At 41.4% G+C, this 144179-nt stretch overlaps 2 pseudogenes; both read left to right on the top strand.

The window, feature by feature from the left end:
• The window catches only part of LOC129644199 (antigen WC1.1-like), a 51780-nt pseudogene extending 2006 nt beyond the window's left edge, over positions 1-49774 (top strand).
• A 13239-nt stretch (positions 49775-63013) lies between these two features.
• LOC129644153 (antigen WC1.1-like) lies at positions 63014-133538 on the top strand (annotated as a pseudogene).
• Positions 133539-144179: the final 10641 nt, after the last annotated feature.

Here is a 144179-nt window from a genome sequence, read left to right as displayed (position 1 = left end):
CAGGGAGGCCTGGCGTGCTGTGATTCATGGGGTTGCAATGAGTCAGACATGACTGAGTGAACTGAACGGATTAGCTTCTTGAACTTAGGTGTCCAGATCTTTCCCCAGGTTTGGAAATTCGCAGCCTGTCTTTCTTTCTTTTTTATAATTATTTATTTTTGGCTGTGCTAGGTCTCCCTGTTGCATGCGGGCTTTCTCTAGCTGTGGGAAGCAGGGGCTACTCTTTGCTGCAGTGCACAGGCTTCTCACTGCAGTGGCTTCTCTTGCTGGAGACCACAGGCTCTAGGTGCACACGTTTCAGCAGCTGTGGCACACTGGCTTAGTTGCTCTGCGGCATGTGGAATCTTCCTGGACCAGGGATTGAACCCATGTCCCCTACTTTGGCAGGTGGATTCTTAACCACTACACCAACAGGGAAGTCCTCAGCCCTTAATTCTTTTCTCCTTCACTTCTTCTGATATGACTCCAGTCCATACATTGCTTCTCTTTATAGAGTCCACTGGCTTTCTATATTCCTTTCATTCTCTTTTGGCTCCTCTATTGGGATGCTTTCAACTAATCTTTCTTCTAACACATTGATTCTTTCTTCTTTTTCTTTCCCTTGGTCAAGTCTGTTGTTGAACCTCTGTGTTGAATTCTTCAGTTTACTCATTGTATTGTGCCTGTTAAGTCGCCTTAGTCATGTCTGACTCTTTGTGACCCTATGGACTGTAGCCCACCAGGCTCCTCTGTCCATAGGATTCTCCAGGCAAGAATACTGAAGTGGGTTGCCATGCACTCCCCCAGGGGATCTTCCAGACCCAGGGATCAAACCCGAGTCTCTTACATTTCCTGCACTTGCAGACAGGTTCTTTACCACTAGTGCCGCCTGGGAAGCCCATTCACTTATTATTCAGCTTCAAAATGTCTGGTTGAAGAAGTGAAGAAGTGAAAGTCACTCAGTCATGTTTGACTCTTTGTACACAGTCCATGGAATTCTCCAGGCCTTACTGGAGTAGGTAGTTTCCCTTCTCCAGGGGGTGTTCCCAACCCAAGGATCAAACCCAGGTCTCCAGCATTGCAGACTGATTCTTTACCAGCTGAGCCACAAGAGAAGACCAAGAGAAGACTGGAGTGTGTAGCATATTCCTTCTCCAGCAGATATTCCTGACCCAGGATTTGAACCAGGGTCTCCTGCATTGCAGGTGGATTCTTTACCAACTGAGCTATCAGAGAATTGCAAAATATCTGGTTAGTTCTTTTTTTTTTAAATAGAGTCTTCTGATGCTGGGAAAGATTGAAGGTGGGAGGAGAAGGGGATGACAGAGGATGAGATGCTTGCATGGCATCACTGACTGAATGGATATGAGTCTGAGTAAACTCTGTGAGTTGGTGATGGACAGGGAGGCCTGGCGTACTGTAGTCCACGGGATCTCAAAGAATCAGACATGACTGAGCGATTGAACTGAACTGAACACTGGTAATGTCTCCATCTATGATGTTCCTACTAATGAACTCCTTTTTATATGCAGAAACCAGAGTCATCTTATGACTTAATCACTAAAGTGACATCTAATCACTTTCATCAAATTCCATTTGTTAGATGCGTGTTACTAGGTACATTGGAGTGTGGAATTACACAAAGACATGAACACCAGATGGCAGGAATAACCAGGACATTTTAGAGCCTGTTTCCCCAGCCCTCTGTTCCTGAGCTGGATGAGATGCTTCCTATGGACAGGGAAGGAGAGGGAGGATTCCTCCCTGGATCCTGGGCCATGAGCAACTGAGATGGAGAAGCTGGGCCCTAGTAGCCTTGGGCACATCTACAGGGAGGGCAGCATCCAGAGTCTCTGAAGGCCTGTCCTCGGTGGTGTCCCTGGAGCTGGTTCTACAGGCTCCTGAGAAATACTTGGTACCTCCCTTCCTGCTCTGTGTTCAGTGATGGCACATTGGGGGTTTAGAGTTGGCCACGCTGGGAACGTTGATACCACAGAGGTCAGGAAATACTATATCCCATATTTTGTTCCTCAGAGAGCTAATGTTTTAAATATTATACCACTCTAGAATCTTTCCTGCCATGTGTCTCTTTTGCAGTACTGGAGCTGAGGCTGAAGGATGGAGCCCACCGCTGTGAGGGGAGAGTGGAAGTGAAGCACCAAGGAGAATGGGGCACAGTGGATGATATGGAATGCAGCTTGAAGGATGCATCTGTAGTGTGCAGACAGCTGGCGTGTGGAACTGCCATTGGTTTTCCTGGAGGGGCTTATTTTGGGCCAGGGCTTGGCCCCATTTGGCTTTCATATACTTCATGTGAAGGGGTAGAATCAACTGTCAGTGACTGTAGGCATTGTAATATTAAAGACTATCGTAATCATAGCTATTCCCATGACTGGGATGCTGGAGTAGTCTGCTCAGGTAAGTCCTGTCTGCTTTGTGTGGGGATCTCTAGCAGGAAAAGCCTCTGTCTTATTACCAGAATGACTCGAGATTACGGATACAGCCTTTAGAACATACTTGGGTGAAGGGTCTTTGTGATGTGTCACAGGAGGCAGAGGTGAGGCCAAAAATTTCATACAGATTAGCTTCTGGATTCGACCTCTGTGACACAGTCTCAGCATGGTAATTGTTCTGTATTCTTTGACATAATGGTCAGTAGGGTGTGGCTACATTGATGGGGGTGGGGTGTCATAGGAGAGTTGTAGGCAACAAGGTTCATTATCCTCATTGGTCCTAAAAGTCAGAGTCACCACACTCCATCAGGTTGGTATGTGGGTGATGTGCCAATAGAACAGGCTCAACCAAGCAATGGTGACCCCACAAGGGCATGTGAAGACCCATGGGCAAGTGACCATACCCGAAGTCATGGTGCAGTTACTCAAGGAAAAGGTGTGAGAGAAATTCAGTGGTGCATTTAAATATCCCTAGGTCACAGTCAGAGGAGGCCCAAAGTGGGACGTGTGGCAAGGAAAATGTCATCACACTGGTGTACCTGATGAATCGAGTGGGGACCAAACACTAATTTGCAAGGATGTTGAGGGAGCAGGAAAATGAAGTCTTGAAGTTTACAACACAGCAGCTGAAGTGCATCACGTATAAGAAGCAGTGAAGCTAAGAGTTCATGGGGTTCTCAAGGCAAGAATACTGAAGTGGTTTGCCTTTCCTTTTCCAGTGGACCATGTCTTGTCAGAACTCTCCACTAAGACCCGTCTGTCTTGGGTGGCCCTACATGGCATGGCTCATCGTTTCATTGAGTTAGACAAGGCTGTGGTCCATGAACTGTGAACTTCCAGATGTTCAAGCTGGATTTAGAAAAAACAGAGGAACCAGAGGTCAAACTGCCAACATCCGTTCCAACACTGAAAATGCAAGAGAGTTCCAGAAAAACATCTACTTTATTGACTATGCCATAGCCTTTAACTGTGTATATCACAACAAACTGGAAAATTCTTCAAGACATGGGAATACCAGACCATCTGATCTGCATCCTTAGAAATCTGTATGTAGGTCAAGAAGCAACAGTTAGAACTGGACATGAACAAAAGACTGGTTCCAAATTGGGGAAGGAGTACGTCAAGGCTGTATATTGTCACCCTGCTTATTTAACTTATATGCAGAGTACATCATGGGAAATGTTGGACTGGACGAAGCACAAGTTGGAATCAAGATTGTTGGGAGAAATATCAATAACCTTAGATGCAGGTTACATCACACTTATGGCCGAAAGTAAAGAACTAAAGAGCCTCTTGATGATAGTGAAAGAGGAGAGTGAAAAAGTTGGCTTAAAACTCAACATTCAGAAACTAAGATCATAGCATCTGGTCCCATCACTTCCTGGCAAATAGATGGGGAAATAGTGACATGCTTTTTTTTTTTTTTTGGCTCCAAAATCACTGCAGATGGTGACTGCAGCCATGAAATTAAAAGACACTTGCTCCTTGGAAGAAAAGCTATGACCAACCTAGACAGCATATTAAAAAGCAGAGACATTTCTTTGCCAGCAAAGACCGATCTAGTCAAAGCTATGGTTTTTCCAGTAGTCCTGTATGATTGTGAGTGTTGGACTATAAAGAAAGCTGAGGGCCAAAGAATTGATGCTTTTGAACTATGGTGTTGGAGAAGACTGTTGAGAGTCCCTTGGACTGCAAGGAGATCTAACCAGTCCCTCCTAAAGGAAATCAGTCCTGGGTGTTCATTGGAAGGATTGATGCTGAAGCTGAAACTCCAGTATTTCGGCCACCTCATGTGAAGAACCGATTCATTGGAAAAGACCCTGATGCTGGGAAAGATTGAAGGTGGGAGGAGAAAGGGTTTACAGAGGATGAGGTGGTTGGATGGCATCACTGACTGAATGGACATGAGTTAGAGTAAACCCCGGGAGTTGGTGATGGACAGGGAGGCCTGGCATGCTGCAGTCCATGGTGTTGCAAAGAGTCAGACATGACTGAGGAACTGAACTGAACTGAATTGAAGCTAAGAGGACCTGATGTGACTCCTAAGAAGTACTCAGTGCTACCTAAGTGTGTTTGACCTATGCCAAGGTGGATACAGGAAAGACAGCAGTGAAACCAGGGTGTGAATGGGTGCTCACAGTATTTGGCAGAGATGCTTCTAGTTGTTATCACAATTGCAGATTGGATGTCCAGGTTATTAATCACATCAGAACAACTGGACTGGAGGAAGATATTGTCAGCTATCACAGTGAATTCCCTAAGGTAGAAGGCTGGTCTTAGGATATACCACCCCATCAAATGGGATGGTGGGACAGGGGAGCCATGAAGACATCTGCAGTAGGTCCTTAACAGCCACAGCCAGTCAGCTCTTGGGTGTTTATATTGAGGAAGATCATTGGAAAAGTGATCTTTTCTAATCTCACCTTCAGCAGATCTTTGATGATTCTAGCTGATGCCCTTAAGGAAACAATTCTTTTCCTTTTTAAAAAGTACTTTATTGAGGTATGCCTGACATACAAAACTGCTTGAAAAGTATGCATTTGTGAAACCACTACAGCACTTATGTCATAAATCTATTCATCTCTTCAAAAAGTTTTCTTCCATTCTCTTTATCATTCTTATTAAAAATAATTATTTTCAAGGTGAATTTGAATTTTAGTTGGAAACTTTTGTTTTAAACAAACCTGTTTTCTGGCATCTCAAGTAACCTTCCTCATTGTCACAATGTCATAATCATGGTTCCAACTGAAGATAAATTTGTGGAAATACTACAGGTGTCTCAACCATATTTTGATAAATCAGCATCTGAATGAAAATGGAGTGTGTGATGTTGAAACTTTATGTGAAATTAGAACTCCCAATGTTATCCTAAGAATACTGATGTCTTGTTATTAATTCCAGTTAAGATATACTTAGAAGTAAAGAATTGGAAGTGCTCTGATATTCAACAAAGGTCTGTCTAGTCAAGGCTATGGTTTTCCAGTGGTCATGTATGGACGTGAGAGTTGGACTGTGAAGAAAGCAGAGCGCCGAAGAATTGATGCTTTTGAACTGTGGTGTTGGAGAAGATTCTTGAGAGTCCCTTGGACTGCAAAGAGATCCAACCAGTCCATTCTAAAGGAGATCAGTCTTGGGTGTTCATTGGAAGGACTGATTCTAAAGCTGAAATTCCAATACTTTGGCCACCTCATGCGAAGAGTTGACTCATTGGAAAAGACTCTGATGCTGGGAGGGACTGGGGGCAGGAGGAGAAGGGGACGACAGAGGATGAGATGGCTGGATGGCATCACTGACTCGATGGATATGAGTTTGAGCGAACTCCGGGAGTTGGTGATGGACAGGGAGGCCTGGCGTGCTGCGATTCATGGGGTCGCAAAGGGTCGGACACGACTGAGCGACTGAACTGAATTGATCTGAACTAATATTTAAACCCTGATTGTGGTTTGTACACCCTGACTACCATTGCTCTAACTTAGACTCTCACATTTTTATGAACGGTTCCAGGTTCCTTCTATTTCTCTTTTTGTCACTAGTTTTCTCCTCCTGGTCTGTTTTTTTTTGTTTTCCTTTCTGTATTTTCAGACATATTTTAATGATGTGAAGATAAGTCAAAGTGGTGGTGATGTAGCAGAAATTAGATTAGAATAGCATGCATTTTCATTATTTTAATCAAAACTCTTGGAGTTTCTTCTGCTCAACCTTAGGAGTCAGGTATGGAAGAGAAATTTCAGCCTCAGTAGTGGATTGCTGGAAGTGAAGTACCGTGTTTAGGAGAAATCTAGAGTGGAAACAAAGACCAGAGGAGAATGTAGAGAAGCTTATTTGAAATAACGAGGAGATTTCATGGAGTTTAAGTGGAAGATCTGGGAGGGAACACATAAATTGTGAAGGACTGTGGTGCAAGAGTTCCAAGTTCCTTAAGTCCTGTCCTACTCTTTGTGACCCCATGGACCATAGGATTCTCCAAGCACAAATACTGGAGTGGGTTGCCATTTCTTTTTCTAGGGGATCTTCCTCACCCAGGGATCAAACCTGGGTCTCCCGCATTGCAGGCAGAGTCTTGATTATCTTCTGAGCCACCAGGGACTACAGTACTGAAGTACAAAATGGTGAGGGGATGAAGGTGCAAGGATTGCAGGAGGGGAGGGTTGGAAAGATGCAGGTCAATTCATACATTCACCACAGCCTCTGTGTTAACACTTCCTTCCTGCCCCCATTCCTTCCCTCCCTCTCTTCCTTTATCCTGTTGTGGGAGTCATTTCTCAGCTCTGTGGAAGTGCTAGCATTTGTAGCTGGCAGTTTTCTTAGAGGAAAGTTTTTATAATATGGATTCTGTTTATTTAACAAATACAAGTTTACTCATATTTTTCTCTTTTTTCTGTATCAGATTTTGGTGAATTGTGTTTCACAAGTAATGTGTTTTTAAGGACTTGGCCCATTTTACAAAAAATTTTCAAATTAGTAACACCGGTTCATATCTCATATCTTTATATGTTGGGAAGATCTACAATGATATTCCTCCTTTTGTTACTGGTGCTCTTAATGTGTTCCCTCTTTTTTCTTAATTGGTTTGCTTGAAGATTATCAATGTTAATGTTCCTTTTAAAAGAATCATTAATGGACTGTATTGATTTTCTTGATCCTGTATTTGCTTTCTTCTTAATTGATTTCTATACTCAGTTTTCATTCCTCCTTTTCCGTCATGATTGTGGTTGCTTTTGTAGATTCTTGAGGTGGAGTCTTGGGTCATTTCCTTCTGTTTCTATTTTTATTCTAATGTAATCATCAAGGAAGCATCAAGGTTCTAAATTTTCTTCTAAGCATCACTTTATTTTTAACCCACCAGTTTCAATACTATATAATTTCTTTTGTATTTTATTATCATAAAATGTTTCTTTTTCTCTGAATGAATTCTTTGTCTTATAGTCTGACTTTGTATGATATTAATTTAGATATTATATAGAGTTTTCTCTGATTTGTGTTTGCATGGTATGTAATTTTAACCTCTTTAATATGTTTCTGTGTTTATTTTTAAACACATATAAGTTTGTAGACAGTATTTTGTTTTGTCTTGTTTTATCTGGTCTGATTATCTTGTTTTTTATTTGGAATACTTAAATTATTTACAGTTAATGTTATTATTGATATAACTGGGTTTAAGTGTACTTGCCTGCTATTTGTCCGAGAAGGCAATGGCACCCCACTCCAGTACTCTTGCCTGGAAAGTCCCATGGACGGAGGAGCCTGGTAGGCTGCAGTCCATGGGGTCCCTAAGAGTCGGACACGACTGAGCAAATTCACTTTCACTTTTCACTTTTATACATTGGAGAAGGAAATGGTAACCCACTCCAGTGTTCTTGCCTTGAGAATTCCAGGGACGGGGGAGCCTGGTGGGCTGCCATCTATGGAGTCGCACAGAGTCGGACACAACTGAAGTGACTTAGCGGCAGTAGAAGCAGTAGCTGCTATATGTTATATCTTTGTTCTTATTTTAATCTTCGAGTATATTTTATCATTTTAATTTAAATACTGTATTGGTTTATTAATTGTATCAGATTTTTAGGTGATTATAATGTTTAATTTTTAAAGTAATTTTTATTTGTTGCTGGCTGGGTCTTCATTGCTGCATGGGCTTTCTCTAGTTGTGGAGATCAGAGGCTACTCTCTAGCTGCAGGCATGAGTTTCTCATTGCGGTGGCCTCTCTTGCTGTAGTGCACAGGCTCTATGGTGCACAAGCTTCAGTAGTCGTGGCCCCTGGGCTCTAGAGTGTAGGCTCACTAGTTGTGGTGCACAGGCTTAGTGGCTCTGTGGTATGTGGGATTTTCCTAGACCACGGATTGAACCCACGTCTCCTGCATTGTCAGGTGGAGTCTTCAGCACTGAACCACCAGGAAAGCCCAATGTTGAATTATTAATCCTCAATTACATTTTACCTTGAAATGATATAATGTCACAACACGCAATGTCAGTCACTATACTTTTCTTCCACTTTCCTGTCCCTGTCATTGGTGCTATCATTGTCATATATTCTATTTATAAATTTATTATGAATCTTATAGTTTGTTGCTAATATTTTTGCCTTAAGTCTTCTAAGAGAGGATCAACATTTAGCACAGTCTCTATAGCTTTGAGAAGATCCATGTTTTCATCTGCTGTCATCTCCCTTTAGCTTGAAGAACTTTCTGAGGTGGTTTTGTGTAGTGTGTGTCTGGTGGACTCCAATTCTAGCATCTCTCATTTACCTGAAATCATTTTAATTTTCATTCAGTTTTGAAAAGTATTTTCATAGCTGATTCAATTTTAGGGTAACAAATGCCCAATCCCAATACTTTAAATATGCTCTTACATTGTCATCTGACTTTCATTGCCTCCAAAAAAAAGTCAGTAAATAATACGTATCCTTTTGTTCCCTGTATATAATGTGTCAAACTTCCCTGGCTGCTCTTAACATATTTTTGTTCGTTTGTTTACCAATGAATTTCAGTAATTACATTGTCAAGTTTTCTGAGAATGGTTTCATTATCTTGTTTGGGGTTTGTTTAGCTTTTTGGATTAGTGGGTTTACAGTTTTCAATAACTTTGGGAAAATGTCATTAATCTTTTCTTAATATTTTTCTGCACATCCCTTATTCTGAATCCCCAAATACACATATTTTATATATTTTTATATTATCCCACATGCCATTGAGTTTCCATTCATATTTTCTGCCTTTTTACTCTCTTTGGTTCAGTTTAGATGGTCTCTACTGCTGTGTTTTACTTCCCAATTCCTTTATTCTGCAATGTCTAGTCTCGTGTAATTAATCCAAATGTTCATTCCAATACTATATTTTTCAGTTTCAGAAGTCTCATTTGTTTATTTTTCCTAGTTTTCTCCCTGCTTATTTTAATGCTTCATTAAGCATATTGATATTAGGGGTTTAAGGAGGTCTTCAGTCAATTCAATCATTTCTGTAACTTCTGAAGCTGCTTTAAATGATTGTTTTAAAAAAATGTGTTATGGGTTACATTTCTCTCTTTTGGAAATTCTAATAATTTTTTGGTTGGATGTTGGGCATCACTAAGCAGTCCATTATGAGGAAGAACTTCAGAAGTAAAGAATCAGAACACACCCAGAAATCAGGGAATTGTACTCGATGAATTACATAAAGTTTTTTCATTGGGTTATCTTCATTCACTTCAAAATGTGTTCCTTTGATGACCAAATGATGAACTTTTATTTTGGGTTTCCTCCTTTAGTTTCAGAACTTCCTCGATAACACCTTGCATGCGATATACCCCACCTACATCCTACTTCTTCAGCAGTAGCTACCCTTTCTGATTTTCTTTTCCATCCATCTGTGTCTTTTAAAATGGTGTTTGCTTGTCTGAAGTGGGAGAAATGAGAAAGGATAACAGTTTAGGTGGTAGCTGGGAGGAGCAGAGGGTGATGTAGTATGCTAACAACCTATTCAACAAGTGTTTGCCACAAATATTTGCATATTTATCCATACTGAGGCTTTTTCAACTTGGAACTCTCCAAATTATGCCTTGTTTGCTCATTTCCTCCTCCTGCTCCTTGTTCTTCCTCCTTCTTTTTGGCAACATGTCATCTTCTTTTAGAATTGTAAAACATTCATGAAAGAAATTAAAGACAATATGATCAATGGAAAGTCATTCTGTGTTTCTGGCCTGAAAGAATTAGTGTTGTTAAAATGCCTGGGCTTCTCAAAGTGATCTATAGATTTAATGCAATTCCTATCTAAATAGCATTCTTTATAGAAAGAGGAAAACAATGTTAAAATATGAGTGTGTGGTTTAATTTTTATAGATTCATGAATTCCTGTTTTCTGATCATTATTGAATTTTAGTTCCATTCCATTATGGTCATGTAAGATACTTGGAATTATTTTAATATTTTTGAATGTGTTAAGGCTTATTTGTAACCTAGCCTGGAGACTATTCCATGTGTGCTTGAGAAGAATGCATATTTTTCTGTAGTTAGAGTTAGTACAATGATAGTATTAAAATCAGTTATTATCAGCCCTTAGCATTTTCTATGAGTCCTGTTTGAGAAGAAAAACCTTTAATAGGAGACGATGTGGAAACAGCTATCTGGTAAACTCCCACTGAGAGCACACTCTCCCCCAGATTCTTTGACAAACCCTAGGATTTCAAGAGAGATGGCTGGGACTCTCTCTCTATGACTCTCTGAGTTTTCTTAACTCATTTTCCTTCCCACTGAGGTCACGAAGGAATTCATGGAATTTTTTGGCATCAAAAAGTATCAGAAAGACAAGATGTGATGCCATAAATGTGAATTAGTGATAGTGTCCATATTTCTTCTCTGGAGCCGTCACCCATCTACAGGTTGGCATGCCCTCATCGATCCAGCCTCAGGACCTTCCTTAACCTAAGTCACTTGAGGACTAGCTTCTGGGAGAGAAAACTGGTCAGAATATTAGCCCCACAAGTCCCATGAAAGCTTCTAAGCTTATCTAGATGCTAGGTCTCTAATCTCATAGCCCATGTCCCTCTGGGTGGCTTCTGGTCTGCATATCTCTATGTTCAAGTTAAAGTGTCTGAATATTATACAGTGTCCTTGGATCTGTATGTAGGTCCTAGGCTGCTAAATGAGAAATTCACTTCTCCAACCAATGCTAAAAGATGTGTTTCCAGTGTTCAGCCATTCCAATGATCTGAATTGGGCTCTGTAGTTTCCAGGCTCCTAGACCAAGGAATTCACATTTCTAACCAGTCTCAAAATGTATGTTCTTGGGAGTCAACCATTCCAAACTGACCTTGTCATCCTCCTGGATTTCTCTTTAGAAACCTGCTCATGAAAATTCAATTATGACACTAACTGTAAAAGACTCTCTACATGCTCCACTCCTAAAACGAAAACTTTCACTCCACTGCCTGTGATGTGCAGTTTCCAGTTGCCAAGTCAGTACCATGAACACTCTATGGTTTTGTTGTTGTTTCCTCTTAGGATTTGTGCATCTGGCTGGAGGGGATGAACCCTGCTCAGGGCGAGTAGAAGTGTATTCTGGAGAAGCCTGGATCCCAGTGTCTGATGGAAACTTCACACTCCCCAATGCCCAGGTCATCTGTGCAGAGCTGGGTTGTGGCAAGGCTGTGTCTGTCCTGGGACATGAGCTCTTCAGAGAGTCCAGTGCCCGGGTCTGGGCTGAAGAGTTCAGGTGTGAGGGGGAGGAGCCTGAGCTCTCGGTCTGCCCCAAAGTGCCCTGTCCAGTGGGCACTTGTCACCACAGTGGAGCTGCTCAGGTTGTCTGTTCAGGTGAGATGCAGGTCAGGCCTTTCACCTCTGTGAACACCCTGCTCAGGTGAGAAAGTCATGTGATTTTGCTGAAACTCTGTCTTCTACCAGTATACTCAGAAGTCCGGCTCATGACAAATGGCTCCTCTCAGTGTGAGGGGCAGGTGGAGATGAACATTTCTGGACGATGGAGAGTGCTCTGTGCCTCCCACTGGAGTCTGGCCGATGCCAATGTTGCCTGTCGTCAGCTTGGCTGTGGAGTTGCCATCTCCACCCCCTGAGGACCACACTTGGTGGAAGGAGGTGATCAGATCCTAACAGCCCGATTTCACTGCTCTGGGGCAGAGTCTTTCCTGTGGAGTTGTCCTGTGACTGCTCTGGGTGGTCCTGACTGTTCCCATGGCAACACAGCCTCTGTGATCTGCTCAGGTAAGAGAGAGGGAAGGGTTACTGGTACTCAGGATGCTCGTGGAGTTAAATGTCTCCAAGAGCAGAGAGTGAGGTTAAACGGGCTTCAAAGTCAGAGATTTTGTGGTGAAATATGGATCTTCTCATTGTTCATTCATTTTTCAGGTCAGGGCAAGAAGTGTGAAGGGGAATAATATATTTTTAAGCAACATTGTTGCTTACATAAAATCATAGAAAACAATGTAGGAGCAGTAAGTATAGGCCTCAGTATGAACCCCAACCCAGAGCAACACAGAGAATGTCCCAGCCCCACAGTCACTGCCGTCCCCTCTCGACGGGGAAAAGCGCTTCCCCAACTTCTACTAACATAGGGAGTTTTATCAGTGTTTGAACTTTATGTAAAATGATGCCATATGTTTCATCTTTTGTATCTAATTTCATAGACTCAAAATTATGTTTGGGATTCACACATGATGTTGTATATTGTAGCACTTTTTTTTTTATTACTGTAGAGTATGCTTTGAATGATCACATGGCCATGTACTGACCCATTCTACTGACAGTATAAATCTGAATTATTTCCAGTTCTTGACTATTTAAAATATGATATTATAACTTGCCATGACAATGTCTTTGGATGCAAATATGTGTTACTTATTTTCCATGTTTAACCTTGGTCTTTTATTTTTATTTTCTTAATCAAATTGTGTCCTTTGATAAGCTCATTTCTTAATCTTATGTAAATATAACTTACCAACATTTTTCTGTACATTTAATGCTTCTTATATCCTTTAAACATTTTTTTGCCTACTCGAAGATCTTAAAAACATTCTCTAAGAGTATCTTATGGAAATTTTACTGTATTCCTCTTGCATATTATTGTGCATTCCTAGGATGGTATCTGTGTAAGATAAGGGTCAGGTTCCGTATGGACATCCAGTTGACTCAGAATCTTTTTCTGGAAAGACTCTTCCCCACTGCAGTGCTGCCTTTGTCATAAGCAGAAGGGCAATCATGTCTGTCTTATTTGAGACTCTCTATTCTGTTCCATGTTATCATTTGTCTATCCTTGCACCAATACTGCATTTTCTTAATTATCATAACTTTGTAGTTGTTGTCGTTCAATCGCTAAGTCATGTCTGACTCTTTGTGACCCCGTGGACTACAGCACACCAGGCTTCCCTGTCCTTCACTATCCCCTTGAATTTCAAACTTTGTAGTTAGTCTGAATAATTTTAATTTACAAGAGTTACTTTATATTAACTCCTCTAATATCGTTGCTTTTCTTACCAACTGTGCTGTTCATTCTTGGTTGCTTGTATTTTGTATGAATTTAGAAATCAGCTTGTCATTTAAACCAAAAGAAAAGCTTAAGGGTATCATTGAGATTAGATTTAAAAATTTGAGAGTAGACATAGAAATCTGAGGATGATTGACATTGGCAATGTTGAGTTTTCCAAATCATTGACATAACACATCCCTCCATTTGGTTAGATCCTGAATTTCAGAGGTTTTGCCCATCTTCTACTAGGATTTCTCCTAGGTATTTTATTTTTGATGTTATGAGTATTTTTGTGAAAGTGTCCTGGCAATGAATTCTCTTTGGCTTGTTTTCATCTTTTAATTCTTTCAAGTTTGATGTATGTTGAGACATAAAAATGTTGGGAAAACAATATAAAAATTCCTTTATGAACTTTATGTGGGTTTCTAAATGTTAATATCAATATTTTGCTTTAATCTGTGTGTGTCCTTCCTTCTCTGTTCCCCTTCTGCCCCATTTCTTCCTGAATATGTAAATTCTTTCTGAATTCAGTTGAAGACATGATGTTCCTTTATCCTTAGAACAGTTCTGGGAATTCCCTTACGGAACCAGAGTTCAGGCAAGTCTTTAAATGACTTCAGCTCCAGGTGACATCTAATTGCAGCACTGAAAGACCCCACTGAAAGACTGCCAAACTGAGTTTTTTCTGATTAATGACCCAAAGTCATAAGCAAAATTAAGTACATATTTTTTTCTTCAGCTACTAAGTTTTACCTTTTCATATTGATGAAATTGCCAACATCCGTTGGATCACAGAAAAAGCAAAAGAGTTCCAGAAAAACCTCTACTTCTGCTTTATTGACTATGACAAAGCCTTTGACTTTGTGGACCACAACAATGTGTAGAAAATTCTTAAAGAAATGAAAATACTAGACCACCTATCTGCCCCGATACATCTGTGTGCAGGTCAAGAAGCAACAGTTAGAATTGGACATGGAACAACAGACTGTTTCCAAATTGGGAAAGGAGTACGTCAAGACTGTATATAGTCACCCTGCTTATTGAACTTGTACTCAGAGTACATCAAGTGAAATGCTGGACTGAATGAAACACAAGCTGAAATCAAGATTGTCAGGAGAAATATCAATAATCTCAGATATGCTTATGACACCACCTTTATGGCAGAAAGCGAACAGGAACTGAAGAGCCTCTTGATGAAAGTGAAAGAGGAGAGTGAAAACGCTGGCTTAAAACTCAACATTCAAAAAACAAAGATCATGATATCTGGTCCTATCATTTCATGGCAAATAGATGGGGAAACAATGGAAACAGTGACAGACTATTTTCTTGGGCTCCAAAATCACTGCAGATGGTGACTGCAGCCATGAAATTAAGTGATGCTTGCTCCTTGGAAGAAAAGCTATGATCAACCTAGACAACATATTAAAAAGCAAAGACATTACTTTGCTGACAAAGGTCCATCTAGTCAAATCTGAGATTTTTGCAGTAGTTATGTATGGATGTGAGAGTTGGACCATAAAGAAAGTTGAGCACTGAAGAATTGATGCTTTTGAACTGTGGTGTTGGAGAAGACTCTTGAGAGTCCCCTGGACTGCAAGGAGATCAAACCAGTGGATCCTAATGGAAATTAGTCCTGAATATTCATTGGAAGGACTGATATTGAAGCTGAATCTTCAATACTTTGGCCACCTGATGAGAAGAGCTGACTCATTGGAAAATACCCTGATGCTGGGAAAGATTGAGGGCAGGAGGAAAAGGGGATGACAGAGGATGAGATGGTTGGATGGCATCACCGACTTGATGGACATGAGTTTGAGCAAGCTCCAGAAGTTGGTGATGAACAGGGAAGCCTGGCAAGCTGCAGTTAATTGGGTCACAAAGAGTTGAACATGACTGAGGGACTGAACTGAAGTGAACCAAGTTTTTTGGAAAAACTGCCATACAACAATATGACCAGAACTCTTGCTATGTGACCTGAATTAATTGAAGAATATCCTCTGATTTTGCATTTTGATGTTTCTAGTTTATGTTGAGCTAATGTGTGGCTACACTTATTCTTTAGTTCTTAATTGCAACTAACAAGTTTTTCAGCTCTAGAAGTATTTGGTTTTTGTTATCATTTCTCTGCAAAGATACACATTTTGTCAATTAATTCCATAAGCACTTTAACCGTGGCTATATATATTTTCACCAGGTAACTCTAGCAGCTGAAAACCCTGGGAAATTCTTTCTAATGTCTCCTTTTCCCTTTCCATTTCTCATGAGATCCATTTTATATAAGTGTTTGTTTTAAAGATACACATTAAAGAACTTGTAGAAATCCTTCAGAAAGAATTTTGTTTTGCTTTTACTTAAGGATAGATTTCGGAGAAGGCAATGGCACCCCACTCCAGTACTCTTGCCTAGAAAATCCCATGGACGGAGGAACCTGGTAGGCTGCAGTCCATGGGGTCGCTAGAGTCGGACACGACTGAGCAACTTCACTTTCACTTTTCACTTTCATACATTGGAGAAGGAAATGGCAACCCACTCCAGTGTTCTTGCCTGGAGAATCCCAGGGATGGCAGAGCCTGGTGGGCTGCCATCTATGGGGTCGCACAGAGTCAGATACAACTGAAGCGACTTAGCAGCAGCAGCAGGGATAGATTTGGGCTTCCCTGGTGGCTCAGATGGTAAAAAATCCGCCTGCAGTGCGGGAGACCTGGGTTTGATCCCTGGGTTGGGAAGATCCCTTGGAGGAGGGCTTGACAACTCACTCCAATATTCTTGCCTGAAAAATCTGGTGGGCTACAGTCCAAGGGGTTACAAAGAGTCGGACATGACTGAGCAACTAAGCCCAGCACAGGGATAAATTTAGGGACACAATTTACTTAACTAATTCTTACAGCAACACTTGGGTAAAACAGAGATTGTGGTACTGTCAGAAGCAGAACTCTCCGGGGAGAAGGTGAACACTAAGAGTATGATAATTTACTGCTGGGTCACAGCCTTCATCTTAGGCTCCATCAGTAGGTCATTATTTTCCTTAATTCAGTTTCCTGTTCTTCACCCTTCCAGACTTCTGATCATTGTTGTTTCTTCAGGAAACCAGACCCAGGTGCTGCCCCAGTGCAGCAACTCTATGGCAGAACCAGCAGGCTCTGCAGCCTCAGTGGAGAGCGCCCCCTACTGCTCAGGTAAGGGTCCCACAGGACAGAAGACCCTTCTCAACCCTTGGGGTCACCGCCCCATTGTTCCATTTCTCTCTCCTCAGAGAGCAGACAGCTCCGCGTGGTGGGTGGAGCCAGTCCCTGCGCCGGGAGAGTGGAGATCCTTGACCAGGGCTCCTGGGGCACCATCTGTGATGACAACTGGGACCTGGACGATGCCCACGTGGTGTGCAGGCAGCTGGGCTGTGGAGAAGCCCTCAATGCCATGGGGTCTGCTCACTTCGGGGCAGGATCAGGGCCCATCTGGCTGGACGACCTAAACTGCACAGGAAAGGAGTCCCACGTGTGGAGGTGCCCTTCCCGGGGCTGGGGGCGGCACGACTGCAGACACAAGGAGGACGCGGGGGTCATCTGCTCAGGTCTGTGCTGCACACTCTCCACAGGCTGGGAGAGGGGTTGGGCCCTGGAGGACGGGGGTCTGAGCGCTGAGGGAGGGTGCTGAAAGGACCAGAGAAGGAGGCTTCCTCCCATGAAACCTGTCTTTGCAGCAGACGTGAAGACGAGGTGCTTTCACTTCCTTCTGCAGCAGCTGAGGTTCTGGTCCTTTCTTCTCAGCAGTGTTTCCTGGCAGAGCCGTTTCTTACAGTTTTTCTTGAAAGCAGGGCTCTCTGTCCAGTTACATACAAAAAAAATTAAACCCATGGTACTAGTTTCTGTTTGCTTCCCTAACAATTTACCAATTAGTGGTGTAAAACAGCATATATTTATTTCCTTACTCTTCTCTAGCTTAGATGTCCAGCAGGGATCTCACTGGGCTGGGATCAAGGCTTCAGCAGGGCCCCATCACTTTTGTGGCTCTAGGGGAGAATCTGTTTCTTGCCTTTTCAAACTTCTTGAAACCACCTACATTCCTTCCTTCACAGCACCCTTCATTCATTATCAGACCAGCAATGCTGCAGGCCTTCAACCATTATCCAGAATCACATATCTCTTTCTAGCTGGAGCTAAGAAAAGTATTCCACATTTAAGGATAGTGGGTCTAAGGATGTGATTAGACTGGGCTCATATTGTTAATACATCATCTCACCATCCCAAGGTCCTTACCTTAATCACATCTGTAAATCCCTCTTGTCAGGTATGGGAACATAGTCACAGGTTGCAAAGATTGGGATGTGGACATTTACATTTTTGGGTTAATTATTATCCCTATCTCCCTAATATCCATATCACATCCCTTTGACATATTCTTTAAAGATTTCCTCAGGAAGCAGGATTCAGCTGCCCCTCTCTGACTAGCATCCATGAAGTTTGGTCTTCCTCTCAATTCAAATCCACTACATCATTGTGGTAGAAATAGAAAGACAGACGTAAATGGAAAAAGTCAGTTAAAAGGGAGGCGATGTCAGTCTTGTCATCTAGTGGGTATCTCTTGAACAAGGTCAAAGATGAATGTTCACCATTTCTAGAAGAAAGGAAAACCTAGAACATCCAGCAAAATTTTCATTGTGTCCTGTCTCCTCCCCTTTCAACCTTAGAGTTCCTAGCCCTCAGGATGGTGAGTGAGGACCAGCAGTGTGCTGGGTGGCTGGAAGTTTTCTACAACGGGACCTGGGGTAGTGTCTGCCGCAGCCCCATGGAAGACATCACTGTGTCCGTGATCTGCAGACAGCTTGGCTGTGGAGACAGTGGAACCCTCAACTCTTCTGTTGGCCTCAGGGAAGGTTCTAGACCCCAGTGGGTGGATGGAATCCAGTGTCAGAAAACTTACACCTCTCTCTGGCAGTGTCCTTCTGACCCTTGGAAATACAGTTCCTGCTCTCCAAAGGAGGAAGCCTATATCTCGTGTGCAGGTGACTTACTATTTCTGTGTGTCTTTCCCAACCCTGTAGGAAGTGTGAGATTTGACATTTTAAAATCTAAGTGATGAGTTTAATTTGGGTCCACAAAATGATATAAAGTGAAAATGGTAGTTGCTCAGTTGTGCTCTTCGCAACCACGTGGACTGTAGCCCGCCAGGCTCCTCTGTCCACGGGAATCTCCAGGCAAGAATGCTGGAATGGGTTACCATTCCCTTCTTCAGGGGATCATCCTGACCCAGGTATGAAAATCGGGTCTCCTACACTGCAGTCAGATTCTTTACTGTCTGAGCCACCAGAGAAGCTGAAATGAGGAAAGAATGAAACTAATTTAATCCACATATTCCAACCTTGTTTGTTAAAATTTTTAATTGAGATGTAATTCTCATAACATTATATTAGTTCTAAGTGTAAAACATAGTGTTTATGTATTTGTACATATTGGTAAATCACCACACATACAGTAATATCCATCACCACATGCAGTTACAATTTTTTTCTCATATGATCCCACAAGTAAGAATTTGCATGCTGCAACTAAGACCCAGCACAACCTAATAAATACTTAATTTTAAAAGAGAGTATTGTTTTCTTCATAGCATCATGGTTTTTTATCCACATAAGGGCTTCCCTGGTACGTCAACTGGTAAAGAATCTGCCTGCTATGCAGGAGACCCTGGTTTGATTCCTGAGTCTGGAAAGTCTGCTGGAGAAGGATAGGCTACTCACTACAGTATTCTTGGGCTTCCCTTGTGACTCAGCTGGTAAAGAATCTGCCTGCAATGTGGGAGACCTGGGTTTGATCCCTGGGTTGGGAAGACCCCCTGGAGAAGGGAATGGCTACCCACTCCAGTATTCTCGCCTAGAGAATTCCATGGACTGTATACTTCATGAGGTCTCAAAGAGTTGGACATGACTAAGTGACTTTCACGAACACTATATACAAAAATATTTTCTTCTTTCCTATATTACTGTCTTAAGATATCTTTCATGACAATATTTTTTCTCTAGAATGTTTTAAATTTTCTTATTTATTCATAGGAACTCTTTATAAACAAACATCACTTACTGTTTCTCTTAAATATTTTTGTAAGATTTTCCTCATATTTTACATATATTTTTAAGATTGTATATGTGTATGGGTGGGTTATGTGATCAAATCTGTAATGGTTTACTTTTTTGACTTCTGCCTTTAGTGCAGTGTTTCAAATGCCATTCTTCATCTCAAAATAACATTGAATCAAGTTTTATTTTCTGCAAACAATTTAATAGTTCCACTATTAAAAACCTAATTTAAAATTTATGTATTTATCTGAATTTATTTTACTATGTGTGATGGTGAAACATCATCACCAGATAGAAATTACATTTTAGATATGTGATATCTTAGCTCCATCACAAAATAAAAGCACATGTCTCATGAGTTCATGGAAAGGACATCAAAAGTACAGGCAACAAAGCAAAAATAGACAAGTGAGGATATAGCGAACTAAAAAGCTTCTGCAAACCAAATGAAAGATCAACAGAGTGAAAAAGCAAGCTAGAGCAAATTATATAAGGTATTAATTTCCAAAAATAATAAGGAACTCCTATAACTTAAGAGAAAAAAAACCCAACAAACTTAAAACCTAATAACTCAATTAAAAAATTGGACAAGGGCTTGAATAGACATTCCTCTAAAGAAGACATATGAATAGCAATAGGTATATAAAAAAATGCTTGACATTGTCAATCATCAGGGAAATGTAAATTAAAACCACAAAGAGATATCATCTCACACATGTCAGAATGACTGTTTTTTTTTTTTTTTTAAAGACACTTAGTGTTGGCAAGGCTGTGGAGAATTTGACACTTTATGTGTACTTATCCACATTAAATGTATAAATTGTACTAATAAAGCTATGTAATCCAGGGGTTAAATCTCTGGGCTTTCACTGTCATGGGTCCAAGTTCAATCCCTAACCTGGAAACTATGATCCCATGAGCAACAGCACAGCCAAAACACAAACAAACACCAGCACAAAAACTATGACCAAAATATCTGTATGATTTATACTGATGTCCCTTTTCATTCTTGGTATTGTCAACTTCATTTTATCTCTGCTCTGCATTGGTATTGCGCAGTGTTCATCAGTTTTCAATGAGCCACCTTTAAAGGGTTTTCTTCTATATTTTCTACTTTATGCTTACCTTCTTTTCCATTAATTTTTGGTCCTTTTTAAATTAACCCCAACATTCTACATTGTTGACTTTCTCATCTAGTTTCTTAATTGGAAGCTTACTTTTTTTCACTTTCAGTCTTTCCTCTTCTCTAAATCTAGGGTATAAATTTCCCTTAGGCACTACTTGAGTTTCATTAGAAGAATTTATCATACCATTATTTTGTGTTTATTATCATTACTTCACAATATTTTGTAAGTTTTAAATTCATTCCCAGACTCATGTGGCTTTTGGAAGGTTCTTGCTGAATTTCCCCAAATAAAAACATATAAATATTTTCTTATTAGTTCTTAATTTTATTCCACTGTGTCCAGAGTAAATATTCTGTATGAATTCAAAGAGTGAAAGATTTTGTCCTATTATATGGTCATTTTGATAAAAGTTCCTAGTGCATTTACAGTAATGTGAACTCTTGCATTGTTGGGTGCATTGCTCTCTGTGTTACTTAGTTAAATGTGCTGATCTTTTTTCACTTTGGTCATTCGTCATGTTATCCTAGCTTGTCAAATGTCATGTCATTTTTTATTGAGTGCTATAAATTATATATGAAAAAGTAAGATACTCCTGATACATTTTCTAACACCTGAAAGGATTTACCCTTTGTTTTCCTAGGCAGGTAGGGGGAGGGGGTGTGTCTCACTCAAACATCTAAATATAACCTAAAACTGAGCTGTAACAGTATGGGTTGCAGTTTTGGTAGCACTCAGTCCACCTCTGATTTCTCTGTCCCTATGACATAGGCCTTCAGAGATTTCAGTTCAGAGCCTATATTCTTTGGTAGCTAAGTACCCAAAATAATGAAAAAGACTCTGCTTTCCAAGTCTTTTTATAAAGTTCTCTAGCTTCCTGCCCTTCACAGCTTATATACTGGGCAAATATTGGAGGGGAAAAGCTGCTGTGTGAGAGAGGCTCTCAAGACTCGAGTTTTGTCTCCAGCACCAGGTAGCCCCCAGATTATGCTGCTTCCTGTCACAACAGTAGTCCTCTGCTTGTCCGAGCCCAGATTCTGAATCATTAAATTATGCAATGAATTGGCAAATTCCCACAGAGAAAAAGAAGCTATAGATCCAGGACTAACATTGAAATAATCTCCACTCTTTAGAATTTTAGCATATTTAGTCCATGTTGTGTTAACAAATGTCGAATACATTTACTGTTTCTTAAAAAATAGTTTCCAGCTTTTAAAGTTGTATCCAGAAAGACCCAGCAAGACACATTGGCCTGCTGTGAACTCCATTCTCCCTGGAAGTGGAAAATTTTAGGTTTAATTCTCTACTTCATTATTTACTTAAAGTGCAGCACTGATAGACATTATTTAACCTTTCTTTACCTACTTTATTTTTTTAACCTTTCCTCCTACTTTTCAATCTTATTAATTCTCTTGCCACTGCTATAAGAAACCAGACCCAGCTGCTGCCCCAGTGCAATGCTGCTGTTGCTGCTGCTAAGTCGCTTCAGTCGTATCCGACTCTTAGTGACCCCATGGACTGCAGCCTACCAGGCTCCTCTGTCCATGGGATTGTCCAGGCAAGAGTACTGGAGTGGGTTGCCATTGCCTTCTGCACGAGTGCAAAGACTCTATATCAGAACCAGCAGGATCTGCAGCCTCAGAGGAGAGCGCCTCCTACTGCTCAGGTGAGGGTCCCACAGGACAGAAGACCCTTCTCGTTCTCCAGGTCAACGCCCCATGTCCTATTTCTCTCTCCTCAGACAGCAGACAGCTCCACCTGGTGGACGGGGGCGGTCACTGCGCCGGGAGAGTGGAGATCCTTAACCAGGGCTCCTGGGGCACCATCTGTGATTTCAGCTGGGACCTGGACGATGCCCGTGTGGTGTGCAGACAGCTGGGCTGTGGAAAAGCCCTCGATGCCACTGTCTCTTCTTCGTTTGGGGCGGGATCAGGGCCCATTTGGCTGGACAACGTGAGGTGCACAGGAAAGGAGTCCCACGTGTGGAGGTGCCCTTCCCGGGGCTGGGGGAAGCACCACTGCGATCATAGCCGGGATGCAGGAGTCATCTGCTCAGGTATGGTCAGTTCATTGCCCACAAGCTGAGAGAATGGAAAGTTCCAAGAAAGCTGGTGTCTGATCAGAGGGACAATAGGGGATGGGTGGGCTAGAGAGGGCTGAGACAACTACCCTTCCTCCGTGAGTGCCCTGTAGCTGTGAGCAATGAGCTTCATATACTTTCCTCTTACAAGTCTCTGCTATTCTTTTCTTCTCCAGTGGTCTTACCTGACACTAAAATAGCTTTATTTATTCTCCCAGTTAAAATAAATCCTCATAATTTTTTCATAATTCACTTTTTGTAAAAGTGAAACATTTGCTAACAGCCACATACACACTCCCTTTGCACAGGAAGGCTATGAGAGGGAGGGACAAACAATGAGGATGTACTTTCCTGGGTGGAGTTGTTTCTATACAAACAGTGTGAGACATTATTTTGCACTAGGTTAGTATGAGTCGAGGCTACTCCTACTACAGGAGGATATTATTTACATGTATAGAGGGTATCCCTACAAGGATCATCATTTAACAGATCAGAGATTCTTATGGATTTGTGCCAGATTTCAAGTTTCCTTTGCAAATTTAGACATAAATGTTTATAGTTCTTTGATGGTAGAGAATTATTGATGAAATGCTCTGAGTCATATATTCTTCCATTGTTACTAGAAAAGTCTCTCTCTCCAATTTTTCCTGTACAACATCTGTGTAAATGCAAACTTTGGAGGAACACTTAGCCATGCACTGACAAGTCAAAGGTGGAGGTAATAAAACTTGAATTTCTGTGTTTTATGTTAAGAGATTATAAAGTTCATATCTGATGGCCTCAATAATATAAGAGAATTGCATTTGGGGGCTTATTTGGGGTAAGTGGACAAACATAATTTTTGAAGAAGGTGGAAAAGGTTTTATAGTAGCTGGGAGGAAGGCGAATGGCAATGGGAGCTGATGAAGGTAACCGTGAGGTTCTCTGAGCAGCACTGAGGGGCCAGGTGTGGTGTGAAGGATGCTACGTGTGTCTAAGGACACAGGATGTGTACACAGCAAGAGGCCAGACAAGGATATGTCTTTACTATATTTAATATCTTTACTCACTTTGGCCTTCTATTTAATAATTTTCTTGGAATTATCACACACTTATTCTTCCATGTAAATTTTAAAATCAAGTAGAAAATGAAAAGGATATACTATATCTCAGAAGTCTCTATCCTGATATGTATAAGACTTTATTGAGTATTCAGCATATATTTGAATATTTCACATGTATCAGGGTATATAAAACAGAATACAAGAAATACTTTTTTCTTGTTCTTTCTAAATTTTTAATCCCATAGAATTAATATAACAATATCAATAACCTCATATATGCAGATGACGCCACCCTAATACCAGAAAGTAAAGAGGAATAGAGGAGAGCCTCTTGATGAAAGTGGAAGAGAAGAGTGAAAAAGCTGGCTTGAAACTCTGCATTCAAAAAACGAATATCATGGCATCCAGTCCCAGCACTTAATGGCTAGGAGATGAGGAAAAAATGGAAACAGCAACAGACTTATTTTCTTGGGCTCCAAAATCACTACAGACTGTGACTGCAGCCATGAAATTAAAAGATGCTTGCTCCTTGGAAGAAAAGCTATGACAAACCTGGACAGCAGATTAAAAAGCAGAGACATTACTTTGTGACAAATGTCCATATAGTCAAAGCTATGTTTTTTGTTTTTTTTTTTTTTCCGGTAGTTATGTATGGTAGTTTTGTATGGATCATAAAGAAGGCTGAGTGCTGAAGAATTGATGCTTTTGAACTGTGGTGCTGGAGAAGACTCTGGAGAGTCCCTTGGACAGCAAGGAGATCAAATCAGTCCATCCTAAAGGAAATCAACCCTGAATAACTCATTGGAAGGATGTATGCTGAAGCTGAAGCTCCAATACTTTGGCCACATGATAAGAAGAAATGACTCATTGGAAAAGACCCTGAGGCTGGGAAAGATTGAAGACCAGAGAAGAAGGGGATGACAGAGGATGAGATGATTGGATGGCATCACTGACTCAATGGACATGAGTTTGAGTAAACTCAGGGAGATAGTGAAGACAGGGAAGCCTGGAGTGCTGCAGTCCATGGGGTCACCAAGAGTCGGACAGGACTGAGTGACTAAGCAACAAAACAACCAGTTAAATAAAAATGTTTTAATTAGAATGTGTAGCCTGTGACCCAAACTCCCAGCCAGAGGAGGCTAGGGGTCCTAACCTGGGCCTCTCTGGGGGGATGGAAGTGGATAAATAATAAAAGGCAAGCAGATCATCCTCTCCCTCATCATTCATTCTTATATCAGTGGTCAAGCTAATCCTTCAATTCTTTAATTTCTGTGGTGTCTTTTTTGTCCTCTCCTGCTCTCTATAGTAGATTTTTATTCTGTTACATCATTCTTTTTGAGACTTCAAAGTTCACATACTTATGCAATCAGAGTCCTTTACCAGGACAAATTCCACCATTACATACATAACCATGAGCACACTCAGAAACCAGGCAAATTATTTTAAAAATTGTTCTTTATGATTTGCAGGGTTTTTTTCCCCATTGGATTACCTTTTCTCTGTCCAAATATGGTCCCTGAAGCACGAAATCATGATCATGAATCTTTTCTTTGGTCTCTCTCTCATACTCCATCCACTCCCCATTTAACCTACCACTCACCCCACCTCACTCCCTACAGAAGTTCTTCCCTTTTGGAGTATCCTTTCCATCTATTTGTAGCTCTTAAGATCATTTCTTCTTTTCTGCATTGGGGGAATTTGGAAAGGGTAGTAGTGTTAGGTGGCAAATGGGAACAGCCCAGGGGATAAAAGGTGTTAAAATCTTGTTGAACAAATATTTGGTTTCCAAATCTATGTTTCATCATTATTGAGGCTTTTGCAATTTAGAAATCTCTAAAATATATATGGCTTGCTTGCTCTCTGCTATCTTCCTCTCACTCTCCTTTTTCGTAGCTTGCTGGCTTCTTATCTCAGAAATCCAATGGAGTATTATTCAGCCATTAAAAAGAATACATTTGAAGCAGTTCTAATGAGGTGGATGAAACTGGAGCCTATTATACAGAGTGAAGTAAGCCAGAAAGAAAAACACCAATACAGTATACTAACGCATATATATGGAATTTAGAAAGATGGTAACAATAACCCTGTGTATGAGACAGCAAAAGAGACACTGATGTATAGAACAGTCTTTTGGACTCTGTGGGAGAGGGAGAGGGTAGGAAGATTTGGGAGAATGGCATTGAAACATGTGAAATATCATGTATGAAACGAGTTGCCAGTCCAGGTTCGATGCACGATACTGGATGCTTGGGGCTGGTGCACTGGGACGACCCAGAGGGATGGAATGGGGAGGGAGGAGGGAGGAGGGTTCAGGATGGGGAACACATGTAAACCTGTGGCGGATTCATTTTGATATTTGGCAAATCTAATACAGTTATGTAAAGTTTAAAAATAAAATTAAAAAAAAAAAAATAAATAAAAAAAAAAAAAAAAAAAAGAAATCCAAATAGGAAAGGAATATGCAGTAGGCATATAGATAGGGTTAGAATACATTAAATTCTCATCACTCCTTCACATTTGCTAAGAATCTCATGTCTAGGATGAAGTAATCAACTAACTCAGTTGTCTTGCATAATCCCACTGAGACTTTACTTTCTCTCAGGTGTGTTCATACATCCTAGGTTTTTAAGAAAGATGGCTAGCATCATTCCCTTCCTCTCCTATGACTCTCTGAGCTTTCATCACTTCCAAACTTATCTGTGAACAACTTCTTTCACAATTAGGTTACCTAATTGTGACCTAATGCCTGCACTCAGATCCAGCCCGCATGCTGTTCCCATCCCCAGTGACTTGAATATGGGCTCAGAGAAACGTGCCCAAAATTCTAGCTCCAGAAATTTCAGGATGACCTTCTAAACTTCTCTGACTCTTAGGCCTCTAACCTCTCGAATCCCATGATCTTTTTTCACTCTCATTTAGTTCGGCTGTGCACTCAAGTTTGAATGTCTACCACTGTGCAGTTTCTTTGGGCCTCTGTAGTTTCTGGGCCCCCAGATAAGAATTAACATTCCTAACCAATATATATTCTCAGGATTCAGCCATTCCAAACTGACCCTGCAATCCTTCTGGATATCTCTTCAGAAACTTGCTCATGAAAATGCAATTTGACAATGACAGTCAAATTCTCTCTTCTTATCCCCTCTTATTCCACTGCTGGAAAAAGCTTTCCCACCATTGCCTGTGAGGTGTTGTTTCCAATTGTCAAGCCAGTTTCATGAACAGTCACTGGCTTTGTTCTTTGTTTCTCTTAGGATTTGTGCATCTGGCCGGAGGGGATGGACCCTGCTCAGGGCGAGTAGAAGTGCATTCTGGAGAAGCCTGGACCCCAGTGTCTGATGGAAACTTCACACTCCGCACTGCCCAGGTCATCTGTGCAGAGCTGGGGTGTGGCAAGGCTGTGTCTATCCTGGGACATGTGCCCTTCAGAGAGTCCAATGCCCGGGTCTGGGCTGAAGAGTTCAGGTGTGAGGGGGAGGAGCCTGAGCTCCAGTTCTGTCCCAGAGTGCCCTGTCCAGGGGGCATTTGCCACCACAGTGGAGCTGTTCAGGTTGTCTGTTCAGGTGAGATGCACGTCAGGATTTAGCCTCTGTGTACACTTACTTCAAGCTAAAAAAGAAATATGATTTTGCTGAAATCCTGTCTGTTTCTATCAGTGTACACAGATGTCCGGCTCGTGACAAACGGCTCCTCTCAGTGTGAGGGGCAGGTGGAGATGAACATTTCTGGACGATGGAGAGCGCTCTGTGCCTCCCCCTGGAGTCTGGCCAATGCCAATGTTGTCTGTCGTCAGCTCGGCTGTGGAGTCGCCATCTCCACCCTGAACAGAGCAGAAGGAAGTGATCAACTCTGGAAAGCCCGATTTCACTGCTCAGGGACTGAGTCCTTCCTGTGGAAATGCCCTGTGACTGCCCTGGGTGTTCCTGACTGTTCCCATGGCAACATGGCCTCTGTGATCTGCTCAGGTAAGACAGGGAAGGGCTACTATACTTAGGATGCTCCTGGAGTGAAATTTCCCCAGAGCAGAGAGTAAGGGAAAACAGGCTTAAAAAGAAAGATATTCTGTAGTGAAATGTTTAATCTTGTTACTGAACTCGAGTTTCAGCTGCTCATTACTCAAGAATCCAACACAGAGACAAGTGTGGGGTAAAATTAAAGACAGCTTTATTGAGGATACCAGCCATTCTGGGGAGACAGAGGACTAATGTACCAAAGAACCAGCTCCTCCTTGCTAATCAGGAGTGCATAGGTGGAAGTAGGGGACAGTTTACCTGCAGAGTAGCACAGCTAGCTCTGACAATCATCTTGAAATAGGTCTGGTCAGTGTCACCTTTATTGTTTGAATTACAGTTAATCATCAGTTCTAGTGTTGGTTTGTTCCCATTTCCTTGAGGCAGATCTTGGAATTGTGTAAGATGAAGATTATGAACTTCCTTGTTGGCTCAGATGATAAAGAACCTGCCTGCAATGCAAGAGTCTTCGGTTTGATCCCTGGGTTGGGAAAATCCCCTGGAGAAGGAGCTGGCTCCCCACTAGTCTGGTCATCATGTAATTTATTGCTACCACCTGTTTGGGATTTAAGTATCTGCAAAATAGCTCAAAAGATATGGCTCAGGATGTTATCTATAGCCCATAAGAAGGAACTAAAGGTCCTTGACTTTGTTTAGGGCTAAACTATTATTATTTTGTACCATTTGACTGTTTTCCTTTTTATTTTCTAATTTTTTTTCATTTCTGTGATCAAATTTATTCTTTTTTTTTAATTTATTTATTTATTTTTTTTTAATTTTATTTTATTTCTGTGATCAAATTTATTCTTTAGCTAGGTTTTTCTACAAACAGAGGCAGGTGGAGGACATGAGGGTGGTCTGTCCTGAGAAGGCTCTGTAAGGTCCTGCTCCATAGCATTCTCATTGTTCACTCATTTTTTTTCAGGGGAAAGAAGTGCTAAGAAATGCTAAGAAGTGCTATGTCAGGGAAAGAAACGCCTAGATGAATATTTTTTATGAAACATTATTATTTAAGGATAATAATAGAGAACAAAGTACAAACAATAAGTGTATACCTAGGTCATGTTCTCCAACCCAGATCTACAAAGAGAACATGCACAGCACCACAGAATCACTATCGCCTCCCAATAGCTGTGTCCTCCTCCTCTCCAGGGAAGACTGCTTACCTAAGACTTGTACTGCTGTAGAATATTTTCTCAGTTTTTGAACTTTATGTAAATTCATACACTATGTTTTCTTTTGTGTCTAATTTCTTTGACTCCAAACTGTGTTTGAGATTCACTCATGATGTTGTTTATGGCAACATTTCATTCATTTTTATTATTATAGAGTATTCCTTTGAAAGATCACATGACCATGCATTGAACCATTCATCTAATGGCAGAGATTTGAGTTTATTTCCAGTTCTTGACTATTACAAATACAATGGTGCAAATTACCATGATGATGACTTTTGGCAAAAGTATTTATTATGATTTTTGTGTGTTTAATTCTTGGTCTTATATTTTTATTTTCTTAACGGTGTGCTGTACTTCAATGAACCAAGTTACTCATCTTAGGTTTGACTAATCAACTTTTTTTCTGTACAAGTAGTGCTCTTTCAGTCAGTCAGTTCAGTTCAATTGTGCAGTCATGTCTGACTCTTTGCAACCCCATGGACTGCAGCATGCCAAGCTTTCCTGTCCTTCACCATCTCCTGGAGCTTGCTCAAGCTCATATCCATTGAGTCGGTGAAACCATCCAGTAATCTGATTCTCTGTCGTCCCCTTCTCCTCCTGCCTTCAATCTTTCTCAGCTTCAGGGTCTTTTCCAATGAGTCATTTCTTCCCTTCATGTGGCCAAAGCATTGGAGCTTCAGCTTCAGCATCAGTTTTTCCAATGAATATTCAGGACTGATTTCCTTTTAGGATTGACTGATTGGACCTCCTTGCCATGCAAGGGACTGTCAAGAGTCTTCTCCAGCACCACAGTTCAAAAGCATCAATTATTCAGCATTCAGCTTTCTTTATGGTCCAACTCTCACAGCCATACATGATTACTGGAAAAATCATAGCTTTGACTAGATGGGCCTTTGTCAGTAATGGTCTGCTTTTCAATATGTTGACTAGGTTGGTCATAGCTTTTCTTCCAAGCAGCAAGCATCTTTTAATTTCATGGCTGTAGACATAATCTGCAGTGATTTTGGAGCCCAAGAAAAGAAAGCCTCTCCCTGTTTCCCCATCTTTTTGCCATAAAATGATGGGACCAGATGCCATGATATTAGTTTTTTGAATGTTGAGTTTTAAACCAACATTTTCACTCTCCTCTTTCAGTTTCATGATGTATGGCAAAACCAATACAATATTGTAAAGTAAAAAAAAATAATAAAAAAATTAAAAAATAAATTGAAAAAAGAGGCTCTTTAATTTCTCCTCAGTTTCTGCCATAAAGGTGGTGTCATCTGCATATCTGAGGTTATTGATATTTCTCCCAGAAATCTTGACTCCAGTTTGTGCTTCATCCACCCCAGCATTTTGCATGATGTACTCTGCATATAAATTAAACAAGCAGAGTGACAATATACAGCCTTGACGTACTTCTGTCTCAGTTTTGAGCTAGTCCATTGATCCAGTCCCTAGAACTCCTTATATTCTTCTTAAATGAACTTTGTCTACTCCAAAATTACAAAAATGTTCTCTGAGAGTATCTCACAGAAGCGTAATTACTTTTTTTATTTTTTTTTTTTTTTGCATTTAATTGTACATTGCTTCTAGGATTGACATCTGTGTAGGATAAGGGTCAAGTGTCCTCTTTTCATATGGGTATCCAGTTGACTCAAAATCTTTTTCTGAAAAGACTATTCCCCACTGCAGTGCCACCTTTGTGGTAAGTGAAAGGGCACATATGTCTGAATACATTTTTTATACTCTCTATTCTGTTCCACTGTATCCTTTGTCTCTCCTTGCACCTGTACCACATTTTCTTAATTATTGTAATTTTATAGTAAGTCTTGAACCTTCCCTGGTGTCTCAGAGAGTAAAGAATCTGCCTGCAAGGCAGGAGACCTGAGTTTGATCCCTGGGTTGGGAAGATCCCCTGGAGAAGGGCATGACAACCCACTCCAGTATTCTTGCCTGGAGAATCCCTGTGGACAGAGGAGCCTGGTGGGCTATAGTCTATTGGGTTACAAAGAGCTGGACATGACTGATTGACTAAGCACACGTAGTAAGTCTGGGTAACTTAAATTTAAAGAAGTTATGTTGTTGCTTTTCTTGCCAACTGCTTTGGTCAGTCTTGGTTTTTGTATTTTGTATACATTTTTGAGCTGAAGCTCCAATACTTTGGCCACCTGATGCGAAGAGCTGACTCACTAGAAAAGACCCTGATGCTAGGAAAGACTGAAGGCAGGAGGAGAAGGGGATGACAGAGGATGAAATGGTGGGATGGCATCACTGACTCAGAGGACATGAGTTTGAGCAAGCTCCAGGAGTTGGTGATGGACAGGGAAGCCTGGTGTGCTGAAGTCCTTGGGGTCACAAAGAGTCAGACACGACTAAGTGACTGAACAACAGCAACATACATTTTGAATCAGCTTGTCATGTTTCAGACATAAAAAAGCACAAGGGAATTTGATTGAGGTTAGATTTAATCTGTATATAAATTTGAGAATGACTGACTTTAACAACAATGAGTTTCCCGATTCACTGACAAAATATATCCTTTCATTCAGTTAGGTCTTGAATTTCTCTCCGATGTTTTGCACATCTTTAACTAGATTTTCTCCTAGGCATTTTATGGGTTTGATGTTATTAGTATTTCTTTTAGTGAAGGTTTTCTAGGAATGAATTCTCTCTGAACTTTACCTGGATTCCCCAAATGTTAGATTAGTATTTTGCTTTAATCCTTCTTTCTTTCTTTTCTCTCTCTCTCTCGCTCTAGCTTTCCCCTCCTCTCCTTATTTGTTCCCCTCCTGCCCTGTTTTTCCCTGAGTATGTAAAATCTTTCTGGATTAGGTTGCAGACTTGATGCTCCTTTATCCCTCCCTCCTAACAACAAAAAAATACTTCTGGGAATTTCCTTACATAACTACAGTTCAGTCAGACCTTTAGAGATGTCAGTCCCAGATGACATCTAAATGCAACCACATGAGAAACCCCCAAGATGGAACTGCCAAGTTGAGTCTTTCCCAAATTACTGACCCGGGAAATCATGAGCAAAATTAAAAAAACAAATTCCTTCAACTACTAAGTTTGGGGGGAAATTTTGTTATATAGCATTATTAACCAGGCAATTACCATAGGACCAGCATTTCTGAATAGAGGAATATTTATCCTCTGATTTTCCATTTTACTATTTCTACTTTATGTTGATCTAATGTGCTGATACACTCATTCTCTAGTTCTTAATTTCAGCTGTTAACTTTTTCAGCTATAGAATTTTCATTTGTTTTTGTTATCATTTCTCTGCCAAGATACATATTGTGTTAATTAATTCTTTGTGCCCTTTAATCATGGCTATTTAAATTCTCTGTCAGACTATAAAACTCTTAGAGGAAAACATAGGCAGAACATTCTTTGACATAAGTTGCAACAAGATCTTTTTTGATCAACCTTCTAAAGAAAATAAAAACAAAAATAAAAAAAAATAGGACCTAAGTAAACTTAAAAGCTTTTACATATCAAAGGAAACCATAAACAGAACAAAAAGACAACTCTCAGAATGGGAGAAAATATTTGCAAATGAAGTAATTAACAAGGGATTAATCTTCAAAATACATAAACAACTCAATATCAACAAACCAAACAATCCAATGAAAAGATAGGAAAAAGGCCTAAATAGACATTTTTTCCAGACATACAGATGGCTAAAAATACAACATCACTAACTATTAGAGCTATGCAAGTCAAAACTACAGACAGGTAATACTTCACTCCAGTTAGAATGTCTATCATTAAAAAAATCCACAAATAAATGCTGGAGAGGATGTGCAGAAAAGGGAATCCTCCTACATATGCGTATGTAAATTGGTACAACTACTGTGGGTTGCCATGCCCTCCTGCAGGGGACATTCCAACCCAAGGATCAAAGCCAGTTCTCCCACATTGCAGGCGGATTCTTTACTGTCTGAGCCACCAGACTCAGAAGCCCTACACTATTGATACTAAGTACAAAATAGATATTGCTTGGAGAATCCCATAGACATGGAGTCTGATGGGCTACAATCCAGAGTCAGACACTACTGAAGTGTCTTAGCATGCATGCACACATAAATAGATATATAATAACTTTTTTATAGCACAGGGAACTCTACTCAGTGTTCTGTGGTGACCTAAATAGGAAGTAAATCCAAGAAAGAGGGGATATGTGTGTATATATATATATATACACACACACATACAAATAGATAGATAGATAGATATAAATAGATAGATAGATAGATAGAGTTGTTGTTGTTTAGTCACTGAGTTGTGTCTGACTCTTTTGTGACCTCATGGACTGCCATGCTCCTTTGTCCATAGGATTTCTCAGGCAAGAATACTGGAGTGGATTGCCATTTTTTTCTCCAAAGGCTCTTCCCAACCCAGGGATGGAACCCCAGTCTCCTGTTCGGCAGGCAGATTCTTTACCACTGAGTCACCTGGGAGGCCCACATGTATATGTATAACTTACTAAATTTGCTGTACAGCAGAAGCTACCACAACATTGTAAAGCAATTATACTCAAAAATTAATAAATTAAATAAAATAAATTCTTTGTCAGGTAACTTTAAGAGCCAAATACCCTGGGAAATTTTTAAATGTTTCTTTTTGCTCTGGTTTTCCATGAGATCTCTTTTATATAAGTATTATTAAAATCACAAACATTGTAGATAAATAATTGTACAACTCCTTCAGAAAGGTTTTTGTTTTGCTTCTTCTATTTAGGGGTAGATTAAGCTCAACATTCAGAAAACTAATATCATGGCCTCTGGTCCCATCACTTCATGGGAAATAGATGTGGAAACAGTGGAAACAGTGTCAGACTTTATTTTTGGGGGCTTCAAATCATGGCAGATGGTGATTGCAGCCATGAAATTAAAAGACGCTTACTCCTTGGAAAGAGGGTTATGACCAACCTAGATAGCATATTCAAAAGCAGAGACATTACTTTGCCAACAAAGGTTCATCTAGTCAAGGCTATGGTTTTTCCAGTAGTCATGTATGGGTGTGAGAGTTGGACTGTGAAGAAAGCTGAGGGCTAAAGAATTGATGCTTTTGAACTGTGGTGTTGGAGAAGACTCTTGAGAGTCCCTTAGACTGCAAGGAGATCCAACAAATCCATTCTAAAGGAGATCAGTCCTGGGTGTTCTTTGGAAGGAATGATGCTAAAGCTGAAACTCCAGTACTTTGGCCACCTCTTGCGAAGAGTTGACTCATTGGAGAAGACTCTGATGCTGGGAGGGGTTGGGGGCAAGAGGAGAAGGGGACGACAGAAGATGAGATGGCTGGATGGCATCACAGACTCGATGGACGTGAGTTTGAGTGAACTCCGGGAGTTGGTAGTGGACAGGGAGGCCTGGCGTGCTGCAATTCATGGGGTCGCAAAGAGTCGGACACGACTGAGCGACTGAACTGAACTGAATTGAAGAATAGAACAACTTTTTTAACTCATTCTTAGGGCAAAGCTTGGCTTAAAACCGGAATCGTGCCATTGTCAGGACCAGGGCTCTTCATGGAGAAAGGGAACATGAAGATTATGGTAACTTTACCAGTATGTTCCAGCTTTCATCTCAGCTCCATCCCTAGGTCATTATTTATTTTTTTCTTTTGAACGTTTTACTTTGTCTTGGGGTATAGCCGATTAACAACGTTGTTATGGTTTCAGGTGAACAGCCAGGGACTCGGCCATACACATATATGCATCCATTTTCCCCCAAACTTCCCTCCCCTCCTAAAAATTATTTAGTTTAACTGACTTTCCTGTTCTTTAACCCTCCCAACCCTCTAATCATCACTGTTTCTTCAGGAAACCAGACCCAGGTGCTGCCACAGTGCGACCACTTTGTGTCTGAACCAGCAGGATCTGCGGCCTTAGAGGAGAGGGCCCCCTACTGCTCAGGTGAGGGTCTCACAGGACAGAAGACCCTTCTCATTCCCTAGGTCAACGCCCCATTGTCCCATTTCTCTCTCCTCAGACAGAAGGCCGCTCCGCCTGGTGGACGGGGGCGGTCCCTGCGCCGGGAGAGTGGAGATCCTTGACCAGGGCTCCTGGGGTACCATCAGTGATGATGGCTGGGACCTGGACGATGCCCGCGTGGTGTGCAGGCAGCTGGGCTGTGGAGAAGCCCTCAATGCCACAGGGTCTGCTCACTTTGGGGCAGGATCAGGGCCCATCTGGCTGGACGACCTGAACTGTGCTGGAAATGAGTCCCAGGTGTGGACGTGCCCTTCCCGGGGCTGGGGGCGGCATGACTGCAGACACAAGGAGGACGCCGGGGTCATCTGCTCAGGTCTGTGCTGCACACTGTCCACAGTTTGGGGGAGGGGCGGGGCCCAGGAGGACCGGGGTCTGAGCCCTGAGGGAGAGATGCTGAAAGGACCAGAGAAGGCTTCCTTCTATGAAGCCTGTCCAACAGAGGTAAAGACGAGGTGCTTTCACTGCTTCCTGCAGCAGCTGAGATTCTGGTCCTTTCTTCTCAGTAGTGTTTCCTGGCAGAGTCTTTTGTCACAGTTTTTCTTGAAATCAGGGCTCACCCTTCTGGTACGTATAGTAGAGACATCTTAAAGCCACTGTGCTAGTTTTTGCTTGTTCTATAACAAATTGCTACATTGTTAATGGTTTAAAACAACGTATTTATTTCCTTACACTTCTGTAGCCTAGATGTCCAGCAGGGATCTCACTGGATTGTGATAAAAGTTTCAGGAGGGCCACATCACTTCTGAGCCTCTGGGAAAGAATCTGTTTCCTGTCTTTTCAAGCTTCTAGAAACCACCTGCCTTCCTTCACTCATAATCCCATTCTGTTCATCATCAGACCAGCAATGCTCCACTTCTCTAACCATTATCCATATTCACATCTCCCTCTAACCAGAACGAGGAAAAGGATTCCACTTTAAAGGATAGTGAGTCTAAGAATGTGATTCGACCGTGCTCAGGTGGTTAATCTGCCATATTTCAGGTTATTCTTAGCATCCCAAGCACCATACCGTAATCACATATGTAAAGTCCCCTTTGCCAGATAAGGAAATATAGACACGGGTTCCATGTAGACATCTGCGGGTCCATTATTCCATCTGCCTCCACACTGTCCACATCACATCGCTTTCATACACTCTTTTAGATGTTTTGTCAGGAAGCAGGAGTCAGCTCCCTCTCCCTGCAGGTGTCCAGGTTGGTCTTCCTCTCAGTTCATATCCACTACATCATGGTGGTAGAAATATTTAGAAAGACAGACACAAATGGACAAAGTCAGGTGAAAAGGAGACAAGTTTCACTCTGGTCTTATAATGTATTTGCTTCCTCAGCTGGGTCACAGATGAATGTTCACAATTTTGGGGAGAGAGGAAAACCCAGAGCACTGAATGGAGTGCTCACTGTGTCCTGTCTCCTCTCTTTCAATCTTAGAGTTCCTGGCCCTCAGGATGGTCAGCGAGGACCAGCAGTGTGCTGGGTGGCTGGAAGTTTTCTACAACAGGACCTGGGGCAGTGTCTGCCGCAGCCCCATGGATGATGTCACCGTGTCCACCATCTGCAGACAGCTTGGCTGTGGGGACAGTGGAAGTCTCAACACCTCTGTTGGTCTCAGGGAAGGTTCTAGACCCCGGTGGGTAGATTTAATTCAGTGTCGGAAAACTGATACCTCTCTCTGGCAGTGTCCTTCTGGCCCATGGAAATACAGTTCATGCTCTCCAAAGGAGGAAGCCTACATCTCGTGTGAAGGTGACTTATGTCTGTTTCTGTGTCTTTCCCAACCCTGTAGGATGTTGTTAGTGAGATTTGATATATTAAAATCTAAGTGATGGGTTTAAATTGAGTTTATAAAATGAAGTTTGGATGGAGCTAATTTAATCTACATGTTCCAAACTTGCTTTATGAAAATTTTTAATTGATATAATTGATACAACATTATATTTTTTGCTGTGTACAACATAATGCTTATATATTTGTGTGTATTGATAAATGATCACTACAGTAAGTCTAGTTATATCTCTATATATGGATCCATATATGTAGATCCATATATATAGTTAAAAATTTTTCTTACATGATGAGAATGTTTAAGATGTATTTTCTTGCCCTCCTTCAAATAGACAATACAGTATTCACCGTGCTGTATGTTATATCTCTTCACCCATTAATTTTATAATTCAAATTTATACCTTTTGATTACCTTTGCCCACACCAAATCCCCCACCTCTGGCAGCCACCAACTACTCAGCATCTCTGAACTTGATTTTTGTTTTAATATGACACATATAAATGAGATTATATGGTATTTTTCTTTCTCTGTCTGATTTGTTTCACTTAGCATAATGCCCTCGAGGTCCATCCATGTTGTTGAAACTGGCAAGATTTTCTTCTTTTTTATGGGTGGATATAAGTCTATATTACATTTTCTTTATCCATTCATCAGTGAAGACTTACATTGTTTGACTCACATATATTGCTATAAAATACTAAAAGGTAATACTGTTAAAGTGCTGCAGTCAATACGTCAGCAAATTTGGAAGATTCATCAGTGGCCACAGGACTGGAGAAGGTCAGTTTCCATTTCAATCTCAAAGAAGGACAATGCCAATGAATGGTCAACTACCTCACAATTGTGCTCATTTCACATGCTAGCAAGGTTATACTCAAAGTCTTTCAAGCTAGGCTTCAGCAGTAAGTGAACTGAGAACTTCCGAGATGTACAAACTGGCTTTAGAAAAGGCAGAGAAACCAGAGATCAAATTGCCAACATTTGTTGGATCATGGAGTAAGCCAGAGAATTCCAGAAAAACATCTGCTTCATTGACTACATAAAGCCTTTGACCATGTGGATCACAATGAACTGTGGAAAATTCTTAAAGAGATGAGAATACCAGAGCACCTTACCTGCCTCCTGAGAAACCTGTATGCAGATCAAAAAGCAGCAGTTGGAACTGGACATGAAACAACCGACTGGTTCCAAATTAGGAAAAGAGTTCATCAAGGCTGTATATTGTCACCCTGTTTATTTAACTTATATGCAGAGAACATCATAGGAAATGCCAGGCTGGATGAATCACAAGCCGGAATCGAGATTGCTGTGAGAAATATCAACAACCTCAGATATGCAGATGATACCACTCTAATGGCAGAAAGCAAAGAGGAACTAAAGAGCCTCTCATTGAGAGTGAAAGAGGAGAGTGAAAAAGCTGGTTTACAGCTCAACATTCTAAAACCTAAGATCGTCAGCACTTCATGGCAAATAAAAGGGGAAAAAGTGTAAACAGTGACAGATTTTCTTTTCTTGGACTCCCAAATCACTGCTGATGGTGACTGCAGCCATGAGATTAAAAGAGGCTTGCTCCTCTGTGACAAACCTAGACAGAGTATTAAAAAGCAGAGACATCGCTCTGCTGACAAAGGTCCATATTGTCAAAGCTATATTTTTTTCCAGTAGTCAAGTCTGGACATGAGAGCCGGGCTATAGAAGAAGCTAAAAAGTGTTGATTCTTTTGAATTGTGGTACTTGGATGCTGCAATTGAATTGAGAGTCCTTTGGGCAGCAAGGAGATAAAACCAATCAATCCTAAAGGAAATCAACCCTGAATAGTCATTGGAAGGACTGATGCTGAAGCTGAAGCTCCAATACTTTGGCCACGTGATGAGAAGAGCTGACTCATTGGAAAAGACCCTGATGCTGGGAAAGACTGAAGGCAAAAGAAGAAGGGGGCCACAGAGGATGAGGTAGTTAGATAGCATCACCAGTTCAGTGGACATGAATTTAAGCAAACTTTGGGAGTTAGTGAAGGACAGAGGAGCCTGGCATGCTGCAGTCCATGGGGTTGCAAAGAGTCAGACACAACCTAGCAACTGAACATATGTTGCTGCAGTGAACATTGGGTTTTCAAGTTAGTGTTTTTGTTTTCCTCAGATAAATACCTCAAAGTGAAATTGCTAAATCATATGGCAGTTCTATTTTTAATTTTTGATGCACCTCAATACTGTTTCCATAGGGGCTGCATCAACTTACATTCCCTCTAACTGTGCAAAAGCTTTCCTGTCTCTTCACATTCTCCTCAACTCCTGTTATTTCTTCTTCTTGATAAAAGCCTTTCTAGAGGATATGAGGTCTTCTCATTGTGGTTTTGATTTGTATTTTCTGATGATTAATAGTGTTGAGCATGTTTTCATGTACCTATTGGCAAGTTGTATGTATTCTTTAAAAAAATGTCTATTCAGGTTCTCTGCCCATTTAAAAAAAATCAGACTGTTTGTTTTTTGCTACTGAGTTGTATGAGTTCCTTGTGTATTTTGGATAATAATCCTTACCAGAGATATAATATGCAAATATTTTCTCCAATTCCATAGGTTGCTTTTTCACTTTATTGATGGTTTCCTTAATTGGGCAGAAGATTTTTAGCCTTATGTCATCACAACTGCTTGTTTTTACTCTTGTTCCCTTTGCTTTTCGTGTCAGATCCAAAAAATCATCACAAAGACTGGCGTTAAGGATTTTATTTTCTGTTTTTTTTCCTGTAGAAATTTTATGGCGTCAGGACTTGTGATCAAGTCTTTAATCTATTTTGAGTTAATTTTTGTGAATGGTGTAAGATAGTGGTCCAGTTTCATTTTTTGCATGTGGCTGTCCAGGTTTCCCAATGCCATTTACTGAAAAAACTCTCCTTTTCCCACAGTATATTCTTGGCTTCTTTGTCAAAAATTAATTGACCATAGAAATGCGGGTTTATTTATGGACTCTCTATTTTGTTCCATTGATCTCTGTGTTCATTTTTATACCAACAACATACTGTTTTTATTAATATAGCTTTGTAATATAGTTTGAAATCAAGAAGCACGACACCTCTAGCTTTGTTATTCTTTGTCAAGATTGCTTTGGTATTGAGCGTCTTTTGTGGTTCCATGCAAATTTTAGGATTGTTTCTTCTGTATCTGTGAAAATTTCCATTGGAATTTTGATAAGGATTGCAGTGAATCTGTAGATGCTTTGGGCAGTATGGCCATATTAATAATATTAGATCTTCCAATCCATGAGCACAGAATATCTTTCCCTTTATTTGTGTCATCTGCAGTATCTTTCATCAATGTGTTTATTTTTCAGTGTGCAGGTCTTTCACCTCCTTGGTTAAATTTATTCCTAGACATTTTATTCATTTTCATGCAAATGTAAGTAGAATTGTTTTCTCAGTTTCTTTTATAGCAGTTTGTTGTTAGTATAAAGAAATGCATATGATTCATTTTGATATATGGCAAAACCAATACAGTATTGTAAAGTTAAATAAAATAAAATTTAAAAAAAGAAAAATGGAAAAAAAAAAGAAATGCATATGATTTTTGTATACAGATTTTTCTTCTACAACTTTACTGAGTGTATTAGTTCTCATATTTTTGGTGAAGTCTTTAGTGTTTTCTACATATAATATCATGTAAGGGGGTTTCTTTCCTCATGACTCTGATGGTAAAGAATCTGTCTGCAATGCAAGAGACCTGGGTTCAGTCCCTGGCTCAGGAAGATCCCCTGGAGGAGGGAATGGCAACCCACTCCAGGATTCTTGCCTGGAGAATCCCAGTGGACAGAGGAGCCTGGCAGGCTGCAGTCCTTGGGGTTGTGAAGAGTCAGACACGACTGAGTGACTAACACTTTCACTTTTCAATGTGCAAATAGTGTCAGTTTTGTCTCCTCCTTTCAGATTTGGATATCTTGATTTTCTTTTTATTGCCTGATGGATCTGGATAGGACTACCAAAACTAAGCTGAATAAAAATGGTGAGAGTAGACATTTTTGTCTTGTGTCTAATTTCAGAGGAAAAGCTTTTAGTTTTTTACAGTCAAGTATGTTAGCTGTGTACTTTTCATATGGCCTTAATTATGTTGAGATGCAATCCTTCTATACCTACTTTGTAAAAGAGTTTTTACTGTAAGTGGATGTTGAATTTGTCAAACACTTTTTCTGCATCCTTTAGGGTATGATTTTTTTTGTTTGTTTTTTTCTTTTTTTAATTTTATTTTATTTTTAAACTTTACAAAATTGTATTAGTTTTGCCAAATATCAAAATGAATCTGCCACAGGTATACATGTGTTCCCCATCCTGAACCCTCCTCCCTCCTCCCTCCGCATACCATCCCTCTGGGTCATCCCAGTGCACTAGCCCCAAGCATCCAGTATCTTGCATCGAACCTGGACTGGCAACTCGTTTCATACATGGTATTTTACATGTTTCAATGCCATTCTCCCAAATCTTCCCACCCTCTCCCTCTCCCGCAGAGTCCATAAGACTGTTCTATACATCAGTGTCTCTTTTGCTGTCTCGTACACAGGGTTATTGTTACCATCTTTCTAAATTCCATATATATGCGTTAGTATACTGTATTGGTGTTTTTCTTTCTGGCTTACTTCACTCTGTATAATAGGCTCCAGTTTCATCCACCTCATTAGAACTGATTCAAATGTATTCTTTTTAATGGCTGAGTAATACTCCATTGTGTATATGTACCACTGCTTTCTTATCCATTCATCTGCTGATGGACATCTAGGTTGCTTCCATGTCCTGGCTATTATAAAGAGTGCTGCGATGAACATTGGGGTACAGGTGTCTCTTTCCCTTCTTTTTATCTTCATTTTGTTTATTTGGTGTATCACATTGATTAATTTGTGAATGTTGAACTATCCTTGTATCCTTGGAACAAATATCACTTGATCATGGTGTATGATTCTTTTAGTGTATCGTCAAATTCAGTTTTGTAATATTTTGTTGATGATTTTTGCACCTGTACTTATCAGAGTATTAGCCCATAATTTTCTTTTCTCATGGTGTCCTTATCTGGCTTTGGTATCAGACTGATGTTGGCTTCATAAAATGAATTTGGAAGTGATCTTTTCTTCTGTTTTTGGAAGAGTTCGAGAAGGCTCCACCACTAAATACTGTTACATTGGGAATTGAGATTTCAGCAATAAATTTTGAATGAAATAAATATATGTTGGGGAGGGCGACAAATAGTCAAACCATAGCACCTTATTCCTTCAACATTTCTCTCTCTGTTTCTCTTTCTCCTTCCCTCCCCCTCCACATACACAAACACACACACCCCCTTCAGGTACACCTTGAATGGTATGCTGGATGTTGCCTGAAATCCATAGCTAAGAGAATGTGGGATCACATACTTCAAAAGCAGAAGCTCACTCCCTTCCTTGCCTCTCTTTGCTCATCTCTTTGTCTTTTTCATTTGAAGGCCAAAGAGGCATTAAACTGTGAGACCTTTTATTGATGATATTTTTCCTACAATTATACCCTGTGAATTGAGAGGTGGTAAAATCTTTGACCATGAAAATGAGCAACCCACTCACAGAGGTCCTGCCATTGTTTTCTCAGAGATTCTCTGCATAGAATGGGTAGGAGTTTTGATAGGATGATCTGGAAAGAATATATAAATATTGATACTTTATGACAGGTACTATTTACCCTTCTGTTTTTTTGAATTTATATTTCTCTCAGCTTCAATTCTTTTATATGTATTTTCAGTCTTTTGTTTATTATTTCTGCATCTTCTCAATACAAATTGTTCTCAGTAGGCTTTTTTTAACCATTGCAAAAATTTCTGGCTTACTCAGTGTGTACATATATGTGTCCATATATCTTCTCAGAATTCTACTAAGTCTTTCCTGTATACTTCCTTTTAAGAGATTCCTAACCAACACTATGGGCTTTTCTGGTGGCTCAGACAACAAAGAAACTGCCTGCAGTGTGGGAGACCTGGGTTTGATCCCTGGGTAGGGAGGATCCAGTGGAGAAGTGAATAGCAATCCACTCCACCATGTTTGTTTGGAAAATCCTATGGACAGAGGAGCCTGGTGGGCTGCAGTCCATAGGTCACAAAGAGTTGGACAAGACTGAGCGACTAACACACACACACACATAACCAACACTACATTGTGGAGCAATTTCTTCCAATTAAAAATAAATTTAGAAGAGAGAGTTTCCTTTTACAACAGTAGTCTTCACTTGCCTAATTGTCACACTGAATAATAGGTAAGAGTAGTTTATAATTTATCTAGTAATTTTCCATTAAAATTGTGTACATGAGATTTTGAATATAAATTGACTCTGTGCTTCTGGACTGATTATTTTTAATATGAACTATTATCATAGACTGTTACCATTCATTTATATTTGGTTTACTATTTCACTGATTAGTATGAATTTATAAAAAGAAATTTTATTTCACTGAATTGTATTTGTCTATTCATTCATTTAATAAATATTTATCAAGCCCCTATCTAGGTATTTCGAAATGGTTTTCCATAGATATTTGTTGAATGAGTGCATACAATGTGCAGGCACTGTCCTAATAGCAGAAACATGGCACATATAAGATACACAAGGTCCTTCTTCTAATGGAACTTTCATTCAGAGGGGTGTGTGTACATTCGTAGATGTCTGTGTTTATATTTGCTGTGGGGTGTGAAGACTGATAAACAAGTAAATATTTAAAGTAATTTCAGCTGGTGATCAGATGCAGTGAATGTTTCAGCCCAGGAGATAATGAGCCTGTGTTTTCACATGTCATTTGCACTGAGCCATGGATCTTAGATAATCTTATGTGGGGACAGGAACACCCCCAGCTGTCCCTGACCCACTGTTTCCCCATTGTGTGCAGGAAGAAGACCCAAGAGCTGTCCAACTGCTGCCCTCTGCACAGGTACGTCAGCCTGCTCCCTCCCCTGTGGCTCCCAGGGGCTCCTTCCTCCCACCAGGGCAGTCACAGGAAGGGCTGCTGCCTTTTCAGACAGAGAGAAGCTCCGGCTCAGGGGAGGAGACAGCAAGTGCTCAGGGTGGGTGGAGGTCTGGCACAGCGGAACCTGGGGCACCGTGTGCGATGACTCCTGGAGCCTGGCAGAGGCCGAGGTGGTGTGTCAGCAGCTGGGCTGTGGCCAGGCCCTGGAAGCCGTGCGGTCTGCAGCATTTGGCCCTGGAAATGGGAGCATCTGGCTGGACGAGGTGCGGTGTGGGGGCCGGGAGTCTTCCCTGTGGGACTGTGCTGCAGAGCCCTGGGGGCAGAGCGACTGCAAGCATGAGGAAGATGCTGGTGTGAGGTGCTCTGGTGAGTGAGGGGCTTGGGGTCCACCCTGGGTGAGCTGGGGCAGTGCAGAGGCACTGGGGTGGTCTGGGCATGGTGGGGAGTGTGTGTTCAGACATCCCAGGTGCTGGGGCTCTGATCTAGGATGAGGGAGCTGGGAGGACTGGACACTGATGTTGTGCAGACTGAGGGGTGATTTCAGGCTCAGAAAAGAAAAGGTTTGCCCTGTGTTCTGGCCATTCTTCTTCCCCACACTACTGTTTTTCTCTTTAGGTGTAAGGACAACAGTGCCCACGACTACAGCAGGTACTGTGATCCATCCACAGGCAGGAGAGAATACTCAAATACTGGGGACCTATTCTGTGGGCTCTCTGACAACTCAGAAGAGGAAAGAGTCTGAGGAGCCGTTGCTGTTGGGGAGGAGCCAGGGCATTATACGGGGGAAATCCCCTGCCTTGATGTCCAGGGTCAAATAATCTCATGCCTGGGGTCCAAGGAAGTCTGGTTTCCATGTTGTAGAATCTAAGGATCTCCCACCTGCCCTTGAGTGTTGCTCCTCATCAGAGAGGTGCAGGTCCCTGGACTGTTTGATGCTCTGTCTCCTGAAGCCCAAGGAGAGGGGATGAGCTGCATCTTCAGAGGCTGTCTCGGCAAGGCAGCTCCCTGACAATCCCCATCTCTGCCTCGGGGCCACACTGGCCAGGGTGGAGTTGACTTCTCTCAGGACGAGACCCAAGGGAACTCTGACACTGTCTGAGGCTGAGACACCATTGTCCGGAGCTCCTGAACATGCTGACACAGATATTTCTCTGTGCCCAAGACTGTCTCCAGCCCTTTTTCCTGTTCTCCTTAGGGACCAGAACAACCTCAAATTTTCCCCCTGGTGTCTTCTCCCTGCCTGGGATCCTCTGTCTTATCCTGGGGGCCCTACTGTTCCTGGTCCTCATCATCCTGATGACTCAACTGCTCAGATGGAGAGCAGAGCACAAAGGTGAACTGCAGGGGGAACTGGGGACCAGGGAGAGTGTGTGGAGGCAGGAGATGGGGCAGGTATGAAGACGGGAACCTGGGCCAGGTACTGTTCTGAGTTGCAGACTCCATGTACTCCTTGCTGAGCTGTAAGGGCTGAGTAGACAGAGGTTCTTAGGACTGGGGTGTGAACTCTCATAAGTCATGGCCTCTCCTGTGAGACCAGACAGAGTTGGCGCTGAGCTGTAATCAGGGTCAGACGAGGGGAGAAGGTGCTGACATGGTGCATGGGGTAGGAGACGATGCTGAGGTCCTGACAGCCCCCATGTGAGCACCAGGGAGATGAAGGTGGGCTGGCTGGATCGGGGTATCTGGGGAAGCTTCTCTGACCTGATGGAGGATCTCTCAGCCTTATCCAGCTATGAAGATGCTCTTGCTGAAGCTGTGTATGAGGAGCTCGATTACCTTCTGACCCAGAAGGAAGGTCTGGGCCGCCCAGCTGAGTGTCTCTGTCTGCCCTCCTGGGATCTCTGGTTGTCACCACCCACTGGCTATGCACATCTTCTCAGCATCTGCAGACCCCATGTGTGCCCCAGGCTCACAGAGACGGCTCCTCCAAAGAGGCAGAATGGCCTCTCAGAGCCCCGTGACCTCCCAGCCTCTGTCTACACTGCAGAAGCCAGGCCTGTCCCTTCTCAGCCTTAACTCAGGTCCCGTGGGTGTGGGGAGGAAAAATTCTGTGTGTTCTGTGATGTTTGTCTCCACATGAGGCTTCCCGTCAGATTTCTCACTGACTAAACTGCCGTATTACACCAGGGATGGTGAGGACAACAGTGACTACAGATCCGCTCCAGGAAATAGAGGTGGACCTGCCTCGGCTGGGCTCTGGGGAGGAGAGTTTCCCTCATAGAGAGGAGATTTAAGGGGAATGGTTTTCCTTTGACGGACCAGAGGCATCCCTTGTGTCCAGATAGGGTTCGTCCTTCTCCTTCTCTGGCTGTTCTGTGATGTCTCATGTCAGGGCTGGTCTCTCTGTGTCCAGAATCACCACAGGCATGCAACGTTTTAAAAAAAATAACATCTGTAAAGCACAATTTTTCAAAGTACTTTAGCAATGCTCAGTGTTGGAAGAGTTGCTTTGAGATATGTAGTTTCCACCAGAAAATATTGAGATATGTAAAATCATGTTTTGGCTTATGGACACATCAAAATGAAACATGGTCTTAGAGAAAAAAGTCTTTTGAAACAAGGAGTGACTGGTGCCTCTATTCAGAAACTCGGAAACTCTGGGTCAGAAGGTATCTTAGGTATTCCCCAGACCAACCCACTTACTGTGGTTTCATCCACTCCCTTGTCTGCTCTTGGAACCCCCAGATCAGAGGACTGATGTCCCTGATGAAAATTACGATGATGCTGAAGAAGTACCAGTGCCTGGAACTCCTCCTGCCTCTCAGGGGAATGAGGAGGAAGTGTCCCCAGAGAAGGAGAATGGGGTGAGGTCCTCTCAGACAGGTGAGTGGGGTCAGTTGATCTCCTGCAATCTTTCTATCTGAAAAGAGTGAATTTGTGCTCCTCAATGCCCAGCCTCCCTAGAGATCCAAAATATAGGTAATCTCATATATTTGGTAGCATCATCTTGACCATATGCCATATTTAATGCTGTCAGACTCCTTGCAAGGAGTGAGGAGTCACTCTGCTTTTGGCATTTATGTCTCCATAATGTGACATAAACTTATCACTTTGTGATATACTTGCATGAAGATTTATAGATTACAGAATTTCCTGGTGGTCCAGAGGTTCGGATTCTGCACTTTTACTGCTAGGGGCTAGGTTCAACCATGGTCAAGGAACTAAGATCCCACAAGCATTGTGTCATGGCTGAAAGAGAAACTTATCGATTAATTGAGCATACCCCACTCCAGTACTCTTGCCTGGAAAATCCCATGGATGGAGGAGACTGGTAGGCTGCAGTCCATGGGGTCGCTAAGAGTCAGACCAGACTTAGCGATTTTACTTTCACTTTTCACTTTGATGCATTGGAGAAGGAAATGGCAACCCACTCCAGTGTTTTTGCCTGGAGAATCCCAGGGACTGGGGAGCCTGGTGGTCTGCCGTCTATGGGGTCACACAGAGTCGGACATGACTGAAGTGACTTAGCAGTAGCAGCAGTAAAAGAAAGCTAAGTGCTGAAGAATTTATGCTTTTGAACTGTAGTGTTGGAGAAGACTCTTCAGAGACCCTTGGATGGCAAGGAGATCAACCCAGACAATTTAAAGGAATTCAATCTTGAATATTCATTGGTAGGACTGAGCCGAAGTAGAAGCTCCAATAACTTGGCCACCTGATGCGAAGAACTGACTCTTTAGAAAAGACCCTGATGCTGGGAAAGATTGAAGGCAGGAGGAGAAGGAGATGACAGAGGATGAAATGGTTGGATGGCATCACCGACTCGATGGATATGAGTTTGAGCAAGCTCTGGGTGTTGGTGATAGACAGGGAAGCCTGGTGTGCTGCAGTCCATGGGGTCACAGAGAGTCAGGCATGATGACTGACTGAACTGAACTAAACCAAATTCAAAGATGGAACAAGTATTTTAATAATATCTTTTCACTGTCACATACATGAAGGCAAAACATTCAATATCACAGTAATCCAGGTCTATGCCGAATCAGTAATGCTGAAGAAGCTGAAGTTGCCATTCTATGAAGACCTACATGACCTTTTAGAACTATCACCTAAAAAAGATGTCCTTTTGATTATAAGGGACTAGAATGCAAAAGTAGGAAGTCAAGAGATACCTGGAGTAACAGCCAAATTTGGCCTTGGAGTACAAAATGAGGCAAGGCAAAGGCTAATAGAGTTTTGCCAAGAGAATGCACCAGTCATAACAAACACCCTCTTCCAACAACACAAGAGAGGACTCTACACATGGACATCATCAGATGGTCAGTACCGCAATCAGATTAATTATATTCTTTGCAGCCAAAGATGGAGATGCTCTGTACTGTCAGCAAAAACAAGACCGGGAGCTGACTGTGGCTCAGATCATGAACTCCTTATTGCCAAATTCAGACTTAAATTGAAGAAAGTAGAGAAACCCACTAGACCATTCAGGTATGACCTAAATCAAATTCCTTATGATTATACAGTAGAAGTGACAAATAGATTCAGGGGATTATGTCTGATAGGCAGAGTGCCTGATGAATTGTGGATGGAGGTTTGTGACATTGTACAGCAGGCAGGGATCAAGACCATCCAAAGAAAAAGAAATGCAGAAAGACAAAATGGTTGTCTGAGGAGGCCTTACAAATAGCTGAGAAAAGACGACAAGTGAAACCAAAGGAGAAAAGGAAAGATATATCCATTTGATTCCAAAGAATAGCAAGGAGAGATAAGAAAGCCTTCCTCACTGATCAATGCAAAGAAACAGAAGAAAACAATGGAATGGGAAAGACTAGAGATCTGGTCAAGACAATTACAGATACAAAGGGAATATTTCATGCAAGGATGGGTACAATAAAGGACAGAAATATTATGGACCTAACAGTAGCAGAGATATTAAGAAGAGGTGGCAAGACCACACAGAAGAACTATACAAAAAAATCTTCATGACCCAGATAATCACGATGGTGTGTCACTCACCTAGAGCCAAATATCCTGGAATGTGAAGTCAAATGGGCCTTAGGAAGCATCACTATGAACAAAGCTAGTGAGGTGATGGAATACCAGTTGAGTTCTTTCAAATCCTAAAAGATGATGCTGTGAGAGTGCTGCACTCAATATGAAAGCAAATTTGGAAAACTTAGCAGTGGCCACAGGACTGGAAAATGTCGGTTTTTCATTCCAATCCCAAAGAAAGGCAATGCCAAAGAGTGTTCAAACTACCACACAATTGCACTCATCTCACATGCTAGGAAAGTAATGCTCAAAATTCTCCAAGCCAGGCTTCAACAGGACGTGAACTGTGAAATTATAGATGTTCAAATTGGACTTAGAAAAGGCAGAGGAACCAGAGATCAAATTGCCAAAATTCGCTGGATCATCAAAAAAGCAAGAGAGTTCCAGAGAAACATCTATTTCTGCTTTATTAACTATGCCAAAGCCTTTGACTGTGTATCACAATAAACTGATATTTCAGTAGCTGCGAGAAGACAGCTACTGTCTAGATTCTCTAGAAAAGAGTATTTCTCCATCTGAGGGCCTGTGTGGTTTCTGGGGAGGAGATATCTGTGGGTGCACCTGTGATACTATTTGTGGACATTTGGGGACAGGAGTGAAGTCAACTAAGAGCAGACTTGGGTTGTGAGTGAGGAATTCTGATTTTTCCTGTTTCCAGTCTCCCTCTTATTGTGAATGTGCATCTATCACCTGTGAAAGGAGAACATTTAAATTCCTTTTTATGATTCTTACCATTGCTGGGCATCTCCTTGGTATTGTGTTGCCTGGAAGCAGTTCTCCCAGAGCTCCTGAGCACAGGTCTCCTGTGATGTAGGATTTCCCCAACACTGAGGCCCAGGAGACCACATGAACTGGATCTGAGAGGACAGCTGGGATCCATCCTCACTGGAACTCATGTGAAATAGCCTGAGCCTCCCTCCCCACACCTGGGTCCCAGGGATGCCTTGTCATAAGCACTTGCTTGACTCCCTTCCACCGCAGGGTTCTGTCCCATCCTCGTGTCTCAGTTCTAATCAAACTTCTCTTTTCTACTTCAGGCTCTTATCTGAACTTCTCCAGAGAGGCAGCTGATCCTGGGCAAGGAGAAGAGAGCCTCTGGCTGTTCCAGGGGAAGAAAGAGGATGCTGGGTACGATGATGTTGAACTCAGTGCCCTGGGAACATCCCCAGTGACTTTCTCGTGATGCTGTATTAAATATGAGATGAATCCTCAGATATTCTAATTGCCTGTATTTCAACAGAGTAGTGGTGACCTGTAATTGTGCCATATGAAAATTGCTCAAAACGAAATATTCTGAATAAATTAACTTTTTGCTGTGCTGTTAACTTAGCAAGCTCCATGTCAAACGCTTTTAGAGGATTGGTCCTCAAATGCCATCTTTCTCAAAGGAAATGCAAGTCAGTGAGCTGACCTGCTTTCTCACCTGTCTTAGAGGCTAAAGACAGCATGCTCACAAGTGCTCCAGGTCACTCTTATTTAGAAAAGGATGCAAACTTGGTCTACATTCTCACACTCCTTCCTAACAAGATGAACTCATAGGGAAAAACAAAACAAAACAAAACAGTTCTAAACACCTCTGAGATGTCACATCACCAGTTTGTAACTTGTTCTTGGACACCAGATTGGGTGTGAGTTTCAAAGTGGAAGGTTGGCTGGTGGAAGAGAATGGACACAGCTTTCCTTATCCTGCCTCAATATTCACAGGCCAATTGAAAATCTAACTGAACATAACTACCTCTTCCTTTTTCATCTCTCATTTATTCCTTTAGTGGATACAGACACCTCTTTGCTCATATCCCATGTCTGTTTGATTATCCAATCCTTATAAATCCATTCTTTCTTCTCCATATCTTCATACTATTTGTTTAGGATGCTGCTATTTCTTCTCTCTTCAAGGATCTCTCCTTCTAAGTGAATTATATCAATTCATATATGTCTTCAGGTTGATGGAAGGCAAATTGGTGCTAACCCACACCCTGTATTCAGATGGGACAAGAGGGCAAAAAAGTGGAGACTTAGGCTGAGGGGATCCAGAAGAATGGATGTATATAGAAAGATCAGGAACATTTGGCTATTTATATTTCAGAGATATGGATGGAGGCATGTGACATGACTGATCTCTTAGAGGAAGAATTTCAGACAAAGGGGATTCTTTGAAAACATCTGTTTTTCAGATGTTTCAAGATTGCCTAAACAGTGTCAGACTTTATTTTTTTTTTTTTTGGCTCCAAAATCACTGCAGATGGTGATTGCAGCCATGAAATTAAAAGATGCTTACTCCTTGGAAGGAAGGTTATGACCAACCTAGATAGCATATTCAAAAGCAGAGATATTACTTTGCCAAAAAGGTCCGTCTATTCAAGGCTATGGTTTTTCCAATGGTCACGTATGGATGTGAGAGTTGGACTGTGAAGAAAGCTGAGTGCTGAAGAATTGATGCTTTTGAAGTGTGGTGTTGGAGAAGACTCTTGAGAGTCCCTTGGACTGCAAGGAGATTCAACTAGTCCATCCTAAAAGAGATCAGTCCTGGGTGTTCATTGGAAGGACTGATGCTGAAGCTGAAACTCCAATATTTTGGCCACTTCATGTGAAGAGTTGACTCATTGGAAAAGTCCCTGATGCTGGGAATGATTGGGGGCAGGAGGAGAAGGGGACAAGAGAGGATGAGATGGCTTGATGACATCACCGACTGCATGGACATGAGTTTGGGTGAACTCCGGGAGTTGATGATGGACAGGGAGGCCTGGCGTGCTGTGATTCATGGGGTCACAAAGAGTGGGACACGAGTGAGTGACTGAACTGAACTGAACTGAAAATATAATTGTGATCCTGCCGTTACTCCTCAGTATAGAGAGAGCTGGCATGAAGAAGTGACAAAGTAAAGATTATGTTTACACAGCACTACTCCCGCAACACCCCCTCTCTCCACCCACACCCCCAGCCAATTCCATTGTGGACATGTGGAGAAGCTGCTGAACTAATATAAAACCTGAGAGTGCTGGCCTGGTTGTGAGCTGGACCCACCCAGTTACTTGGTTGATGACTCTGGATGGTTTCTAGGGCTCCAACCTACACTCACGCTTGCGGTCTTCATAGTTCTAGGCTATGCTTGGGGATGGGAAGAAGCCCAGGGCTTCTTCCAGGGCAGCTCACATGGCTATTCACTTGGGAAGTGATGAAATAGATGACATATGATGAAATAAGGCACACACACGAAGAAGCTCAGTGAACTCCAAGAAAACACAGATAAACAATGAAATTCTGGAAGACTATATATGAAGAAAATAAGATTAAAAAAAAAATTCTCATCATCATTATTATTGTTTTCAATTTTTGGTTGCATGAGTCTTTGTTGCTGCACATGGGCTTTCTCCAAATGCAGCAAGCAGGCACTACTCTTCTTTGTGGGCAGCAGGTTTCTCTATGCACGGGCTTCTCTTATTGTGAACAGGTTCTAGGCACCCAGGCTTCAGGGGTTTCAGCATCGCCTCCTTTTGTGATTTGCGGGTCCTAGAGCTCAGGCTCAGTAATTATTGAGCTAGGGCTCAGTAATTGTTGAGCTAGGGTGTTACTTCACAGAATAAATTCAGAGTTTTTAACAGAGATAGAAATCATAAAAAGGGAAGTAAACAGGGAGTTTGCTGATGGTTTAGTGGTTAGGATTCAATGCATTTGCTGCTGTTTTTGTATTCAGTCCCAGTAGGGGAACTGAGATCCCTCAAACTTTGAGTGAGGCAAAGAGAATAACAGAAGAAACAAAACAGAAAAATGAACCAAACAGAGATTCAGCTGCTTAAGATTCAGTTCAGTTCAGTGGTTCAGTCGTGTCTGACTCTTTATGACCCCATGGACCGCAGCACACCAGGCTTCCCTGTCCATCACCAACTCCTAGAGCTTGCCCAAACTCATGTCCATTGAGTCTGTGATGCCATCATCCAACTGTTTCATCCCCTGTCGTTCCCTTCTCCTCCTGCCCTCAATCTTTCCCAGCATTATGGTCTTCCCTAATGAGTCAGTTCTTCACATCAGGTTGTCAAAATATTGGCGTTTCAGCTTCAGCATCAGTCCTTCCAATGAATATTCAGGACTGATTTCCTTTAGGATGGACTGGTTGGATCAGTTGCTTAAGACTACAATGAATGGAATGCAACAAAATGAAAAATGCTACCTAGAGCATCAACAATAGCAGAAGACTCTGTAACTTAGAAGGCAGGACCATTGAGATTACCCGGCCAGGGAACAAAGGAAAAGAGGAATGAAAAAGTGTGAAAGAACCTGTGTGAACTCTAGGGTAACATTCACAGAAACAACCTGCACATTATTAGAGTCCCAGAAGGAGAAGAGAGGGAGAGAGGGACACAGATTGTACTTAAAGAAATAATACCAGATAAGTCACAAATCTGATGAGGTTTAGACATCCAAGTTCATGTAGCTAATAGGTTACTCCTCAGAGTTCATTCAAAATGATCATCCCCAAGACACATTGCTTGTAATCAAGAAAAAGAGAGAATTTTATAAGCAGCAAGAGAAAAGTAAATGCTCACAAAAAAGAAATTCCCTTAAAAATGTCAGTGGACTTTTTAGTAGAATCCTGACTGTCCAGGAGAGAGAAGATAATATATTCAAACTTATGGAAAAAAAAAAAGCCTACCACCCAAGAATACTTTTCTCAGGAAGGTTGTTTTTCATAAATGAAGACAATATAAAGACTTTCCCAAATGAACAACAGTTGAGGGGATCACCAACATTAGGCTTGTCTTACAAGATTGCTGAGGGGAGTTCCTCAAACTAAATGAAGGATGCTAATTTTTATATGAAAGAAGTGAAAATATGCAACAGACTTGTAAATGTAAATACTGAATCCAATTCATCATCCTCTGACACTGTAATATGGTAGTGTGCTAATCAGTTAGCTTTAGTCTAAAGAAAGTATTAAAATAGCTATAGAGAAAAATATTTTGTTAGTGGATATACAATATACGGAGAGGTAAATTGTGACATCTAAAACAAAATTCGTAGAAGGGGATAAAAAGGTAGAGATTTTGCATGTCATTGGAATTAATTTGTTATCAGTATAGTATTTACTGTTGTCCCTCTAAGATGTTTTATGTGAGCCATGTGGCAACAAAAATGTAAAAACCTACAGTAGATTCACAAAAAGTAACAAGAAGGGACTCAAAGAGCAACATTCTCCAAAATTATCAGTTCACAGTTCTAACTGTTGTGCAGAACAGTTGAGTTGTCCTGATCTCCACATCATCTTTCAAGATCAGCCGAAGAGGACTCTCCTTCGAAAAGTGAAACACTAAATAAGCTGTCTGTTATTGTAAGCCAAAGAAATCTTTGGGCACCTCATCTCCTTCCTTATGTCATATCGATGGTGCAGCTGTACTTTTTTAATCGCAAATTTTCTTCCTGTGATATTCCTGTGTGGTTTTAATGAAATTACTGCCAATGATAAATCATATGAATATCCTGTCTCCTCAGTTGTGTTTGATTAAGACTTATTAAGAAGCCACATGTAGGTACTTTGCGGTTTGTCTTGTGTATCCTTAGAGATAGAGATTTGCAGTGTTCGTTGTGACATATTTGTTGGTGATAGCTGCTTGTTTTTGAAAATGAAAATTTGCCTTGATAATTGTCAGAAACATTTGCCTTTAAAACAAAAATATTAGCTAAATGATGTTCTCAGAAAGATTTCTTTATATTTAAGACAATTTATCTTCAATATTTAGTACAGTGCCATTCAGCCATTCAATAAATATTAGCTGAGCATCTGTGAAGATACAGAGAGGGGAAATATAGAGCTTATAAACAGGCACAGGCCTCACTCCAATCCTGGGCCCTGGCAAGGCCTCAGACAATGCCTGCAGACTGCAGGCACCTTGGTTAGCATGCCCAGATTGGGAAGCATTCGATGACAAGGAAAAGAGGTCTGTTCACAGAGTTTTTGATGTTAAAGGAGGAACACATTGCTGTATTTTCCAGTGTTCTGAGGCTGGTCTGCAGGCAGGACTCAGCTGCACCAAAGCTCCATGTGCAATAGAACCTCAGTTCATAGACTTTGAATCTGAGCAAGCACTCAGGCTTTGAACTCTGAGTGCCGCCCCAGAGGCACTAACCTTAGGTTGCCGTGGTTTAAGAATCACCACCCACAAGAACTCAATAGCTCTGCAGTTGGTAATTACATCAGCTCTGAGCAGAGGTGGGTTAATCATGAAGTTAATGAAGCGTGTTCTTCAGAGCCTCTCCTTGCACCAGCCCCTTCCAAGTCCGAGGGGGCCCTAGGGCTGTGGTTGAAGCAGAGAAGCCTCTATGATCCTTGCCCCCCTCACCGTGTCTTCTGCCTGCCTTTTGCCCGTGGAAAACTTTAGTCAAAGAATACGTTTAATTGGAGAAGCGAGAAACTTGGAAACAAAGGAAAACAGTCAGAGGAGACTAAATAATAATAAAGTAGTCATTAGGCACAGTCAAGGATGTTTAGTTCTTTCTCAAGGGTTATAGATGATATTCTGAGCCGTGTCCTGTGAGCTGTCTTATAGACACAAAACACCAGGCGGAGCAGTGAACTACATGATGACCACACTGTATCCAGGACTTGAGTGTCCACAATTCTGAGAACTGACCACAAAGACATGGGAACAAGTACACCTGGGCACTAAAGATCAACTGTACCTAAAACAACAAATGGATGTTTTGGATGGCATCGCTGACTCAATGGACATGAGTTTGAGCAAGTTCCAGGAGTTGGTGATGGACAGGGAAGCCTGGTGTGCTGTAGTCCACTGGGTAGCAAAGAGTTGGACACGACTGAGCGACTGAAATGAATTGAAAGTAACCAAGATGACACTAGTCAGACCACTCATGACCAATTTGAAGATGACTGTACTATTTCTGCATGTAATCCCCCTCCCACTTTGTCTATAAAACTCACCACCTGCTTGTCATGGGGGTGAACGTTGGCCTTTGAACAGATGGCTGCCGCTGCTCCTGCCAGTTGCTGGCATATGAAATAAAGCAAACTTTCTTTTCCACCAACCTGCCCTGTATACTGGCTTTTAAGCAGTGAGCAGCCAGACCCCACACACATACCTTTCAGTAACATGGTCACAAGGAGATAGGCTTTGAATGTGCCATTTTCTTCAGTTGAGGGGGAAAAAATTCAGCAAAATTATTTCTTACCCAAAGGTGAAGAAATTAATTAACTACATAGAGCACTCCATCCAGGAATCAGATTTGTTCAGGAAATCAAGAAGAAACTAAAGAGGTTTAGAAAGTACATGCTGCCTTTTCATTAGTACAGGATTGGTGGAAAGTAAAAATATGATGAACTGACTAACTCAGAGCAGAGGAGAGCTGTTTAAGGATGAAGGTCGAGATGCTAAGAGACAAATTTGGGAAACTGAGCCTGACTGTCAGCACAGAGTGATGTAAAGGGAACAGGAGATGCACCAGGGGTGGGTGCTCTTAAACAGGACTTAGATCTAGTTGTTGGTCAATCAGAAATGGTGACTAAGAACCAACCAGGCCCAACAGAGGATGCAAGCTGACCACCGGAGGGAGTAGCTTGGGATGAAGACCCAGAAGGAAGAGGAGATCCAGGTAAGTACCTGATTCATGTGACAGATTCTTTTTTTCAAGTCTTCCTTCCCCTTTGGATCTGTCAGAATAGACTCTGTTCTGCTACTGGAACAACTGACCCCCAGATCTCAGAGGCACCACATACATGCATACACACATTCATTACCAGCCTACACATGTACCGTGGTCAGTGAAGCACAATCAGCTCGCATGTGCACCATTTGGAGCACACAACTTCTGGGGCAGAAAAGAGAGAGACTAGAGAGTCACATGGGGTTTTCATGTCTCCACTTGGAAGAGACACATGTGACACCACCCACGCTTCATTGGCCAGAATGAGTCACTGGGAGCTAGAAAAACAGCTATTTGATGAGTATTATTGTCGATGCCACATCCTTGATAGCAATGCTGTCAGTTTTTTTCTTCCCTTGGTAAGGTTTCTGAGCTACAGCTTTGTGCAGAAATTAAATGTGATTGGACCCTCCCCAGAGTGAGATTTGAAGAAGGCATTTTCTATCTAGTTCCTTTGTCTGGTGTGTCTCTGACTCCTTACTCCACTTCAGTCTGTGCCGAGTGGGATTAGTCAGATTTGTGTCTCCCCTGTCCCTTTCCTGCTCAGTATCATTAACTCTGGGTGATTTTCAGCATTTGTTCATGCATTCATTTCTTTATTTATCCACTATTTGTTAAGCTTTTTCTATGTGTCTTTACTTGACTTTAAAGAGATATTGAAGAATAAGACACAATACTTGCTCTCAAGAAGCCCCCACTTTAAAGACACTGGGCAAGATTTTATAGATTAAATAGACACAGTAGTAATTTTGAGCTGGAGAAATTAAAAAGAGTTCACAGAGGCGACAACTCTGTGCATTTAAAAACGAGAAGATTTATGAGTTTTCTTTCTGTAGTGGGCTTAAAAATGTGTCCTCTAGAATTCAAATATACATAAATGTAATATACTCTATTTTTATCACTGATTTCATCTTGTGCACTAGCAAGGGATGTTTGTGTGGATTGAAAATTCCATAACATTAACACAGACTCTCCTATTTAAAATTTGTCTCTCAACTTAGCTCGGGTTCATTGTATAATTGTTTTGTCATTTCTAGTTCAAGCTCCCTGCTCAGACTGATTTTTCTATATTTAAGGAGGCACCTTCTTGTCTCTCCTCCCACAGATGGTGTCTGGGGTGGGAGGGCTTCTTTGTTTCCAACAGCAGTAGGGAAGGACCCTTTGTGTGCATGCTCTCCACTTAGAATCTGCTTGTTTTTGATTTCTTAGCTTTGATCTGCTCTTGTCTCTGGGTATCTGATGTTGCACTATGGAGGAATGAATGAAGCCAGTTCAGTGCCACGCTCTTTGTTTGATGGGTACAGACTGTAAAGGGCTGAACAGAGGTGATGGGCTGGACATCACCAGCTCATAACCTCGCTTTTCTTCATGCCCTGGTGATGAAGTGGTCTTTGGTAAATGAGTCTTTATGAACCTTAGTCCCATCCATGCAAAGAACACAGATGGTGAGGCAGGTCTCCAATGCTTTGGTATAACAACTCAGTTAATAATATTCCCTTAGGGTTGTATGCCTCTTTATATTTTGTATTTTAGTCACTCTGATTGGTCCTGAGGAAATTTTCCTCAAGATAGAATGTTTAATTATTAACTTTCCTAGCAAAGAGATCATTGAACCTCTGAAACCACCGTATTCTCATGGTGATTTGGGAATAATAATGCTACACATTGTATTTCTTTACAATCCATAAGGACAAATAGTTAGCCTAAGTAAAAGAACAAGATTTTTTCTGCTCTTTGCTTCTGCACTTCTAATTCAACAAGGAAGCTGTTCACATTTTTTATAACAAAATTGCTTCCTGTTACAGTTGTGTGTGGTTTGAATTGAAAAAGTGCCAAATGATAAATACGTAAACATCCTGACCACTTGGCCATATCTGATTTAGACCAGAACAGGAGGCTTCATGGTCTTCACCTGTCAGTGCACCGTGGTTTGTCTTCTTTAATCTTCAGATATTCAAAGAAATTTGCAGCATTTACACATGTTTAGAACTGGCTGTCTCAGCACTGCTCTTGTACTGGAGCTAGGTTGTTTCTGCTGCTGCTGCTGCTAAGTCGCTTCAGTCGTATCCGACTCTGTGCGACCCCATAGATGGAAGCCCACCAGATTCCCCCGTCCCTGGGATTCTCCAGGCAAGAACAGTGGAGTGGGTTGCCATTTCCTTCTACAATGCATGAAAGTGAAAAGGACGACCCACAGGCATGGTATGGGAAGGGAGGAGGGAGGAGTGTTCAGGATAGGGAACACATGTATACCTGTGGCAGATTCATTTTGCTATATGGCAAAACCAATACAATATTGTAAAGTTAAAAAAAAAAACAGATACAGACTCACAGACATAGAAAACACTCTTATGGTTACCAATGGGGGAAAGAGGAGCAGGGAGGGATAAATTAGGAGTTGGGAATTAGCAGATACACACTAACATCTATACAACAAAGTCCTACTGTACAACACAGGGAACTATATTCAATATCTTATAGTAAATCATAATGAAAAAGAATATTAAAAAGGATATATGTATATATATATATATGTATAACTGAATCACTTTGCTCGGTACTAGAAGCTAACACATTGTAAATCAACTATACTTCAATTAAAAAGCAATATCAGTTCAGTCAAAAAAAAAAAAAGTGAAAGGGAAGTCGCTCAGTCGTGTCCGACTCTTTGCGCCCCCATGGACTGCAGCTTACCAGACTCCTCCGTCCATGGAATTTTCCAGGCAAGAGTACTGGAGTGGGGTGCCATTGCCTTCTCCAAGGTTGTTTCTAGTTATTGTAATTTACTGCATTCATTGCAGAAATGTGTTGAAGTGAACCATATATAGCTCATACCATTTAACAGTATTGAAATGTCATTAAAACAAATGATGCAGCTTGCATTGTGCTGGTACATCCTCACAAGTTAAATTATTTCTCAAAAGATTTCTTTTTGATTGAAATGATTTGTGTAAAATATCAGGCTGACATTAATTCATTCAGGTACACAAAAGACATCATTTAGGATTTTTAATTAGCCAGGCATTGGGGATATGAAGGGGAATTAGATGCAAAATGTTTTGCCAAGTACATTCGAGTTTATAAAGTAAAATGATTAAGTAAACGACTTAATTCACAAAAGCTCTCCAATGGTAAGTTTGAGGTTCTTGACCATTTGCATGGGACAAAGAGAGAAGGGGTGATGTGTAGAAGACTCACAACTCTGATTGTCACCAATCACAATCACAGCCTATAGCTCCTGAGAGAATTCCAAGAGCCACAGCCAAGGCTCCAGGTAACAGAATTGAATTCCTGTTCTAGAGTCCTGGGATTCCTGCGATGAGATGGTGGGAGATGCCCTAACTCTGCTTCTTTACTACTACTGTGTGTGTGTGTGTGTGTTAGTCACTCAGTAATGACTAACTCTTTGCGACTCCATGGACGGTAGCCCTTCCAGGCTCCTCTGCCCATGGGATTTCTCAGGCAAGAATATTGAAGTGGGTTCCCATTTCCTTCTCCAGAGCATCTTCCTGACCCAGGGATCGAACTAAGATCTGCATTGCAGGCAGATTGTTTACCATCTGAGTCATCAGGAAGGCAAGATAACAGTAGTACACAATACTGCTACTATGTACTACTGTTATTGTCTGGAAAATTCCATGGACAGGGGAAGCTGGTGGGCTACAGTCCATGGGGTGGCAGAGTCGGCCATGACTGAGCACATCAGCGTCAGCGCATGTACTGCTGTGAACTAGTGTTGTAATATCACGTGCTCATGCCAACTCACTTAATCCTCAGCAAAACTCAGTAATCTAGGCATGATCACAACCCTCCTTTTACTAATCAGAGAGTGTAAAAACCCTGTTCAAGGTGCACACATGGCATGCAGCTAAACTGTGAGTCAAGACCAGGCAGTCTGGCTCCCGAGTCCGTTCTCCTGACCCCTGCCTTCCACTCTCTCAAGTTCACTGTGGACACAGCTGGGTTAGTGTCCTCTCTAAAACTTTCCTTCTCAAATCTTGAATGAGATTGGACACTGAGATTTTCTTATGTGTCAGAGAAGAAGTAACTTCTTCCAAGGGTGAGTTGGTCCATGTTGACCCTGCACCCCCAGCTCTGGGGTAGAGGGTGCTGCCTGGGGACAGCCTGCCAGCCCTGAGTTAGCCCCTCCTTTCCAGCCCCTCCTTCCCTACAACAGAGTCTGGGACCCTCAACAGTGTCTTACCTGTGAGATCTCAATCCCAAGATGAGTGAGACAGTGTGTACCTTTTTCACTAAATGCATCTGTGTGTCATCCCGTGGGAGGGATACTGGACCCCAGAAAGCACGTCCTGTGTTCTAGGTGTCTGTCTGGTGGCTTCTGGTGATGGTGTGGAGTCTATAACTGGGTAAGGAATGATGATTTGGGCCCAGAGGGAGCAGAGCATCAATTCTAAGTAACTGAGCAGATCTTGGTCCTTCTCCAGCCCCTGACTTTAAATTTTGGTTTTGATATTTATAATCAGTTTTTATCATTAATGTGTTAAAGGTCCAGATATAGGAGATGGGGCTCAGGTACAGTCACTGGGCTTGAGAGTGAGAGGACCAGATGACAAGGAAGTGAATCTTGTATAAATAATGGGTAAATATTAACATACTTGGAGGGAGGAAAGCTTGTGTTTAATTATCTTTTCTCCTGAGTCTCAAGAAGAAAGGATGGGTATTACAGGACAGAGAAGCTGTGTCTGTGGACCAGGATGAGGGTCCTTCTGGTGTGGGATGTGGCAGGGCTGTTAAATGGCCAGCAGCTACCCTGGGTGTTGGCCAGGCTGAGACATTAAGGTGGGCATGTGTGTGTGGCTCATGAAGCTGTCTCTGAGCTCTGGTGGGGACCCTGGGGCCTGTGTGTCACAGATGCTTCCTTCCACGTCTGTGCTGAAAAGAAAGAGTCAGGATGAGGGGGCCTCAGTCTGGGGTTGTTTGGACCGCAGGGCTGCATCATGGGAATCTTGAGCCTGAGGAGGCATGAGGAAAGAGGGCAGCACATTAGTGACCTTGAATTTTGATGGAGGAGCTCTCTCTTGCATCTCTTATGGTCCTTCTCTGTTCTATACTCATCCCAGGATTACTTTCTGGGAAGCATCTGAGAGCTTCTCTGATCGGTGGAAACAAAACAAGGCATCAGTGGCTATACTGGACATCAGTCCCTTCTGCTTGTATCTGTCCCATCAACCCACCTGGGATTCCATTCTTGCCGCCACCTTTCTTCTTAAATGCAAAACTGAGAAGGTGGGGTCAACTGATGGTTCCAGGAAGCATGAACCCCTTCTATTCTCTGCTTCACTCACCCCTTCTTTCCCCATCACATGCAGCTATCATGTAGAAGAAGAATTTCTATTTCCCCTTCTGTCTGGAGCTGTGGCCTTAAATTACATTTTGCATCATCTTTAGTTATGGTTTATAATACAAATGTATTCTGAATCTTATCAAACCATACTCTCAGCTTATGAGGGGGATAAATGTGAAGTTTAGAAAACTTTAGTCTTTCTAAACTATAATTTTCTTGTTGTTGTTTAGTTCCTTAGTTGTGTCTGACTCTCTTCAATTCGATGGACTGCATTGGACATGAAAGGACCATCAGTCCCTTCTGTCCACAGAATTCTCCAGGCAAGAACACTGGAGTGGGTTGCTATTTCCTTATCCAGGGGATCTTCCTGAGCCAGGGATCAAACCCACATCTCCTGCTTTGCGCGCAGATTCTTTACTGCTGAGCCATCAGGGAAGCTCCGTGCTTTCTTCTAGAGATCCCTGCTACAATTTTGGAAGACTAGAGTTCAATGATGATTCCTCCTCTCTTTGTTTCCTTTAATAGCAATCTCTTTCTCTCCATAAACATTTTTTGGTGAATAGCTGAAAGAGATACTTCACATAAAGTGAAATGCAATAAAGGGACAGGGATTTAACATGTCTGAGCGTCCCTATAGGGAACCTGCCTGCCAATGCAGGAGACACAGGTGACATGGTTTTGATCCTTGAGTCAGAAAGATCCCTTTAGAAGGAAATAGCCACCGACTCCAGTACTCTTGCCTGGGAAATCTGTTGGACAGAGGGGGTTGGCAAGCTACAGTGCAGGGGTTGCAAAGAGTCAGACACGACTGAGCACGCAGGCACGTGCTCCAGGACCCAATCTCCAGATCATTCTGAGAAGGGGGAAAAGACCTGCAATCTCATCCCCCCAACTTGATGGGTCTCACTTCATGCCTCCACAGTCACCTGTGAATTCATGTACTCCTGGCCCTCATTTTCTGCTGACCTGATAAATATTATTGTATTTCAAGACTTCTTGTAGGTCTCTGCTTCCACCCTGAGCTCAGTGCTGGGGAAAATCATTACTTGATTGTACAAAAGATATTCTCCGCAGGTCAACAGATCCCACACCCAGGCCCTGTGAGATCTCACAGTCTGCAGACGTCGACCAGGGTGATTAGGAGAGAGAAAGACACTCATGGTTTTTGATGCACCTTTTCTATCCCAGTCCCGGTCATGGGACCCCGCTCTCAGGACCATGGAAGCAGGAGGTCAAAGGACCATGCTGCTCATTTAAGGAGATGTGGAAGATTCAAAAGCTCACTGGTGTTCAGAAAGGGGCAGATGCAGCCTCCGATAGTGGCTGAAATGGTGAAAGGTGTTTCTATTGGCTCTCAGGAGGGAGGGTGTAAGGGGTGGTCTATATAGACCCAGTCAGCACCCTGATGCTCCTCACAGGCTGATCCTGAAGCTGGGACTGTGATCTTGAGGACGTGGGGTCAGGATGGCTCTGGGCACACACCTCTCCCTGCGGGGACTCTGTGTCCTCCTCCTCGGTACCATGGTGGGTGGTCAAGGTAAGGGCTGCCCCTCTGTCCTGGGTCCACAGCAGGGAGTGGACATTGTGGTGAAAGGAAAGGTGTCTGGATCTGTGGAGCCATGGTCTCAGTAATTTTGACCAAAAAGGAGCCACGCTGACTGTGAACACTGGTCTGTCTCCTGTGGGGGGTCCACTGGTCATAGAGGCAGATTTTACAGAGCAGTGAGGTTTGGTCTGGACCTAGATGGGTCAGCCTGAGTCCCTCCACTCTCTCCCTTGTTCTCAGGGAGCTTCTAGAAGTCCCAGTGGCTCCCAGTGTGTGGAAGGTCCAGCGACTGACCTCAGCTGGGACTCTGGGCTGTTCCCACACACTCCATGTGCCTGGTGTTTGACCACTCCCGCTGGGTCCCCATGTTTCCTGTGTCTGTGCTCCTGTAGGCTCTGTATGTGTGTGTGTGTGAAGGTAAGGAGTATGTGAGGGTGTGTGTTTGTAAGGGTATGAGGAGTATGTCTGTGAGTATGTGAGGAATGTGTGAGGGTGTGTGTATGTGAAGCTGTGAGTGTGTGTGAATAGAATGTGTGAGTGAGGGGGTGAAGAATGTGTGTGTTTATGGAGTGTGTGAGGAGTGTGTGAGGGTGTGTGGTGTGTGTGTGTGTGTGTGTGTGTGTGCATGTGTGTGTAAGGGGTGGTATAGCCTGTCTGTGTGACAGGAACGGGGCTACTGAGCAGGGACTGAGTCCGTTGGTCTGTGAAGCACACAGGAAGTCCACAGGGCTGGGTGTCATGCCGCTGCATGTGACCAGATCAGAGATAATGGCGCACCTGCCTGCCTCTCTCTGGCTCCTCTCCCCCATCCCCTGGGCTCTCCTCTGCTTGTTGCCCTGTCTGCCCAGCACTGGGCTCTGTGAGACGCTCTGCTTGCTGGCCTCACCAGTTCCCACCAGGTGTTCATTGTGGAGCAGAGGAGCCTGCAGCCAGGAGAGGGGACCTTTTGTCTGTAGAGATCAGTTGAAGCACAGCCTCAGGTGTATAAGTTCCCAAGTCCCTGCCCCAGTCCCTGTGATGTTTCCTGATGTGCTGGGGGCCTGGGATGGTCCCTTCCCCTCCCAGGATCTGCTGTGACTCTGTAGGGAGCACTTTCTCTCGTGCCCTCTCCTGTCCCTCCCTGGAGCTGCTTTCCACTGAGTGAGGGTGGAGTGTATTAATCTTTCTTCATGGTCTGCAGGGTTTCCTTGGACAAATCCGCTGATCTCCTTATGGGAGTCCTCTTGGGTCACAGAATTTTTTCTTCTCTTTAGACCTTTAGAATTCTTTGTCTTTGCATTTGGACAGTTAACTCTGTGAGTCTTAGAAAAGGTTGCTTTGGATTGAAATTTTGGGGTGACTTATTAGCTTCTTGAACTTAGATGTCCAGGTCTTTCCCTAGGTTTGGGAAATTCTCAGCCTGTGTTTTCTCTTTTCTGTTTTAATTATTTATTTTGGCTGTGCTAGGTCTCCTTCCTTGCATACAGGATTTCTCTAGTTGTGGTAAGCAGGGGCTACTCCTCGCTGCAGCACACAGACTTCTCACTGCAGTGGCTTCTCTTGCTGGAGACCACAGGCTCTAGGTGCACAGGTTTCAGTAGCTGTGGCACACTGGCTTAGTTGCCCTGCGGCATGTGGGATTTTCCTGGACCAGGGATTGAACTGATGTCCCCTGCACTGGCAGGTGGACTCTTATCCACTGCACCACCAGGGAAGTCCTCAGCCCTTAATTCTTTTCTCCCTCACTTCTCCTGCCCTGACTCCATTGCATACATTTTTCCTCTTTATGGTGTCCATAGTTCCCACTGGCTTTCTATATTCCTTTCATTCTCTTTTTGCTTCTTTATGTGGATACTTTCAACTGATCTTTCTTCTAACTCATTGATTCTTTTTTCTTTTTCTTTCCTTTGGTCATCTGTTGTTAAATCTCTGTATTGAACTTTTCGGATTACTCATTATGTGTGGATGCTAAGTCGCCTCAGTCATGTCTGACTCTTTGTGACCCTATGAACTGTAGACTCTTCTGTCCATGGGATTCTTCAGGCAAGAACACTGGAGTGGGTTGCCATGCCCTCCTCCAGGGGATCTTCTGGACCCAGGGATTGAACCCGAGTCTCTTACATCTCTTGCATATGCAGGTGGCTTCTTTACCACTAGTGCCAACTGGGAAGCCCATTCATTTATTATTCAGTTTCAAAATATCTGGTTAGTTCTTTTAAAAAATACTGGAGCCTATTATACAGTGTGAAGTAAGCCAGAAAGAAAAACACCAATACAGTATACTAACACATATATATATGGAATTTAGAAAGATGGTAACAATAACCCTGTGTACGAGACAGCAAAAGAGACACTGATGTATAGAACAGTCTTATGGACTCTGTGAGAGAGGGAGAGGGTGGGAAGATTTGGGAAAATGACATTGAAACATGTAAAATATCATGTATGAAATGAGTTGACAGCCTAGGTTTGATGCACGATACTGGATGCTTGGGGCTGGTGCACTGGGACGACCCAGAGGGATGGAATGGGGAGGGAGGAGGGAGGAGGGTTCAGGATGGGGAACACATGTATACCTGTGGTGGATTCATTTTGATATTTGGCAAAACTAATACAATTATGTAAAGTTTAAAAATAAAATAAAATTTAAAAAAATAAAAAAATATTTTATATATCTTTATTGTTCTTATTATATTTGCATTGTTTTATTGGTATCATTAAATATTTGAGTTATCTTGTAACACTCTGATCATCTTTTGAAGTATTATTTTGAATTCTTCATCAGGCAATTCCTGGATCTCCATAACTTTGAGCTGGTTACAGGAGGGTTTTTTTTTTTTTTTAATAGTTCTGTTATTTTTTTTTTTCTTTTCTTTTCTTTTTTAACTTTACAATATTGTATTGGTTTTGCCATATATCAACATGAATCCACCAAAGGTATACACGTGTTCCCCATCCTGAACCCTCCTCCCTCCTCCCTCCCTGTACCATCCCTCTGAGTCGTCCCAGGGCACCAGACTCAAGCATCCAGTATCGTTCATTGAACCTGGACTGGCAACTCGTTTCATATATGATATTACTCATGTTTCAATGCCATTCTCCCAAATCATCCCACCCTTTCCCTCTCCCACAGAGTCCACAATACTGTTCTATACTTCAGTGTCTCTTTTGCTGTCTTGTATACAAGGTTATTGTTACCATCTTTCTAAATTCCACATATATGTATTAGTATACTGTATTGGTGTTTTTCTTTCTGGCTTACTTCACTCTGTATAATAGGCTCCAGTTTCACCCACCTCATTAGAACTGATTTAAATGTATTCTTTTTAATGGCTGAGTAATACTCCATTGTGTATATGTACCACTGCTTTCTTATCCATTCATCTGCTGATGGACATCTAGGTTGCTTCCATGTTCTGGCTATTATAAACAGTGCTGTGATGAACATTGGGGTACACGTGTCTCTTTCAATTCTGGTTTCCTCAGTGTGTATGCCCAACAGTGGGGTTGCTGGATCATAAGGCAGTTCTCTTTCCAGTTTTTTAAGGAATCTCCACATTGTTCTCCTCTTCACTATCTGCCATAAGGGTGCTTTCATCTGCATATCTGAGGTGATTGATATTTCTCCTGGAAATCTTGATTCCAGCTTGTGTTTCTTCCAGTCCAGCATTTCTCATGATGTACTCTGCATATAAGTTAAATAAACAGAGTGACAATATACAGCCTTGACAAACTCCTTTTCCTATTTGGAACCAGTCTGTTGTTCCATGTGCAGTTCTAACTGTTGCTTCCTCACCTGCATACAAATTTCTCAAGAGGCAGGTCAGGTGGTCTGGTATTCCCATCTCTTGAAGAATTTTCCGCAATTGATTGTGATCCACACAGTCAAAGGCTTTGGTATAGTCAATAAAGCAGAAATAGATGTTTTTCTGGAACTCTCTTGCTTTTTCTATGATCCAGATTCTATGATCTGATCTGACACTGTTATCCATAGTGGCTGTGCTAGTTTGCATTCCGACCAACAGTGTAAGAGGGTTCCCTTTTCTCCACACCCTCTCCAGCATTTATTGCTTGTAGTCTTTTGGATCACAGCCATTCTGACTGGTGTGAAATGGTACCTCATAGTGATTTTGATTTGCATTTCACTGATAATGAGTGATGTTGAGCATCTTTTCATGTGTTTGTTAGCCATCTGAATGTCTTCTTTGGAGAAATGTCTATTTAGTTCTTTGGCCCATTTTTTGATTAGGTCATTTATTTTTCTGAAATTGAGCTGTAGGAGTTGCTTGTATATTCTCGAGATTAGTTGTTTGTCAGTTGCTTCATTTGCTATTATCTTCTCCCATTCTGAAGGCTGTCTTTTCACCTTGCTAATAGTTTCCTTTGTTGTGCAGAAGATTTTAACTTTAATTAGGTCCCATTTGTTTATTTTTGCTTTTATTTCCAATATTCTGGGAGGTGGGTCATAGAGAATCCTGCTGTGATGTATGTCAGAGAGTGTTTTGCCTATGTTCTCCTCTAGGAGTTTTATAGTTTCTGGTCTTACATTGAGATCTTTAATCCATTTTGAGTTTATTTTTGTGTATGGTGTTAGAAAGTGTTCTAGTTTCATTCTTTTACAAGTGGTTGACCAGTTTTCCCAGCACCACTTGTTAAAGAGATTGTCTTTAATCCATTGTATATTCTTGCCTCCTTTGTCAAAGATAAGGTGTCCATAGGTGCGTGGATTTATCTCTGGGTTTTCTATTTTGTTTCATTGATCTATATTTCTGTCTTTGTGCCAGTACCATACTGTCTTGATGACTGTGGCTTTGTAGTAGAGCCTGAAGTCAGGCAGGTCGATTCCTCCAGTTCCATTCTTCTTTCTCAAGATTGCTTTGGCTATTTGAGGTTTTTTGTATTTCCATGCAAATTGTGAAATTATTTGTTCTAATTCTGTGAAGAATTCCATTGGTAACTTGATAGGGATTGCATTGAATCTATAGATTGCTTTGGGTAGTATACTCATTTTCACTATATTGAATCTTCCAACCCATGAACATGGTATATTTCTCCATCTGTTAGTGTCCTCTTTGATTTCTTTCACCAGTGTTTTATAGTTTTCTATATATAGGTCTTTAGTTTCTTTAGGTAGATATATTCCTAAGTATTTTATTCTTTTCATTGCAATGGTGAATGGAATTGTTTCCTTAATTTCTCTTTCTATTTTGTCATTATTAGTGTATAGGAATGTAAGGGATTTCTGTGTGTTGATTTTATATCCTGCAACTTTACTATATCCATTGATTAGTTCCAGTAATTTTCTGGTGGAGTCTTTAGGATTTTCTATGTAAAGGATCATGTCATCTGCAGACAGTGAGCGTTTTACTTCTTCTTTTCCAATTTGGATTCCTTTTATTTCTTTTTCTGCTCTGATTGCTGTGGCCAAAACTTCCAAAACTATGTTAAATAGTAGTGGTGAGAGTGGGCACCCTTGTCTTGTTCCTGACTTTAGGGGAAATGCTTTCAATTTTTCACCATTGAGGATAATGTTTGCTGTGGGTTTGTCATACATAGCTTTTATTATGTTGAGGTATGTTCCTTCTATTTCTGCTTTCTGGAGAGTTTTTATCATAAATGGATGTTGAATTTTGTCAAAGGCTTTCTCTGCATCTATTGAGATAATCATATGGTTTTTATTTTTCAGTTTGTTACTGTGGTGTATTACATTGATTGATTTGCGGATATTGAAGAATCCTTACATCCCTGGGATAAAGCCCACTTGGTCATAGTGTATGATCTTTTTAATGTGTTGTTGGATTCTGATTGCTAGAATTTTGTTAAGGATTTTTGCATCTATGTTCATCAGTGATATTGGCCTGTAGTTTTCTTTTTTTGTGGCATCTTTGTCAGGTTTTGGGATCAGGGTGATGGTGGCCTCATAGAATGAGTCTGGAAGTTTACCTTCCTCTGCAATTTTCTGGAAGAGTTTGAGTAGGATAGGTGTTAGCTCTTCTCTAAATTTTTGGTAGACTCCAGCTGTGAAGCCGTCTGGACCTGGGCTTTTATTTGCTGGAAGATTTCTGATCACAGTTTCAATTTCTGTGCTTGTGATGGGTCTGTTAAGATTTTCTATTTCTTCCTGGTCCAGTTTTGGAAAGTTGTACTTTTCTAAGAATTTGTCCATTTCTTCCACATTGTCCATTTTATTGGCATATAATTGCTGATAGTAGTCTCTTATGATCCTTTGTATTTCTGTGTTGTCTGTTGTGATCTCTCTATTTTCATTTCTAATTTTATTGATTTGATTTTTCTCCCTTTGTTTCTTATGAGTCTGGCTAATGGTTTGTCAATTTTATTTATCCTTTCAAAGAACCAGCTTTTGGCTTTGTTGATTTTTGCTATGGTCTCTTTTGTTTCTTTTGCATTTATTTCTGCCCTAATTTTTAAGATTTCTTTCCTTCTACTAACCCTGGGGTTCTTCATTTCTTCCTTTTCTAGTTGCTTTAGGTGTAGAGTTAGGTTATTTATTTGAGTGTTTTCTTGTTTCTTGAGGTATGCCTGTATTGCTATGAACTTTCCCCTTAGGATTGCTTTTACAGTGTCCCACAGGTTTTGTGTTGTTGTGTTTTCATTTTCATTCATTGCTATGCAAATTTTGATTTCTTTTTTGATTTCTTCTGCGATTTGTTGGTTATTCAGTAGTGTGTTGTTCAGCCTCCGTATGTTGGAATTTTTAATAGTTTTTCTCCTGTAATTGACATCTAATCTTACTGCATTGTGGTCAGAAAAGATGCTTCGAATGCTTTCAGTTTTTTTTGAATTTACCAAGGCTACATTTATGGCCCAGGATGTGATCTATCCTGGAGAAGGTTCCATGTGCGCTTGAGAAAAAAATGAAACTCATTGTTTTGGGGTGAAATGTCCTATAGATATCAATTAGGTCTAACTGGTCTATTGTATCATTTAAAGTTTGTGTTTCCTTGTTAATTTTCTGTTTAGTTGATCTATCCATAGGTGTGAGTGGGGTATTAAAGTCTCCCACTATTATTGTGTTATTGTTAATTTCCCCTTTCATACTTGTTAGTATTTGTCTTAAATATTGCGGTGCTCCTATGTTGGGTGCATATATATTTATAATTGTTATATCTTCTTCTTGGATTGATCCTTTGATCATTATGTAGTGACCTTCTTTGTCTCTTTTCACAGCCTTTGTTTTAAAGTCTATTTTATCTGATATGAGTATTGCTACTCCTGCTTTCTTTTGGTCCCTATTTGCATGGAAAATCTTTTTCCAGCCCTTCACTTTCAATCTGTATGTGTCCCCTGTTTTGAGGTGGGTCTCTTGTAGACAACATATGTAGGGGTCTTGTTTTTGTATCTATTCAACCAGTCTTTGTCTTTTGTTTGGGGCATTCAACCCATTTACATTTAAGGTAATTATTGATAAGTATGATCCCATTGCCATTTACTTTATTGTTTTGGGTTCGAATTTATACACCCTTTTTGTGTTTCCTGTTTAGAGAATATCCTTTAGTATTTGTTGGAGAGCTGGTTGGTGGTGCTGAATTCTCTCAGCTTTTGCTGATCTGTAAAGCTTTTGATTTCTCCTTCATATTTGAATGAGATCCTTGCTGGGTACAGTAATCTGGGCTGTAGGTTATCTTCTTTCATCATTTTAAGTATGTCTTGCCATTCCCTCCTGGCTTGAAGAGTTTCTGTTGAAAGATCAGCTGTTATCCTTATGGGAATTCCCTTGTGTGTTATTTGTTGTTTTTCCCTTGCTGCTTTTAATATTTGTTCTTTGTGTTTGATCTTTGTTAACTTGATTAATATGTGTCTTGGGGTGTTTAGCCTTGGGTTTATCCTGTTTGGGACTCTCTGGGTTTCTTGGATTTGGGTGATAATTTCCTTCCCCATTTTAGGGAAGTTTTCAACTATTATCTCCTCAAGTATTTTCTCATGGTCTTTCTTTTTGTCTTCTTCTTCTGGGACCCATATGATTCGAATGTTGTAGCATTTAATATTGTCCTGGAGGTCTCTGAGATTGTCCTCATTTCTTTTAATTCATTTTTCTTTTTTCCTCTCTGATTCATTTATTTCTACCATTCTATCTTCTAATTCACTAATTCTATCTTCTGTCTCTGTTATTCTACTATTTGTTGCCTCCTGAGTGTTTTTGATCTCATTTATTGCATTATTCATAATATATTGACTCTTTTTTATTTCTTCTAGGTCCTTATTAAACCTTTCTAGCATCTTCTCAATCCTTGTCTCCAGGCTATTTATCTGTGATTCCATTTTGCTTTCGAGATTTTGGATCATTTTCACTATCATTATTCAGAATTCTTTATCAGGTAGATTCCCTATCTCTTCCTCTTTTGTTTGGTTTGGTGGGCATTTATCCTGTTCCTTTATCTGCTGGGTATTCCTCTGTCTCTTCATCTTGTTTAAATTGCTGAGTTTGGGGTGTCCTTTCTGTATTCGGTCAGTTTGTGGAGTTCTCTTTATTGTGGAGTTTCCTCACTGTGTGTGGGTTTGTACAGGTGGCTTGTTAAGGTTTCTTGGTTAGGGAGGCTTATGTCGGTGTTCTGGTGGATGGAGCTGTATTTCTTCTCTCTGGAGTGCAATGAAGTGTCCAGTAATGAGTTATGAGATGTCTACGGTTTTGTAGCAACTTTGGGCAGCCTGTATATTAGAGCTCAGGGCTGTGTTTTTGTGTTGCTGGAGAATTTGTGTGGTATGTCTTGCTCTGGAGCTTGTTGGCCCTTGTGTGGTGCTTGGTTTCAGTGTAGGTATGGAGGCATTTGATGAGCTCCCGTCAATTAATGTTCCCTGGAGTCAGGAGTTCCCTGGAGTCAGGATTTGGACTTAAGCCTCCTGCTTCTGGTTTTCAGTCTTTTTTCTAGTAGTCTCAAAACTTCTCCTTCTATACAACACCATTGATAAAACATCTAGGTTAAAGATGAAAAGTTTCTCCACATTGAGGGACACCCAGAGAGTTACGTGGAGAAGAGAAGAGGGAGGAGGGAGTTAGAGGTGACCCAAATGAGATGAGGTGGAATCAATAGAGGAGATAGCAGGCTAGCCAGTAATCACTTCCTTATGTGCACTCCACAACTGGACCACTCAGAGATGTTCACGGAGTTATACAGAGAAGAGAAGAGGGAGGAAGGAGATAGAGGTGTCCAGGAGGATAAAAGGGGGGAATGAAAAGGAGAGAGACAGATCCAGCCAGTAATCAGCTCCCTAAGTGTTCTCCACCTTCTGGAACACACAGAAATTCACAAAGTTGGGTACAGCAGAGAGGGGTTAAGGAAGAGACACAGGCGACCTGGTGGAGAAAAAGGAGAGTCCAAAGGGAGAGAGCAGTCAAGCCAGTAATCTTGCTCCCAAGTAAAAATGGGTACTGAAGATTGGGTTATTAAAAGTACAAAATTGATAAAAAATAATAAAAAGCAAAATTTAAAAATTTAGAGTAGAGTTTTGAATTTCAAAAATACAATGTTAAAGAAAAGAAGAAGAAAAAGGAAGAGGAAAAAAAAAACAAAGTCACAAAAATAATTTAAAAAAAATAGGTACAAAATTGATAAAAGCCCAGAGATAAATCCACGCACATATGGACACCTTACCTTTGACAAAGGAGGCAAGAATATACAATGGATTAAAGACAATCTCTTTAACAAGTGGTGCTGGGAAATCTGGTCAACCACTTGTAAAAGAATGAAACTAGAACACTTTCTAACACCATACACAAAAATAAACTCAAAATGGATTAAAGATCTCAACGTAAGACCAGAAACTATAAAACTCCTAGAGGAGAACATAGGCAAAACACTCTCTGACATACATCACAGCAGGATCCTCTATGACCCACCTCCCAGAATATTGGAAATAAAAGCAAAAATAAACAAATCGGACCTCATTAACCTTAAAAAGCTTCTGCACATCAAAGGAAACTATTAGCAAGGTGAAAAGACAGCCTTCAGAATGGGAGAAGATAATAGCAAATGAAGCAACTGACAAACAACTAATCTCGAGAATATACAAGCAACTCCTACAGCTCAACTCCAGAAAAATAAATGACCTAATCAAAAAATGGGCCAAAGAACTAAATAGACATTTCTCCAAAGAAGACATACAGATGGCTAACAAACACATGAAAAGATGCTCAACATCACTCATTATCAGAGAAATGCAAATCAAAACCACTATGAGGTACCATTTCACACCAGTCAGAATGGCTGCGATCCAAAAGTCTACAAGTAGTAAACGCTGGAGAGGGTGTGGAGAAAAGGGAACCCTCTTACACTGTTGGTGGGAATGCAAACTAGTACAGCCACTATGGAGAACAGTGTGGAGATTCTTTAAAAAACTGGAAATAGAACTGCCTTATGATCCAGCAATCCCACTGCTGGCCATACACACTGAGGAAACCAGAGGGGAAAGAAACACGTGTACCCCAATGTTCATCGCAGCACTGTTTATAATAGCCAGGACATGGAAGCAACTTAGATGTCCATCAGCAGATGAATGGATAAGAAAGCAGTGGTACATATACACAATGGAGTATTACTCAGCCATTAAAAAGAATACATTTGAATCAGTTCTAATGAGGTGGATGAAACTGGAGCCTATTATATAGAGTGAAGTAAGCCAGAAAGAAAAACACCAATACAGTCTACTAACGCGTATATATGGAATTTAGAAAGATGGTAACAATAACCCTGTGTACGAGACAGCAAAAGAGACACTGATGTATAGAACAGTCTTATGGACTCTGTGGGAGAGGTAGAGGGTGGGAAGATTTGGGAGATTGGCATTGAAACATGTAAAATATCATGTATGAAACGAGTTGCCAGTCCGGGTTTAATGCACGATACTGGATTCTTGGGGCTAGTGCACTGGGACGACCCAGAGGGATGGTATGGGGAGGGAGGAGAGAGGAGGGTTCAGGATGGGGAACACATGTATACCTGTGGCGGATTCATTTTGATATTTGGCAAAACTAATACAATTTTGTAAAGTTTAAAAATAAAATAGAATTAAAAAAAATAAAATAAAACAATAAAATTGTCACTTCTGAGGAAAAAAAAAAATTGATAACAAATACCAAAAAGCAAAAATTCAAAATCTCCTTTCGAAGACCATGGGCTGCTTTTCTGGATGCCTGATGTCCCCTGCCAGCATTCAGAAGTTGTTTTGTGTAATTTACTCGGTGTTTAAATGTTCTTTTGATGAATTTGTGGTGGAGAAAGTGGTCTCCCTGTCCTATTCCTCCACCATCCCAGAACAAGTTTCCCAGGAGGCTTACTGTATTCCTTTGGTGGGATTTTGCTTCTCTGATTCTTTTTGATGTCTTATTCTCTTGTAGATGTCTGCACATTTAAAAAAGCAGTCATCTGTACCAGAATCTATATTATGATTTCAGTAAGGAAAGCCTTTCACCTCTGGGTAGGGGAACACTGGAATGTTCAGCAGGGTGCCAAAAGCAGAGGCATAAGTTGGCACTGGGTCTGGGAGGACATGAGATCCGTTTGGCTCAGGCTGCTAATGTCCATAGCATTGACAAATGTGTGGTGTCTTGCAAGTGTTGCAGGGGGCTTGCTGTCACTGGAATGGTTGTTGGTATCCTCAACAGTGCCTCTGGCTCCAAAGCCTAGAAATCAAGACCAGCAGTGGTGGTGGCCAGAGGCAATGGGGTGCACACATTAGGCTTTAGGGGCCTGTTGCAGGTGCCTCTGTGGGGGGAGATGATGGTTGCAGGTGCTCAGGTTGTGGGAAGGCCTAGGAAGGCAGCAAAGACTGAGACCAACAATGGTTCATTGCCCAAACTCATGTCCATTGAGTTTGTGGTTCTATATGACCATCTGATCCTGTGCTGCTCTCTCCTTGTCCTTCAGTCTTCCCCAGCATCAGGGTCTTTTCCAACGAGTCAGCTCTTTGCACCAGGTGGCCAAAGTATTGGACCTTCAGCCTCAGCATCCATCATTTCAATCAAAATTCAGGATTTATTCCCTTTAGGATTGAGTGGTTTGATATCCTTGCTGTCCAAAGACCTCTCAAGAGTCTTCTCTAGCACCACAGTTTGAAAGCATCCATTCTTCAGCACTCAGCCTTATTTATGGTCCAACTCTCACATCCATACATGACTGACTACTGGAAACCATCATCTGTGCTGTTATTTATTCTTTCAGGGGTAAAATCTGCTGCATCTGTCTGCAGAGAAGGTCACTGTGAACTGTGATTTATCCTGTCATGTGGTTGCTATTGGTCCTTTGCTCTTCTTTCTTATGTCTAGCCATCTCTATAAGACTGGCTCAGCTTTTCAGGTCTGCGTGAAGCGAACCTGAAGCAGGACTTTCATATGGTGCCCCCAAAGGCTAGGGACACTGGTTACTCAGCCTGCTCTTACTCTCCTGGTGAGAGAAATTCTGAGTGATGCTGGCTTGAAGGATGGAATGATGCCACCAAAATGAGAGTGTCTTGGCATAGTCAAGCTTCTTAGAGTACTCCAGATCTTTCTGGAGCTGTTTTTATTGCTGATCACTGTCTACCTTTCGGTCTTTTTTTTTAAGAGGATGGAGGCTGCTGTCTCCTACATCAGCATTTTGTTAATGGCACGTTTGAGGTCTTTATTCCTTGAGAGACTGGTTTTGAGTGTAGAATTTTAGGTTGGCAATTTTTTTTTCCTTTCGATAAATTAAAAGTTTCAATCTACTCTACCCTGGCATCTCTTTTTGTTCTTGGGGATTTAGATGTTAGTATAGGTGTTTCTCAATTTTGTATACCTAATCTTTATCTCAGTGTTTTTCTTTTTGTCAATGTTCTGCTGTTATTGCCCATTTTAGTAAAAGTAAGTTAGGTTCAGGTCAGTTCAGTTCAGTCGCTCAGTTGTGTCCAACTCTTTGTGACCCCATGAATCGCAGTATGCCAGGCCTCCCTGTCCATCACCAACTCCCAGAGTTCACTCAAACTCACGTCCATCGAGTGGGTGATGCCATCAGCCATCTCATCCTCTGTCCTCCCCTTTTCTTCCTGCCCCCAATCCTTCCCAGGATCAGAGTCTTTTCCAATGAGTCAACTCTTCACATGAGGTGGCCAAAGTACTGGAGTTTCAGCTTTAGCATCATTTCTTCCAAAGAAATCCCAGGGCTGATCTCCTTCAGAATGGACTGGTTGGATCTCCTTGCAGTCCAAGGGACTCTCAAGAGTCTTCTCCAACACCACACTTCAAAAGCATCAATTTTTCGGCACTGAGCTTTCTTCATGGTCCAACTCTCCCATCCATACATGACCACTGGAAAAACCATAGCCTTGACTAGACAGACCTTTGTTGGCAAAGTAATGTCTCTGCTTTTCAATATGCTTTCTAGGTTGGTCATAACTTTCCTTCCAAGGAGTAAGCGTCTTTTAATTTCATGGCTGCAATCACCATCTGCAGTGATTTTGGAGCCCCCCAAATTAAAGTCTGGCACTGTTCCACTGTTTCCCCATCTATTTCCCATGAAGTGATGGGACCAGATGCCATGATCTTAGTTTCTGAATGTTGATCTTTATGCCAACTTTTTCACTCTCCTCTTTCACTTTCATCAAGAGGCTTTTTAGTTCCTCTTCACTTTCTGCCATAAGGGTGGTGTCATCTGCATATCTGAAGTGATTGGTATTTCTCCTCGCAATCTTGATTCCAGCTTGTGCGTTTTCCAGCCCAGCGTTTCTCATGATGTACTCTGCATATAAGTTAAGCTAGGTATGTTGTAGTAAAAAATAAAAAAAACCCAAATTTATCCTTGTATGACAAGTTCTGTTCACTTTGGCAGGACTTCTGCTATCATAATTCTTCAAGCACTCAGGCTGTTGAATGCTCCACAATTTCATTATGCTACCACTGTAACACAAGGTTTCAGTATTTGCTGTGGTAGAAAAATATACTGGCTGTTTCTGTGTGGAACTGACATCATTTGTTCTTGACTTCATTGAATGATCCAGATCACAGGGTTATGCTTAACTTCAAACAGTGGAAGGAAGTATTACTATTTCCACATGTTCATAAAGTGTTGCTGAACACTAGTAATGTCTCCATCTATGATGTTCTTACAAATGAACTCCTTTTTATATGCAGAAACCAGAGTTGTCTAACTTAATTGCTAAAGTGACATCTGATCACTTTTGTCAAATTCCATTTGTTAGATGCATGTTACTAGGTACATTTGAGTGTGGATTACACAAGGACATGAACACCAGATGTCAGGAATAGCCAGGACATTTTAGAGCCTGTTTCCACAGCCCTCTGTTTCTAAGCTGGATGAGATGCTCCCTATGGACAGGGAAGTAGAGGGAGGATTCCTCCCTGGATCCCAGGCCATGAGCTGTAACTGAGTCAAAGAAGCTGGGCCCTAGTAGACTTGGGCACATCTACAGGGAGGGCAGCATCCAGAGTTTCTGAAGGCCTGTCCTTGGTGGTGTCCCTGGAGCTGCTTCTACAGGCTCATGAGAAACACCTGGTGCCTCCCTTCCTGCTCCAGGTTCAGTGATGGCACAGTGGGAGCCTAGAGTTGGCCACAGTGGGAATATTTATACCACCGAAGTCAACAAATACTATATACCATGCACTTTTTTGCTCCTCAGAGAACTAATATTTTAAATACTTATATCACTGCAAATCTCCTAAAATCTTTCCTGTGTCCTGTGTCTGTGTCTCTTTTGCAGCTCTGGAGCTGAGGTTGAAGGATGGAGCCCACCGCTGTGAGGGGAGAGTGGAAGTGAAGCACCAAGGAGAATGGGGCACAGTGAATGATCACAACTGGAGCTTGAAGGATGCATCTGTAGTGTGCAGACTGCTGAGGTGTGGAGCTGCCATTGGTTTTCCTGGAAGGGCTTATTTTGGACCAGGACTTGGCCCCATTTGGCTTTTGTATACTTCGTGTGAAGGGGTGGAGTCAACTGTCAGTGACTGTAAGCATTCTAATATTAAAGACCGTCGTAATGATAGCTATACCTATGATTGGGATGCTGGAGTAGTCTGCTCAGGTAAGTCCTGTCTGGTCTGTGTGGGGATCTCTAGCAGGAAAAGCCTCTGTCTTATTACCAGAATGACTAGAGATTATGGATACAGCCTTTAGAGCATACTTGGGTGAAGGATCATTGTGATGTGTCACAAGAGGCAGAAAGCTGAGGTCAAAAGTTTCATACACATACAGCTTCTAGGTTCGACTTCTGTGATGTAGTCTCATCATGGTAATTGTTCCGTTTTCTTTGATGTAATGATCACTAGGGTGTGGCTACATGGTGGGGGGAGGGGTCATAGAAGAGTTGTGGGCAACAAGGTTTATCATACTCACAGGGTCTAAATGTCAGAGTCACACACTCCATCAGGTTGGTATGTGGAGGATGTGACAATAGAATAGGCTCAACCAAGCAATGGTGACCCTAAATGGCATGTGAAGACTCGTGGACAAATGACCATACTGGGGGTCAAGATGCAGTTACACAAGGAAAAGGTGTGAAGGGATTTCACTGGCGCATTTAAATGTCCCTAGGTCACAGTCAGAGGAAGCCAGAAGTGGGAATCATGGCAGGGAACAGTCTCATCACACTGGTGCGCCTGATCAAGAGAGTGGGGAGCTCACATCACATTTGTAGGGATATTGAGGGAGTAGGAAAATGAAGTCTTGAAGTTTACAACACAATACCTGAAGCACATCACATATATGAGTTAGTGAAACTAAGAGGACCTGAAGTGACTCCTAAGAAGTGTTCAGTGCTGTCTAAATGTGTCAGGTATGACCTAAATAAATCAAATCCCTTATGATTATACAGTGGAAGTGAGAAATAGATTTAAAGGACTAGATCTGATAGATAGAGTGCCTGATGAACTATGGACGGAGGTTTGTGACATTGTACAGGAGACAGGGATCAAGACCATCCTCATGGAAAAGAAATGCAAAAAAAAAAAAAAAAATCAAAATGGCTGTCTTGTGAGGCCTTACAAATAGCTGTGAAAAGAAGAGAACTGAAAAGCAAAGGAGAAAAGGAGAGATATAAGCATCTGAATGTAGAGTTCCAAAGAATAGCAAGAAGAGATAAGAAAGCCTTCCTCAGAGGTCAATGCAAAGAAATAGAGGAAAACAACAGAATGGGAAAGACTAGAGATCTCTTCAAGAAAATTAGAGATACCAAGGGAACATTTCATGCAAAGATGGGCTCGATAAAGGACAGAAATGGTATGGACCTAACAGAAGCAGAAGATATTAAGAAAGGGTGGCAAGAATACAGAGAAGAACTCTACAAAAAAGATCTTCATGACCCAGATAATCACGATGGTGTGATCACTCACCTAGAGCCAGACATCCTGGAATGTGAAGTCAAGTGGGCCTTAGAAAGCATCACTATGAACAAAGCTAGTGGAAGTGATGGAATTCCAGTTGAGCTATTTCAAATCCTGAAAGATGATGCTGTGAAAGTGCTGCACTCAATATGCCAGAAAATTTGGAAAACTCAGCAGTGGCCACAGGACTGGAAAAGGTCAGTTTTCTTTCCAATCCCAAAGAAAGGCAACACCAGAGAATGCTCAAACTACAACACAATTGCACTCATCTCACACGTTGGTAAAGTAATGCTCAAAATTCTCCAAGCCAGGCTTCAGCAGTATGTGAACCATGAAATTCCAGATTTTCAAGCTGGTTTTAGAAAAAGGCAGAGGAACCAGAGATCAAATTGCCAACATCCGCTGGATCATTGAAAAAGCAAGAGAGTTCCAGAATAACATCTATTTCCGCTTTATTGACTGTGCCAAAGCCTTTGACTGTGTGGATCACAATAAACTGTGGAAAATTCTGAAAGAGGTGGAAATACCAGACCACCTGACCTGCCTCTTGAGAAACCTATATGCAGGTCAGAAAGCAACAGTTAAAACTGGACATGAAACAACATACTGGTTCCAAATAGGGAAAGGAGTATGTCAAGGCTGTATATTGTCATCCTGCTTATGTAACTTCTATGCAGAGTACATCATGAGAAACACTGGGCTGGAAGAAGCACATGCTAGAATCAAGATTGCTGGGAGAAATATCAATAGTCTCAGATATGCGGATGACACCACCCTTATGGCAGAAAGTGAAGAGAAACTAAAAAGCCTCTTGATGAAAGTGAAAGAGGAGAGTGAAAAAGTTGGCTTAAAGCTCAACATTCAGAAAACGAAGATCATGGCATCTGGTCCCATCACTTCATGGGAAATAGATGGGGAAACATTGGAAACAGTGTCAGACTTTATTTTTGGGGGCTCCAAAATCACTGCAGATGGTGATTGCAGCCATGAAATTAAAAGACGCTTACTCCTTGGAAGGAAAGTCATGACCAACCTAGAAAGCATATTGAAAAGCAGAGACATTACTTTGCCAACAAAGGTTCGTCTAGTCAAGGCTATGGTTTTTCCAGTGGTCATGTATGGATGTGAGAAAAGGACTATGAAGAAAGCTGAGTGCCGAAGAATTGATACTTTTGAAGTGTGGTGTTGGAGAAGACTCTTGAGAGTCCCTTGGACTGCAAGGAGATCCAACCAGTCCATTCTGAAGGAGATCAGCCCTGGGATTTCTTTGGAAGGAATGATGCTAAAGCTGAAACTCCAGTACTTTGGCCACCTCATGTGAAGAGTTGACTCTTTGGAAAAGACTCTGATCCTGGGAAGGATTGGGGGCAGGAGGAAAAGGGGACGACAGGGGATGATAAGGCTGAATGGCATCACCCACTCGATGGATGTGAGTTTGAGTGAACTCTGGGAGATGGTGATGGACAGGGAGGCCTGGCGTGCTGCAATTCATGGTGTCAAAAGTGTCAGACACGACTGAACGACTGAACTGAACTGAAGTGTGTTTGACATGTGCAAAGTTGGATACAGTAAAGACAGCAGTGAAACTATGGTGTGAGTGGGTAATCACAGTATTTGTCAGGGGCTTCTAGTTGTTATCACAATTGCAGATTGGATGTCCAGGATATTAATCCCATCAGAGCAGCAGGGCTGGAGGAAGATATTGTCAGTTATCACAGTGAATTCCCTAAGGTAAGAGGCTGGGCTTAGGGGAGTATCATCCCATCTGATGAGACAGGGCAGCCCTGAGGTCATCTGCAGTAGGCCCTTAACACCACAGCCAGTCAGCTATTGGGTGTTATGTCTAGGAAGATCTTTGGAAAAGTGATCTTTCTAATCTCACCTTCAGCATATTTGATGATTCTAGTTGAGGCCCTTAAGGAAACAATTCTTTTCCTTTTTAAAAAGTACTTTATTGTTGCAGGATATAAAATCAACACACAGAAATCCCTTGCATTCCTATACACTAATAATGAGAAAACAGAAAGAGAAATTAAGGAAACAATTCCTTTCACCATTGCAATGGAAAGAATAAAATACTTAGGAATATATCTACCTAAAGAAACTAAAGACCTATATATAGAAAACTACAAAACACTGGTGAAAGAAATCAAAGAGGACACTAACAGATGGAGAAATATACCATGTTCATGGGTTGGAAGAATCAATATAGTGAAAATGAGTATACTACCCAAAGCAATTTATAGATTCAACGCAATCCCTATCAAGCTACCATCAGTATTCTTCACAGAGCTAGAACAAATAATTTCACAATTTGTATGGAAATACAAAAAACCTCGAATAGCCAAAGCAATCTTGAGAAAGAAGAATGGAACTGGAGGAATCAACCTTCCTGACTTCAGGCTCTACTACAAAGCCACAGTTATCAAAACAGTATGGTACTGGCACAAAGACAGAAATATAGATCAATGGAACAAAATAGAAAGCCCAGAGATAAAGCCATGCACATATGGACACCTTATCTTTGACAAAGGAGGCAAGAATATACAATGGATTAAAGACAATCTCTTTAACAAGTGGTGCTGGGAAATCTGGTCAACCACTTGTAAAAGAATGAAACTAGAACACTTTCTAACACCATACACAAAAATAAACTCAAAATGGATTAAAGATCTCAATGTAAGACCAGAAACTATAAAACTCCTAGAGGAGAACATAGGCAAAACACTCTCTGACATACATCACAGCAGGATCCTCTATGACCCACCTCCCAGAATATTGGAAATAAAAGCAAAAATAAACAAATCGGACCTAATTAACCTTAAAAAGCTTCTGCACATCAAAGGAAACTATTAGCAAGGTGAAAAGACAGCCTTCAAAATGGGAGAAGATAATAGCAAATGAAGCAACTGACAAACAACTAATCTCGAGAATATACAAGCAACTTCTACAGCTCAACTCCAGAAAAATAAATGACCCAATCAAAAAATGGGCCAAAGAACTAAATAGACATTTCTCCAAAGAAGACATACAGATGGCTAACAAACACATGAAAAGATGCTCAACATCACTCATTATCAGAGAAATGCAAATCAAAACCACTATGAGGTACCATTTCACACCAGTCAGAATGGCTGCGATCCAAAAGTCTACAAGTAATAAATGCTGGAGAGGGTGTGGAGAAAAGGGAACCCTCTTACACTGTTGGTGGGAATGCAAACTAGTACAGCCACTATGGAGAACAGTGTGGAGATTCCTTAAAAAACTGGAAATAGACCTGCCTTATGATCCAGCAATCCCACTGCTGGGCATACACACTGAGGAAACCAGAATTGAAAGAGACACGTGTACCCCAATGTTCATCGCAGCACTGTTTATAATAGCCAGGACATGGAAGCAACCTAGATGTCCATCAGCAGATGAATGGATAAGAAAGCTGTGGTACATATACACAATGGAGTATTACTCAGCCATTAAAAAGAATACATTTGAATCAGTTCTAATGAGGTGGATGAAACTGGAGCCTATTATACAGAGTGAAGTAAGCCAGAAAGAAAAACACCAATACAGTCTACTAATGCATATATATGGAATTTAAAAAGATGGCAACAATAACCCTGTGTACGAGACAGCAAAAGAGACACTGATGTATAGAACAGTCTTATGGACGCTGTGGGAGAGGGAGAGGGTGGGAAGATTTGGGAGAATGGCATTGAAACATGTAAAATATCATGTATGAAATGAGTTGCCAGTCCAGGTTCTATGCACGATACTGGATGCTTGGGGCTGGTGCACTGGGATGACCCAGAGGGATGGTATGGGGAGGGAGGAGAGAGGAGGGTTCAGGATGGGGAACACATGTATACCTGTGGCAGATTCATTTTGATATTTGGCAAAACTAATACAGTTATGTAAAGTTTAAAAATAAAATAAAATTAAAAAAATAAACAGAGGCATGAATAAACAATACTAGGAATAAAAAAAAAAAACAAAAAGTACTTTATTGAGGTATGACTGACATACAAGACTGCTTGATAAGTATACATACATTTGTGAAACTGTTACAACACTTATGTCATAAATCTATTCATCTCTTCAAAACATTTCCTTCCATTCTCTTTTTCATTCTTATTAAAAATAATTATTTTCAAGGTGCATTTGAATTTTAGTTAGAAGATTTTGTTTTAAACAAACCTGTTTTCTGGCATCTCAAGTAAACTTCCTCATTGTCACAAAGTCCTAATGATGGTTCCAACTGCAGATAAATTTATGGAAACACTACAGGTGTCTCTACCATATTTTGATAAATCAGCATCTGAATGAAAATGGAGTGTGTGATGTTGGAACTTTGTGTGAAATTAGAAGTGCCAATGTTACCATCCTAAGAATACTGATGTCTTGATATTATTTCAGTTAAGATACACTTAAAAGTAGAGAATTGAAGAGTGCTCTGATATTTAAGCACTGATTGTGGTTTGTATTCCCTGACTACCATTGCTCTAACTTAGGCTCTCACATTTTTATGAATGGCGCCAGGTTTCTTCTATTTCTCTTTCTGTAACTAGTTTCCTCCCCCTGTTCTGTCTTTTCTGTATTTTCAGACATGTTTTAATGATGTGAAGAGAAGTCAAAGTGGTGGTGATGTAGCAAGATAATATTAGAATAGCATGTCTTTTCATTATCTTAATCAGAATTGAACACCTAGGAGTCAGGTATGGAAGAGAAATTTCAGCCTCAGTAGTGGATTGTTGGAAGTGAAGTACCATGTTTAGGAGAAATCTAGAGTAGAAACAATGACCCAAGAAGAATCTAGAGAAGCTTGTTTGAAATAAGGAGATTTTGTGGGGTTCAGGAAAAGGATTTGGGAGGGGCTATACAAATTGAGAAGGACTGTGGTGCAAGTGTGCTAATTTGCTTCAGTCCTGTCCTACTTTTTGCAACCCCATGGACTGTAACCCACCAGGGTCCTCTGTCCATTGAATTTTCCAGGCAAGAATAGTGGAGTGGGTTGCCATTTCTTTCTGCAGGGATCTTCCTCACCCAGGGATCAAACCTGGGACCCATACATTGCAGACAGAGTCTTGATTATTGTCCTAACCACCAGGGACTACAGTACTGAAGTGCAAAATGGTGAGGGGATGAAAATACAAGGATTGCAGGAGGGGAGTTCAAGGAGATCAAGATCCAGGTCAACTCACACATTCACAGTGTAGCCTCTGTGTTACCCTTCCTTCCTGCCCTCCTTCCTTCCCTCCCTCTCGTGGGAGTCATTCCTGAGCTCTGTGGTAGTGCTAGCATTTGGAGGTTGACGTTTTCTTAGTGGATTCTGTTTATTTAACAAATATAAGATTACTCATATTTCTCTCTTTTTTGTATCAGATTTTGGTGAGTCGTACTTCACAAGTAATTTGTCTTCAAGGACTTGGTCCATTTTATAAAAAGTTTTTCAAATTAGAATAACACTGTTTCATATCTTATCTCTTTAGATGTTGGCAAGATCTAAGTAGCACTGGTTCATATCTCATATCTTTAGATGTTGGGAAGATCCATAATGATATTCCTCCTTTTGTTACTGGTTTTGTTAATGTGTATTCCCTCTTTTTTTCTTAATTGGTTTTGCTAAAAGATTATCGGTGTTAATGTTCTTTTAAAGAGAATCACTAATGGACTCTGTTGATTTTCTTGATCATGTATTTGCTTTCTACTTAATTGATTTCTATACTCAGTTTTCATTCCTCTTTTTCAGTTATGGTTTTCCCTGATACCTCAGTTGGTAAACAGTCTGCCTGCAATGCAGGAGATCCTGGTTTGATTCCTGGCTTGGGAAGATCCCCTGGGTGGGAAGAAGGGATAGTTTACCCACTCCAGTATTCTTGGGCTTCCTTTGGGGTTCAGTTGGTCAAGAATCCACCTGCAATGTGGGAGACCTGTGTTCGATCCCTGGGTTGGGAAGATCTCCTGGAGAAGGGAAAAGCTACCCACTCCAGTATTCTTGCCTGGAGAATCCAAGGACTGTATAGACCATGGGGTCACAAAGAGTCAGACGTGACTGAGCGACTTTCACTTTCACTTTTCAGTTATGATTGTTGTTGCTTTTGTAGATTCTTCAGGCTTGGATCATTTCCTTCTGTTTCTATTTTTATTCTAATGTAGGCATCATGGAAACTTCAAGGTAATAAATTTTCTTCTAAGCAACTTTCTTTTTAACCCACCAGTTTTGATAGTATATAATTTCTTTTGTATTTTATTACCATAAAATATTTCTATTTCTCTGAGTGTATTCTTTGTCTTACACTCTGATTTTGTATGATATTAATATAGATACTATACACAGCCTACTCTGATTTGTGTTTGCATGGTATATAATTTTTTACCTCTTTAATATGTTTCTGTGTTTATATTTACACATATATATATTTATAGACAGTACATTGTTTTGTCTTATTTTATCTGGTCTGATCATCTTGTTTTTTATTTGGAGTACTTAAATTATTTACATTTAATGTAGTTGTTGATATAATTGAAATTAAGTGTACTTGCCTGCTATTTGTTGTATCTTTTTTTGTTCCTATTTTAATCTTCAAGTTTATTTTATTATTTTATTTTAAATACTCTATTGGTTTATTAATCATATAAGATTTTTAGGAGTTTATAATGCTGAATTATTTTTTCATTTTTAAAATAATTTTTATTTATTTCTGGCTGTGCTGGGTCTTCACTGCTGCATGGGCTTTTCTCTAGTTGTGGAGATCAGAGGCTACTCTCCAGTTGCAGTGCTCGAGGTTCTCATTGCGGTGGCCTCTCTTGCTGTGGTGCACAGGCTCTATGGTGCACAAGCTTCAGTAGTCATGATCCATGGGCTCTAGAGTACAGGCTCACTAGTTATGGTGCACACCGGCTTAGTTGTTCATTGGTATGTGGGATTTTCCTAGACTAGGAGTCGATTTTCCTAGACCAATGTGTCTTCTGCATTGTCAGGTGGGGTCTTCAGCACTGAACCACCTGGGAAGCCCAATGTTGAATTATTAATCTTTAATTACATGTTACTTTGAGATGATATAATGTCACAACATGCAATGTCAGTCACTATAGTTTTCTTCCACTTCCCTGTTCTTGGGTTTGGTGCTATCATTGTCATACATTCTACTCATGAATTTATTATGAATCTTATAGTTTGCTGCTGATATTTTTTGCCTTAACTCTTCTAATAGAGAACCAAAGTTTAGCACAGTCTATAGCTTTGAGAGGATCCATGTTTTCACCTGCTGTCATCTCCCTTTAGCTTGAAGAATTTTCTGAGGCAGTTTTGTGTAGTGTGTGTCTGGTGGCCTCCACTTCTATCATCTCTCATTTACCTGAAATCATTTTAATTTTCTTTCAGTTTTGAAAAGTATTTTCTTGGGTGATTCAATTCTAGGTTAACAAATGCCCAACCCCAATACTTTACATATGTTTTTACATTGTCATCTGACTTTCATTGCCTCCGACAAAAAGTCAGCAAGTAATATTTATCCTTTTGTTCCCTGTATATAATGTGTCAAACTTCCCTGGCTGCTCTTAATATATTTTTGTTTTGTTTATTGAATTTCAGTAATTACATTGTCAGATTTTCTGAGAATGGTTTCACTATCTTGTCTGGAGTTTGTTTAGCTTTTTGGATCAGTGGGTTTACAGTTTTCAGTAAATTTGGGAAAATTTCATTTATCTTTTCTTAATATTTTTCTACACATCCCTTATTCTGAATCTCCAAATACACATATTTTATATATTTTTATATTATCCCACATGCCATTGAGTTTCCATTCATATTTTCTGCCATTTTACTCTCTTTGGTTCAGTTTAGATAGTCTCTACTGCTGTGTTTTACTTCCCAGTTCTTTTATTCTGCAATGTCTAGTCTCTTGTGTAATTAATCCAAATGTTCATTCCAATACTATATTTTTCAGTTTCAGAAGTCTCATTTGTTTATTTTTCCTAATTTTTCTCCCTGTTTATTTTTATGCTTCATTAAGCATATTGATATTAGGGGTTTAAGGACCTCTTCAGTCAATTCAATCATTTCTGTAACTTCTGAAGCTGCTTTAAATGATTGTTTTAAAAAATGTGTTATGTGTTACATTTCTCTCTTTTGGAAATTCTAATAATATTTTGGTTGGATTTTGGGCATCACTAAGCAGTCCTTTCCCAGGAAGAACTTCAGAAGTGAATAATCAAAACACACCCAGAAATCAGGGAATTGTACTTGGTGAATTAAATAAAGTTTTTTTTCATTGGATTATCTTCATTCAGTTCAAAATGTGTTCCGTTGATGACCAAATGATGAACTTTTATTTTGGTTTTCCTCCTTTAGTTTCAAAACTTCCTTGATCTCACCTTGCCTGCCATATGCCCCAGCTACATCCTACTTCTTCAGCAGTAGCTATTCTTTCTGATTTTCTTTTCCATCCATCTGTATCTTTTAAAATGGTGTTTGCTTATCTGAAGTGGGAGAAATGAGAAAGAATAGCAGCTTAGGTAGTAGATGGGAGCTGAGGGTGATGTAGTATGCTAACAACCTATTCAATGAGTCTTTCCCACAAATATTTGCATATTGTATCCATATTGAGGCTTTTTCAACTTGAAACTCTCCAAATTACAGCTTGTTTGCTCACTTCCTCTTCCTCTTCCTTCTTCTTCCTCCTTCTTCTAGAATTGTAAAACATTCAACATGCCATCTTCTTTTAGAATTATAAAACATTCATGAAATAAATTAAAGACAATATGATCAATAGAAAGTCATTCTGTGCTTCTGGCCTGGAAGAATTAATATTGTTAATATGCTTATACTTGTAAAGTGATCTACAGATTTAATGAAAGTCCTATCTAAATCCTAAAGACATTCTTTATAGAAATAGAGCAAACAATCTTAGAATATGAGCATGTGGTTTAATTTTTATATATTCATGAATTTCCTATTTTCTTATCATTATTGAATTTTAGTTCCATTCCATTATGTTCATGTAAGATACTTGGAATTATTTTAATATTTTTAAGTTTGTTAAGACTTATTTGTAACCTAGCCTGGAGATTATTCCATGTGCGCTTGAGAAGAATGCATATTTTTCTGTGGTTAGAATTAGTACAATGATAGCATTAAAATCAATTATTATCAGCCCTTAGCATTTTCTATGAGTCCTGTTTGAGAAGAAAAACCTTTAATAGGAGACGATCTGGAAACTGAGCTATCTGGTAAACTCCAACTGAGAACACACTCTGTCCCAGGTTCTTTGACAAATGCTAGGATTTCTTTTTTCTTTTTTTTTTTTTTGACTCAAGAAAAATATTTATTATTCTTATTTTTTTATTTGTTTGGTAGAGTCTTTTGGATTTTTTCTCTTTTTTTCCCCCTCCCCCCCCCCACCCCGTTGTAGTTATCAATTTTATTGGCACTAAGAAATCCAATTAAGCTTTTGATTTTTTTGTCCTCAGTCACATTTTTTATTGTTGTCATTAACCTCTGCCTCTACATTGGGCTTTTGCAGTTCTGTGGAGTTTTCCTCTCTTTTTTTCTCTTTTCTTCTTCTTTTAAATTCTAGGATTTCAAGAGAGATGGCTGGGACTCTCTATGACTCTCTGAGTTTTCTTAACTCATTTTCTTTCCCACTGAGGTCACTGAAGAAATTCATGGAATATTTTGGCATCAAAAAGTATCAGAAAGACAAGATGTGATGACATAAATGTGAATTAGTGATAATGTCCATATTTCTTCTCTGGAACCGTCATTCGCCTACAAGTTGGCATGCCCTCATGGGTCCCGCCTCAGGACTTTCCCTAACTTAAGTCACTTGAGGACTAGCTCCTGAGAGAGAAAACTGGTCAGAATATCAGCCCCACAAGTCCCATGAAAGCTTTCTAAACTTCTCTGGGTGCTAGGTCTCTCATCTCATAGCCCATATCCCTCTGGGTGGCTTCTGTTCTATGTATCTCTATGTTCAATGCCTTCATATTATATATTATCCTTGGATCTGTAGGTCCTAGGCTGCTAAATGAGAAATTCACTTCTCCAACAAATGCTAAAAGATGTGTTTCCAGTATTCAGCCATTCCAATGAATCTGAATTGGGCTCTGTAGTTTCTAGGCTCCTAGACCTAGGAATTCATATTTCTAACCAGTCTCAAAGTGTCTGTTCTTGGGATTCAGCCATTGCAAACTGACCTTGTAATCCTCCTGGATTTCTCTTCAGAAACCTGCTGATGAAAATTCAGTTAGGACACCAACTGTCAAAGACTCTCTACATGCTCCACTGCTAAAAAGAAAAACTTTCACACCACGGCCTGTAATGTGCGGTTTCAAGTCAGTACCATCAACACTCACTGGTTTTGTTGTTTTCTCTTAGGATTTGTGTGTCTGGCTGGAGGGGATGGACCCTGCTCAGGGCGAGTAGAAGAGTATTCTGGAGAAGTCTGGACCCCGGTGTCTGATGGGAACTTCACACTCCCCACTGCCCAGGTCATCTGTGCAGAGCTGGGGTGTGGCAAGGCTGTGTCTGTTCTAGGACATGAGCTCTTCAGAAACTCCAGTGCCCAGGTCTGGGCTGAAGAGTTCAGGTGTGAGGGGGAGGAGCCTGAGCTCAGGGTCTGCCCTAGAGTGCCCTGTCCAGGGGGCACTTGTCACCACAGTGGAGCTGTTCAGCTTGTCTGTTCAGGTGAGATGCAGGTCAGGCCTTTCACCTCTGTGAACACCCTGCTCAGGTGAGAAACTCAAGTGATTTTGCTGAAACTCTGTCTTCTTCTACCAGCATACTCAGAAGTCCGGCTCATGACAAACGGCTCCTCTCAGTGTGAGGGGCAGGTGGAGATGAACATTTCTGGACGATGGAGAGTGCTCTGTGCCTCCCACTGGAGTCTGGCCAATGCCAATGTTGTCTGTCATCATCTCGGCTGTGGAGTCGCCATCTCCACCCCCAGAGGACCACACTTGGTGGAAGGAGGTGATCAGATCCTAACAGCCCGATTTCACTGCTCAGGGGCTGAGTCCTTCCTGTGGAGTTGTCCTGTGACTGCCCTGGGTTGTCCTGACTGTTCCCATGGCAACATGGCCTCTGTGATCTGCTCAGGTAATAGAGAGGAAAGGGCTACCTGTACTCAGGATGCTCCTGGAGTGAAATGTCCCCAGTAGCAGAGAGGGAGGGAAAATGGACTTCGAAAGTTAGATATTTCATGGTGAAATGTCGATCTTCTCATTGTTCATTCATTTTTCAGATCAGGGCAAGAAATGTGAAGGGGAATAATATATTTTTAAGCAACATTGTTGCTTACATATAATCATAGAAAACAATGTAGGGGCAGTAAGTATAGACCTCAGTATGAACCCCAACCCAGAGCAACACAGAGAATGTCCCAGCACCACAGCCACTGCTGTCCCCAGTAACTGTGTCCTCCCTCCTCTAAAGGGAACATCACTTAGCTAACTTCTGCTAACATAGTGTTTTATCAATGTTTGAACTTTCTATAAAAGGATGCTGTATGTGGCATCTTTTGTATCTAATTTCTAAGCCTCAAAATTATGTTTGGGATTCACACATGATGTTTATTGTAGCACCTATTTTTTATTACTTTAGAGTATCAGTACAGAACCATGTACTGATCCATTAGACTGACAGTAGATATCTGAGCTATTTCCAGTTCTTGACTATTGCAAATATGATGTGATGACTTACCATGACAGTGTCTTTGGACGCAAATATGTGTTACTTATTTTCCATGTTTAACCCTTGGTCTTTTATTTTCATATTCTTAATCAGATGGTGTCCTTTGATGAACTTATTTCTTAATCTTATGTAAACATAACTTACCAACTTTTTTCTGTACATTTAATGCTTCTTATATACTTTAAAAAGAATTTTGCCTACTCAAAGATCTTAAAATCATTCTCTAAGAGTATCTTATGGAAATTTTTATCATTTTCCTCTTGCATATTATTGTGCATTCCTTCTGGGATTGACATCTGTGTAAGATAAGGGTCAGCTTTCATATGGACATCCAACTGACTCAGAATCTTCTTCTGAAAAGACTCTTCCCCACTGCAGTGCTGCCTTCGTCATAAGCAGAAGGGCAAGTATGTCTGTCTTATTTGAGACTCTCTATTCTGTCCCATGCTATCATTTGCCTATCCTTGCTCTAATACTGTATTTTCTTAATTATGATAACGACATAGTTGTTGTTCAATTGCTAAGTCATGTCTGACTCCTGGTGACCCCATGTGACTACAGCACACCAGGCTTCCGTGTCCTTCAGTATTTCCCCGAGTTTCAAACTTTGTAGTAAGTCTGAATAATTTTAATTTACAAGAGTTACTTTATATTAACTCCTCTAACATCATTGCTTTTCTTACCAACTGTGCTGGTCGCTCTTGGTTGCTTGTGTTTTGTATGAATTTAGAAATCAGTTTGTCATTTTTCACCAAAAGAAAAGCTTAAGGGTATTTACATTGAGAATAGGCTTAGAAATTTGAGAGGAGACATAGAAATTTGAGGATGATTGACATTGACAATGTTGAGCTCCCCAAATCATTGACATAATACATCCCTCCATTCAGTTAGATCTTGAATTTCTCTCAGAGATTTTGCCCGTTTTCTACTAGGTTTTCCCTCAGTCAGTCAGTCAGTTCAGTTGCTCAGTCGTGTCCGACTCTTTGCGACCCCATGAATCGCAGCACGCCAGGCCTCCCTGTTCATCACCAACTCCCGGAGCTCACTCAGACTCACGTCCATCGAGTCAGTGATGCCATCCAGCCATCTCATTCTCTGTTGTCCCCTTCTCCTCCTGCCCCCAATCCCTCCCAGCATCAGAGACTTTTCCAATGAGTCAGTCTTCGCATGAGGTGGCCAAACTACTGGAGTTTCAGCTTTAGCATCATTCCTTCCAAAGAAATCCCAGGGCTGATCTCCTTCAGAATGGACTGGTTGGATCTCTTTGCAGTCCAAGGGACTCTCAAGAGTCTTATCCAACACCACAGTTCAAAAGCATCAATTCTTCAGCACTCAGCTTTCTTCACAGTCCAACTCTCACATCCATACATGACCACTGGAAAACCATAGCTTTGACTAGATGGACCTTTGTTGGCAAAGTAATGTCTCTGCTTTTCAATATGTTATCTAGGTTGGTCATAACTTTTCTTCCAAGGAGTAAGCATCTTTTAATTTCATGGCTGCAGTCACCATCTGCAGTGATTTTGGAGCCCCCCAAAATTAAGTCTGACACTGTTTCCACTGTTTCCCCATCTATTTCCCATGAAGTGATGGGACCAGATGCCATGATCTTTGTCTTCTGAATGTTGAACTTTAAGCCAACTTTTTCACTCTCCACTTTCACTTTCATCAAGAGGCTTTTTAGTTCCTCTTCACTTTCTGCCATAAGGGTGGTGTCATCTGCATATCTGAGGCTATTGATATTTCTCCTGGCAATCTTAATTCCAGCTTGTGCTTCTTCCAGCCCAGTGTTTCTCATGATGTACTCTGCATAGAAGTTAAATAAGCAGGGTGACAATATACGGCCTTGACATACTCCTTTTCCTATTTGGAACCAGTCTGTTGTTCCATGTCCAGCTCTAACTGTTGCTTCCTGACCTGCATATAGGTTTCTCAAGAGGCAGGTCAGGTGGTCTGGTATTCCCATCTCTTGAAGAATTTTCCACAGTTTATTGTGATCCACATAGTCAAAGGCTTTGGCACGGTCAATAAATCAGAAATAGATGTTTTTATGGAACTCTCTTGCTTTTTCAATGATCCAGCGGATGTTGGCAATTTGATCTCTGGTTCCTCTGCCTTTTCTAAAACCAGCTTGAAGTACAGCCACTATGGAGAACAGTGTGGAGATTCCTTAAAAAACTGGAAATAGACCTGCCTTATGATCCAGCAATCCCACTGCTGGGCATACACACTGAGGAAACCAGAAGGGAAAGAGACACGAGTACCCCAATGTTCATTGCAGCACTGTTTATAATAGCCAGGACATGGAAGCAACCTAGATGTCCATCAGCAGATGAATGGATAAGAAAGCTGTGGTACATATACACAATGGAGTATTATTCAGCCATTAAAAAGAATACATTTGAAGCAGTTCTAATGAGGTGGATGAAACTGGAGCCTATTGTACAGAGTGAAGTAAGCCAGAAAGAAAAACACCAATACAGTATACTAACGCATATATATGGAATTTAGAAAGATGGTAACAATAACCCTGTGTACGAGACAGCAAAAGAGACACTGATGTATAGAACAGTCTTATGGACTCTGTGGGAGAGGGAGAGGGTGGGAAGATTTGGGAGAATGGCATTGAAACATGTAAAATATCATGTATGAAATGAGTTGCCAGTCCAGGTTCGATGCACGATACTGGATGCTTGGGGCTGGTGCACTGGGACGACCCAGAGGGATGGAATGGGGAGGGAGGAGGGAGGAGGGTTCAGGATGGGGAACACATGTATACCTGTGGCGGATTCATTTTGATATTTGGCAAAACTAATACAGTTATGTAAAGTTTAAAAATAAAATAAAATTAAAAAAAAAATAAAACCAGCTTGAACATCAGGAAGTTCACGGTTCACATATTGCTGAAGCCTGGCTTGGAGAATTTTGAGCATTACTTTACTAGTGTGTGAGATGAGTGTAATTGTGCGGTAGTTTGAGCATTCTTTGGCATTGCCCTTCTTTGGGATTGGAATGAAAACTGACTTTTTCAGTCCTGTGGCCACTGCTGCATTTTCCAAATTTGCTGGCATATTGAGTGCAGCACTTTCACAGCATCATCTTTCAGGATTTGAAATAGCTCAACTGGAATTCCATCACCTTCACTAGCTTTGTTCGTAGTGATGCTTTCTAAGGCCCACTTGACTTCACATTTCAGGATGTCTGGCTCTAGGTGAGTGATCACACCATTTGATTATCTTGGTCATGAAGATCTTTTTTGTTCAGTTTTTCTGTGTATTCCTGTCACCTCTTCTTAATATCTTCTGCTTCTGTTAGGTCTATACAATTTCTGTCCTTTATCGAGCCCATCTTTGCATGAAACCTTCCCTTGGTATCTCTAATTTTCTTGAAGAGATCTCTAGTCTTTCCCATTCTGTTATTTTCCTCTATTTCTTTGCATTGATCACTGAGGAAGGCTTTCTTATCTCTTCTTGCTATTCTTTGGAACTCTGCATTCAGATGCTTATATCTTTTTGAGCTCCCCAAATCATTGACATAATACATCCCTCCATTCAGTTAGATCTTGAATTTCTCTCAGAGATTTTGCCCGTTTTCTACTACGTTTTCCCTAGGTATTTTATTTTTGATGTTACGAGTGTTTTTGTGAAAGTGTCCTGGCAATGAATTATCTTTGACTGTTTTCATCTTTTAATTTTTTTAATTTTGATGTAATTGAGACTTATAAAAGTATTGGGAAAGTAATATAAAAATATCCTGATGATCTTTACCTGGATTTCTCAATGTTAGTATAAACATTTTCTTTAATCTCTCTCTCTGTCCTTCTTTCTCTGTTCCCCTTCTGCCCCGTTTTTTCCTGAGTATGCAAAATCTTTCTGAATTAAGTTGAAGACATGAGGTTCCTTTACCTTTAGGACACTTCTGGGAATTTCCTTACAGAACCAGGGTTCAGTCAAATCTTTAAATGACTTCAGCTCCAGGTAACATCTAATTGCAGCACTGAAAGGCCTGACTGAAAGACTGCCAAACTGAGTCTTTTTCTGATTAATGACCCAAAGTCATAAGCAAAATGAAGTATATATATATATTTTCCTTTAGCTACTAAATTTTGCCTTTTCATAATGATCAAATTGCTAACATCCGTTGGATCGCAGAAAAAGCAAGAGAGTTCCAGAAAAACATCTACTTCTGCTTATTAACTACACCAAACTTTTGACTATGTGGATCATAACAAACTGTGGAAAATTCTTCAAGAGATGGGAATACCAGACCATCTTACCTACCTTCTGGGAAATCTGTATGCAGGTCAAGAAGCTACAGTTAGAACTGGACATGGAACAACAGACTGTTTCCAAATTGGGAAAGGTGAATGTCAAGGCTGTATATTGTCACCCTGCTTATTTAACTTGTATGCAGAGTACATCATGCGAAATGACAGGCTGGATGAATCACAAGTTGGAATCAAGATTGCAAAGAGAAATATCACAAACCTCAGATATGCTAATGACACTACCCTTAAGGCAGAAAGTGAACAGGAACTGAAGAGCCTCTTGATGAAAGTGAAAGAGGAGAGTGAAATAGTTGGCTTAAAACTCAACATTCAAAAAACAAAGATCATGACATCTGGTCCCATCACGTCATGGCAAATAGATGGGGAAACAGTGGAAACAGTGACAGACTTTATTTTTGGGGGCTCCAAAATCACTGCAGATGATGATTGTAGCCATGAAATTAAAAGATGCTTACTGCTTAGAAGAAAAGCTATGACCACCCTAGACAGCATGTTAAAAAGCAGAGACATTGGTTTGCCAACAAAGACCCGTCTAGTCAAAGCTATAGTTTTTCCAGTAGTCATGTATGAATGTGAGAGGTGGACCATAAAGACGGCTGAGTGCTAAAGAACTGATGCGTTTGAACTGTGGTGTTGAAGAAGACTCTTGAGAGTCCCTTGGACCGCAAGGAAATCAAACCAGTCAGTCCTAAAGGAAATCAGTCCTGAATATTCATTGGAAGGACTGTTGCTGAAGCTGAAGTTCCAATACTTTGGCCACCTGATGTGAAGAACTGACTCATCTGAAAAGACTCTGATGCTGGGAATGATTGAAGGCACGAGGAGAAGGGGACAACAGAGGATGAGATGGTTGGATGGCATCAGTGACTCGATGAATATGAGTTTGAGCAAGCTCCGGGAGTTGGTGATGGACAGCGAAGCTTGGTATTCTGCAGTCCATGGGTCACAAAGAGTCGGACATGACTGAGTGACTGAACTAATTTTGGGGGAAAAATCTGCTATACAACAATATAACCAGAACCTGAATTTCTAATCTGAAGAATATCCTCTGATCTTGCATTTTGATGTTTGTGCCTTATGCTGAGCTAATGTGTGGCTACACTTATTCTTTAGTTCTTAGTTTCTGGTAACAAGTTTTTGTGCTCTAGAAGGATTTGGTTTTTGTTATCATTTCTCTACAAAGATACACATTTTGTCAGTGCTTAATTCCACAAGCACTTGAATCATGGCTATTTAAATTCTCTGTCAGGTAACTCTAGCAGCTGAAAACTCTGGGAAATTCTTTCTAGTGTCTCCTTTTTCCTTTCTGTTTTTCATGAGATCTATTTTATATGTGTTTGTTTTAAAGATAGATATTGAAGAAATTGTAGAACTCCTTCAGAAAGAATTTTGTTTTGCTTCTACTTAGGTGTAGATTTGGGCTTCCCTGGTGGCTTAGACGGTAAAGCATCAAAGCTGGAGACGTGGGTTACATCCCTGGGTTGGGAAGATCCCCTAGAGGAGGGTGTGGCAACCCACTCCAGTATTCTTGCCTGGAGAATCAGCATGGACAGAGGAGCCTGGAGGGCTACAGTCCATAGGGTTGCAAAGAGTCAGACAAGACTGAGTGACTAAGCACAGCTCAGGGATAGATTTAGCGATAAAACATCTTACTTAACTCATTCTTACAGCAACACTTGGGTTAAAACAGAAATTGTGGTACTGTCAGAAGCAGAACTCTCCTTGGAGAAGGTGAACACTAAGATTATGATAACTTTACTTCTGGGTCACAACTTTCATCTTAGGCTCCATCACTAGGTCATTATTTCCTTTAACAGTTTCTTATTATTCAACCCTTCCAGACTTCTGATCATTGCTGTTTCTGCAGGAAATCACACCCAGGTGCTGCCGCAGTGCAACGACTCCATATCTGAACCAGCAGGCTCTACGGCCTCAGAGGAGAGCGTCCCCTACTGCTCAGGTAAGGGTCCCACAGGACAGAAGACCCTTCTCAACCCTTGGGGTCACCGCCCCATTGTCCCATTTCTCTCTCCTCAGACAGCAGACAGCTCCACCTGGTGGACGGAGGAGGTCTCTGTGCCGGGAGAGTGGAGATCCTTGACCAGGGCTCCTGGGGCACCATCTGTGATGACGGCTGGGACCTGGACGATGCCCACGTGGTGTGCAGGCAGCTGGGCTGTGGACAAGCCCTCAATGCCACGGGGTCTGCTCACTTTGGGGCAGGATCAGGGCCCATCTGGCTGGACCACCTGAACTGCATAGGAAAGGAGTCCCACGTGTGGAGGTGCCCTTCCCGGGAGTGGGGGCAGCACGACTGCAGACACAAGCAAGACGCGGGGGTCATCTGCTCAGGTCCGCGCTGCACACTGTCCACAGGCTGGGAGAGGGGTGGGGCCCTGGAGGACGGGTGTCTGAGCCCTGAGGGAGAGATGCTGAAAGGATCAGAGAAGGAGGCTTCCTTCCATGGAGCCTGTCTTTCCAGAAGATACGAAGATGAGGTGCTTTCACTTCCTCCTGCAGCAGCTGAGGTTCTGGTCCTTTCGTTTCAGCAGTGTTTCCTGGCAGAGCCTTTTCTCACAGGTTTTCTTGAAAGCAGGGCTCTCTCTTCAGTTACATACAAAAAATTTAAACCCACAGTACTAGTTTTCATTTGCTTAGTTAACAACATACCAACTAGTGGTTTAAAACAATATGTGTTTATTGCCTTACTTCTGTAGCTTAGATGTCCAGCAGGGATCTCACTGGGCTGGGATCAAGGCTTTAGCAGTGCTGCATCACTTTTGCAGCTTTAGGGGCAAATCTGTTTCTTGTCTTTTCAAGCTTCTAGAAACTGCCTACATTCTTTGGTTCATAGCCCCCTTCATCCATTTTCAGATCAGCAATGCTGCCTGTCTTCAACCATTATCCGGAGTCACATCTCTCTCTCTAACCAGAGCTAAGAAAAGTATTCTACTTTTAAAGACAGTGGGTCTAAGGATGTGGTTAGACTCAGCTCACATTGTTAATACAATATTCTAGCTTAAACTCACCATCCCACGGTCCTTATCTTAATCACATTTGTAAATCCCTCTTGTCAGATATGGTAACAGATTCACAAGTTGCAGAGATTGGGATGTGGACATTCTGGGGTTAATTATTCTGCCTATCTCCCCAGTATCCACATCACATCACTTTGACATACTCTAAAGATTTTGTCAGGGAGCAGGATTCAGCTTCCCTCCCTCACTAGCACCTGCGAAGTTTGGTCTTCCTCTCAGTTCATTTCCACTACACCATTGTGGTAGAAATAGAAAGACACACAAATGGACAAAGTCAGTTAAAAGGGAGGCGCTGTCAGTCTTGTCATCTAGTGGGTATCTCTTGAACAAGGTCAGAGATGAATGTTCACTATTTCTAGAAGAAAGGAAAACCTAGAACATCCAGGAAAGATTTTACTGTGTCCTGTCTCCTCCCCTTTCAACCTTAGAGTTCCTGGCCCTCAGGATGGTGAGCGAGGACCAGCAGTGTGCTGGGTGGCTGGAAGTTTTCTACAATGGGACCTGGGGCAGTGTCTGCCACAGCCCCATGGAAGACATCACTGTGTCCGTGATCTGCAGACAGCTTGGCTGTGGGGACAGTGGAACATTCAACTCCTCTGTTGGTCTCAGAGAAGGTTCTAGACCCCGGTGGGTGGATGGAATCCGCTGTCAGAAAACTGACACCTCTCTCTGGCAGTGTCCTTCTGACCCTTGGAATTACACTTCATGCTCTCCAAAGGAGGAAGCCTATATTTCGTGTGCAGGTAACTCACTGTCTGCTTCTGTGTGTCTGTCCCAATCCCTGTAGGATGCAGTGAGATTTGATATTTTAAAATCTAAGTGATATTTTAGTAATCTAAGTTTAATTTGGGTCCACAAAAATGACATTAAGTAAAAATGTTAGTCACTCAGTCATGTCTGACCCTTTGCGACTCCATGGACTGTATAGCCTGCCAAGTTCGTCTGTCCATGGAATTCTCCAGGCAAGAATACTGTTATGGGTTGCCATTCCCTTCTCCAGGGGATCATCCTGACCCCAGGTATCAAAATTGGTCTTCCACATTGCAGTCAGATTCTTTACCGTTTGAGCCACCAGAGAAACCTAAATGAGGTAAGGATGGAACTAATTTAATTCATATATTCCAACCTTGATTGTTAAAATTTCTGAGATGTAATTCTTGTAACATTGTACTAGTCCTAAGTGTACAACATAGTATTTACGTATTTGTACATATTGGTAAATAATCAACACATGTATAGTAATATTCATCACAACATGTAGTTACAATTTTTTTCTTATGATGAAAGCTTTAAGATGTATTTTCCTACCTACTCTCAAGTATAAAGTACAGGGTTAACTGTAGTCACCATGCTGTACATTACATCCTCATGACATTAATTTTAGACCTGGAAGTTTGTATTTTTTGGCTACCTTCACCCATCCCATTTTGACCACATTGACCCTCTGGAGACCACCAAACTGTTCTTTGCACCTCTGAACTCATTTTTCTGTTTTTTTTTTTTTTTTTTTTTTTTTAATAATGCACATGTAAATAAGACTAAATGGTATTTTTCTTTCTCTATCTGATTTAGTTCATTTAGCATAAGGCCCTCAAGTTCCATCCATATTGCAAATGGCAAGATTTTCTTCTTTTTTATGGCTGGATATATGTACATAGCAAATTTTATTTATCCATTCATCCATCAAAAAAGGCTTAATGTTGTTTGGCTATTTTAAATAATTCTGCAATGAACATTGGGTTGCACATATCTTTTTAAGTTAGTGTTTTTATTTTCTTCAGATAAATACCCCGAAGTGAAATTACTAACTCACATGGCAGTTTTATTTTTAGGTCTGAGTTTCTATTGAGGAACCTTAATACTGTTTTCCATGGTGGCTGCACCAACTTATCTTTCCCCCAACTGTGCACAAGCTTTCTCTTCTCACCACAGTCTCAAAAATTCTTGTTATTTCTTGTCTTTTTGATAAAAACAACTCTATGAGGTGATATCTCACTGTGGTTTTGATTTGCATTTTCCTGATGATTAGTAATGTTGCATATCTTTTCATGTACCTTTTCATGAACAACTGTATGTTTTCTTTGAAAAAATGTCTATTCAGGTCCTCTGCCCATTTGTAAATAAGACTGTATTCTTTTGCTATTGAGTTGTATGAGTTCTTTATGTATTCCACATATTAACCCATATCAGAAATGTATTTTGCAAATATTTTCTCTGATACTAAAGATTGTCTTTCCATTTTTTTTAAAAATATTTTTCACCACGATATCTTTGCCCTTTATTTATATATTTACCAACCTGCATGCCCTACTGGATCTTAGTTCCCCAAACAGAGAATTAATCTGGGCCGTGGCAGTGACAGCACTGAGTCCTGACCACTGGACTGCCCGGCGAGTTCCTCGTGTTGCTGATGGTGTCCTTTGTTGTGCAGAAGCTTTTTAGTTTTATGTCATCCCACTTAGTTAGTTTTGCTCTTGTTGCCTAATGCAAAAAGCCACCACCAAAACTGATGTCTATAACTTTTTCTTCCAGGATTTTTATGGCTTCAGGACTTATGATTAAGTCTTTGATCCATTTTGAATTAATTTCTGTGAATGCTACGAGAGAGTGGTCCAGTTTTATTTTTTGCATGTAGCTGTCCAGCTTTCCCAACACCATTTATTGAAGAGAATGTCCTTTCGGCATTGCATATTCCTAGTTCCTCTGTCAAAAATTAATTAACTATATGTATTTGGGTTTATTTCTGGGCTCTCTATTCTATTCTGTTGATCTCTGCACCCATTTTTATACCAACACTATACTGTTTTGCTTAATACAGCTTTGAAATATAGTTTTAAATCAGGAAACATGGCACCTCCAATATTGTTCTTTCTCAAGATTGCTTTGGCTATTCAGGGTCCTTTGTGGTTCCATACAAATTTTAGGATTGTTTGTTCCATGTCTGTGAAAATTTCCTTTGGAATTTTGATAACAAAATCCACTATCTTTCATCAATGTCTTAGAGTTTCAGTGTACAGGACTATCACCTCTTTTAAGGTTAATTTGTTCCTAATAATTTATCAGTTTTTTGTTCAACTGTAAATAGAATTGTTTTCTTAATTTTTCCTTATGGCAATTTGTTATTAGCGTATAGAAATGCAACTGATTTTTGTATATGAATTTTATATCTTATGACTTCACTGGGTGTATTAGTTCTAACAAATTTTTGTGGGGGCTTTAGGGTTTTCTATATATAATATTATGAAATCTCCAAATAGCATCAGTTTTGCCTTTTCCTTTCAGATTTGTGTGTCCTTATTTTTTTTCCTTGCCGGATTGTTTTGGCTAGGAATACCAAACCTATGTTGAATAAAAGTGGTGATTAGGCATCTTTGTCTTGCATCTGATCTCAGAGAAAAAATATTCAGCTGTTTACTGTTGAGTATGAGGTTAGCTGTGAGTTTGACATATGGTCTTTATTATACTGAGATATAATCCCTCTGTATCTACTTTATAGAGGTTTTTAAAATCAGAAATGGATGTTAATATTTCCAACTGTTTTTTCTACATCTACTGAGAGGATATGATTTTCATTTTCATTTTGTTTACTTGGTGTATCACATTGATTAATCTGTGAATATTGAACCATCCTTGCATCCTTTGGAACAAATCTCACTTGATCATCGTGCATGATCCTTTGGATGCATTATTGAATTATGTTTTTTAATATTTTGTTGAGGATTTTTGTCCCTCTGTTTATCAGAGATATTTCTTGTCTGGTTTTGATATCAGAACCTTGTTGGCCTCGTAAAATGAGTTTGGCAGTGTTCTTTTCTTCTGCTTTTTGAAGAGTCTGAGAAGGTTCCACCACTTAATACCATTACACTGGGAGTTGGGATTTCAACAGCAAGTGCTGAATGAAGTAACTAAATATTGGGGGGTGACAGATATTCAAACCAAAGTGCTTATTCCCTGCAACATTTCTCTATCTCTCTCTTTCCTACATACACAAACACACACACCCCATTCAGATATATCTTGAATGATACGCTGGGTGTTGCCTGAGAGAATGTGGTGATAGATATTTCAAAAACATATACATATACCACTCCTTGACTCTCTTGCCTCATCTATTTGTCTTTTCCAGTTGAAGGCTAAAGAAGCATTAAACTATTAAATCTTTTATTGATGACATTTTTCCTACAGTAAAGCACAAGAAAGTGGGAGGTGGTTAAGTCTCTGACTCTGAAAGTGAATAACCACCTCGCAGAGATCCTGCTGTCACTTTCTCCAGGATCTCTGTATAGATTGGGTAGGAGGTTTGATAGGATGATGTGGAAAGAATACATTAATTCTGATATTTTTTAACAGGTACATTTTACACTTATGTATATTTCTTTCAGTTTCAGGCTTTTGTGCCCTTTTCTTGGTGTTTTGTTTGTAATTTCTATTTCCTCTGATTACTTAGCTTTCTCAGTATACCTATTTGAGTCTATTGCAAACAGTTTTACTTTCAGTTCAGTTTAGTCGCTCAGTCATGTCCAACTCCTTGTAACCCCATGGACTGCAGCACACCAGGACTCCCTGTCCATCACCAACTCCCAGGGTTTGCTCAAACTCATGTCCACTGAATCAGTGATGTCATTCAATCATCTCATCCTCTGTTGTCCCCTTATCCTCCCCCTTTCAATTTTTCCCAACATCAGGGTTTTTACCAATGAGTCAGTTCTTCACATCAGGTGATCAAAGTATTGGAGTTTCAGCTTCAGCATCAGTCCTTCCAATGAATATTCAGGACTGATTTCCTTTAGGATGGACTGGTTTGAACTCCTTGCAGTCCAACGGACTCTCAAGAGCCTTCTCCAACACTACAGTTCAAAAGCATCAATTCTTTGGTGCTCAGCTTTCTTTATAGTCCAACTCTCACATCCATACATGACTACTGGAAAAACTATACTCTTGATTAGACGGACATTTGTTGGCAAAGTAATGTCTCTGCTTTGTAACATGCTGTCTAGGTTGGTCATAACTTTTCTTCCAAGGAGTAAGCATCTTATAATTTCATGGCTGCAGTCACCATCTGCAGTGATTTTGGAGCCCTCCAAAATAAAGTCTGTCACTGTTTCCATTGTTTCCCCATTTATTTGCCATGAAGTGATGGGACCAGATGCCATGATCTTAGTTTTCTGAATGTTGAGCTTTAAGCCAACTTTTTCACTCTCCTCTTTCACTTTCATCAAGAGGCTCTTCAGTTCTTTTTCACTTTCTGCCAAAAGTGTGGTGTCATCTGCTTATTTGAGGTTATTGATATTTCTCCCGGCAATCTTGATTCCAGCTTGTGCTTCATCCAGCCCAGCATTTCTCATGATGTACTCTGCATATAAGTTAAATAAGCAGGGTGACAATATACAGCCTTGATGTATTTCTTTCCCTATTAGGAACCAGTCTGTTGTTCCATGTCCAGTTCTAACTGTTGCTTCCTGACCTGCATACAAATTTCTCAAGAGGCAGGTCAGGTGGTCTGGTATTCCCATCTCTTGAAGAATTTTCCACAGTTTGTTGTGATCCACGCAAAGGCTTTGGCATAGTCAATAAAACAGAGACAGATGTTTTTCTGGAACTCTTTTGCTTTTTCGATGATCCAACAGATGTTGGAAATTTGATCTCTGGTTTCTCTGCTTTTTATAAAACCGGCTTGAACATCTGGAAGTTCATGGTTCATATACTGTCGAAGCTTAACTTGGAGAATTTTCAGCATTACTTTGCTAGTGTGTGATATGAGTGCAATTGTGTGGTAGTTTAAACATTTGTAGACATTGCCTTTCTTTGGGATTGGAATGAAAACTGACCCTTTCCAGTCCTGTGGCCACTGTTGAGTTTTCAAATTTGCTGGCATATTGAGTGTAGCACTTTCACAGCATCATCTTTTAGGATTTGAAATAGCTCAACTGGAATTCCATCACCTCCACTAGCTTTGTTCGTAGTGATGCTTCCTAAGGCCCACTTGACTTTGCATTCCAGGATGTCTGGCTCTAGGTGAGTGATCATACTATCATGATTATCTGGGTCATGAAGATCTTTTTTGTATATTTCTTCTGTGTATTCTTGCCACCTCTTCTTAATATCTTCTGCTTCTGTTAGGTCCATACCATTTCTGTCCTTTATTGAGCCCATCTTTGCATGAAACCTTCCCTTGGTATCTCTACTTTTCTTGAAGAGATCTCTAGTCTTTTGCATTCTATCGGTTTCCTCTATTTCTTTGCACTGGTCACTGAGGAAGGCTTCTTATCTTTCCTTGTTATTCTCTCCCTTCAGGGAACTTCCATAAGCCTCTTATCCTCCTCCATCAGAGGGCAGACAAACTGAAAACCACAATTACAGAAAAGTGACCAATCTGATCATATGGACCACACCTTGCCTAACTCAGTGAAACTATGAGCCATGCCAATTTGGCCACCCAAGATGGACGAGTCATGGTGGAGAGTCCTGACAAAATGTGGTCCACTGGAGAAGGGAATGGCAAACCACTTCAGAATTCCTGCCTTGAGAAGCCCATGAACAGTATGAAAAGACAAAAAGATAGGACACTGAAAGATGAACTCCCCAGTTTGGTAGGTGCCCAAATCACTACTGGAGATCAGTGGAGCAATAACTCCAGAAAGAATGAAGAGCTGAAGTCAAGGCAAAGACAACACTCAGCTGTGGATGTGACTGGGGATAGAAGCAAAGTCCAATGCTGTGAAGAACAATATTGCATAGGAACCTGGAATGTTAGGTCCATGAATCAAGGCAAATTGCAAGTGGTCAAACAGGAGATGGCAAAAGTGAACGTAGACATTTTAGGAATCAGTGAACTAAAATGGACTGGAATGGGTGAATTTAACTCAAATGACCATTATATCTGCTACTGTGGGCAAGAATCCCTTAGAAAAAATGAAGTAGCCATCATAGCAAACAAATGAGTCCAAAATGCAGTACTTGGATGCAATCTCAAAAATGACAGAATGATCTCTGTTCATTTCCAAGGCAAACCATTCAATATCACAGTATTCCAAGTTTATGCAATGGCAACCCACTCCAGTACACTTGTCTGGAAAATCCCATGGATGGAGGAGCCTAGTAGGTTGCAGTCCATGGGGTCTCTGGGAGTTGGAGACGACTGAGTGACTTCACTTTCAGTTTTCACTTTCATGAATTGGAGAAGGAAATGGCAACCCACTCCAGTATTCTTGCCTGGAGAATTCCAGGGACAGGGGAGCCTGGTGGGCTGCCATCTATGGGGTCACACAGAGTCGGACACGACTGAAGCAACTTAGCAGAAGTAGTAGCATGCCCGAACCAGTAATGCTGAAGAAGCTGAGGTTGAAGCTATGAAGCTTCTATGAAAGCTTCTATGAAGACCTACAAGACCTTATAGAACTAACACCCCCAAAAGAAGTCCCTTTCATTATAGGGCACTGGAGGGCAAAAGTAGGAAGTCAAGAAACACCTGGAGTAACAGGCAAATTTGGCCTTGGAGTAAGGAATGAAGGCAGGGCAAAGGCTAACAGAGTTTTGCCAAAAGAATGCACTGGTCATAGCAAATACCCTCTTCCAGCAACACAAGAGAGGACTCTATACATGGACATCACCAGATGGTCAACACCAAAATCAGATTGATTATATATTCTTTGCAGCCAAAGATGGAGAAGCTCTATATGGTCAGCAAAAAGAAGACCAGGAGCTGATTGTGGCTCAGATCATGAACTCTTTATTGCCAAATTCAGACTTAAATTGAAGAAAGTAGGGAAAACCACTAGACCATTCAGGTATGACCTAAATAAAATCCCTTACGATTATACAGTGGAAGCGACAAATCGATTTAAGGCATTAGATCTGATAGACAGAGTGCCTGATGAACTATGGATGGAGGTTCATGACATTGTACAGGAGACATGGAGCAAGACCATCCCCAAGAAAAACAAATGCAAAAAAGCAAAATGACTGTCAAGGAGGCCTTACAAATAGTTGTGAAAAGAAGAGAAGCAAAAAGCAAAGGAGAAAAGGAAAGGCATACCCATTTGAATGCAGAGTTCCAATGAACAGCAAGGAGGGTTTTGCTTTACTCAGTAGCCATTTATCTATCTTTTTTTGAAGTCTACTTAGTAAATCTGTATATTCCCCTTAAGAGTTTCTTCTTACTACAGAAATATTCTCTTGTGCATATGTCATATTGAATAATAGATGAGAGTAGTTTAGAATCTATTTAACAATTTTCCACTGAAACCCGTGGAGGATTCATGTTGATGTATGGCAAAACCAAAACAATATTGTAAAGTAATTAGCCTCCAATTAAAAGAAATACATTTATATTAAACATTATGTAAATGAAATTTTAAATATAAATTTATTCTGTGTTTATGGACTAATTTTCTTTAATACACTTTATTTTCATAAACCATTATCATTAATTTATATTTGCTTCACTATTTTGTTGATCAGCATTGATTTAAAGAAAATGTATTTCACTGAACTTTATTCATCTGCTTATTTATTTAATAAACATTTAACAAGCACTTATCATGGTATTTAGAATATGTTCTCCGTCCATACTTGTTGAATGAGTGCATACAATGTGCAAACACTGTCCTAATAGAAGAAACACTGGGTAATTAAAGTATGCAAGGTCTTTCCTTCATTCAGGGGTGTGTTAGTGTGTGTGTGTGCCTTTATAGACACCTGTGTTTATATTTGTTATTGAATGTGGAGAGTGATTAATAAGTAAATTTTTATAGGTGTTTCAGATATCTTTCTCTATCTTTAATTTTTTTCTCTAGAATATTTTACAAATTTTCTTATTTATTTTTAGGAACTCTATAAACTAACATCATTTACCATTTTTATAACATTATTTGGAAATATTTCCCCATCTTTTGTGTATGATTTTAGGTTTGTATATGTGTATGGGAGGTTATGTGATCAAATTTATAACGTTTTAGTTTTTTGACTATGCCTTTAATGCAATGTTTCAAATGCCATTCTTCATCTCAAAATAACTTTTAATCAAGTTTATTTTCTACAAGTGATTTTATAATTCCACTAAGTAATATTTAAAACCTTACTGCATATAAATTTATTTTATTGTGTATGATGGTGTAATATTGTCACCAGTTAGGAATTATATCTTAGATATGTGGTATTTTTACTTAAAATTTCAAAATAAAAGTATATTATTTCATGATCTCATGGGTTTGACACCAAAAGAATAGGTAAAAATAGACACGTGAGAATATCTCAGATGGCTCAGTGGTAAAGAGTTCACCTGCCAGTGGAGGAGACACACAAGACATGGATTCAACGCCTGGGTCAGGAAGATACACTGGAGAAGGAAATGCAACTCACGCCAGTATTCTTGCCTGGGGAATCTCATGGACAGAGGAGCCTGGCAGGCTATACTCCATGGGGTTGCAATGAGTTGGACACGACTGAATGACTAAACACCAGCAGGACAGTAAAAGAAACAACAGTAGAGTGAAAAGGCACCTTACAGCAAATCATATAAGGGATTAATTTGCAAAATATATAAGAACACTACAGCTCAAGAGCAAAACAAAAGCAACAACAGCAAAACCTCTAATAAACTGATTAAAAAAATTAGTCAGGAACTAGCCATTTCTCCAAATAAGACATATGGATAGCTAACAGGTGTATGAAAATACACTGACATCTTTAATTATCAGAGAAATGTAAATGAAAACCACAATGAGATGTCATCTTACATCTGTCAAAATGGCTATAATTTAAAAAAAGACAAATGTTGACAAGGTTGTGGAGAAACTGGAACTCTTCTGGATATTTATCCACATTAAATGTGTATATTGCATCTCAAAACTATGACCAAAAAACCTGTATAATTTATAGTGATTTGCCTTTTCGTTCTGGTATTAAGTTTTTTCTCTCTGCTCTTGATTAGTATTGCTCAGTGTTGATCAGTTTTCAGTGAGCCATGTTTGAACAGCTTTCCTCTGTTGTCTTTGTCTTATGCTTACTTTCTTTTTTAGATTAACTTTATTTCTTTCTTTATTAATTCCAATCTTGTACATCCTTTAGGCTTTATGTCTCATATCCTAGCTTCTTAAATGAAAGCTTACATTTTTTCATTTTCTGTCTCTCCTCTTTTCTAAATCTAGGGTATAAATTTCCCTTAGACATTACTTTAGTTGCATTGGAAGAATTTAGTTACAGCATACCTTTGTTACCATTATTTCACAATATTTTCAAGTTTGAAAGTTATTTCCAGACCCAGGAATTCTTTGGAAGAATATTTCTTAATTTTCTCAGTAGGGATGGCTAAGTATATTTTCTTATTAATACTTAATTTCACTCTGTTCAAAGTAAATATTCTGTATAAATTCAATTCTCTGAAGGTTTTTGTTCTATCACATGATCATCAAAACATCTACTTCTGTTCTGTTGACTATGCCAAAGTCTTTGACTATGTGGATCACAACAAACTGTGGAAAATTCTTCAAGATATGGGAATACCAGGCCACCTGACCTACCTCTTGAGAAATCTGTATGCAGGTCAGGAAGCAGTAGCTAGAACTGGACATGGAACAACAGACTAGTTCCAAATAGGGAAAGGAGTAAGTCAAGGCTGTATATTGTCACCCTGCTTATTTAACTAATATGCAGAGTACATCATGAGAAATTCTGGGCTGGATGAAGCACAAGCTGCAATCAAGATTGCTGGGAGAAATATCAATAACCTCAGATATGCAGATGACACCACCTTATGGCAGAAAGTGAAGAACTAAAGAGCCTCTTGATGAAAGTGAAGGAGGAGAGTGAAAAAAGCTCAACATTCAGAAAACTAAGATCATGACATCCGGTCCCATCACTTCATGGAAAATAGATGGGGAAACAGTGGAATCAGTGACAGACTTTATTTTGGGGGGCTCCAAAATCACTGCAGATGGTGACTGTAGCCATGAAATTAAAAGATGCTTACTCCTTGGAAGAAAAGCTATGAACAACCTAGACAGCATATTAAAAAGCAGAGACATTACTTTGTGAACAAAGGTCCATCTAGTCAAGGCTATGGTTTTGCCAGTAGTCATGTATGGATGTGAGAGTTGGACTGTGAAGAAGGCTGAGCACTGAAGAGTTGATGCTTTTGAACTGTGGTGTTGGAGAAGACACTTGAGAGTCCCTTAGACTGCAAGGAGATCCACCCAGTCCATTCTGAAGGAAATCAGTCCTGAATATTCATTGGAAGGACTGATGCTGAAGCTGAAATTCCAATACTTTGGACACCTGATGGGAAGAAATGACTCATTTGAAAAGACTCTGATGCTGGGAAAGGTTGAAGGTGGGAGGAGAAGGGGACAACAGAGGATGAAATGGTTGGATGGCATCACTGACTCGATGGACATGAGTTTGAGTAAACTCTGGGAGTTGGTGATGGACAGGGAGGCCTGGCGTGCTGCAGCCCATGGAGTTGCAGTCAGACACGACTGAGAGACTGAACTGAACTGAACTGATGATCATTTAAAAATGAAAGTTTCCAGTGAATTTACAATAAAGTAAATAACAAGTTGTGTCATTGTTGGGTGTATTGCTCTATATTTGTTATTTAGCTAACTGTTGTTTACATCTGCTATATTCCTCATTCTTTTTTGTATACTTGGTCTGCATGCTATTGCAAAATGCATGTTAAAGTTCCCGCATTTTGATTATGATTTTGTCTATTTCTGTTCTTCGTTCTGTCAAGTATTATTCTATATGTCAAAGCAATGTTTTGACATTTTCTTGGATTTTAATATCTATAATATCTTCATTAAGGGTGTATCCTGTTATAATCATGAAAATGCCCTCTTTAACTCAATTAGCACATCTTGCTTTGAACTCTACTTTCTGTGACATTTATATAGCTATTCCAGTTTTCTTACAGTTAGGATTCACACAGTATGTACATTTTCCCCATCATTTTACTGTCAACCTTTCTTTACCCTCATATATAAGCTGAATATCTTCATGGTAGTATTTACATGGATTTTGTGGTTTTATCAAGATGGACATTAATTTGAAGTGTCTAATCAATTTACTGTAAGTGCAGTTATTGGTATTGTTGGGCTAGTATCTATCATTTACTTTTAATTGACCCACGTGCTTTATGTTCCTTTTTCCTCTCTTTCCCCCCTTCTTTTGTATTAAACAGATATGTTATTATTCCAAATTTTCCTTTTTCCTTGATTTTCAGCAGCTTTACTAGGTGTGGGAGTTTTCATGCCCATCCACCCATTTTTTAAAAACTCTCAGTTATTATATCTTCAAGTATTACTTCTGCTGCTCTGTCTCTCTGTCTTAGCTTCTCTTCTCCTCCTATCCCACTCCTCCTCCTTCTCATCTCTCATCTCTAGGACTCCTCTAAGTCAGTAATTTTGAGTTGAGTTCTATCTAAAATTCTTCTAAACTTATTAATTCAACTCTCTAGACATTTTATTTTCAGTTGGTAACTGTTCCTTGATTTTTATAGTTATAATTAGTTGTTAATGTTTTTCATCTTTTCACCCATTTATTCTCTCATTTCCTCTTTTTTCCTCAATATATTGATCATAGTTAAAATCTATATCTGCTAACTCCAGCACCTCTATCATGCGAGTCTCTGCCTTCTCTTATTTTCTTTTATTTCACTTTGTTAATATGTCATGTCATCCCATGTCTTCAGCATTGAAAAAAGGATCCTCCAGATACATTTTCTAACCCTTGAGAGGATTCATATTCTGTTTAGTTAAGCAAGTAGGAGAAGGGTTGAAGATCACTCAAATATATAAATACAACTGAGAACTGAGCTGTAACAAGTCTAGGTTGCGGTTTTGGTAGCACTCCATCCATCTCTTATCTCTGTCCATGTGGCATGGGCCTTCAAAGATTTTGGTTGATAACCTGGGTATTTTGGTAGCTCAGCACCCAAGAGAGTAAGGGAATATACACTCTGCTCTCCAAGACTTTTGACATAGATCTTTGGCTTTCTGCCAGCTTCATGGCTTGTATAATGAGCACATATTCGAGGAAAAAAAATCTGTTGTGTGAGAAAGGATTTCAGGTCTCCCAATTCTGTCTCACCACCAGGTAACCCCAAATTATGCTGGCTTCTCTGTCCAAATAGGAGTCCTCTGTTTCTCTGAGCCCAGATTCTGAGCCTTAACCTAGGCACCAAATTGGGAAATTCCTCCAGAGAAAAAGAAACTGTAGATCCTTGGCTAACATTGAAACATATTACATGATCTCCACTCTTTAGAATTTTAACATATTTAGTCCATGTTGTGTCCACACATGTCTGATACCTTTCAGTTCAGTTCAGTAGCTCAGTCATGTCCGACTCTTTGCCACTGCATGAATTGCAGCACGCCAGGCCTCCCTGTCCATCACCAACTCCCAGAGTTCATTCAAACTCACGTCCATCGAGCTGGTGATGCCATCCAGCCATATCATCCTCTGTCGTCCTCTTCTCCTCCTGCCCTCAATCCCTCCCAGCATCGGAGTCTTTTCCAATGATACCTTTACTTAAAGAAAATTTCCAGCATTTAAAGTTGTGTCTAACAAGACCATTGGTCTGCTTTCTCTTCCGTTCTTCATGGAAGTACAGAATTTGAGGTTTTATTCTCTACTTTTCACTTACTTAAACTACAACAGTGATAGACATCATTTAACCTTTCTTTCCATGACTGGTTATGTATCAAAAGAGAGAACAATGCAGTGTGTCTGTCAATATTGTTTGTTCAAAGGCTTTCAAGGCAGGAATATAACATATTTTTGCTCTTAGAGTTAGAAATACATATTTTCCCCTAGAGAACAAATAACTCCAAATTTTAGATAATAGCAATTCCTGACACAAAGTCCAAGGAGAGATTATATTCATTTGGGAGAAGAAGCTACATTCTGTGATTCCCAGTGGAATCTGGCCAATGTCAATCAATATCTTCTGACATCATCTCTCATGCAGGGTTGTTTAATCTACTCAAAGAGATTATACTTTTTGAAACTAAGTATCCAGATCTGGAGTTTGAAGCTTAGAATCATAAGTGAACTATTCTAGGGTAAACCATGGTGTCTCACAGACCATTTGTTTTTCAGTTCTCATGACTATACCAAGGAGAACGATTTTAATGATAGAGGATTCATGGCTGCTCCCCGAGGCTTCTGATGAGGCCACTGCCTGACTCTAAAGTCAAGGACCAAGAGTGTGTAGCTTATAAAGAATACATCCAGCTACCAGCCTAATCCTGTGACTCTGAACTCATTTAACCCCTCAGGGTAGAGAGACCAACATTTCCTGTAAATCTTTTTCAGATTCTGTGCAGAGCTCTACAAATCAGAATGTTAACTCTGATAGGACCTTGTAACACCATCTGTCTCAGACTACCTAGTAGTAATATTTCCTGTTTTTGTCCATTTTCATCCTTGTTATGCTCTTATCACTTCTATAAGAATCCAGATCCAAATGTTCCACAGGGCAATGACTCCGCAGCATCAGCTTCTGAAGAGAGCGCCCCCAACTACTCGGGTGAGGGTCCCACAGGACAGAAGATCTTTCTCATCTCCTGGTCAGCACCCCATTGCCCCATTTCTGTCTCCTCAGACAGCAGACAGCTCCGCCTGGTGGATGGGGGCGGGCCCTGTGCCGGGAGAGTGGAAATCCTTCACCAGGGTTCCTGGGGCACCATCTGTGATGACAGCTGGGACCTGGACGATGCCCGTGTGGTGTGCAGGCAGCTGGGCTATGGAGAAGCCCTCAGTGCCGTGGAGTCTGCTCCCTTTGGGGCGGGATCAGGACCCATCTGGCTGGATCACGTGTATTGTGGAAGAATGGAGTCCCACGTGTGGCAGTGGGCTTCCTGGGGCTGGGGGTGGCAAAACTGCGGTCATGACGGGGATGCAGGAGTTGTCTGCTCAGGTATGATCAGTGAATTGCCCACTGACTGAAAGAACAGAAAGTTCCAAGGAAGCTGGTGTCTGATCACCAGGGCAATAGATGTGTAAGCTAGAGACGTCTGAGATATCCTCCTTGAATGCATAAAGTATCTGTGAGTGATCAGTTCAGTTCAGTTGCTCAGTGGTGTCCGACTCTTTGCTACCCCATGGACCGCAGCATGCCAGGCTTCCCTGTCCATCACCAACTGCCGAAGCTTACTCAAACTCATGTCTATTGAGTCAGTGATGCCATCCAACCATCTCATCCTCTGTCTGCCCCTTCTTCTTCCATCTTCAATCTTGCCTAGAATCAGGGTCTTTTCAAAGGAGTCAGTTCTTCCCATCAGGTGTCCAAAGTATTGGAGTTTCAGCTTCAGCATCAGTCCTTCCAATGAATATTCAGGATTGATTTCCTGATGGGCTTCATTTGTTTCTACTTTTCCTTTTACAAGTCTCTGCTATTTCTTCTCCAGTGATCTTACCTGATATAGCTTAATCTATATCCCAATAAAAATTGATACTCATTTTTATATAATTTACTTTTGGAAGAGTGAAACATTTGCAAATCACCACATGCACCTGCTTTGCACAGTGAGCCCATGGGAGGAAAGGGGTAGAATGAGGATGTACCTTCCAGGATGGAGTCCTTTCTGTATATATAGTGCGAGACACATTTTTGTGCTAGGTTAGTTGTGGAGGCACAGGGGACATCACCAAGCAAATCAGAGAGGAACTTATGGATTTGTGCCAAATTGCAAGTCCCCTTTGAAAATTTAGATTTGAATATTCATAGATCTTTGACTGGTAGGACAATAGAGTTGTGGATGAAATGTTCTGAGTCTGGGTTCTCCTTTCATTGTTACTAGAAAGGATTGTCTGTTCTTTTTTTTCTTTAAAACCTCTGTATAAACCAAAATTTTGGAGGAACACTTAGCCACACACTGACAAGTCAAAGATATAGTCAATAAAATGTGAATTTCTATGTTTTGTGGTAATAAATTATATTTTATACCTGATGTCTTCAATGATATAAGAGAATTGTGTTTGGGGGCTTGTTTGATAGGAACAGGAGTAAGAGGACACCTGTAATTTTTGAAGAAGGTGGAGGAGACTTATAGTAGCTAAGAGGAAAAAGAAGAGCAATGAGAGATGTCAAAGGCCATATGGGGTTCTCTGAGCATCACTGCGGGTCCAGGTGTGGTGTGGAGGATGCTATGTGTGCCTAAGGATACAGGAGGTCTGTACAGCAAGAGACCAGACAAGGATGTATTTTTATTATATTTAATACCTTTATCCACTCACACCAGCCTCCTATTGCACAAATTTTCTTACAATTTTCACACACATATCCTTTCATATAAAATTTAAAATCAAGTAGAAAATAAAAAAGAAATAATAATATGTCTCAGAAGTATCTATCCTGATGTGTACAAGACTTTATGGATTATTCAGCATATATTTGAGTGTTTAGCATGTATCTTGGTATATGAAACAGCATACAAGAAATATTTCTTTCTTGTTCTTTTTAAATTTGTAATCTCATGGGATTGATATAGAAACTAACAACCTGTTAAGTAAAAATGTTTTAATTAGAATGTGTATCCTATGACCAAACTCCCAGCCAGACCACACCAGATGTCCTAACCTGGACTGGGGAGTTGAAAGTGGGTAAGTAACAAAAGGCTAGCAGATCATCCTGGCTCTTACCATTCCCTCTTGGATAAGTGGTCAAGCTGGTCCTTTGATTCATTAATTTCTATAGTGTCTTTTCTGTTCTCTCCTGTTCTCTATAGTAGATTTTTATTCTGTTGACATATTCTTTCTGAACCTTCAATGTTCTCATACTTATGAAATCAGAGTCCTTTACCAGAAAGAATTCCACCGTGTACATAAATAATTATAAGCACAGTCAGAAATCAGGCAAATGTATTTAAAAGTTGTTCTTTATGATGAGAAGTTTTATTTTTTTCATTAGGTTACCTTTCCTCTCTCCAAAATGTGGTCCCTGAAGGTCAAATCATGTTGTGAGTCTTTCCCTTAGTCTCCCTCTTTCAGTTTCATACTCCATCCACTCCCAGTTTAACCTACCCCTCACCCCACCCACACTCCACTCCTACAGAAGTTCTTCCCTTTCAGAGTCTCTTTTCCATCCATTTGTAGCTCTTAGGATTGTTTTCTCTTGTCTGCAGTGGGAGAAATGGGAAAGGGAAACAGGGTTAGGTCGCAGATGGAAGGAGCACATGGGTAAAATGTGTTAAAAACTTGCTGGACAAATATTTTCCCCAAATCTTTGTTCATCCATATTGAGGCTTTTGTAATGTAGAAATCTGTAAATTATACATGGCTGTTTGCTCTGTCTTCTCTTCTTCTCCCTCTCCTTTTTTTTTTTTTTTTTTTTTTTTTACAGCATGATGACTTTTTCTCAAGAAATAGGAAAGTAGTTTGTAGTTAGCATATGAGTGCGTGTTAGGTCTCTTCAGTCATGTCTGACTCTTTGTGACTCTATGAACTGTAGCCCATCAGGCTCCCTCATCCATGGGATTCTCCACGACAGAATACTGGAGTGGTTGCTATGCTCTCCTCCCAGGGATTTAACTTGTGCATTGGCAGGGGGCTTCTTTACCACTAGTGCCACCTGGGAAGTTCCATTTAGCATATAGATAGAATTTAAAAACATTAAATTACCTTCACTCCATAGCATTTGCTAAGATTCTCATGTGTTGGAAGAAAACCAGTAATATGAACTAATCAACACAGTTAGTCATCTTGTATAGTCCCACTGAGAACTCATTCTCTCCTGGGTTCATTGGTAAATCCTAGGCTTTCTTGAAAGATGGCTAGGACCAACCCTTTCTCCTATGACTCTGACCTTTCTTCATATTCAAACTCATCTTTGGACAATTTCTTTTCACAATTCAAGTTGGATAAGAAATTCTTGGAATTTTTCACTATCAGAGATTATGAGAAATATATGGGAAACATAAGAAGTAGACTTGTTATAATATCTAGCTTTCCTTCCATTAGCCATAAGTCTGTTTATAGACTGACCTGCACTCAGATCTCTCGATTGATTTCCCTTGTATCAGTGACTTGAGTATTGACTCCTGAGAAAAATCTGGCTGGACTTCTAGCCCCAGAAATGTCAGATGGCCTTCTAACCTTGTCTGGATCTTAGTTCTCTAAACTCTTGAATCCCAAGGACCTATTTCACTCTGGGTTAGTTCAGTTCTGCACCCAAGTCTGATGCCCATTGCAGTGCAGTTTCCTTGGGCCCTATAGTTTCCAGACCCTTAAATGAGGAATTCACATCATAACCAACATCAAATTTGGTTTTTGGAATTCAGCCATTCTAAACTGACTCTGCAAATCCTTCTGGATTTCTCTTCTGACACTCACCCGTGAAAATGCAATTCTGACACTGTCAAATTTTCTGTTCATGCCTCAGTCCTGGAAAAAAAAGCTTTCACACCATTGCCTGTGACATGTTTCCAGTTGCCAAGCCAGGATCATGAACGTGCAGTGGGTTTATTTATTTGTTTCTCTCAGGATTTGTGCATCTGGTTGGAGAGGATGGACCCTGCTCAGGGCGAGTAGAAGTTTATTCTGGAGAAGACTGGATTCCAGTGTCTGATAGAAACTTCACATTCCCCACTGCCTAAGTCTTCTGTGCAGAGCTGGGGTGTGGCAAAGCTGTGTCAGTCGTGGGACATGAGCTCTTCAGAGACTCAGATGGCCGAGTCTGGGCTGAAGAGTTCAGTTGTGAGGGGGAGGAGCCTAAGCTCTGGTCCTGCCCCAGAGTGCCCTGTCCAGGGGGCACTTGTCACCACAGTGGAGCTGTTCAGCTTGTCTGTTCAGGTGAGATGTAGGTCAGGACTAACCTCCCTGCACACTCTGTTCAGGTCAGAAATCATGAGATATTTCTGAAATTCTATTATCTCGTATCCAGCATACTCAGAAGTCCGGCTCATGACAAACGGCTCCTCTCAGTGTGAGGGGCAGTTGGAGATGAACATTTCTGGACGATGGAGAGTGCTCTGTGCCTCCCACTGGAGTCTGGCCAATGCCAATGTTGTCTGTCCTCAGCTTGGCTGTGGAGTCGCCATCTCCACCCCCGGAGGACCACACTTTATGGAAGGAGGTGATCGGATATCAACAGCCCGATTACACTGCTCAGGGGCTGAGTCCTTCCTGTGGAGTTGCCCTGTGACTGCTCTGGGTGGTCCTGACTGTTCCCGTGGTAACACAGCCTCTGTGATTTGCTCAGGTAAGAGAGAGGGAAAGGCTACTGATACGTAGGATGCTTCTGGTGTGAAATGTCCCCAAGAACAGAGGGTGAGGGAAAACTGGCTTTAAAAGGTAATTTCTCTTTTTAATAACTACTTTATATTATTGTGATTTTTTTTCACCATACATCAGTATGGATTGACAGTAGGCATCCATTTGTCCCCTCCATCCTGTCCGCTCCTCCCATCTTCCTCCCTACCCCATCCCTCCAGATTGTCACAGATCACCAGATTTGTGAGCCCTGCATTATACATCAAACTCTTGTCTATCTATTTTGCATATGGTAATGTATATATTTCAATGGTATTCTCTCAAATCATCCCCCCTGTCAACAAATAGATTCAAGAGATTAGATCTGATAGAGTGTCTGAAGGACTACGGACAGAGGTTCATGACGTTGTACAGGAGGTGGTGATCAAAGCCATCCCCAAGAAAAAGAAATGCAAAAAGGCAAAATGGCTGTCTGAGGAGGCCTTACAAATAGCTGAGAAAAGAATAGAAATGAAAAGCAAAGGAGAAAAGGAAAGATATACCCATCTGAATGCAGAGGTCCAAGGTATATCCGGAGAGATAAGAAAGCCATCCTAAGTGAAGAATGCAAAGAAATAGAGGAAAACAATAGAATGGGGAACACTAGAGATCTCTTCTAGAAAATTAGAGATACCAAGGGAACATTTCATGCAAAGATGGGCACAATATAGGACAGAAACAGTATGGACCTAACAGACCAGAGGATATTAAGAAGAGGTGGCAAGAATACACAGAAGAGCTACACAAAAAATCTTAATGACCCAGATAATCTTAATAACTCAGATAATCACTCACCTTGAGCCAGACATCTTGGAGTCCAAAGTCAAATGGGCTTTAGAAAGCATCACTACCAACAAAGCTAGATGGAATTCTAGCTGAGCTATTTCAAATGATGCTGTGAAAATGCTGCACTCAATATGCCAGAAAATATGGAAAACTCAGCAGTGACCACAGGATATGGAACAATGGACTGGTTCCAAATTGGGAAAGGAGTGCGCCAAGGCCATATATTGTCACCCTGCTTATTTAACTTATATGCAGAGTACATCATGAGAAATGACAGGCTGGGTGAAGCACAAGCTGGAATCAGATTTCCAGGAGAAATATCAATAACCTGAGATGTGCAGATGACACCACATTTATGGCAGAATGTGAAGAGGAACTAAAGAGCCTCCTGATGAAGGTGACAGAGGAGAGTGAAAAAGCTGGCTTAAAACTCAACATTCAAAAAATGAAGATTATGGCATCTGGTCCCATCACTTCATGGCAAATAGATGGGGGAAACAATGGAACCAGTGGCAGACTTTATTTTCTTGGGCTCCAAAACCACTGCAGATGATGACTGCAGCCACAAAATTAAAAGACGCTTGCTCCTTGAAGGAAAAGCTATGACCAACCTAGACAGCATATTAAAAAGCAGAGACATTACTTTGTCAACGAAGGTCCATATAGTCAAAGCCATGGTTTTTCCAGTAGTCATGTATGGATGTGAGAGTTGGACCATAAAGAAGGCTGAATGCTGAAGATTTGATGCTTTTGAGTTCTGGTATTGGAGAAATCTCTTGAGAGTCCCCTGGACTGCAAGGAGATCAAACCCATCAATCCTAAAGGAAATCAGTCCTGAATATTCATTAGAAGGACGGATGCTAAAGCTAAAGCTCCTATACTTTGGCCACCTGATTCGAAAAGCTGGCTCATTAGAAAAGATCTTTATGCTGGGAAAGATTGAAAGCAGGAGGAGAAGGGGATGACAGAGGTTTAGATGGTTGGATAGCATCCCTGATTCAGTGGACATGAGTTTGAGTAAGCTCTGGGAGATGGTGAACTACAGGAAAGACTGGTGTGCTGCAGTCCGTGAAGTTGCAAAGAATCAGACATGACTGAGCGACTGAACAACAACAACTCCTCCCAGTGAGTCCAAATGTCTGTTCTTGCATCTGTGTCTCAAAAGGTAGGTATTTCATGGTGAAATATTATAGCAATTTAATTATTTTCTCTTGCATATAATTGTACATTTCTTCTGGGATGGCTATCTGTGTAAGATAAGGGTCAGGTTGCCATTTCCTTCTCCAGGATTCATATGGACGTCCAACTGACCCAGAATCTTTTACTGAGCAGGCTCTTTTCCCCATTGCAGTGTGATCTTTGTCATAAGCAGAAGGGCATATGTGTCTGTCCTTTATGACAGTCTACTCTGTTCCGTTGTATTACTTGTCTGTCCTGGCACCAACACTGTATTTCTTAAGTATTGTATCTTTACACTGTCTGAATGATTTTAATTTATGAGTGTTACTTTTTATTAACTCCTCTAACACTGTTTCTTTTCTTGCCAACTGTGTTGGTATTTCTAGGCATTTTGGATTTTGTATAAGTTTTGGAATCAGCTTGTCACTTTTCACCCCCCCCCAAAAAAAAGCCTAAATGTATTTTGATTGTGACTAGATTGAATCTATGTATAAATTTGAGGATGATTAACAATTTTGAGTCTCCCAATTCATTGACATTGTATATCCCTCCATTCAGTTAGGTCTTGAATTTCCCTCAGAGGTTTTGCCCATCTTCTACTAGGTTTTCTCCTAGGCATTTTGTTTTTGATGCTATTCATATTTTTTGTGTGTAAAAGTGTCCTAAGGATGAATTTTTTGGACTTGTTTCACCTTTTAATATTTTTTTTTTGAGACTTACAGAAAAGTTGTAAGAATAATATAAAAATTCCCAGATGACCTTTACCTGGATTTCCCAATATTAGTATTTTGCTTTAATCTTTTTAAAAAATACATATATTTTAAATACATATTTTTTATTGAAGTGTAGTTGATTTATACTTACAATGTTTCAGGTGCACATCAAAGTGATTCAGTTACACAAATACACATCATTATTTTTGAAATTATTTTCCATCATAGCTTATTACAAGATATTGACTATAGTTCCCTATGCTATACAGTAAACCACTGTTACTTGTTGCATATATATTTTTAAATTCACAGTCTAGAGGGGTTGGTTGACAGAGAAGAGTAATGGTTACTGAGTGAAAAATGAAAAAATTCCCTTTGTTTTTTTTCAAGGCTGAGCTCTAACCCCTTAAACTCCTTAGACAAAACCTTCTTCACATATGCAAACTATATCAACTAGAGAGGAGGGGCCCTGGCTGCCAAGAAAGAGGGGAGTGAGGTCCTCTGAGTGAGGCAAGACCATCCCTTCCTTTGCCCTGGGAGACAAAGGAGGTTTCCAAAAGCAGCGAATAAAGTGAAAGTGTTAGTTGCTGAGTTCTGTCCAACTCTTTGTCAGCCTACTAGGCTTCCTTTGTCCATGGGATTCTCTGGGCCAGAATACTGGGGTGGGTTGCCATTCCCTTCTCCAGGGCATCTTCTCAACCCAGGGATCGAACCCAGGTCTTCCTGCATTGCAGGCAGATTCTTTACTGTCTGAGCCACCAGGGAAGTCCTTCCAAAAGGAGAAAGTAGATGATTCCCTTTGCTCTGATGGAGAGGGAAGGTGGAAGAGATATAGAAGTAGACTAATAAAAACTACTATTTGTGTAAATCCCTAGAATTAGCTGCTGCTGCTGCTGCTAAGTCGCTTCAGTCGTGTCTGACTCTGTGAGATCCCATAGACTGCAGTCCACCAGGCTCCCCCGTCCCTGGGATTCTCCAGGCAAGAATACTGGAGTGGGTTGCCATTTCCTTCTCCAATGCATGAAAGTGAAAAGTGAAAGTAAAGTCTCTCAGTCGTGTTCGACTCTTGGGGACCCCATGGACTGCAGCCTGCCAGGCTCTTCCATCCATGGGAGTTTCCAGGCAAGAGTACTGGAGTGGGATGCCATTGCCTTCTCCGCCAGAATTAGCAACATTTCTTTATTAAATTCTACCAAAAGACACCTTTATTTTAGGTCCTAACCCTGAGATGCAAAGATTGCAGTATTCAAAAAAAGGTTTTTTTTTGACCTTCTAAGTACCAAATCCGTTGATATCATCAAGTCATCAGTCTTCATCTGACTTGACCATTTGACATGCAAATTATCCTACTCAGCTTTCATTCCTTCTTTGGCTTCCCTGCTTATGGGCAAATCAGAAAAGAAGGGAGATTAGGCAGTAGTCAGAGAAAAAGGAATATAAATCACTTGTATATACTATTAATCTGGCCTTCCACAATGCTTTGTTTATTTCTCAATGAAAGCACACTTATCAAATTGTGCTATAATTTATTGTTCTTGACTATGAAACCTCACTAGACAGTGCCTTATTCAACACAATATACACAGTGCCTGGTGTATCATAAATGTTTTATAAATGCTTGTTGAATGGATATTTGAGTCAATGTACAATAAGCCTAACAGAAAATCAGTAATTTATAAGGAAAAAAAAAAAGAAATCTAGCATTCTATTCATACTAAGTCAAACAAGTGGAATCAAAATGTCATAAACTTTTTAGTTAGGCAAAAATGTATGTTTTCTAAAATATACATATTATACATAATTATATATGTGTACAAAAGCTTTTCTACTACACTTGATAAAGGCTTGAGTAAGAACATCAAAAAAAAAAATAAGAGATGGAGAAATTAGAGAACATAAACTAAATGAAATGGGAGCACTGAATATGAAATAGAAAAAGTGAAACATGATCTTTTACTTTTATCTAGTATGTTTCACTTCTTCTGTTTCATATTCACTCTTTCTACTCTGCCATCTTGAATTGGAAGTCCTATTTTGCTTTAATCTTTATCTCTTTGTTTGTCTCCCTCTCTTTTTCTGTCCGTCCCCCTCCTGTTCCATTTATCCCTAAATATGTAAACTCTTTCTGAATTAGGTTGCAGAAATGATGTCCCTTTATCCCTAAAATACTTCAGGGAATTTCCACAGTTATTAACCACAGTTCAGTCAAGTCTCAGCAAACTTCAGCCCCAGATGACATCTAAGTGCAACCACATGAAAAACCCCAAGACAGAACTGCCAAGTTGAGTCTTTCTCAGATTACACCCAGGAAATCATAAGCAAACTGAAGTATATATGTTTTGCTTTAGTTGCTAAGTTTTGGGGGGAATTTGTTTTACAGCACGATAACTGGGGCACTTACCATGTGACCAGCATTTCTAAATAGAGGAATATTTGTCCTCTGATCTTTCATTGTACTCTTTCTACCTTATGCTGATCTAACACTGAGATACACTCATTCTCTAGTTCTTAATTCCAGCTATTAAGTTTTTTATCTCTAGAATCTTTGTTTTTGTAATCATTTCCTTGCCAAGATACATATCTTGTGAATTAATTTTATGAGCATTTTAATCATGGCTGTTTAAATTCTCTGTCAATGGAATCTAGAAAAAGGGTACAGGTGAACCTATTTTCAGGGCAGAAATAGAGATGAAGACATTTAGAACAGATGGGAACACACTGCAGTGGTTAGGAGAGGGTAGGATGAATTGAGACAGTAGCACTGACATGTATTCACTGTCACATGTGAAACAGATGGTAGCAGGAAGCTGCTATATAGCACAGGGAGCTCAGCTAGATGCTCTGTGATGACCTAAAAGGGTGGGATGGTGGATGGGGTGGGAGGGAGGCTTGAGAGGGAGGGTATATATGTATAATTTTGGCTGATTCACGTTGTTGTACAGCAGAAACTAACACAACGTTGTAAAGCAATTATCTTCCAGTAATAAGAATAATAAATTAACAAAATAAAATAAATTCTCTCTCTGGTAACTCTAATAGCTGGATACCCTGGGATATTCTTTCCAATGTTTCCTTTTGCCTCTTGAGTTTCCAAGAAATCTCTTTTGCATAAGTATTTGTTTAAATGATAGACACCGAAGATGAAAAATTGTAGAAATTCTTCAGAAAGGATTTTGTTTTGCATCTTCTACTTAGGGATAGATTTAGGAGTAACACACCTTATTCAACTCATTCTTAGTGCAACACTTGGCTTAGACCCAAATTATGGCACTGTCAGAAGCAGAATTCTCCATAGAGAAAGTGGATACTAAAGTTATGATAACTTTACTGATATGCCACAGGTTTCATTTCAGGCTCCACTGCTAGGTAATTTTTTAACCCTAATTTAGTTTTCTTTACGTCAACCCTCCCAGCCCTCTGATCATTGGTGTTTCTGCAGGAAACCAGACCCAGGTGCTTCCCCAGTGCAATGACTCCGTGTCCCAACCAGCAGGCTCTGAAGCCTCAGAGGAGAGCGCCCCCTACTGCTCAGGTGAGGGTCCCACAGGACAGAAGACCCTTCTTACCCACTGTCCCCTAGCCCCCGTCACCACCCGTCACCACCCCATTGTCCCATTTCTCTCTCCTCAGACAGCAGACAGCTCCGCCTGGTTGATGGGGGGGGGGCGGTCACTGTGCCGGGAGAGTGGAGATCCTTGACCAGGGCTCCTGGGGCACCATCTGTGATGACGGCTGGATCCTGGATGATGCCCACGTGGTGTGTAGGCAGCTGGGCTGTGGACAAGCCCTCAATGCCACGAGGTCTGCTCCCTTTAGGGAGGGATCAGGGCCCATCTGGCTGGACGACCTGAACTGAACAGGAAAGGAGTCCCACGTGTGGAGGTGCCCTTCCCGGGGCTGGGGGCGGCATGACTGCAGACACAAGGAGGACGCGGGGGTCATCTGCTCAGGTCAGCACTCCACACTGTCCACAGTATGGGGGAGGGGTGGGGCTCTGCAGGACGGAGATCTGAGCCCTGAGGGAGAGATGCTGAAAGGACTAGAGAAGGAGGCTTCCTCCCATGGGGCCTGTGTTTCCAGCAGAGGAGAAGACGAGGTGCTTTCACTTCCTCCTGCAGCAGCTGAGATTGTGGTCCTTTTTTCTCAGTACTGTTTCCTGGCAGAGCCGTTTTGACAGTTTCCACATGAAAGCAGGGCTCTCTCTCCAGTTCCCTGTGGTAGTACAGTCTGGAGATCCTGTGGATGATGTAATGAAAGCACAGACTTACTCTGTTCAGTTCTGTGTGCTAGGAGTCTGATGAGGGTCTCTGTGGGCCAACACCCCAGTGTCCACAGGGCTGCATTCTTCCTGGAGGACCCCTTTCCCAGCCTTTCCTGGTTTCTGTGTGGTCTCATTCCTTGGCTTGGGTCTTTCTTCTTCAACAACAGCACCTCTTCTGACCATTCTTCCTCACTTACATTTCCCTCTGACTGGAACTGGAAAGGTTGTCCATTTCTAAGGATAGTGCAGCTGAGGTGTTTAAACTGGGGTCTAAACATCCCAAGGTCCTTAAGTTTGTTACATCTGTAAAGTTCCTTTTGCCAGGTCAGGAACATATTCACAGGTACTAAGGATTGGTATGTGGACATTTGTGGCTCCGTTATTTTGCTTCCCTCCCCAAATAGCCACATCACATTCCATCAACAATCCGTTTTAGAGTTTTTTCTCAGGAGGCAGGAGGCAGTTCTCCATCCCGCAGGTGCCCTGGTAGGTCTTTCTCTGTTTGTATCCACTATATCATCGTGGTAGAAATAGAAAGACAGACACAAATGGACAAAGTCAGGTAGAAGTGAGGCAATGATAGTGAAAGGTTGTTGTTGAATCGTGCAAAGACGCCGAGATTCTTGAGCCCCAGAGGAGAAGCATTCAATCCGGGGCCAGAGACGAGGCTTGATTGCTCAGAGCTTTTGTGTAATAAAGTTTTATTAAAGTATAAAGGAGATAGAGAAAGCTTCTGACATAGGCATCAGAAGGGGGCAGAAAGAGTACCACCCTGCTAGTCTTCAACTGGATGTTCTATAGTCACTAGCAGTCTGTTATTGAAAGAAAGGAATGTCTTAAAATTCAGAATGGCACCAGGCCCCTCACCCATAAGACGCATTTTGGGATAATCTTGGCACCAAGTGGTTTATCCTGGGCCATAAAATGATTAACTTGAATCTTGAAGAAGGGCAGACCACCATACAAATATTTTCATTTACATAGATTAGGGGAACAATATCTGAGTATAACATACTGGTTTGTCAAGTAGGTTCTGAGCCAAGAGGCGGAACCAACTTGAAGACGGAGCTTGGGGTAAATGCATAGTATATTAGCATCAGTTCAGTTCAGTCACTCAGTCATGTCCGACTCTTTGCCACCCCATGAATTGCAGCACGCCAGGGCTCTCTGTCCATCAACCAACTCCTGGAGTTCACTCAGACTCACGTCCATCGAGTCAGTGATGCCATCCAGCCATCTCATCCTCTGTTGTCCCCTTCTCCTCCTGCCCCCAATCCCTCCCAGCATCAGAGACTTTTCCAATGAGTCAACTCTTCGCATGAGGTGGCCGAAGTACTGGAGTTTCAGCTTTAGCATCATTCCTTCCAAAGAATACCCAGGGCTGATCTCCTTCAAAATGGACTGGTTGGATCTCCTTGCAGTCCAAGGGATGCTCAAGAGTGTTCTCCAACACCACGGTTCAAAAGCATCAATTCTTCGCGCTCAGCCTTCTTCACAGTCCAACTCTCACATCCATACATGACCACAGGAAAAACCATAGCCTTGACTAGACGGACCTTTGTTGGCAAAGTAATGTCTCTGCTTTTGAAAATGCTATCTAGGTTGGTCATAACTTTCCATCCAAAGAGTAAGCGTCTTTTAATTTCATGGCTGTAGTCACCATCTGCAGTGATTCTGGAGCCCCCCAAAAATAAAGTCTGACACTGTTTCCACTGTTTCCACATCTATTTCCCATGAAGTGATGGGACCGGATGCCATGATCTTCATTTTCTGAATGTTGAGCTTTAAGCCAACTTTTTCACTCTCCACTTTCACTTTCATCAAGAGGCTTTTGAGTTCCTCTTCACATTCTGCCATAAGGGTGGTGTCTTCTGCAAGCTTAAGACAAACATTTCCATAAGAAAAAGGCATTTGTTATCTCTAGGTTTGAGAATAGTTAACTTCAGGTGAAACCAGGTGTCATTATGGCAACACAGTATTTTAAGAAAAATCTCCTTTTAAATTTGTATAGAGAAGGAAAAAATATCACTAGTTTGTTTCCTCCTGCTGCTTAAGAGAGATAAAAATGTCTGACACTTGCAGGCTATTTCCTCCGTTTGGAGACCCATGGCCTTCCTTCCTGTTACCCTCTCAATAGTCTTGTCAACTAGTGGGCATCTCTGCAGTTGGTTCAGGGATGTATGGTCACAGTTTCTGGGAGAGAGGATGACCCAGAGCTCTGAGTGGAGTGCTCACTGTGTCCTGTCTCCTCTCTTTCAATCTTAGAGTGCCTGTCCCTCAGGATGGTGAGCGAGGACCAGCAGTGTGCTGGGTGGCTGGAAGTTTTCTACAATGGGACCTGGGGCAGTATCTGCCATAACCCCATAGATGACATCACTGTGTCCGTGATCTGCAGACAGCTTGGCTGTGGGGACAGTGGAACCCTCGACACTTTTGTTGCTCTTAGAGAAGGTTCTAGACCCTGGTGGGTAGATGGAATTCAGTATCAGAAAACTGACACCTCTCTCTGGCAGTGTCCTTCTGACCCTTGGAAATACAGTTCCTGCTCTCCAAAGGAGGAAGCCTATATCTCGTGTGCAGGTGACTTACTGTCTGTTTCTGTGTCTGTCTCAACCCTGAAGGATGTTCTTAGAGTGATTTATGCTTTCCAATCTAAGTGATGATTTTAAGTTGAGTCTACAAAATATCTATGTGCCTGTGTCTGTGTGTGTTTGTATTTGTTGTGGGATGTGGAGACCAATAAATGATGAACAGTTACAGTTATTCCAGCTGATGATCACATGCACTGAATGTCTCAGACCAGGAGATAATGAGCCTGTGTTTTCACATGTCATTTGCACTGAGTCAGACCTTAGATAATCTTATGTGGGGACAGGACCACCCCCAGCTGTCCCTGACCCACTGTTTCCCCGTTGTGTGCAGGAAGAAGACCCAAGAGCTGTCCAACTGCTGCCCCCTGCACAGGTACGTCAGCCTGCCCCCTCCCCTGTGGCTCCCAGGGGCTCCTTCCTCTCACCAGGGCAGTCACAGGAGGGGCTGCTGCCTTTTCAGACAGAGAGAAGCTCCGGCTCAGGGGAGGAGACAGCAAGTGCTCAGGGCGGGTGGAGGTCTGGCACAGAGGCTCCTGGGGCACCGTGTGCGATGACTCCTGGAGCCTGGCAGAGGTCGAGGTGGTGTATCAGCAGCTGGGCTGTGACCAGGCCCTGGAAGCCATGCAGTCTGCAGCATTTGGCCCTGGAAATGGGAGCATCTGGCTGGATGAGGTGCAGTGCGGGGGTCGGGAGTCTTCCCTGTGGGACTGTGCTGTGGAGCCCTGGGGGCAGAGAGATTGCAAGCACAAGGAGGATGCTGGTGTGAGGTGCTCTGGTGAGTGAGGGGCTCGGGGTCCATCCTGGGTGAGCTGGGGCAGCATGGGGACAGTGGGCTGGACCGGGGGTGGTGGGGAGTTTGTGTTCAGAGAGTGTCTGGGTGCTGGGGCTCTGATCTAGCACAGTGAAGCTGGGAGGACTGGACACTGATGTCATGGAGACTGAGGTGGTGATTTCAGGGCTCAGGAGGGGAATATGGGTTACCCTGTGATCTGGCCAATTCCGTTTACCCAATCTCCTGTTTTTCTCTTTAGGTGCAAGGACAACATTGCCTCTGACTACAGCAGGTACTGTGGTCCATCCATGGGCAGGGGAGAATACTCAGATTCTGGTAACCTGTTCTGTAGGCTCTCTGACAACTCAGGAGTTGAAAGAGCCTGAGGAGTCCTGGCTGTTGGGAAGGAGCCGGGGCATTATGTTGGGGAATGCCCCTGCCTTCGTTCCCAGGGCCACATGTTTCTCAGGCCCAGGATCCAAAAGAGTCTAGTTCCGGTGGTGCAGATTCTAAAGTTCTCCCATTCTCCTACCTGCCCCTGAGTGTTGCTCCTCATCAGTGAGGTGCGGGTCTCAGGACTGTTTGATGCCCAAGGAGAAGGGATGAGCTGGGTCCTCAGAGGCTGTCCCGGCAGGGCAGCTCCCTGACAATCCCCAGCTTTGCCTCGGGGCCACGCTGGCCGGAGTGGAGTTGACTTGTCTCAGGATGAGACCTGGAGGAGCCCAGTCACTATTAATATATTTGTGTCTGAGGCTAGGACACCATCATCCAGAGACCCCAGAAATGCTGGTACAGGGGGTTTCTCTGTGCCCAGGACCTTCTTCACACCCTGTTGCCTTGCTTTCCTTAGGGGCCAGACCAGCCTCAAATCCTCTCCCTGGCATCTTCTCCCTGCCTGGGGTCCTCTGCCTCATTCTGGGGTCTCTTCTCTTCCTGGTCCTCATCATCCTGGTGACTCAGCTGCTCAGATGGAGAGCAGAGCTCAGAGATGGGCCGCAGGGGGAACTGGGGACCAGGGAGAGTATGTGCAGGCAGGAGATGGGGCAGGTGTGAGGAGGGGAACCTGGGCCAGGTCTTTGTTCTGAGTCTGTAGAGCTCCACATGCTCCATGCTGAGCTCTAAGGGCTGAACATACAGAGGTTTTTAGGACTGGGGTGTGAACTCTCATATGTCATGGCCTCTTCTGTGAGACCAGAAAGAGTCAGGGCTGAGCTGTGGATTCAGGTCAGATGAGGAGAGAAGGTGCCAACACGGTGCACAGGGTAAGAGATGATGCTGAGGTCCAGGCAGCCTCTGTGTGAGCATAGGGGAGATGAAGGTGGGTCTGCTGGATCTGGGTGTCTGGGGAAGAATCTCTGACCTGCTAGGGGATCTCTCAGCCTTATCCAGCTATGAAGATGCTCTTGCTGAAGCTGTGTATGAGGAGCTCGGTTACCTTGTGACTCAGAAGGAGGGTCTTCTGGGCAGCCCAGGTGGGTGTCCCTGCCTGCCTTCCTGGGACCTCTGGTTGTCACCTCCCACTGGCTGTGAACATCTTCTCAGCATCCACAGACCCCACGTGTGCCCCAGGCTTACAGAGGCAGCTCTCCAAAGTGGCAGGATGGCCTCTCAGAGCCCCGTGAGCCCCCAGCCCCCATCTACACTGCAGGATCCAGGTCTGCCCCTTCCCAGCCTTAACACAGGTCCTGTGCGTGTGGGGAGAGTCATTCTGTGTGTTGTGTAATGTTTGTCTCCACTTTAGGCCTCCTGTCAGATGGTGAGGACAACAATGACTCCACATCTGCTCCAGGTAATAGAGGTAGACCTGACTCATCTGGGCTTTGGGGAGAAGAGTTTCCCTCATAGAGACAAGATGCAAGGGGAACAGTCTTCATTTGATGGACCAGAGGCATCCCTTGTGTCCAGATGGGGTCTGTCCTTCCCTTTCTCTGACTGTTCTGTGATGTCTCACATTGAGGCAGGGCTCTCTGTGTCCAGAATCACAACAGACACACACTGGTTTTAAAAATAATTTCTGTAAAGCACAATTTGTCAAAATACTTGAGTAACGCTCAATGGTAGGAGAGTTACTTTGGAATATATATTTTCAAACAGGAAATATTAAGATGTAAAATCATGTTTTGGTTTATGGACACATCAAAATGAAACATGGTCTTAGAGAAAAAGATCTTTTAAAACAAGGAGTGACTGGTGCCTCTAGCAGCTCAGAAACTCTGGGTCAGAAGGATCCTAGGTATTTCTCAGACCAACCCCCTTATTGTGGTTTCATCTGACCCCTGCTCTGCCCTCAGAAGTGCCAGATCAGAGGACTGTTGCCCTTGGTGAGGATTACGATGATGGTGAAGAGGTACCAGTGACTGGGGCTCCTCCTGACTCTCAGGGGAGTGAGGAGGAAGTGCTCCCAGAGAAGGAAGATGGGATGAGGTCTCAGACAGGTGAGTGGGGAGATTAACTGATCCCCTGTAATCTTCGATCTTTGTCCTGGAAAAGGTGAATTTGAGCTCCTCAATGCCCAGCCTCTGCAGTTTCAAAATATGGGTAATCTCATGCATTTGATGAGCCACCCTAATGGCTCAGATGGTAAGGAATCTAACTGCAATGCAGGAGACCTGGGTTTGATCACTGGATCAGGAAGAGCCCCTGAAGAAGGGAATGTCTACTCACTCCAGTATTCTTGCCTGGAGAATCCAAGGGACAGAGGAGCCTGGTGGGCTACAGTTCATAGCGTTGCAAAGAGTCAGGCACAACTGAGTAACTAACACTTCACTTCTCAACCATATGCCATCTTTAATGCTGTCAGACTCCTTGGGGGGGTGAGGAATCACTCTACTTTTGGCATTTATGTCCCCATAATGCAACATACATTTTCATTTTATTTGTGATATTTAAAATTTATAGGTTAGGGACTTTTCTGGTAATCCAGTGGTTAGGATTCTACACATTCACTGCTAGGGCCTGGGTTCAATCCCTGGTCAAGGAACTAAGATCCCACAAGCATTGCATAGTAGTCAAGAGAAATAGATAGCTTATAGATTAATTGAGCATATTTACCAAATCCAAAAGTAGACAAGTGTTTTGATAACATCTCTGTGCTGCCCTGAACGTGAAAGACAGAGATTTTAAAAATGTATTGCAGTATTGAAATTTGTGAATCATCTGATAATTTAAGATGAGCTCTGTGCATAAGGTTGCAATGGCATGTACAAAGTCTATGGTATATGGTGGCCTTAACATTAAGCCATGTTGGTGGATCATTGACTTGGAGCTGATGGTCAGCTAAGGTCTAATTTCCTCCAGATATTTCAGTTGTCAAGAGAAAACACTCTTTCTCTGGAAGAGAGTATTTATCCATCTGAGGGCCTGTGTGGTCCCTGGGAGGGGCCATCTGTGAATGCACCTGTGATACTCTTTGTGGACATTTGGGAACATGTGTCAAGATAACTAAGAGCAGAGTTGGTTTACGAGTGAGGAACTCAGACTTTCCCTGTGTCCACTCTCCCTCTCATTGTGATTTCACATCTGTCAGCTGTGAGAGGAGAACATTTAAATTTGTTGTTATGCTCTTACTGTTCCTGGGCATCTCTTTGCTAGTGTGTAGCCTGGAAGCAGATCTTCCCAGAGCTCCTGTGTGAGCACAGGTCTCCTGTGATGCAGAATTTCCATATGAACTGAGGCCCCAGAGACCACATGGTGCTGGGAGCCAGCATATTGCATATTGAGTGCATATTGCATATTGAGTGCAGCACTTTCCACAGCATCATCTTTCAGGATCTGGAATAGCTCAACTGGAATTCTATCACTGCTAGGAGCAGGAGCTCCGCCCATGGCAAAGGTCATGAGGAAGGAGGCTCGGCACACACAAAGACGGGATCGAGCCTCAGGAGTCCCGCTGGAAATTCTTGAGCATCTACCCCCAAACCAGAGTCTGCCTACTTTCGGCTTTGTGCTCTCACCTACACGTCTGACTTTACGGGGGCTGTCCCCCACTACCTCTCTCTGAAAAAAGAGTTAGCTTACAGCTCCAGTTAATAATTCCTGGGTGTGACAGTGTTTCAACCTACAAACTCCTTTGGAAATCCTCTAGCCTGCCTGAACAGGTTTTTCCGGCCACATGTGATTGTCCAGAGCCTCCCAACTGTGAGAGGCAGGAGATGTTCTAAACTGTCTAAACACAGATTCCTTTGAGTAGTTAAAAGATTGATTAGAAATTGTATTGGTGAAGGGTTTTTCACTTGTTGGGCCAATGTTTGCTGCTAAGTCCCCATACTCCTTACCTACTGTGTCCTTGGCAGTGTATTGATTGATATAATGAGTGTATAGAAATGTAAAATGCAGCTTTGTCCAATGCTTTTTTGGAGGCTGGTGCCTGACTTTGGAATAATCACCTTTAGAGAAAGATAAGTTTCTTAAAATGTTAACAGGCCTCCTGGCCAGAAGATGATGTAATTTACCTGAACTTTTGCATATGATAAGTTTGAAAGCCTGGCTTCGATTAGGACCAGGAACTGCTGTCCTTGCATGACTCCACCCCTTCCCCCATTATCCTCTATGCACAACTTTAGGTATAAAAACTACTTCGGAAAATAAAGTGCGGGCCTTGTTCACTGAAACTTGGTCTCCCCATGTCGCTCTCTCTCAAATTCTGGCTGAGTCTCCATCTGGAGCGCAGAACCCGCCATGCTTGCTAATTATGCCTGGGCTTCTAAGATCTGACCGGGGAGGCCTCAGTGTCTCCTCTCCTTTGGGAGAACGGAAGGACGCCTGCGGCCTACACAAGTGGTGCAAACTTCTTGTCTTGAAGTTTTATTGGTCTCCCGCGTAAACCAAGCTACTCAGCCTCTTTTCTCCACTGAATTTTCCTACTGAGCTATCCTCATTCTATTACTCTTTATATCTTTAATTAATATCTAATTGAAGCTATTGTATCCTTACCCTCGCCGACGCCGTCCCTGCTTCGAACTCCCTGGATCAGCCGGGGCTGGACCCCGGCAACATGGACCAGATCTGAGAGGACGGCCTGGACCCATCCTCACTGTAGCTGGTGTGAAATAGTCTGAGCCTCCCGCCCACACCTGGGTCCCAGGGATGCTCTGTCATCATCACTTGTTTAACAGGCTTCCAACACACTGTCCAGTTCCTTTCTCTCAGTTCTAATTATGCTTCTCTTTGCTCTTTCAGGCTCTTCTCTAAACGTCTCTAGAAAGGAAGCTGATCCTGGGGAAGGAGAACAGAGCCCCTGCCTACTCCAGGGGGAGAAAGGGGACCCTGGGTATGATGATGTTGAACTCAGTGTCCCGGGAACATCCACAGTGGCTTTCCTGTGATGTTGTATTAAATACAAGATGATGCCTCAGATATTCTGCTGCTGCTGCTAAGTCACTTCAGTGGTGTCTGATTCTGTGTGACCCCAAGATGGCAGCCCACCAGGCTCCCCCATCCCTGGGATTCTCCAGGCAAGAACACTGGAGTGGGTTGCCATTTCCTTCTCCAATGCATGAAAGTGAAAAGTGAAAGGGAAGTCACTCAGTCATGTTAGGCTCTTCGTGACCCCATGGACTGCAGCCTACCAGGCTCCTCCGTCCATGAGATTTTCCAAGTAAGAGTACTGGAGTGGGGTGCCATTGCCTTCTCCTCAGATATTCTTTGCCTGTATTTCAATAGAGGCTGACCTGTGATGGTGTTATATGGAAATTGCTCAAAATGAAATATTCTGATTAAAGTAACTTTTTCTTTTGCTTTGTTAATAATTACCAAGTTCCATGTCAAATGCTTTTAGATGGTTGGTCCGCAAACACCATTTTCCTCAAACGAAATACACGATGAGTGCACTGCCCTATTTTCTCACCTTCTTCAAAGGCTAATGAGACTTTGCCTGGGATCACAAATGCTCCAGGTCACTCTTACTTAGAAAAAGCATCTAAACTTGGTCCACATTCACACTCTCCTTCCTAGCAAGATGAATTTGCCGACCAGAAAATATAGTCAGAACCTTAAAGAGTTATTTTATTTGGTGGGAATGCTTAGGACTCTAAGCCCTGGAGACAGTATCTCGGTAGCTCTGAGAAAACTGCTCCAAGCAGGCAGGAAGGGAAGTCAGGTTATATAGAAGTTTGCAACAAAGGGAGAGGCAGTCTGAACATCAAAGATCAGGTACCAAGTTAAGGAATTTAGTGTTCTGTTTCTGGGAAGATGCAAGCCTCTGGACTCACTTGATTCAATCCTTCCATATGCAGCTCAGCTATCTGGGGCCAACCCTGTTTCCTTGCTCCCCTTCAGGAGTGGCAGATGGCTGCTTCTTGCTTTCCCCAGCTCCTCAGCAATCACCATGGGGGGTGGCAGCATCCCCTGGATCAGCTTTGGGAGCCCTCATTCACAACTGGAGGCCAGAAATCATTGATGTCTGTGACATTTCTTGTTTATTGATATGGCAGGAGATATTTTTATTTCACAAACTCACGAAAAAAACCCAATCCTGAACATTCCTGTATGTTCTCCTTGAGATGTCACATCACCTGTTTTAACCTGTTCTTGGTCACCAGACTTGGATGTGAGTTTCAAAGTTGGAGTTTGCTCTTCAGAGAAAAGGGATACAGTTTTCCTTAACCTGCCTAAGTGCTCACGGGCCAATTAAAACTCTAACTCTACCTAACTACCTCTCCCTTTTTCATCTCTCATTCCCTAGGTTACTTTATCTTTTTATTTCTCAAGCAGATATAGACGCCTCCTTGCTCTCTCCCATGCCTAGTCGGTTATCAAATCCTTATGAATCCATTCTTTCCATATCTTCGTACTTTTTATTAAGGACATTACCATTTCTTGTCTGTCCAATTATCTATCCTTCTGAGTGAATTATATCAGCTCATATCTCTCTCCAATTGATGGATAGCAAATTGTTGCTCACCCACACCCTGTATTCACGTGGGACAAGAGGGCAAGAATGTGGAGACCTAGGCAGAGGGGATCCAGAAGAAGGGATATAGATGGGAAGATCAAGTACGTTTGTCTATTTATGTTTCAAAGATGTGGATGGAGTGATCTGATATGATTGAATTCTTAAAAGAAGTTCAGTTCAGTTCAGTCTCTCAGTCGTGTCCGACTCTTTGTGACCCCATGGACTGCAGCATGCCAGGTTTCCCTGTTTATCACCAACTCCCAGAGCTTACTCAAACTCATGTCCATTGAGTCAGTGATGCCATCCAAACACCTCATCCTCTGTAGTCCCCTTTTCCTCCCACCTTCAATCTTTCCCAGCATCAGGGTCTTTTCCAATGAGTCAGTTCTTCCCATCAGGTGGCCAAAGTATTGGAATTTCAGCTTTAGCATCAGTCCTTCCAAAGAAGATTCAGGACTGATTTCCTTTAGGATGGACTGGTTGAATCTCCTTGCTGTCCAGGGACTCTCAAGAGTCTTCTCCAACACCACACTTCAAAAGCATTAATACATCGGCGCTCAGCTTTCTTTATAGTCCAACTCTCACATCCATACATGTCTACTGGAAAAACCATAGCCTTGACTAGACGGACCTTTGTTGGCAAAGCAATGTTTCTGCTTTTTAATATGCTATCTAGGTTGGTCATAGCTTTTCTTCCAAGGAGCAAATGTCTTTTAATTTCATGGCTGCAATCACCATCTGCAGTGATTTTTGAGCCCCCCAAAATAAAGTCAGCCACTGTTTCCCCATCTATTTCCCATAAAAGTGATGGGACCAGAAGCCATGATCTTAGTTTTCTGAATGTTGAGCTTTAAGCCAACTTTTTCACTCTCCTCTTTCCCTTTCATCAAGAGGCTCTTTAGTTCTTCCTCGCTTTCTGCCATAAGGGTGGTGTCATCTGTATATCTGAGGTGATTGATATTTCTCCCAGCAATCTTGATTCCAGCTTGTGCTTCATCCAGTCCAGCATTTCTCATGATGTACTCTGCATATAAGTTAAATGAGCAAGGTGACAATATACAGCCTTGACATACTCCTGTCTGGATTTGGAACCAGGCTGTTGTTCCATGTCCAGTTCTAACTGTTGCTTCTTGACCTGCGTATAGATTTCTCAGGAATCAAGTCAGGTTTTCTGATATTCCCATCTCTTGATGAATTAAATCTAGAACTTAAATAAAGAATTTCAGGCTAATAGGCTTCTCTGAAAACACACTGTTTCAAGATTGCTTTAATCTGGTTACTACTGAAAATGTAAATGTGATACTGCTGTGATTCTTCAGGGTAGAGAGAGCTGTCATGTAGGAGTGGCCAAGTATTACATTTCACAACACCCCCCTGCCCCCAATTCCACTGTGGACATGTGGAGAGGCTGCTGAACTAATATAAGACCTGAGAGTGATGGCCTGGTTGTAAGCTGAACCCACCCAGTCCCTGGCTGATGGCTCTGCATGGTGTCCAGGGCTCAGATCTACAGTCACACTTGTAGTCTTCATAGTTCTAGGCTGTGCTTGGGGATGGGAAGATACCCAGGACTTCTCCCAGGGCAGCTCACCATTGGGAAGTATTCACCATTGGGAAGTAATGAAATAAATGACATATGATGAAAGAAATAAAGTATACCCACCAAGAAGCTCAGTGAACTCCAAAAAAACACAGATAAACAATCAAATTCAGGTAAAGAATATGTGAACAAAATAAGATTAAAAATTATTTATTATAATTATTGTTATTGTTTTTAATGTTTGGCTTTACTGGGTCTTTGTTGCTGCACATGGACTTTCTCTAGTTGCGGCAAGCAGGCACTACTTCTCTTTGTGGACAGCAGGCTTCTCTATGCGGGGGCTTCTCTTGTTTGGAGCACAGGCTCTAGGAGCTCAGGCTTCAGTACTTGCAGAATGCAGGTTCCTGTTTGTGGTTTGTGGGTCCTAGAGCATGGGCTCAGCATTTGTTGTGCACGGGCTCTGAGTCACTCCACAGAAATAAATTCAGTTTTTTTTTTTTTTTTTTTAAAGAGACAGAAATCATAAAAAAAGGAAGCAAACAGGGAGTTTGCTGTTGGTTTAGTGGTTAGGATTCGATCCTTTCACTGCTGTGCCTGGATTCAGTCCTGGTCAGAGAACTGAGATCCCTGAAGCTGTGCAATGAGGCAGAAAAAGAGAAGGAATCAAGCAGAAATTCTTTTTAAGATTACAATGAATGAAATGCAACAAAATGGAAAATGCTACAGAAAGCATCAGCAATAGCAGGAGAATCTTTGAGGCAGAAGACAAGAAAATTGAAACTAACCAGCCAGAGGAGAAAGAAGAAAAAAGAATGAAAAAAGCATGAAAGAACCTGTGTGAACTATGGGATAACATTCACAGTAACAACCTGCACATTATTGGAGTCCCAGAAGGAGAAGAGAGGGAGAAAGGGATAGAGATTGTACTTAAAGAAATAATACCAGATAAGTTCCACATCTGATAAGATTTATTTTTTTTATTTTTTAGACATCCAAGTTCATGTAGCTAATAGGTCACTCCTCAGAGTTCATTCAAAATGATTGTCTCCAAGACACATTATTTGTAATCAACACAAAGAGAGAATTTTAGAAGCATCAAGATAAAAGCAAATGCTCACACACAAAAAAATCTCTGAAGAACCTTAAGAATATGAGCAGACTTCTCAGAAGAAAGCTGACAAGCCAAGAGAGAAAGGGATGGTATATTCAAACTGATGAAAAAAAAAAACCTGCAAACCAAGAATACTTTTCTCAGGAAGGTTGTCTTTCAGAAATGAAGATGCGTTACAAACTTTCCCCCAAAACTAACAGTTGAGGGAGTTCACCAACAGAGTTTTGTCTTACAAGATTGCTTAGGGGAGTTCTTAGGTCTCCCACATTGCAGGCAGATGCTTTAACCTCTGAGCCACCAGGGAAACCCAAATGAAGGATACTAATTATTATATTAAAGAAGTGAAAATATACAGCAGACGTGTAAATGTAAATATGTAATGCAATTCCGAATATTCTAACACTGAGCATGGTAGTGTGCTAACCAGTTAGCTCTAGTTTACGGGGAGCATTAAAGTAACTATAGAGAAAAATATTTTGTTAGTGATATACAATATAAATACAGATAAATTCTGACATCAAAAGCAGAAAGTATAGGAGAGGATCAAAAGGTAGAGCTTTTGTATGTGATTTAAATTAATTTGTTATCAGTAAAATATAGACTATTGTGTCTTTAAGATATAATGAGCCATGTAACAAAAATGTAAAAACCTACAGTAGATTCACAAAAAGTAGAGAGAGAAAAATCAAAGCACATCATTATCCAAAACGATCAGTTCACAGTTCTAACTGTTGTACAGAAAAGTCAAGTTATCGTGGTCTCTGCAGCATCCTTCAGTATCAGCCCCAGAGGACCTTCCTTTTACAAAGTGAAAGTCTAATTAGTCTGTTTGTTATTTTAAGCCAAAGAAATCTATCTGCACCTCATCTCCTTCCTTATGTCGTATAGATGGTGTGGCTGTGCTTTTTTAATTGCAAATTTTCTTCTTGTGATGTTCCTGTGTGGTTTTAATTGAAAAACTGCCAAGTGATAAATCATCCAAATACCCTGTCTCCTCTGTTGGGTCTGATTAAGACTTAGTAAGAAGCCACATGTGAGTGTGTTGTGGTTTGTCTTGTGTATCCTTAGAGATAGAGGTTTGCAGTGTTTGTTGTGATGTATCTGGTGGTGATATGCACCTTCTTTTTTGAAAATCAAATTTTGGCCTGTTAATTGCTGAAAACATTTATCTTTAAAACAAAAATGTCAATTAGCTAAATAATGTCCCCCAAAATAGTTCTTCATAGTTAAGATAATTTCTCTTAAATATCTAGCATAGTGCCATTCAATCATTCAGTAAACCTTAGATGAGCATCTATTAACTTATAGAGAGTGGAAATACAGAGCTTATACTCAGGTACAGGCCTCACTCCAATCCTGGGCCCTGGCAGGGCCTCAGCAGATGCCTGTAGCCTATAGGAGCTTTGAGTAGCATGTCCAGATGGGGAAGGATTTGATGATAAGGAAAAGAGAATCTATTCACAGACTTTAAGATGTTAAAGAAGGAGCACATTTTGCTATATTTCCAATGTTCTTAGGCTGGTCCTCAGACTGGACTCAGATGCACCAATGCTCCATGTGCAATAGAGCATCAGGTCATGGAGTTCAAGTCTGAGCAACCACTCAGCCTTTGAACTCTGAGTGCCATTCCAGTGGCACTAATCTTGGATGTAAGTGGCTTAAGAATGACCACCCACAAGAACTCAATAGCTCTGGAGTTGGCAATTACATCAACTCTGAACAGAGGTGGATTAATCATGAAGCTAACAAAGCTTCACCTTCACAGCCTCTCCTAACTCCTGCCCCTTCCAAGTCCTGTGAGGGGAGCCCTAGGGCTGTGCTCATAAGAATATAGGTTTTGAATGTGCCATTTTCTTGAGTTGAGGGGAAAAATTCAGTAAAATTATTTCTTAACCAAAGGTGAAGTAGTTAATTATCTGCATGGAGCACTAAACTCAGGAATCAGATGTGTTCAGGAAATCAAAAAAAAAAACTTACGGGGCTTAGAAATACATGCTGCCTTTTCATCAGTATAGGATTGGTAGAAGGCAAAAACAGGATCAAAGATGATGGATAGGCTAACTCAGAGTAAAGAAGAGCTGTTTAAGGATGAATGTCAAGATGCCAAGAGACAAATTCGGGAGACTGAGCCTGACTGTCAGCACAGAGTGATGTAAAGGGAACAGGAGATGCACCAGGGGCGGGCGCTCTTAAACAGGACTTAGATATAGGTGTTGGTCAATCAGAAATGGCGACTGAGAAACAACCAAGCCCAACAGAGGAAGCAAGGTGAGATCAGAGGGAGTAGCTTAAGACGAAGACACAGAAGGAAGAGGAGATCTAGGAAAGGACCTGCTTCATGTGACAGGTTCTGTCTTCAAGTCTTCTTTCTCCTTGGTATCCATCAGAAGAGACTCTGTTCTGCTGCTGGAAAAAGTGACCCCCAAATCTCAGGGGCAACACACACACACACATACACACACACACACACATATACAAATGAACACATACTTATGTACTCATAATCAGACACACACATACACACACACTCATCACAACCTACAGACGTCTGTGGTCTGTGAGGCTCTCGCACGTGCACCATCTGGAACATGCAGCTTCTGGGGCAGGAAAAAGAGAGAGACTACAGAGTCACACTTGGGCTTTTCCTGCCTCCACTCAGAAGTGACACAGGGGACACCGCCCACGTTTCATTGGCCACAATGAGGCACCGGGGAGTAGAAATACAGCTATTTGAGTATTACTGTCTATCCACGTCCTTCAGTGGAACTCCTGAGAGCAGTGCTGTCAGTTTTTTCTCTCCTTGGAGAAGCTTCTGAGGTACAGCTTTGTGCAGAGATTGAACGTGATCTGACCCTCTCAGAGTGGGATTTGAAGGCATTTTCTATCTGGCTCCTTTGGTGTGTCTCTGACTCCTTACTCCACTTCAGCTTGTTTGAATGGGATTAATCAGATTTGTGTCTCCCCTGCCCTTCTTCCTTCCCCACTCAGTATCACTAACTGCAGGGTGATATTTGTTAAGCTCTTTCTATGTGTCTTTACTTGACCTTATGGAGGCATTGAAGAACAAGACACAATACTTGCTCCCAAAAAACACCACTTAGAGACAAAAAGAAAGTTTTTACAGATTAATAGACACAGCAGTAATTCTGAACTGGAAGAATTAGAAAGCGTTCACAGAAGTGACAACTCTGTGCTTTTAAAAATAAAGGAAGTTATACATATTTTCTTTCTGTAGTGGGCTTGAAAATGTGTCCTCTAGATTCAAATATGCATAAATGTAATATTCGCTATTTTTATAACTGATTTCATCTCGTGCAGTAGCAAGGGGTGTTTACATGGACTGAAAGTTCCGTGAAGTTAGCATAGACTCTCCCATTTAAAATTTGTCCCCCAAGTTAGCTTGGATTTATGTTAATAATTATCTTGTCAAATCCAGTTCAAGCTCCCTGCTAAGACTGCTTTTCCTCTATTTCAGGAAGCATCTTCTTGTTTCTCCTCCCACAGATGGTGTCTGGGGTGGGAGGGCTTCTTCCTTTCCAACGGCAGCAGGGAAGGGCCCTTGGTCGGCTTGCTCACCACTTAGAATATGCTTGTCTTTGATTTAGTAGCTTTGATCTGCGCTGGTTTCTGGGTATTTGATGTTGCACTATGGAGGAATGAATGAGGCCAATTCAGTGCCATACTCTTTGTTTGATGTTGCCAGTAATATACTGTAAAGGGTTGAAAAGATATGATGGGTTGGACCTCAGTCAGCTCATGACCAGCTCATGACCAAGCTCATCACATGCCCTTGTGTAGAAGTTGTCTTTAGTAAAGAAGCCTTTACAAATCTTGGTCCAGCCATGCAAGGAACACGGATGGTGAGGTGGGTCACCAGTACTTTGGTGTAACAGCTCAATTGATTGTTTCCTTTGAGGGTCATATAGTTCTTTTTTAATTCAAAAATAATTTTGTATATTAGTCCCTCTGATTGGTCCCAAAAATGTCCCTCTACCAAGGATATTTAATTATTAACTTTCCTAGCAAAGAGATTGCTGAACCTCTGAAACCTCCATATTTTATGGTGATTTGGGAATAATAATGCTACATATTGTATTGCTTTACAATCCATAAGACTGAATAAACAAGTTAGTCTAAGTTAAAGAACAGGATTGTTCCTGCTCTTTACTTCTGCACTTCTAATTCAATAAAGAGCTGTTAAACTAAAATTTTTTATAACAAAATTTCTTCCTGTTACAGTTATGTGTGGTTTGAACTGAAAATACGCCAAATGGTAAATATATAAACATCCGGACCACATGGCCATATCTGATTAAGACCAGAATAGGAAGCTTCATGGTGTTCACCTGTCAGTGTGCTGAGGTTTGTCTTCTTTATCTTCAGATACATAAAGACGCAGTGTTTATACATGTTTAGAACTGGCTCTCTCAGCACTGCTCTTGGAATGGGGCTAGCCTTGTTTCTGGTATTTCAATTTACTGCATTCATTGTAGAAAAGTGTAGAAGTTAACCAATACATAGCTTATACCATTTAATCATATTGAAATATCATTACAAGTGACACAACTTGCATTGTGCTGTTAAGTCCTCACATCAAGTTAAATTATATCTCAAAAGATTTCTTTGGATTGAAATGATTTGTGTAAAATACCTGGCTGATATTCATTCATTCAGGTATACAATAGACATCATTTAGGATTTTTAATTAACAGGCATCGGGGATAAGGAGGTGAATTAGACACAGAACTTTACCAAGTCTATTTATAAAGTAAAATTAGCAAGTAAACAACTTAATTCATGAAGTTCACAGTTGATAAGGTCGAGGTTCATGAGCAGTAGAACCTCTCTCTGGGGCACAGAGAGAAGGGGCGATGTGTGGAAGACTCACAACTCTGGCCCCAATCACCATCACAGCATGTGGTTCCTGGGAGAGTTCTGACAGCTCCAGTCAAGGCTCCAGGTAACAGAATTAAATTCCTGTTCTAGAGTCCTGGGATTCCTGGGATGGGATGGAGAGAGGGGCCCTAATATTGCTTCTCCGCAAAGATGATGTACTATTGTTGACTAGTTATATCTCTTACTAATGCCAACTCATTTAATTCTAACCAAAACTCTGTCATCTATACACAAGTATAACTCTTCTTTTACAGACAAAGCCACTATACAGAGAGTGTAAGGATCCTGTTCAAGGTCATACACACGGTATGTGACTGAGCTCTGAGTCAGGCAGGCAGATTGGTTCCTGAGCCTGTTCTGACCCCTGAAGTTCACGTGAACAAGTTTAGTGTCCTCCCTAAAGCTTTCCTCCTTGAAATCTTGGATGAGATGGGACACTGAGATTTCCTTATGTGTCAGAGAAGATAAACCTTCATCAGAGGGTGAGTTGGTCCATGTTGACCTGCATCCCCAGCTCTGGGGTAGAGGGTGTTGTCTGGACACAGCCTGCCAGCCCTGGATTAACCCCTCCTTCCAGCCCACTCCATCCTTGTAACAGGGTATGGAGTTCATAACAGTATTTCACTTGTGAGATCTCAATCCTGAGGTGAGACCATGTGTACCTGGTTCACTAAACACATCCCTGTGTCATCCTGTGGGAGGAATGACTGGACTCCAGGAAGCACGTCCTGTGTTCTAGGTGTTTGTCTGGTGGTTTCTGGTGATGGTGCAGAGACTGTAACTGGGTAAGGAATGGTGACTCTGGGACCCAGGGGGAGTACAGCATCGACTCTAGTGACTGAGCAGATCCTGTTCCTACTCCAGTCCCTGAGTTTATATTCTGATTTTGATATTTATAATCACTTGTTATCACCACTGTTTTAAGCATCCAGAGGAGATGGGGTTCATGTACAGATGGAGGCTTGGAAGTCAGAGGAATACAGGGCAAATAAGTGACTATTGTAAAATAATGGATTAATATTAGCATATTTAGAGGGAGAAAAGCATATGTTCAATTGAACTTTCTCCGTTTTCATTTACCTGAGTCTCAAGGACAGAGAAGCTATGTCTGCTGACCAGGATGAGGTGTTCTCCCAGTGGGGATGTGACAGAGCTGCGGACTGGTCCACAGCTGCCCTCAGGTGTGGGAGGGGAAGGGTGTGAAGCCGTTTCTGAGCTCTGGTGGGGACTCTGGGGCATGTGTGTCACAGGTGGGTCCTTCCCACATTTGTGCTGAAATGATGAGAGTCAGGGTGACGGGTCCTCAGGGTGGGTTTGTGTGGACCACAGAGGGGCATCATGGGGATCTTGAGCCTGAGGGAGTATGAGGAATGAAGGCAGTATGTTAGTGACCTTGAATTTCAATGGGGGAGCTCTATCTTGCATCACTTATGGCCCTACTCAATCTCTATACTCATCCCCGGGCTACTTTCTGGGAAGCATCTGGGAGCTTCTCTGATCAGTGGAAACAGAACAAGGCAGCAATGGCCACACTGGACATCAGTCCCTTCTGCTTGGCTCTGTGCACCCAATCTACCTGGGCTTCCATTCTTGCTGCCACCTTTCCTCTTAGACTCAGAAGAGGTTCTGTTTTCTGCTTCACTCGCCTCTTCTTTGCCCCTTGCATGCAGCCACTGTGCAGCAGAATACTTTCTATTTATCCTTCTGTCTGGGGGCAGTTGCTTTAAATTATATTTTACATCTTCTTTAGTTATGGCTTATAATACAAGGGTGTTCTGAATCTTATAAAACCAAA

The sequence above is a fragment of the Bubalus kerabau genome, chromosome 1 (genome assembly GCF_029407905.1).
Source record: "Bubalus kerabau isolate K-KA32 ecotype Philippines breed swamp buffalo chromosome 1, PCC_UOA_SB_1v2, whole genome shotgun sequence".
Taxonomy (NCBI): domain Eukaryota; kingdom Metazoa; phylum Chordata; class Mammalia; order Artiodactyla; family Bovidae; genus Bubalus; species Bubalus kerabau.
This window is presented reverse-complemented; position numbering and strand designations above follow the sequence as displayed.